Source organism: Rhodamnia argentea, chromosome 4 (genome assembly GCF_020921035.1).
Source record: "Rhodamnia argentea isolate NSW1041297 chromosome 4, ASM2092103v1, whole genome shotgun sequence".
In the NCBI taxonomy this organism is placed as follows: domain Eukaryota; kingdom Viridiplantae; phylum Streptophyta; class Magnoliopsida; order Myrtales; family Myrtaceae; genus Rhodamnia; species Rhodamnia argentea.
In genome coordinates, this window is record NC_063153.1 from 22,693,321 (window position 1) to 22,829,608 (window position 136,288).

The 136,288-nt window shown below is 40.3% G+C and overlaps 16 protein-coding genes, 2 long non-coding RNA genes, 1 other non-coding gene and 1 pseudogene across 29 annotated transcripts in view; 15 read left to right on the forward strand and 5 right to left on the reverse strand.

The window, feature by feature from the left end:
* The first annotated feature begins 2,966 nt into the window (after positions 1-2,966).
* On the forward strand, positions 2,967-6,903 carry LOC115740706. The gene is made up of 8 exons (XM_030674270.2): positions 2,967-2,984; positions 3,138-3,594; positions 3,717-3,827; positions 4,423-4,491; positions 4,803-4,934; positions 5,990-6,067; positions 6,142-6,264; positions 6,353-6,903. Exons 2-8 carry the CDS (start codon positions 3,388-3,390, stop codon positions 6,542-6,544), a joined length of 912 nt encoding a protein of 303 aa, XP_030530130.1. The 5' UTR covers positions 2,967-2,984; positions 3,138-3,387; the 3' UTR covers positions 6,545-6,903.
* A 15,937-nt stretch (positions 6,904-22,840) lies between these two features.
* LOC115740680 (1-aminocyclopropane-1-carboxylate synthase 7) lies at positions 22,841-24,827 on the forward strand. Its single transcript, XM_030674235.2, has 4 exons — positions 22,841-23,014; positions 23,132-23,260; positions 23,405-23,565; positions 23,696-24,827. The coding sequence occupies exons 1-4, from the start codon at positions 22,841-22,843 to the stop codon at positions 24,546-24,548; spliced, it is 1,317 nt and encodes a 438-aa protein (XP_030530095.1). The 3' UTR covers positions 24,549-24,827.
* Positions 24,828-31,154: 6,327 nt separating this feature from the next.
* On the forward strand, positions 31,155-34,990 carry LOC115740699. Its single transcript, XM_030674259.2, has 3 exons — positions 31,155-31,316; positions 32,468-32,668; positions 34,548-34,990. The coding sequence occupies exons 2-3, from the start codon at positions 32,487-32,489 to the stop codon at positions 34,732-34,734; spliced, it is 369 nt and encodes a 122-aa protein (XP_030530119.1). The 5' UTR covers positions 31,155-31,316; positions 32,468-32,486; the 3' UTR covers positions 34,735-34,990.
* Positions 34,991-36,664: 1,674 nt separating this feature from the next.
* On the forward strand, positions 36,665-38,893 carry LOC115740747 (probable phospholipase A2 homolog 1). Its single transcript, XM_030674328.2, has 4 exons — positions 36,665-36,841; positions 36,934-36,973; positions 37,086-37,205; positions 38,624-38,893. The coding sequence occupies exons 1-4, from the start codon at positions 36,758-36,760 to the stop codon at positions 38,800-38,802; spliced, it is 423 nt and encodes a 140-aa protein (XP_030530188.1). The 5' UTR covers positions 36,665-36,757; the 3' UTR covers positions 38,803-38,893.
* A 1,502-nt stretch (positions 38,894-40,395) lies between these two features.
* Positions 40,396-51,250, reverse strand: LOC125314800. The gene is made up of 2 exons (XR_007198232.1): positions 50,879-51,250; positions 40,396-40,480 (listed from the first exon to the last, which is right to left on the reverse strand). It is a non-coding gene; the product is annotated as an uncharacterized LOC125314800 (long non-coding RNA).
* LOC115740557 (probable caffeoyl-CoA O-methyltransferase At4g26220) lies at positions 43,580-45,575 on the forward strand. The gene is made up of 6 exons (XM_030674059.1): positions 43,580-43,646; positions 43,902-43,983; positions 44,274-44,353; positions 44,557-44,701; positions 44,775-44,906; positions 45,180-45,575. Exons 2-6 carry the CDS (start codon positions 43,915-43,917, stop codon positions 45,468-45,470), a joined length of 717 nt encoding a protein of 238 aa, XP_030529919.1. The 5' UTR covers positions 43,580-43,646; positions 43,902-43,914; the 3' UTR covers positions 45,471-45,575.
* A 3,225-nt stretch (positions 51,251-54,475) lies between the features above and the next one.
* On the forward strand, positions 54,476-56,143 carry LOC115740558 (probable caffeoyl-CoA O-methyltransferase At4g26220). Its single transcript, XM_030674060.2, has 5 exons — positions 54,476-54,601; positions 54,889-54,968; positions 55,140-55,284; positions 55,358-55,489; positions 55,704-56,143. Exons 1-5 carry the CDS (start codon positions 54,533-54,535, stop codon positions 55,983-55,985), a joined length of 708 nt encoding a protein of 235 aa, XP_030529920.1. The 5' UTR covers positions 54,476-54,532; the 3' UTR covers positions 55,986-56,143.
* Positions 56,144-58,793: 2,650 nt separating this feature from the next.
* LOC115740566 lies at positions 58,794-60,512 on the forward strand (annotated as a pseudogene).
* A 332-nt stretch (positions 60,513-60,844) lies between these two features.
* Positions 60,845-63,560, reverse strand: LOC115740552 (deoxyhypusine synthase). Its single transcript, XM_030674046.2, has 7 exons — positions 63,342-63,560; positions 63,067-63,234; positions 62,392-62,610; positions 61,975-62,061; positions 61,495-61,600; positions 61,176-61,411; positions 60,845-61,079 (listed from the first exon to the last, which is right to left on the reverse strand). Exons 1-7 carry the CDS (start codon positions 63,546-63,548, stop codon positions 60,996-60,998), a joined length of 1,107 nt encoding a protein of 368 aa, XP_030529906.1. The 5' UTR covers positions 63,549-63,560; the 3' UTR covers positions 60,845-60,995.
* A 12,261-nt stretch (positions 63,561-75,821) lies between these two features.
* LOC115740555 (probable caffeoyl-CoA O-methyltransferase At4g26220) lies at positions 75,822-77,937 on the forward strand. 3 transcript variants are annotated; one of them, XM_030674052.2, is made up of 6 exons: positions 75,822-75,938; positions 76,446-76,581; positions 76,669-76,748; positions 76,986-77,130; positions 77,224-77,355; positions 77,524-77,937. In XM_030674052.2, the coding sequence occupies exons 2-6, from the start codon at positions 76,513-76,515 to the stop codon at positions 77,812-77,814; spliced, it is 717 nt and encodes a 238-aa protein (XP_030529912.1). In that variant the 5' UTR covers positions 75,822-75,938; positions 76,446-76,512; the 3' UTR covers positions 77,815-77,937. The 3 variants fall into 3 exon arrangements, with proteins under 3 accessions (XP_030529912.1, XP_048133939.1, XP_030529913.1); XM_048277982.1 differs by lacking the exon at positions 75,822-75,938 and adding an exon at positions 76,312-76,327; XM_030674053.2 differs by lacking the exons at positions 75,822-75,938; positions 76,446-76,581; positions 76,669-76,748 and adding an exon at positions 76,844-76,899.
* Positions 77,938-83,275: 5,338 nt separating this feature from the next.
* On the forward strand, positions 83,276-86,037 carry LOC125314798 (F-box/LRR-repeat protein At4g29420). 2 transcript variants are annotated; one of them, XM_048277981.1, is made up of 2 exons: positions 83,276-83,822; positions 84,614-86,037. In XM_048277981.1, exons 1-2 carry the CDS (start codon positions 83,362-83,364, stop codon positions 85,530-85,532), a joined length of 1,380 nt encoding a protein of 459 aa, XP_048133938.1. In that variant the 5' UTR covers positions 83,276-83,361; the 3' UTR covers positions 85,533-86,037. The 2 variants fall into 2 exon arrangements, with proteins under 2 accessions (XP_048133938.1, XP_048133936.1); XM_048277979.1 differs by having other exon boundaries at positions 83,276-83,818; positions 84,610-86,037.
* A 1,031-nt stretch (positions 86,038-87,068) lies between these two features.
* Positions 87,069-90,025, reverse strand: LOC115740553. Of its 2 annotated transcripts, XM_030674049.2 has the most exons (7): positions 89,492-90,023; positions 89,085-89,170; positions 88,602-88,680; positions 88,452-88,511; positions 88,078-88,199; positions 87,934-88,005; positions 87,069-87,452 (listed from the first exon to the last, which is right to left on the reverse strand). In XM_030674049.2, exons 1-7 carry the CDS (start codon positions 89,864-89,866, stop codon positions 87,350-87,352), a joined length of 897 nt encoding a protein of 298 aa, XP_030529909.1. In that variant the 5' UTR covers positions 89,867-90,023; the 3' UTR covers positions 87,069-87,349. The 2 variants fall into 2 exon arrangements, with proteins under 2 accessions (XP_030529909.1, XP_030529910.1); XM_030674050.2 differs by lacking the exon at positions 87,934-88,005 and having other exon boundaries at positions 89,492-90,025.
* A 729-nt stretch (positions 90,026-90,754) lies between these two features.
* Positions 90,755-92,921, forward strand: LOC115740563 (60S ribosomal protein L31). Of its 3 annotated transcripts, none has more exons than XM_030674066.2 (3): positions 90,755-90,862; positions 91,121-91,236; positions 92,436-92,921. In XM_030674066.2, exons 2-3 carry the CDS (start codon positions 91,154-91,156, stop codon positions 92,713-92,715), a joined length of 363 nt encoding a protein of 120 aa, XP_030529926.1. In that variant the 5' UTR covers positions 90,755-90,862; positions 91,121-91,153; the 3' UTR covers positions 92,716-92,921. The 3 variants fall into 3 exon arrangements, with proteins under 3 accessions (XP_030529926.1, XP_048133941.1, XP_048133940.1); XM_048277984.1 differs by lacking the exon at positions 90,755-90,862 and adding an exon at positions 90,882-90,978; XM_048277983.1 differs by lacking the exon at positions 90,755-90,862 and adding an exon at positions 90,883-91,019.
* A 453-nt stretch (positions 92,922-93,374) lies between these two features.
* Positions 93,375-96,355, reverse strand: LOC115740560. 2 transcript variants are annotated; one of them, XM_048277985.1, is made up of 7 exons: positions 96,132-96,355; positions 95,656-95,717; positions 95,427-95,510; positions 94,971-95,025; positions 94,200-94,335; positions 93,825-93,875; positions 93,375-93,738 (listed from the first exon to the last, which is right to left on the reverse strand). In XM_048277985.1, the coding sequence occupies exons 1-7, from the start codon at positions 96,244-96,246 to the stop codon at positions 93,654-93,656; spliced, it is 588 nt and encodes a 195-aa protein (XP_048133942.1). In that variant the 5' UTR covers positions 96,247-96,355; the 3' UTR covers positions 93,375-93,653. The 2 variants fall into 2 exon arrangements, with proteins under 2 accessions (XP_048133942.1, XP_030529923.1); XM_030674063.2 differs by having other exon boundaries at positions 93,375-93,743; positions 96,132-96,341.
* A 3,056-nt stretch (positions 96,356-99,411) lies between these two features.
* On the reverse strand, positions 99,412-103,698 carry LOC115740551 (asparagine--tRNA ligase, cytoplasmic 1-like). Its single transcript, XM_030674045.2, has 6 exons — positions 103,104-103,698; positions 101,959-102,549; positions 101,180-101,436; positions 100,262-100,391; positions 100,041-100,099; positions 99,412-99,934 (listed from the first exon to the last, which is right to left on the reverse strand). Exons 1-6 carry the CDS (start codon positions 103,584-103,586, stop codon positions 99,751-99,753), a joined length of 1,704 nt encoding a protein of 567 aa, XP_030529905.1. The 5' UTR covers positions 103,587-103,698; the 3' UTR covers positions 99,412-99,750.
* A 2,567-nt stretch (positions 103,699-106,265) lies between these two features.
* On the forward strand, positions 106,266-108,570 carry LOC115740562 (40S ribosomal protein S13). Its single transcript, XM_030674065.2, has 5 exons — positions 106,266-106,424; positions 106,513-106,585; positions 106,685-106,823; positions 107,280-107,466; positions 108,088-108,570. Exons 1-5 carry the CDS (start codon positions 106,402-106,404, stop codon positions 108,119-108,121), a joined length of 456 nt encoding a protein of 151 aa, XP_030529925.1. The 5' UTR covers positions 106,266-106,401; the 3' UTR covers positions 108,122-108,570.
* Positions 108,571-111,155: 2,585 nt separating this feature from the next.
* Positions 111,156-111,228, forward strand: TRNAA-AGC. Its single transcript has one exon. It is a non-coding gene; the product is annotated as a tRNA-Ala (tRNA).
* A 3,504-nt stretch (positions 111,229-114,732) lies between these two features.
* Positions 114,733-136,288, forward strand: part of LOC115740559 (vacuolar protein sorting-associated protein 32 homolog 2) — a 21,769-nt gene continuing 213 nt past the window's right edge. The window contains exons 1-8 of one of the 2 annotated variants that reach the window (XM_030674062.2): positions 114,733-114,846; positions 133,542-133,646; positions 134,519-134,618; positions 135,127-135,212; positions 135,294-135,385; positions 135,568-135,682; positions 135,798-135,990; positions 136,210-136,288. The exon at positions 136,210-136,288 is cut by the window's right edge and continues 213 nt beyond it. In XM_030674062.2, the coding sequence (XP_030529922.1) occupies positions 133,575-133,646; positions 134,519-134,618; positions 135,127-135,212; positions 135,294-135,385; positions 135,568-135,682; positions 135,798-135,986 (654 nt within the window). In that variant the 5' untranslated portion in view covers positions 114,733-114,846; positions 133,542-133,574 and the 3' untranslated portion in view covers positions 135,987-135,990; positions 136,210-136,288. Of the gene's footprint in view, positions 114,847-133,237; positions 133,409-133,539; positions 133,647-134,518; positions 134,619-135,126; positions 135,213-135,293; positions 135,386-135,567; positions 135,683-135,797; positions 135,991-136,209 lie in introns of those variants that run through there. The other variant, XM_030674061.2, reaches the window with a different exon arrangement.
* Positions 114,739-117,405, forward strand: LOC115740564 (mitochondrial pyruvate carrier 1). 3 transcript variants are annotated; one of them, XM_030674069.2, is made up of 5 exons: positions 114,739-114,817; positions 116,378-116,486; positions 116,598-116,652; positions 116,794-116,929; positions 117,111-117,405. In XM_030674069.2, exons 2-5 carry the CDS (start codon positions 116,394-116,396, stop codon positions 117,148-117,150), a joined length of 324 nt encoding a protein of 107 aa, XP_030529929.1. In that variant the 5' UTR covers positions 114,739-114,817; positions 116,378-116,393; the 3' UTR covers positions 117,151-117,405. The 3 variants fall into 3 exon arrangements, with proteins under 3 accessions (XP_030529929.1, XP_030529927.1, XP_048133316.1); XM_030674067.2 differs by having other exon boundaries at positions 114,744-114,846; XM_048277359.1 differs by lacking the exon at positions 114,739-114,817 and adding an exon at positions 116,148-116,172.
* Positions 133,653-134,156, forward strand: LOC125314609. Its single transcript, XR_007198088.1, has 2 exons — positions 133,653-133,907; positions 133,958-134,156. It is a non-coding gene; the product is annotated as an uncharacterized LOC125314609 (long non-coding RNA).

Genomic DNA, 136,288 nt, shown 5'->3' on the forward strand with positions numbered 1-136,288 from the left:
ATGAGCATAACAATCGGCAACTTGAAGAGAATCAACAACTCTTCCATAGCGTTACCAACAACAATCATTGGTAACATGTAACCGTCATATGTTAAGATCAGCAGAGGATTATAAATACATAATGTGCTCTCTGTAAATCTCTTAATCAATAATAGAACTCAACATTTTTAGCAAATTTATCTTTATCTTTATTTTTTCACAGTTATTTCGTTTGCTTTCCTGTCCAAAATCCATAAAAGGGCTATTCGCAGCCTTTATCAATTCTCACTCATCAATCTCTATATATTCAACTTCGGTAGAACATCTTTTTGGATATATTGAAAGGTATTCAATTCCAGTGAAATAAAAACAAATCAATAATTGATTATTTATTTTTGAGACAAGTGTATTACAAGTCTTAAAACTTATCATGAAAGTACAATTGAATTATAGAACTTTCAAAAAGTACAATTAATCCTTAAGATTTGTCGAATTGATGCAATCAAATTCTTCCGTTAACTCCATCTAATTTGTCTATGAAAAATTGTAACGTGGTTTTTTTTTTCTCCCTTTTACGCAACGATGATGTGATAGCCTCGCCGCTGTAGCTTGTGTTTTTTTTTTAAAGCTTACTTTTTAATTTTTGAATATTATGTGAAATTTTTTAATTAAATTTTGTCTTTTTATTGCTAAATGGGATCCTCCAACGAGCCACGTGAACGCCACGTAAGATTTTTTTGGTGATGCTCACTGGAGTTGGCACTTAAATAATCATTTTTCAAAAAAATTGGCATTTAAGTAACTAAAAAAAATTATTGACACCAAAGTGAATACCGTACACAAATATTAACATTTGAGTCGTCTTTTTGCCGAATAAATAGCCAATGTAAAATATTTTCATTGTCGACAATAACTTATGCCTCAATATTTTCTTGGGCAGTGAAAACATTTCTCTTATATTCTTTTTCATGAGTCATATAAGCGATTATTTTCAGAGAAATATTTCCCAAATTTTTCATTTTCGCTGAACAAATAAAGCCTAATACTTCAATACGGCGAGGGTGAGGATGGGCCGGCAGGGGTCGCTGAGCCCCGGCCAGTGGCCGGCTACCCCTGCGAATGGCTGGCAAGGGCTCGACCTCGCAGATCTGGCGAGGTCGGGCCTGGGCGAGCAGCTGTTCTGGCTCATGGGGTTTGCTCAGAGCTGTGATGGGTCGGTGAAAAGCTGGCTTCTTGGGACACATGCTTGTAGAGATTAAACGACTGGAGCCTGTCCAACGTCCAAGGAGATCCGGTCAAGAAAGTCATCTCCTTTTCGCTTTCCCCCTCTTGTTCTTGCCCAAGCACGGGGTTTTGCTGCAAGAACCCATAATGGGTCTCCATTTCAGCGGTTTTGCCAAAATGGGCACTGGGTTCTTGGATCTGTAGCTGCACAAGCTAATGGACTTGAGCCTCTGCAGCACTGATGGAGATCTGGCGAACAGTTGGGGTTTTGGGCTCTCCTCGTGCGGCTGCCGCTGCTGATGTTGTTGTTGGTGTGGCTCCTGTTCTTCTTCCTTGGGCTTGTGGGTACTCAGGCTCGAGGTGATGAAAACGCTGGGCGTGAGCCAGCTTTTAATGGTCGCCCAGATCGATGGTGGCCCGGCAAACCCCCTCGGCCATCCCCCACCCTCACCGGCAACGCATGGTGGGGTGGCCGCGGCGGCGAGGGCTGTGCAAGCCCTCGATGATGTAGATTCTTTATTTTTTAAGCTTATTTTTAATTTAATTTTAATTTTAAAAAAATTAATTTATTTGTAAGTTTAAAAGGCCATGTGATGGATGCCACTTGGCTTGATTTTTTTTTTTTAAATTGTCACGTAATGTAAAAAATAAAAAATAAATGACACGTAATTAATTGATCGAAATTGCTCGTTGTAGGCACTAGAGTCAACATTTTTTCTTTGATTTGATATTTAAGTGATCCAAAAAAATATATTGACACCAAAATAAGCATCCTATATAAATATTGGTAGTCGAAATGTCTTTTTGCCCTATTTATTCTAAGCAATACATGCTAGCGTTTTTAGGAAAATATTTTACAAATTACTCATTTTTCGCTAAACAAAAGAGTCTTAGACTTTGATTCGGAGGGAGGTCCTATCTCAAAGTTATGCATTGCTCGACGTATATGCAAATGAAACTCAATGACAGTTGATACTCTCATAGTAATTCCAATTGCTATGTTAGCAGAAAAGCAAAACCTATTCTGCTCTAAATTAGAGCCGCCTTACGGATACAGAGTAAAACGACAAATCAAGAATTGTAAAAAAAAAAAAAAATGCAAGAGAAAGAGTAAAACGTAAATCTTATTGGCCACAAACGTATGCAGAGGTCTTGTAAGAGTTTTCTTAATGTGGGCTTACATTAATTAAAATTGATATTTATCATTTAACGAGATTAGTTTAATAAGTTAAGATGTAAAAATTCATAACCAGTTGAATATGGGGATGACTAGTATGAGCCGAGTGGGGCCCAACCTGTGATGAAAGGGCCTTCGACTGAAAACTTTATAAATGGCGCTCAAGGCCCTTCTCTAACCCTCGAATGCACAATTCATCTCACATAAAGAAGAAGTACCCGTTCGGTGAGGGGTACTCACATTCGGCCAGTGTCCCAAAGAAGGGATAGAGGGGAGGTACTTCAATTCCGAGTTGCCGTCATTCTGCCTCAAGTTCGACAGATTACAAATTAGGTGTGCCAATTCCGTTTCGACTACCGTGTAATGTTTATGATTCTGGTTATGCATATCTTGGGAAGTGTCATTTTCGTGGCTCTCGCAGGTCAAACTCACCTTGTGGCTAAAAGATTCAGCTGACCGCGCCAACTTTGCGAAGCCCCCCGAGCCCGCACGGCGATTGGACAGCCTTGGAACAACTTTCATGAACAGAACAACTCAAACACGACGGCAGATTATCGGGTCATTAAGTTGCGAACGGGAAGCCTCGCGAAAGTTACCGAAAGAGGTAGCACCTTTAACAACATGTAGCATCGCATGCTTCTCGCTTCAACGGGAAATTTTGTCGAACAGATCATGTACAAGCGCAACGAGAAGTGCCCGGGGAAGAAGAATATGGAAGGAAATACAAATGACACGTAATGATTTTTCTTGTGCCAAGTGGACCTGAAGTGGGTCCCCGTCCCTGCGACATGTAGACTTGAAGTGGCCAATCAGAATCAGCGGAACACGTAACCCCAATTTCTCCGAATCTACTACTACTACTACAGTTAGCCGCACTCTCTCGCTCCCGTCCCTGACACGACTCCCTCGAGTCTCGAGCACCATCAGGCTCTCCTCGTTCTCTCGACCAAAGGCTTTCTCGAATCGGGAAAATCCCAGAGCTACTGCCTTCGTAGTTCCTAAGAGACATGGCGAAGATCGACGCTGCATCTATCGCGGTACTATGCCTGATTCTCGTATCGACATGGGTGCCCACCGCGGTGGGCGTCAAGAAACCGGCTTCGGCCGCCCGGAAGGAAGACGTCCCGTTCATAAAGTGCCAAGTATGCGAGAAGCTCGCGTCCCAGCTGTATCGCCAGGTGCAGAAGAAGCAAGCTCAGATCTCTCCCAAAAAGGTACCGACTTTGTTCCTTCCGGTTGCTGGGGTTGCTGCCTCGCGGAATGCGGAGATGGGTCTGATTGTTGTTCGGATTGGCATTTGATTGACTTTTGGGGGCTTTTTGTTGGTGATTGGTAGATCTCGGAGTATGAAGTGATTGAGATCGCCGAGAACATTTGTAATTTGAAGAAGGAGGAAGCTGATTGGATTCTCAAGATTGATGTTGTCGAGCAAGGGGATAAATTGGAGGTATAGTCGTTAATGCAGATACTTGGTTGGTGTTCCCTCACTCTGCTATTTATGCACGTTTCAGTTTTTCATATATCAGCATATACATGTGGACACTGGACTAGCGCTAGGACTAACCGAAGAAGATTGGCAAGTTTATTTGTCGTCATTCCTGAGAAATTTCCTTGTAGTTAGAACTACAGCTGCCGCGAAATAGACTCCATTCTGCTATGGGGCTGGTTGGCACCTCGAGGGAAAAGCACAAATGCGCTAGTCATGTGGTGGTCTGTGGTACATGTATAGGCACGACGCGGGATTAACTATAATTTGAACAATTTGTAAGAGGGTGGATGTTGCATGTTAGAAGTATAAGTCATCCTGTCATTCGCATAGTGGGAAAGTGATATAACAATCGACCCGTTTTATTTCTTCTATGCTTTTCTGTGTTCTTGCCAGTTTGTTTTCGTCGCGAGCTTCATCATAAATGTGGGTAGTTCAACGAACTAATGTAGTGCAAACAATGTCGATCTGCTTCTTTCTTTGCATGCCAATATAGTAGACAGAGAGAGTGTTGTGCATAACAACAACATTGTCATCTCTGTTTCATCTATTTCAGCTTGTAGACCAAGATACTGAAGGGATATGCAATTCCGAGTGCAAGACTATCGAAAGAGCTTGTCAAGAGGTTAGACCTTGGCGCTCTACATACTCGTTACTCAAGTCATTGTTTCATACGGATTATTGCATTGGTGGCATCTTGTCAATCAAACTTAATTTACCTATTTGGCGTATGTGATCTTGCACAAAAATAGTTTCCCCGTCCCTTGCCTCTTATATTAATGTGGAAGATAGCTGGATGAACTTCCTTTGTTCTTTTCAGTTATTGGATTACTGTGTGGAAAATCATGCTATTGAAGCATTTTTGGGGCTTTCACTTCTGAATCACACTAGACCCTAGACCAACATTAAAATTGTTCCCTCAACTGGAAAATGCAGATCATGGGTTACTCTGATACTGATGTTGCTGAGTATATATATAACTCCAAGCCCCAAATTGATTCACTAGTTGATTTTCTCTGTAAAGACCTCAGTCGAGCATGCAGTTCCATGCCCCCTCCACTTCCTAAGGTACTTTTTCTTTTATCTGAGCTATTTGAACAAACAATGTTCGATGTTTTTCTCTTTTGTCTCTTGCTTTCTGTGTTAATCTTCTGGCTTAGCAAATGAAACAATAACTGTTGACATCCTGTTCTTCCTTTATTTGATAAATCACATAGATAACCCAGACCTTTAGATATGAATGTCAATCACCTGAACAATTAGACTGGAGTTTCTGAGGGTCCAGTCTCACATATGCTAGTTTAGTGTAGAGGAGCATTGGGCCTACATAACTGAAGCACCACATTCTCATATATTTCATAACTATTCGCAAAAAATGGTGTGGTGATTTCAATAGAGTGGATGGTCATCATTCTTGTGCAATTTTACTGCCTCCCAAGGGTGATGCTGTCATGAGATTGTTCTTAAGTTATAGCCCCATCATGTGGAGACTAATAAGTTGAGAAATAAGGTGGGATGGGGGATCTACAGGGAATTGACTGAACCAGTATGCCCTTGATTGAAGACTAGCCCGATTATGATAATTTCCTATTCTTTCCACTACTCGTGTTCTGTTAGTAAAGTCATAACTAGGCCAAACCTGCATATATCTGATGACATTAGACTTTCCTCCATACAAAACCTGATTCTATGATTAGTTAGTTAGCAATGGCCATATGTGGTTGAGATTGAGAACATAGTGGTGAGAAAGCAATGGAGTGAGCAATATTCGAATAATCTTTTCTGAAAATGCAGAACTTCAGTGGTTAGTCCTATGAAGATAGATGAACTCAAACAAAATGAATGGATTTGTCCATATTATCCCCTACTTGTTTTGTCTTGCTCCTTGCACGAAGCACTCTGCTTTTCAAATGCCTTGTCAACATCATTGCACACTATAAGATCACGAGGACATTGATATACATATGTACTAGAGTGCACATTGACTCATGCTCCTCTCAAACAGTCTTGATTGATCGGTACTACTATCTTGGAGCTTATCCCAAAATATAGGACCTCTAGTTTGGTTGCAAACTGATCCTTGACTAGGATTTTACATATTCATCCCCAATTTCATGCAATAGGGTAGGACTCCCGGAGAAGCTTTTATGCCCAAACCAGCTAAGGATGCTGAAATGGAGAAGATCTTGAGATCGATGGAGGTAATAATTTTCCAATTCCTGAAGTGATAGGCAAAGTTTCCCTTATACTATATTCAGAAATATCTTCTCTACAGGGAATGCCGGGAGCGCCCAGCATGAAGATGTACTCAAGGGACGAATTGATGAACAAAAACTTCGGTGAGGAAGACGACGACGAAGAAGACGAAGATGAGGATGCACACTTCCCCTCAAAATTGGTATGCAGATCTTCCAAAAAGTCCTCTTCCTTTTGCATCCCAAGAAAGACAATGTTTGTGCTTATATCTTGAACCATCTCTTTTCCAGGGAAAAGTTTTGAGAGAGAAGGAGAGCAGAAAGGGCGATTGGAAGCAGAAACTAACAGAAGGCATCAAAACTACCGGGGAAGTGTTAAAGAGACATGCAGACAAAGTCTCACTGCGATTACGAAAGTGGTGGAGAGGAGTTAGAAGCCCAGACTCGAAGAAAAATTCGAAGACCGGCAAGTCAGAACTTTAATGCCCAAATATCAGACCTTTGAAGAAACCAATACTTGAGCCTTGAGGGTATATAATCTTCATGGTCCGGCTGCTGTATCGGTATATAGTTTGCAAGGCCCTTGAGAGCGGAAGATTCCAGCTGTTCCAAGAGGCTGAGAGTTCAGTGACACCCTTAAACTGGTTCGGTTTCCTTCAGTACCAACATGGAACAAAGGTGGGGAATTTTGATCTTGTTACGACAGCCTCTTGAATTTTGAACATCTTTATAGAACTGCTCAAAGAATTGTTCGGTCACCAAAACATGCGGTCACTCTGTTCTGTGCTTTCCATAAGAGCTCTTTGCAACTTAGGACAGCTTCATGTCGAAGAGTTGTTATACCGTCGACCGGTGGTCACTCTTTTCTGTGTGTTTTTTTTTTAAATGGTGGGAGTAAAATTTACATGACAGGGAAAAAAACGAATAACATCTACACATGCAAAAGACGAATTTTAAAGTTTTCAACTTTATTTGGAAAAATAGGAAATTTGTTACTGTTAAAAAACAAAAGTACACCTCGGATGTATCTAAAGAAATTTCTCATGGGAACATTTTAATGTATATAGCTTATGAGCTAAAGACAATATGAATGTGATGCTATCCCCCCCCTTTTTTTTTCCTGTTTTCCAGTGGACCCATTTACAAGAAACTTTGGTCTCTGTCCCTGCAATAGGGGGTCTGCTGCGAGAGTTGCTGGACTGTTGTTTAGATCTTTTAAAATATTATTGAAAATTGATTCCTCTAGCGCCGGTCGTACTAGATAAGACGGCCGGCGTCCACATCAGCTTTTTCCGCCCAAATTTGGCAGATGGACCCAATTGGCAAGATTAAAAGGTCTAGAACTGAGTTGACAAAAGTGGAATGGGCTTAAGATTCTTTGGAGAATATTTTCGAGACTTCCATATGACTTATCATGTCTCACGTTTATGATGATGTGACCATGACCCCCCATCTTGAGGTTAGATTAGGAGGGAGGTGGCTCCTCCCAAAGTTTTCTAATCTTCACGTTTGATGGCTGGTCGATTGATTGGAGATCCCGGCTTCATCTCCCTCGTACACAAAATTTCGCACGGCCCGTGAAACGACTCGCTTCATCCCACCGAAACCAACCATATCATTTGGTATGAGCGATATGAAACGGGCTCAGTCAAGTCGTCGTCTTCTTTTAGGGAAGCGAATTCGAGTTGGAGAAAGCTGCCAAGCATGGATGGCGAAACACCTGTTCGATGGTTAAGACCAGAAGAACTGTGACATGGCAATGTGAAAAGGGTCAGGAGTCAATGGCGTCGGCGAAGAACCTGGAGAGTAGTTATGTGGCTCTGAGTTAAGATCTCCCAAAATTCTTCTTTTTGATTTTTTCTGTGAGCGCAAATTCAAGAATGGACCGTTACCAAGCCATTATCTACTGCAGGAGCGGCAAGAGAAGGCAATAATAAATTCGAAAGCTGTGGGTCAATAGCGTCGTGAATCACATGCAGGAGGATCAAGATAAAATGGCGGGACATTTGGAGGAACCGTATTGGATCACCTGGAGAAATATCCATGCGAGAGCACCTCAAAGGTCTCCTCTTTATCTCGACTGGAGCTTCATTGAATCAGGAAAAACTCATAAGCTCTTCGGAGACATGGCGAAGAACAACAGCGCCGCTGCATCTAACGTGGTACTATACCTGATCCTCATGTGGGCTTCGGTGCCCCCCTCGGAGTGCTTCGAGAGACCTGCTTCGGTTCCCGCCTGGGAGGAAGACGCCCAGCTCATAAAGTGCGGAGCCTGCAAGGAGGTCGCGAAGCAGCTGTATCGCCAGGCGCAGCACAAGCAAGCACAGGTGCGGACTTGTTTGTTTGTTTTTACTTTATTTTTTTTTTCAGGGTTGCAGGAGTTGCTGCTTAGTGGATTGCGGAGCGGCGCTTTGGTTCTTGTTTGGATTAGCATTTGATTGATTGTTCGGGGCTTTTGCTGGTGATCTGGCAGATCACGGAGGAAGAAGTAGTTCAGATCACCAAGAAAACCTGTAACTTGGAGGAGGAGGAAGCTGATTCGGCTTGCAAGATTGATACTGTTGAGCAAGGGGATAAACTGAAGGTATAGCCGGTTAATGCAGACATATACATGTGCACTGGCTCTAGGACTAGCCTAAGGAGATTGGCAATATTATTTGTTGTCCTGGCCATAGAAATTTCCTCGAAGTGAAAACTAGGGCTGCTGCGAAATAGACTCCGTTGATTTACAGAGCTTGTTGGCACCTCGATGAAAAAGCACGTACCCAATCACCCGAGCTATGCGCTTGTCGTTGGTACATGCGTATGAGCGAAGCGGGACAAGCCATTACCTGAACATGGTATGGTACAAGGTTGTGGATGTTGCATGTTAGAACTTGAGGCCATTCTGTCATTCACATGGAGAGAAACTGATGTACTAGTCCACACATTTTATCTTCTTTATGCTTTTATTTGTTTCTTGCCAGTTTGTTTTAGTCGCCAGCTTCATGTAAGTTCGGGTAGTTTGACGAACAAATATAGTTCAAACGATGTTGATGCACTACTTTCTTTTGCATGCTGGTATGTTGACAGAGAGAGTTTTGTGCATAAACAACAATGTTTTTTAAGCTCTTTTACTTCTATTTCAGTTTGCAGACCAAGATACAGAAGGGATATGCGATGCCGAGTGCAAGACTATGCAGGAAGCTTGTAATGAGGTGAGATTTTGGTGCTCTCTACCTACTCCTTAATCGAGTCATTCTCGCTTCGGCGGCATCTTGTCAATCAAACTGATTCAACCCATTTGGCCTATGTGATCTTAAATAGTTTCGTTGCCCCTCGCCTTAATATTGACGGAAGTACCGCTGGACGGAACTTCCTCTGCTCTTTTAAAAAATTGGATCACTCGTGTTGGAAACTCATGCTGTCGAACCATTTTCGGTGCTTCCACTTCTGATTCGCGCTAGACACTCAGATCCACACTAAAAAGTGTTCCTTCGAACTGGAAAGTGCAGGTCATGGATGATGCTGATCTTGTTTCTGACTTTCTAAATGAACCCGACCCCTACCTTGGTGGAATCGTGCATTATGTCTGTAAAAACGTCACTACACCATGCAAGTCCAAGCACTCTCCAGCTGCTGAGGTACATTTCTATCGTGCTTTCTGGGACTCAATTTCACGGTATCGGCTACACGAACAAACTTGTGTTGGATGTTTTACTTTCTTGTCTCTCACCCTCCCTGCTAATTGTCCGGCTTAGCTTATGAAACAACCATTGCAATGACATCGGGTTCTACCTTTATTCGACAGATTACGTAGATAACCCAGAGCTTTGACAGAAGTTTCTGAGAGTCCAGTCTCATATGTATGCTAGTTTAGTGCAGAGAAGTAGTAGAGCTATATCTATGGTAAATAACTGAAGAACCACATTCAATAACTGATCTACGGGAATCGACTAAGCAACAATGCTGTCGACCGGAGATTAGCCCTGCCCTGTTATGATATATTCCTAAACTTTATTCGACAGATCATGTGAATAACCCATAGCTTTTAATACGAATGCCGATCGCCTTAAAAATTAGACAAAAGTATCTGAGAGTCCAGTCACATATGTATGCTAGTTTAGTGCAGAGAAGTAGTAGAGCTATATCTATAGTAAATAACTGAAGAACCACATTCAATCACTGATCTACGCGAATCGACTAAGCAACAATGCCGTCGACTTCTGCCTGCATAGGGCGAAACCTGCATATATGCGGCGGGATTAGACTTCCATTCTATACAATTGTTTTCCCACAACCCTGAAGCCGCCGGCGACGATATGCTTTTCACTCTAATCAGACTTCACGCGGGTTACGTCTTCTACAGGGTACGCTGGAAGCACTCCGGTTAGGTGAAGCAGACGAAGACGATGACGAAGACGAGGAAGCAGTAGAGAGAGTTGCAGCAAAAGTCAAAAGGTGTTTCGGAAGATTCGGAATTGGAAAACCAGGCTCGAAGAAAATTTCAGAGACCGACAAGTCAGAACTTTAATACCCCAAAAAATCAGACCTTTGGAGAAAACAATGCTCTAAGCCTCGAGGTTATAATTTATTAACGTGTAATTTATATGTATCGACATATAATGATCGAGAGTTTTTTCGCCGTAGTTTCTACTAATAGAAAGTTATTATACCGTCCGCCAAGGATCGAGTTCGAAATTTCATGTCGGTAGAACTAAATTTGTAAAATTCCAACTTATTTGATTAAGTCGCGAAACGGGTGCACCTCGTTATGATCAAAATGTTCATCTATGCAAGTGTTACTTCCGATTAATATGATCACCTCGTGAAGAACATTTTTTCATTCTTCACATTCGACGGCCACCTTCTTGAATTTTCTTTTTTCCTTTTTCATACGGAGAATTCTTCTGAGAAGCATTTTCCTGAATATGTCAGTAAAAGGTCTCACTTACGTTTTCACCGTATGGATCGTTTTATTTGTATTAGGGTGCGTTTGATTGAATGAAAGTGTTTTTTCGGAATTAGTTTTTCGGACTCTCACCCATTTGGTTCGCCGTAAATAATTTATTCAATGGAAAATTTATGCACAAAATTAGGAAATTGAATTCCTAAATCTAACGCGGTGAAAACACCTCCCGAAATTGCTCCTTCCGAACTTTTAATTTTTTCAAATTTTCAGTAATTGATTTTTTAAATTTTATATTTGTATTATATTTATTTTTTATTTTATGTGATTTTTCTTTTCTTTTATTTTTTCTTCTACCTCGGGTGGTTGGCCGGCGAGCTTGAGGTTCACCTGTGGCCACCGTCAGCTAGTCGTGGTGGAGGACGTTGCGAATGGAGGATGAAGGAAGAAGGAACAAAGAACTAAAATATAAATTATAAAAACAATGGAAAATTTGATGTTTTTTTTGTCTCAAATAAATTCATGAGATTTAAATCATTTTCCAAATGAGCTCCAAATACCATAAAATATTTTCGATCACACATCACCAAACAAAGAAAAACTAACCATTGTCGTGAAAAACGATTTTCTAGAAAGTATTTTCCTTCAACATGAAGTTTTTTGTGAAACAAACGCACCCTTAATTTCAAAGAAATTACACACAAAACCCTGTTGAACTTGTGGACTGGTGCACGTTTGCTCCCGAACTTGTACTTGTTACATAAATCCCCCGCAAATTAGATTTGTTGCAGCCGCCGATAGGGGTGAGCATGATCCGATTGGGCAGTTCCCACCCTAAAATCGAGAACCGCCTACTAAGGACAGGTTCCACAAAATGGGAATTGAAAATCGCCCAAGAATTTCATGAACTCACCTAGGAACTCCGCCGGATGGGTCCATGAAATCGGTCCTAATAAAATGAAACTATTTTGAAGAACTAGTAATTGTATAAGGGTGAATAAGATAGACTCTTCAACTATATAACACAACAAGCTGACAAGATGAAAATGATTCTGGATGAGCAAAGGAGTTTTGAGTCCATTCATGAGCACGTTGCTCCATGTTCTGAACAATAGCAACTTATTTTGTATGGTCTATGTAAGAAACCATGACCGTCCCTAGCAAAGCTGGCGTTTGTCGCCATTGTCACCAAAGCGTAAACAAGTTTCATTTTTTTTTCCTATTTCAAAGATGGTTAGAATTCGTTTTTTTTTTTAATTCTTTTTCCTAGTATTTTAAGCCTGTCTTTTTGGTTAGTCTTGTTTCATAGTTTTTTCATTTGCATAAATTATGTTGTCTGTGCCAAAATTTGAGAGTGCATAATTCTGCCATACCAACGACCATGGTCTTTATGCACTGTTAACTAATGAAGGATACAAGGAAAATAACAATACTTACCTATTTTTAAAATTATAATATGAAATGTTCGAGGTAAAATTGAAAACTTATTAAAATTGTGGTAATATTTATCTATGATCGTTACGTGTTTTTCTTATTTTCTGTAATTATTGTATAGTTATAGTTTTTTTAAAGATTATTCAGGGGCAAAAGATTGATTTAATTATCAAGAATAATTAAAATTTTACCCTTGAAAAATCACACGTTAAAGCACATGCAAACAGAAAATAGATGGAGGGCTGATGGCCGTAACAAAATAAAAGTTGAGAGAGTTTCGCGTAATTTTTGAAAATTCAAGACTAAACATATACCACCTTGAAAGTACACAGGGCATCATATATATAGTTTCCCCCTAGTTTTTAAATGGCGGTCCGAAAAATGAATAATATCTACATATATAAAGAGATCATTTCAACTTTATATTTCTATCCCGATATAAAAATAGATCTAGGATTCATAAGGCCTTAATTGTGCTTTTTCAACCTATTTGTGTTGTTATTTTTCTACGGAGATGGTATTGGAAACGCCGAACCTAGGCGCACATCGTCTTTTGGCAAAGCTGTAGCTATTAGAGAGGGCAATCTCGAGTTTCGGTAACCGGTCGTCGATTGTGCTATGATGCTATGACAAATCCGTTCCTATAGAATGGACGAGTCTTTACAGTTTATCTTGAGTTGATTTACTTTTCCGATTTATCTTGGATTGTAACCCTTTGGGATTAGCTTTGTTTTGAAGTTATATATCTCATTTTCATACGAAATGAACAATTCCTTTATGAGCAAAATGAGAATTTGGAAATAATCAAGAGGGAAAGTGAGTTTGGAAGGCAACCAAATTATTTTTTCAACTTAATCAATAAATTGGAGGTTCCAAATTAATTCTACGGATAGTGAAACTCGGACTCCACCCGCGGCGGACAGTATAATAATAAGTAAAAGCCCAATGTTGAAGCCAAGCCATATGCTAATGGCTTACGTGCACCGGTCTGTCTGCTTATGTGGAGCTAACGTGCCATCCAATCAGCGCCACGTCAGCCCAAGAACTAAAAGAAATACAACATAAACAGAAATGTAGAAAAGAAAACCCAGCAGAGAGAGAGAGAGTGAATTCACTTAGTGGGCTTTATATTGATGGTTCATGGGCCCCTTGAGAAGGCCCAATGTCGAAGAATGGCAATGCCTCCTTTCATAGCCCAAATTCTGAATTTCGGCCCAAAAAAATCGAACGGGTCAAAGTCAAAACTCGCGATGGTTGATCTCTTTGTCTAGTTACTTCCTTCCAATTTTAGAGGTAGAAGAATCGGCATAGTTTACCTTTGTCGATGGAGATTACCGTAGTTCGAATATGCTTCTTGTGGCTACATGTGGAATGCGAGGTTAGGTCTAACTTCCGCTTCAAGCGTTTTGGAACTCGTCTTCCGATGGAAACCGGTGAGGCACCGTGCTTTGAACTAGTCAAAGAAAAAGCTCGGTGAATAAGAAAATCGAGATGTGATGTTGTGGATTATGTCGTTGAAAATTAAATCGCACATAAACTCCAATGGATGTCTCATCAGAAGAGTGCAATCTTTTCTTTTTTGGGTAATCTAGCGGTGATTATTCTTTAGAGCTGTCCATAGACTTGTGGAAGGGACTTTACGCAATTGATGACCACAGCGACAAGTGCATCGAGTGGTTAGACAAGTATGTCATCCTTTTGGATCGAGAGTTGACCAAAAGGAGATCAAGCTTGGTCTTTGAACACTACTTATGTCTTAGATTAGTGTCGTTTTTATTATTATTTTTTCCCTCTTTGATGTAGGGGTGAGCATGGCTGGGTAGGTAGGTTCTAGACCTAGACCTTAAAATTGACCATGTTATAATCGATTCCAAATTTCTGAAACCCGAAACCTACTTTTTTTTTTGTCCTTGAACCTGTTTTGGAACATACTCTATTTTTTCGGTCCGATTCCAAGGGTACCCGCAAACCTATTTTTCTTTTTCTTTTTGCTTTTATTTTTTCTAGCAAAATAATATGAGTGACAATAAAACGATTCAAAGTAAAAGATGAATAATAAAACTCACTATCTACCAAAAGCAACAATCCCTAATATGAGCAATAGAAATCATAATCCACCAAAAATAAAAGAGGTGAGGCAAGCGAGACTATTTTTTTTTTAACGATTCATGAAAGCCGATTCCAAAATCGGTCTGGTTCCTAGGTACTTGGAATCGAGAACAGGTCCGGTTCCCAAAATTTAGAATCGTCTCCTAAACTGGTTTGAATGAGAATCGATTTCCGGACCTATTTTTCGGGTGGTCCGATCCGGGTTCCGGATAAACCCGGTTCAATTGCACACCCCTGCTTTGATGAGTTTAATGAATGCCCATTTATTTAATTTTAATTATTATTTTTTTAAAAGATGGGCTTTTCAAGTGTGTGCTGCCTCTTAAGAGGGTCACAGCTAGCATGCAAAGATTTTAGACGACGAAATCTGAGGAGGTGAGGATATTTATGTGTACTTTTAGTGTGTACTGTTCATAACAACTCACTTGTTCCCACCTACTACCAAAACACGTCCGCACGCGGAATCTCGTGATGTTTCAAGATTTGGGAGGATAAGCAACGAGGGAAGTTTCATGGAATTTGGAAGTGGCCTTTGAATTCTTCTTTGGTCCCTCGAAAATGATGTTTTGGAAGAGGATGATCCGCACCGCCGGGTTGAGTTTCAATTCGAAAGATGATCTTTAGCGAAAGAATTTATCGGGTGCTTGTTAAGCTAGGGTTTATATGATTTGAAACTGTATAAAAAAAATTTATTGTTTTATGCTTAGTTGTCTCATAAGCTATGATTTGTTTGCCTGAACTTAGTTGAAAATGCAATTTTCTCGAATTTCCCAGAGACATTAGTACGTTGCGATAACCTCATCTATCTATCTTTTTAGCACTAAATCCCAAGACAACTTTTCATTTCTTCCATGCAGTTGGCGACGCGGCTTTGATTAGCTTCGAGGGTAACACTATACTCGAGACACAATGTATATAGGATACTAATGAAATCACATGATAAGTTTGAAATCGCAATTCCTGAGCATGTACCAAATATCCAGGGACAATATTGAACTTTTCATTTATTTAATGTGGTCCGTGGACATTTGGTACACGTTCAATATAAACCCCGATGTATATGAAAATATTCAATAATGTCCTTACATCAATTCAAGTTAAGGAACATAATTGAACATTTTCATATAGTCCTAAGACTAAATTAAAATGGCACTAAAAGTTCATGGATCATATTAGATAAATTAAAAGTTCAGTAACAATATGGCACATTGGGCTACGATTTAGAATTCATATCGCACAATGAGACAAAATTCAAAAATCATTTATACCATTTTTTTCATTCTAATATTGCGATGATGTGGCTGGCGATTTCTCGTGACATCAGTTACTACATCACACTTCAACTTCATAGCTCCCTTTCAAAAATATCTGTGCTTTTCTTCCAAATGTCAAAGCATGCGTTTGAAAATCGCCGAACAACAACATTAAACATTTTCCGCTTTATCCCTGAGTTCCAATGTCAGCTGGCATGTGTAGACTGAGAGAGAGCGTGTGGAAAAGTTTTGCATGGTTGGGAAAAGCTGGAATTCGGCACTTATTCTATAGGGGGAAGAATTAAGAGCAAATATATCCATCTAGGGAAAAATAAACACACAAATAAACAAGTACCAATTAAGTAGCAAAACACTAAAGAAATTGGGAATTAGGTCTGATGAAGTAATCTTATCCTGAGGCCTCCGTGGATGTCCTTGGATCACAATTTTAAGGAACATGCAACTATATTGTAGATTATTTTCGAAATAGAAAAATGGGTGTTCGAAATGCGAACGACGCGGGGTCGTAGCTTGACGTGTATAGTGGATGTACACTTATTTCAGGCAGGTGTATGATAACTTATTTTTCATGTATACACATACTAGAACATGTAATATATCATATACATAAAATTACATAAGCAATAAGCATATTTTTAGGTTTAGGTGAAAGACGGGGAGTGATAACTGTTAGAATGCACGTGCGAGTTGTGTTAGAGAAATTCCACATTAAAGAATTGATATGGTGTGGAGCAGTTAATATATCCAAGTTGGCCCATAACTCATTGGCTTAAGGTTTTGAGTAAAAATGGGACCAACTGGATATGTTGACGGGTTCGAACTTGGTTAATATATCTATTGCGTGCTTCCAATAAATGGTATCACAGCTAATGGTTGATTGGTGGGCGATTTTCGGGCGTTGTGGTATAGCAACGCAGCTCCGATGGATATTGATGGAGATTCAAGTTGAGATAAGTTGATGCGGAAGGATACTTAGATTAAGGGAGAGCAAACCTAACAATGGAGCTCATACTTGAGGAGAAGATTGTTAAAGTGCACATGTGAGTTGTGTTAGAAAAGTCCCATAATAAAGAATTGTTGTGATATGGAGCTTTTGAGTAAAAGTGAGTCTAATTGGATATGTTGACGAGTTTGGACTTGAGTTCTCTCTTAGCGATCTCCTCGAATAAAGATATTGGACTTCTACTATGCGCTCCCAACAATAACATGATTGATGTGTGCAAGATTCTTCTCAAGAAAAGGCCATTCTCGGTGCATATGTAAGATTTGCCCTTTTGGGTCTTTCAATCATGAAGGTGAGAGAAAAAAAAAAGAAAAAAAAAAAAAAGAAGTTGGAGAGAGAGAGAGAGAGAGAGAGAGAGAGAGAGAGAGAGAGAGAGAGAGAGAGAGAGAGAGAGAGAGAGAGAGAGAGAGAGAGAGAGAGAGAGAGAGAGATATTCTTTTTGAATTGCAAAAGAAAATAATTTACAGAAAAAGGAGTTCAATAAAAACATTCATTTCCAAGAGGGTGATTGTCAAAGGATTGTGAATGGGGTCGAAATATGATTGGTAGTCAAAGTCTTTTTTGTGGAGGTCCAAGAACCATGTTCTTGATTTTTATATGAACCATGGTACAGATATTAAAGAATCTCGAAACAAAGAACACCCATTTGTGGTTTTTGGAAAAGATTAGGTCGAGAATCTTCGCATCGACCAGTAGGAAATTTCCTAGACAAGGAGGAGAGGATATTATTGGTTATATTGTTTGTTTAAATGGCTAGGGCTTTTGCACCGCCTTTGCCCTAGCAAGAACCCTTCGAGGCGTGTTCGTACCAAGGACATACACGTCGTGATGTTAACCCTAGAAATCCTCTATCTCAATACCAAAATATATCACCCTCTTGAATGAATTGTCATTCTTTCTTTTTTTCCTTTTAGTAAGACAGGGTATCAACTTTTCCACCCAGTTAAATTTTATGAATGCGGGCGAGATGCAGTGCCTTGACTCCACCCATAAAATAACAACTTGGCCCGGACAATGAGTACCGGTTGATGGAAGGCGTTGTGATTTGAACATGAAATATGTTTCGCTTGGACCATTGTCCTCTCACACATCGGGCCATGGGTCGGAGCTGCAACAATCCGTATCTTTTCGGTGTGATAGTTGAATCCAGACTTGTTAGTAACCTGAGCTCTGATACTAGTGTTGGGTGATCTTGGGCCTCTCTTATCCCAAAAGTTATCTCAAAGGAAGAGGCTTTTCTCCACATTTATAAACCGACCATCGGTTCCTTTTACAACCGATGTGGGGCAATCCCGATAAATCCGACTTCAATTGCCTTGCGAATCATTTTGGAAATGATGTATTGACAGGTGACAATATGAATCATAATTATGAGAACCATAATATCAAAATCTCTTCAAAAGTAGTTAAATGATTAAGCACTCCAATTCTATCTCTTCTTCGTCGAGATTTATTTAAACTTGGAGGAGAGCAAATGCAATATCTAATGTGTAGAAAAAATAGTAATTGCTGAAAAAAGCTCCGACAAAAGTTTATGAATGTATTTTGGTGTTGAAAATGTTTATTCGTATCTAAGTCCAGCGTTTTGTTCAAATCTTTCGTCCACGTCCTGTAGGTCGATGACGTCGCATTGAAATGACAATAGTTTTTTTGGCTTAATTAAAGCTCTAAGTTGGCATAGTCGGTTGCGCCATCAGGGACTTTCTAAATCGGCAACTTTGGAGTCACATATTCATATCTTAACAATTGAGTGTAAATCACATTGGGTTAAGGCCATCCGAATTGGTCAGGCCTGAATTGAATGTGTTTATGGGGGTTGCCGAGTATTGTATGCACCGCCAGGGGAGTTGATTGGGATTCTTCGTTCTTGCCTCTGGATTATCAAATAAAAGAAAAATACACGAAGAACAATGCAAAAGTAAGAAGGAAGGACAAAAAAAAAGGGAATGCGAAAGAACAATAGATGGAATGATTGTTCACTTTTCCAAATTTACAGTTTCACTGGCTTATATCGAGAGTGTCAAGATTAAAAAGACTGATCGGGAAGGCAAACAATTAGTATCTTGAATTCACTCCCTTAAAAAGATTTCTCTTAATTGTGTGCGAACTGCTCTAAGTTATAACTTCTCTATCTACATAGGTTAAATGTCCAAACTTAATCGGTTCTTGTGACTAGAAAGGCGTCCTGTAAACCGCTAGATAATTGGCCTTTGCACTCGTACACCCAAATTAAAAGAAGAAGAGAGGACTAACATAATAAATAATTGCATCTTCTAGATTTTTATCTTCCCCGTTTTCCTTTTTTTTTTTTTTTCAATTTCTCTTCTTACTTTTTCCCCTCTTCTCTTCTTCCTCCATTTCACCATTGCTGTCCACATCCTGAAAATATGGGAGCTAACAATCCCTTTGAGTTAGCAACCTATTTTGGTCGTTTGAGGTGTGAGACTATATCAGAGAGAGAGAGGAGCTCACGACGGGCAGCAACGACGGGACTGGGACGACAAGTTGATGGTAATGAGGAGAGAGCAACAATAAGTACGAGGCGAGACGGAGGCCTGGAGAGAGATTTAGGGTTTTGTGGTAAGTCTACGAAAACCAAGTCATTCTAGTGTAGTTACTCTCCATAGTAATTTGGCAAGATTCCAATCCTAAAGAGAGAATAAAGTTCCCTCAGAATTTCCAATTGTAAGATATGATTAAAATTATAAAATAGAAAGCCTTATGATTTACGTGAACCAAAAAACCATTTTGTGTTCTCAAATGTAAAGATTAGGGTTTTGCTTTGTATTTTCCGAGGTAAGATTAGATACCATGAAGAGAGAGTTAGTACATGTTGATTGATATCTGACCTACTCCATAGTCCAGAGAATCCAAACCACCATTCTTAAATTTATCTTAAGTATTTCTAGGGCGCGATAGAATGATTGCTCTAAAGATTTCCAACGTGGCAATTTTTGAATTGGTCATAAATCTTCCAAGAGGATTCCTGGCCAGTGAGGGGCCACAAACATTGCAAATCGCCCTATTTTTGACTCCTTCACATCACTGATATCACAAAAGAATCGTGTAATGCTTGATCACGCGGTCTAAACGCAATGGCTCTTTCCACACATGTTCATGTCTTTCATGTGAAGATTCGAATTAACGCAAGTGAAATAGGTTATGAAGGGTCTATTTGTGTAATGTAAAAAGCCCACAAAATGAACAGCAAAAAAAAAAAAAAGAAAGAAAAAAAAAATTCAGTCTTTGACGTCTAATCTCGCGTTTCATTGAATTCCCATGTGGATTAGGCAAAAGAATGCAAGTTAAGATGGCTTAGTGAGATGACCCTGATGGCAAAAAATCGAATTGCTGATTCTGTAGTACAAATGTTGGACAGACGAGTGAAAGGGATGGCCCTTCTACTAGAGCCCGATGTGGACACACCGAGCTGTTTGATAACTATTTCGAACTTCGGACCATTTTAATATAAAAAAATTTCTTAAATTTGGTCAAGTGTGTCACTTGAAAGGGAAACTAAAAAGGCTAGCTCCAGTTGTACTTTTGGTTTATTATAGGCAAAAGAACAGAAAATTAAATTTGGGTTAGGAGTTTCTCATTAGTTTCTAGGGTACTTCCTCCGCATGCTGCAATTAAACAGCTGGCAGCAATCCAATCCACGTAGGAAAATGATCAAAGTTTGACCGGCTTTTCTTCCTCCGAGTGATTAAGGTACTATGATTTGTGTGGGCACCTAATCACATGACTTAGTTTGTGCACATGCTTGTTCTAATGTTTTGATGTTATGAGTTGATGATCCTCCGATTCGGCGGATAATGGATCTGGTTTCCGCGATCCCCACATACCCGAGTAAACAAAATCGAGGTAGGTTAGAGACTAATCCGAGCGATTAATAACGGCTCGATCTTGTTTTCTTGTCATAATCAAATGGATTAGAGAATCTTCCCTCTTGCTTTCTTGAAGTGATCACAGCATTGGACCATCATATGAGGCCCTCATAGTCTTCTCGCTGGTAATAGAAAATAGCGATTAATAACCTTAACCCTGCAGCTCGAGGAGCATGAGGTTAATATTTTATTAATATTCGTAATAACCTATGCATTGACCAACCGGTGAGGATTTGTGGTCCATTGTTGTCAGTTGGAGAGCAATCCCCCGTTAGAAAATTGTACCTTTTAACCGCATCAACATTGTTTATTTTCGGACAAAACATTATCTTTCCAAAATAAGGAAGAAAATAAAGGGAAGTTCGACCTTTGTTGGGTGATGACCATGACTTAGTCATTTGGTTCTCTTCCAAGGAACAACATATGTCTAGGCGACGCTATGGAATTAAAGTTAGGATGTATTTGTTTCTCGAAAAATAAATAATTTATAAAACACGTTCCTAAAAATGATTGCTTTTATGATTTACAAAAATGAATTAACGAAACATACTTTTGACGTCCACAAAAATGTTTAAACATAAAGTGTCGTCGATAACGAAAACATTTTCCGTTGACTAGCTATTTTAAGTATTCCAAGCAATCATTTTTTGGAAAATATTTTTCGAATCATTTATATTTCGCAAAGCAGGCGGAGTCTTACTATGGGCATTCTTAGTCGGATCATGACAGAATTTTCTTATGAATAGACAGACCCTATAATATCTCAATCCCTCTCTCTATCTCTCTCTCAGCTTCTTTGGTTCAGTCCAAACTATTTTGCACCATGTAGACTCAACACAAGGCCTCAGATTTGGTGAGAATGCAATCATTTTCTTCCTTCTAGCTCTCGTTAAAGAATGCAATCTATTCATCACAAAATCTTTCTGTTGAAATTCTGGCACATGGAACTTTTCTTGATCTTGAGCAGCACGTCCCAAGATTCGAACAAGCATCTTAATTTCTTATCCCCTCTCTGTCCCTCGATTTTCTAATTCAAGCTTCACCCTTTTGTTGCTCTGAAATCATTTTCTTTATTTGCCGCCGGTCAGCAAATCGAATCCACGCTAACTACACAATCTGAGACAAATATTCTTGACTCATAATGCAACAAAGCCCCTTTTTCCATCATATTCTGCGGCACATTGGCATGGGAGTTAACCCATTTATGGACACGTGTAAAGCATACGGGGTCTGTAGGATATTGGATATTCAAGACTAAAGAACATATCTTTTCTAATGTTCTTGACAACACTAACCACACAAAACCCTAAAATGCCAGAAATCTTTTTAAAGAACCAAGAGGAGGTAATTAATGTGCATGGAAGTGGGGTAGTGATATCTTTCTGGAGCTTCTAGCTTGTCTCCACATTGTTAGAAAGAGAATCTTGATGATATTGTGCAATTACTTGTATTAACCATGTAGAATGTTACACCTTCACGCATGGTTTGGACTTTTGAGGAATTTTAACTTTTATTTTATTCTATTTTTCAAGCAATGGTTTCGCAAATTAAAGATTGAGAACACCAACATGCCTTTCATAAAGTTACACTAAGCACCAATCAATCTTTCTAGAAAAAATTCATTATGCAGTTGTCAGAGAACGATTAAATGTGAAGGCATTTCGATATTTTGACAAAAAATGAAACCGATGACATCATAGACAATAATAATTAGACTAACACCTGCCACACCACACCCTCATCAACCACCAAACTGATTCTGGAAATTGGATCTTAGGGAGATTTTGAGAGAGAAATTAAGAACTGAAAAAGAAAAGATGACAGGAGCCAAACAGTTGTCACTTGAGATTAAAACTAATAGTCTGTGAAAAGGGTGGGAGAGAAAAGAGCTTTGATCATGCTTCCACAGAGAATCAATCATTGATTTTTCTTTTTCTTTTTTATTTTCTCTTCCTTTTGGTCCAATTTTCTGATGTGAAGCAAATGGAGAATATCCCCTTCTTCTGTGTCAAACTTCTCCCTATATAAGGGATGTCTGACATATCTCCTCTTCATTCAAACAGTTTCTCTTTTCTTCCTCTCCAATCTCTCTCTCTCACACACACACACAGTTGCATCCTGCTCTCAGGACACAACAAGTTTATAAATTTGCATCTTCATCATCATCTTAAGAGCTTGTCAGGAATGACTATAGAGATCGAGGCTGCGCCTTCCGTCCAGCTGTCGAGAGTCGCCGATTCCGAGACGCATGGCGAGAACTCACCGTACTTCGCCGGGTGGAAAGCATATGACGAAAACCCTTACAACGAGGTGAGCAATCCTTCCGGGGTCATCCAAATGGGATTAGCAGAGAACCAAGTGAGTATACACATCAGCACTAGAGAGACCGTTCATGGTTTTTGAAGTTTTGAGTTGTTTGATGATGGTAGTATGAGTCTCATGTGATTCATGTGGCTAATGATTCTTTTCAAACAGGTCTCGTTTGACTTGCTTGAAGAGTACTTGGAGAAGCATTCGGAGGCATCTACTTGGGGCAAAGGAGCTCCTGGGTTTAGAGAGAATGCCTTGTTTCAGGATTACCATGGCCTGATCACTTTCCGAAAGGTACATACTGAATCCATTTCTTTTTTTTTTGGTCGAAATACTGAATCCATTTCAAGTACTAGGAAAGCAGCGAAAAGCGAGGTTCGCAGAGCAGTGAGAATTGGAATTGATCAGCTAAGCGATCCCGCATTTTTTTTTCTGCAGGCGATGGCGAGTTTCATGGAGGAAATCCGAGGCGGGAGGGCAAAATTCGACCCTGAACGTGTAGTCTTAACCGCTGGCGCGACCGCGGCTAATGAGCTATTGACCTTCATCATTGCTGACCCCGGCGACGCTTTGTTGGTCCCCACTCCTTATTATCCTGGGTAAGAATGGGCTCGTCCCAGCTCACCAAACCATTCTATTGCCAAAGTGGCTTAAGTCAATGGCTTACATTAGTGTTCACTCCAACCGTCTGCTAACTAGGAGCTTCTATTTGGGAATTCTTCTTCCCAGATTTGACAGAGACTTAAGGTGGAGGACCGGTGTGAAGATTGTGCCCATAGTCTGTGATAGCTCGAACAATTTCCAGATCACTACTCAAGCTCTAGAAGCAGCCTACGAGCTTGCTAAATCAATGAACATCAGAGTGAGAGGAGTCTTGATCACCAACCCATCAAACCCGTTGGGAGCGACCATCAGCCGGTCGGTCCTGGAGGACATCCTCGACTTCACAACGAAGAAAAACATCCACCTCGTCTCTGATGAAATCTACTCGGGCTCCGTCTTCTCGCCCTCCGAGTTTGTGAGCGTCGCTGAGGTCCTTGAAGCACGTGAGTACAAGGGCTCCGAGCGGGTCCACATCGTGTACAGTCTCTCCAAGGACCTTGGCCTCCCGGGTTTTCGGGTCGGCACGATTTACTCGTACAATGACAAGGTCGTAACCACAGCGAGACGGATGTCCAGCTTCACACTGATCTCTTCTCAAACGCAACACCTCCTTGCCTGCATGCTGTCCGACAAGAAGTTCGCGAAGAAGTACGTTGAGATCAACCGCGCCAGGCTGAGGGAGCGGTACGAGAGGATCATCACGGGCTTGAGGAGTGCCGGGATCGAGTGCCTAAAGGGCAATGCCGGGCTGTTTTGCTGGATGAACTTGAGCCCTCTTCTTGAGAAGCCCACAAGAGAAGGTGAACTGGATCTTTGGAGGACCATGCTTCATGAATTGAAGCTCAACATATCTCCAGGATCATCATGCCACTGCTCAGAGCCAGGTTGGTTTAGGGTGTGCTTTGCTAATATGAGTGAACACACACTGGAAGTTGCCCTTGACAGGATACACAAGTACATGGATCAAAGAAGAACTTGACACACACAGTGTCACACACACAACTAGAGGAAAATTTGATTTATTCTCTTCAAAATTAGTGATCATTCGTTTATTCAAGTGAAGAAAAATAAAGGGTTCGAAGCATAAATACCGAACCGTGTCCAATTTTTTGTCCGGGAACCAAACCCGTGTCAGGTGTAACTCCGATTGTCATTGTTCTTCACACACCGTGTGAACATCCGTTGCCCGACTCAAAGATTGTGCAACAATTCTTATGTTTTCTTGCTTTGTATCAAAAGCAAGTTATTGTACAATAATACCTGTAACCCAAATCTGGAATAAAATGAGTGCTGTTTGGAAGTCCTCTTCATGGTGTTGTCACCTAACCATGCAGTTCTCAGATTTGTCACACATTTGACCGGATTAATTATCCGTCCTCCCTCCGATCTAAACTTTCCACTTTGTGGTTTCACATCTCATGAAGCAGAAGGCCATAATCAGCTCAAAAAGAGAGAGAGAGAGAGAGAGAGCTAAAGATGCTAATTTGCATTTTGGAAATATTCTGCCTATGGAAGGACATGGGTCGCTCATAGGGCAAACTCCAACAATTAAGTAAATGTTCAGACAACATCGTGCGTCTTTCCAAAGCGTAAATAGGACAGTGATTGCATTGACTTTCAAGAGCAATGGCATCTTTTTAAATGAACTTTTTTCCTTGTTTTGTTCCGTTTTTATGCCGAATAACTCGAAGTATCTTCTTAGAATGGAGTGACATAATACACTAATGCAAGGGCTCTGGTTTTGCTCGGGGTTTAATGGAGAGAAGGTGCCGGACGGCGATAATCTTCCTATATTTTTGTTCGTGTTGCTAAAATATTAGGACGATAAAGTGCTGGCCACGTAAATGTCGACTAAACTGCAGAAAAAACTATGAATCAAATGTAACACAGCCATATATACAGATGAGCTCTTGATTTCTTCCTTTTCGGAACCTGTTTACTTCTTCCTTTATCTATTTACTTACCAATTTCTTAAATTGTCCATATAATGCAACTGTTCTTGTCTCTTTCATTACGATGTTGTCGTGTCTCTAGGCCTCTCTGAGCACCAACTCATTTCATCGGGTCACACGCAACACTGATATTGGTGTTTAAGTTCTTGAAAGGGAGAGGGTCGACAGCAATGGATGGACACTCATTGACAACAGGGAGACATGAGAAAGCACTACAAAGGACCAGTGTAGGGTTGATTGTTACAGGATCGAATTATATCGGAAACAGCTAAGGACGAAGACCGAAAACGTATGCTCCTATCCTGGTTAGGTTTGCTAAACGAAGAATCTCTGACACCCTTTTTGACATTTGAGCAACATGTCCGCATCGGCGTCTTCGTCATGTTCAGGAACACACAAGCCTTGACAGGAACAAGTTTCTATTAAACAAATTTGTATTTTGCTCTCTTGGGGCCTGGCATCACCATAACATAACCTTTGGCTCCAAATGGGGGCATGAGTTTGGATAAAACACTTCATTGGGACGTGCTTGAATCAGATTAAATGCTTCTCCGAGATTAAACTAGGATCACTCCCAGTTGACTTGGCAATTGTTTATCTTACGAACAGGTAATGATATGAGTGTGAACTATAGCTAAAGAATACGCTTCGATCATACACATACAAGGAAATACATTCACTTCTTTGATAAATCTCATGCTAAATACCTTATATGGAGGCTGAAGAACTTGGCATACGTGCAAGGTGGAACCCCTTCAAGACCCCTTTGTTCCATGATCAGAATTAAGCTGTTCGGGCTAAGTTGATACTTGTTTGACTAAACACAGTTTATTATGTCAAAACGTCACCACTGATCACTTGAGGAGGAGTAGAATTATACAGTCATTGACTTTCGAGCAGTTTAATTAGTGATAAGTATCGTTTGACTTTTGGCTAAAACGACCCTTCTCTCTAAAATTGCCAACCAAATCACAAACTAACAAAGCATCTATTGAAGTTTTTATTGCAAAGCAAGATCTTCAACTTCTCTCGTTAGGCATGCCTGAGTTTGCAGGGCACAGTGGTCAACCCCTCGTGGCTTTGACTTTTTGTTTGGCTCTTTCATGAGTAAACTCCGAAATGTCAAAGTTCTGCTAGGGTTGAATATCTTGAGAAGGTCAAACACACCCTCTTCCTCTCCACAACCGCCCAGTCTTACAATTTTACTGTCTGAAAATTTGAGAATTTTAACCCAGTGAGGCCATCTTACTTCTGTATGCAAACAGGCTTTACATCAGCTTACTAAGACGTTAAAGAACATAGCCATATCATATTCCATTGCCACGAGAGTTAACCCTAAACACACTTTATGCAAAGGGTTGACTCTAGTTCTAGAGAACGCAACCTAATTACCTTACAGCATCTTCTGGGTTGGGGTTGTGGATGAATTGCATGCTTTTGACTTGTCCGAGCAGGTGGATCAGCAAAAACCGTGTGTAGGCTGATTCGAGCGAAACACGGCCCAAACGGACAAAAGGAATCACGTAAATTTGCTGAGCGAGTACCAATCGTAGAAGAAACGACTTCTCTGATTGTTCATTCAGTTGATATCCCTCCAGTGTGGTCCAATCCGAGTATGATCTCAATCAACACTTAGTCATCTTCATCATGCTTTCTTTATTCTTCGCAAAGTCCATGGCACGCGTCATCATCCTAAGCATGTATGAGTGATGTGGATTGACGCACACTTAAGGTGCAGAAGATCTCGACCCAATTCGATCGAGGGTCCCTAAGCTCTCTTAATCAACATTATTCCTCGCGCGTGAGCAACTTTCTCGCGTGTAAAACACGACACGACAGCACATTAGTATCTGTGAATTCGAACTCTGACTATACGAAATCTCGATACCTCATTGGCCGACAGTTTGCGACTGTCCTAATGTTGTGAGCTAATTGAAGAAAACAGAAACGTCAAACCGTGATCGTTTTGTGTTCTTTGCTAGACATATCAAGCCATATGTTTGACTTAACATGAAGAAACAAAAAACGAAAGACAGAGACAGGGCACCCCGTATGGCTCCTCACGTGTGTGAACGTAGCTGTCGGGATCCCGACAAAGTTGGTCCCGTATAAGAGCTTCCCATTGACGTTTTCCAACGCCACCCGAATTAGAGAGTATTTAATGCTGTAAGCTCACACCAAACCGTTTGGCTATGTCCGAAGTCAGAAAGTCAACCTGTCTCTCAAATCGAAGCCAGTCTGGTCGGTCCACGTGGCTGTTGACGACGGGTCCTATCCGCCACGTAATCAATCGCATGAGTTCTTTGAAATAAGGGCCATTACCCGAGAAGGCCAACCACTTGATTTGGAATCTAGTCATCGAGCACTTATGAGTTATGAGCAGTGTGCATGCGCATCATATGAGATCCAATAATATCGCTCTTTCTTTCATGATGGTACGAATGGGGCGATGACAAAGAGGCTGTTTTCCAGATGGGAGCATTGAAAGCTCTAGGACCTTATAGGCTTAATGGTCGATTTTGGAGGATGTTCAGCTAAGTCCCAAATCCAAAGAAGTGCGGATCAATTTAGACCCATTAACTGGGGTAATTTCGACTACAAAATGATATCTAAGATTATGGCAAATCGCATAAGAACTTGGCTTTCCGAATTGATTGCTACCGAGCAGAGCATCTATGTTAGTGGAAGGCAAATTCAACACGATAGTTCGATTGTCCAGGAAGTCTGCATCAATTGATGATGAGGAATGGGAAAAGGAGAATTCCGGCGGCATGAAAACTGGATATATGCAGAAAGCTTATGATATGATGGAATGGGACTTCTTGAGGATGAGATTATGTAATAAAATAGGTTTCTCTGGTTACGCAATACATTTCCATTGCCACTTTTAGCGTGAAAGGTAATAGCGAACTTCTACACTACTTTCAGCCTTCTCGTGGATTTAGGCAGGGAGATCCATTGTCTCCTTACCTAGTTGTTGAATTTATTTTTCTTTCTTCCTTTCCCTTTTTTCTTTTAAGTCCGGCGCGAGGATCACGAGAAAAATAAAAAATATAAAAAAATCAGATTCATTTAAAAAAAAATATACAAATGCCCACTAGATTTGTATTAGGTTAAAAGTGTTTTAGCAAAAAATTATATAAAAAATTGATTAGATTTGGTTAAATATGGAATTGTTTTAGTAATATGGGTTGTATATGTATTGCTAGATTTGTATTGCATGCAAATGGATCAAAACAAGTTAAACATGTCAATTCGTATCGGACTGTTTTTAACCTGATTCAACTTTTTGGGGGGTCTAACTGAGATTAATTAGCTTTTTACAGTTGCACTTGCATGGGCTTTGCTGACCTCGAACTCTTCACAAGACAAGAGGGCCAAGGCCCACAGTTCAATCCCAATCCCCATCGGCAATTCCCACTTTTTTCACGCCCAAAGACCAATTTCCAGCCGCTCTTTTCTCCGCCCATTGACATATTTTTGAAAACAACTTCAAATCTAAGGCGGGAATGACAATTATTCTTTTCCCGAGCTTTTCTATTCCCCGAACGAATTTTTGAGCAAAGACACGCATTTGATAATGACTTAAAATTTCTGTTCTCGGAATAGAAATTTGTTTGATAACAGCATAATATTTTTATGGTTACCGACCATTGGACTTTGGCCGGTGATCATTGAACCGGAGACCAGCCGGTGAAGAACGAGAATCGACGGTCGGCGAATAGTGAACGGTGAAGGGCGGTCAAGAGCTGGGATTGGAGATTGGTGGTGAACAACTGGCGAATGGCAACCGACGGATGAAAATCGGAGAATGGTGGCAAGGATGCTAGAGAAGCGATCCGGGTAGGGGATCGAAGGCTGGCGGCGATCAACCGGCGGGCGATGGATGGCGATTGGACGCTAGGATATGAGAGAGAGAGAGAGAGAGAGAGAGAGAGAGAGAGAGAGAGAGAGAGAGAGAGAGAGAGGAGAAGAGTTTTTATTTCCATTTATATTCATATAAATAGAAAAGTAAAAAAAAATTACTTTTGACTTCTATTCCAAACCTATTTCCGAGCCAAAATTTTGTCTCAAAAATAGAAAAATAAAATTATGGTACCAAATAGATTTCTGTTCTAAACCCATTACTCGAAACAGAAAAATAGAACTTTTGTCTTTCGCACCCTACCTCACCTTATAATAGTGGAATCGGCTATTTGAAGCTAATTTCGAGTTCAGTTCTACCAAAAAACCAATAGTACAAAATCAGGAAAGAAATTTAGTTAAGGCCGCTTTCCAAATTTTTGTATCCAAAATTTAATTCTCGATGGAACCGGCCACCAATTCCTCACCCGAATAGAAAAAAAAAGACATAATTGAAATTTTTGTATCCAAAATTTAATTCCCGATAACCATTTTGTTTTTCTAGTTTTGTTCCAATCTATTAATGTAATTTTATTTTTTGTGGAACAAAAATTTGTTTGAGAAACAGGTTTGGAATAAAAATAAGAAATTAAAAATTTTAACTTCTCCATTTTTTGAATAAAAATGAGGAATAATAATTCTTCTCATTGCTCACTTTCTCTTTCTCGTGTTACGGTGACCGGTTCTTTGCTCGCCGGCCACCGGTTTGCCTACGGCCGGCCATCGGTCGTCGGTCACTACCTGTCGATTTGTTAGTCCCCGATTCGTCGGCTCTCATGTGCTAGCCCTCGGTGGCTAATCGCTAGCTTGCCGGTCCGCCCGTTTGCCGATTGCCTACAATCATTGAAATTCTATACTATTATGAAATGAATTTCTGTTCTCAAAACATAAATATGTGTCGTTATCAAACGCGTTTATTTGCTCATATTCTCGTCCAAAAACTAGAAATAGAAAAATTTATGTTTAGCTATAAATTGATTCCATGAATAGAATGGTTATCATTCGCACCCTTCATATGATCTTGAAGTATAATAAAAATGTATTTTTTTGAATGACATGCTTAGATTCCGACAAAAAAAAAAAAGAAAGAAGAATGACACAATTAGATAGTTTATATGAATTCACATTTCGAAAAAAGTGCGTCTATATTTTGGGAAAATTTTAATAAGGATATGAAATGTCATCATTTTTTGAAAAGAGAGTTCAAAGTTAACTTTATTTCAAATAAGGACTTAGAATGACAATATAACCAATTGAATGGTTAGCCAAATCTTTTAGTTGGTCAAATGACATTTTCGTCTTTTTATATTTTTTTCCTTTTTTTTTCTTCAGTGGCCGATCTAAAGCGATTGCGACCACCAGAAATGCCTATAGAGGGCTGGATGAGGGTCGCCCTTGTTGGATCTGCCACAATATAGAATAAAATATAAAAAAGAAAAAATAATTTGAAATTACAAGTACCTTTGGACGAAAATGCTTTTGATTGGTCGAAACATTTGGCTAGCCGACGAGGTCAAGATTGGTCGAAACATTTGGCTAGCCGACGAGGTCAAGCTTTTTATTTGAAATTATCATGGTCACTTCATGTCTTAATTTAAAATAAAAATTATTTTGAGTCTTATTTTGAGAAAATGAGAATACTTCAAGTCATTATTTTTTATTTTCATCTTATATATATTTTATTTTTATTAGAAGAACTAATCGAGAAAAAAAAAATCTATAAACAAAAGGAAAATAAAATAGCGAGACCGATCCTTCCTAATACCCTCACTTCCTCTTCCTCCGTCTCTTTCTTACAGCTTTTTCATTGTAGCCTGCAGCAGCCTTCACGAACCAGTAGCGGCGAGAGAGTCGAAGCCTCTTCGCCAATCTCAAAACTCGGATTCGCGAAGGTGATTGATCTCGTGCCCTTCTCTCTGCCTTCGTCTAATCGATTCTCGCCCCTCCGATTTTGCGCAGGCTCCAGTTCGCTTATCTTGCATCCATTTTTGTGTTCCCTCTATCTCTCCCTCTCTCCCTAGATCTGGCAATTCTCCGGCCGATCTATCTCGTCGGCGTCGCTGTGTCCCGTTTAAGTTTGTAGTCCGTAGGCGGGTCTGTGGTTTCGAAATGCTGCAATGAGCCCCCTTTTTTGCCGTGTAGGGTTTTAGTCCGATGAGTTGTTGACTGAGGTCTTGCCACTTAGTTGGTTTTTGGGATTTCGTCGGCGAGAGTCGTGGATTGATTGTCGGAGGCTGTCTCTGTTTTGTGGCATTTCTGGGTTCTTTAGGAGTGGAATCGCGAGAGAATAGAGTGATAGAGATGGTTTCTGTCTTGATGGCCTAGACTGGTCTGCATTTCGAGGAGGTGCTCTGTAATGCTTGGACCCTTTCCCGATGCTGAAGTATGTCTCAGCTGCGTTTGTACACGCTGCAAAAGTCAATCAAGGAAAGCTTCTCCCCCTCTGAAATCTGAACAGCAACAAACTAAGCCTTACTCCTAATCCCATCTCGTCGCTGGAGCACCTGAAGGACTTTGTTTCATGTGTCCAAACCCACTTGAAGGAGGTTCTCTCATCTCATCTTTGATTGGGCATGCACTACTTTTCTTCACATAATATCTTCCGGACTTTTCCAAAATACGCACACATTGGACGTATCATTTTGATCTCTGCTATTTGAATCATTCTCATCTCCGTTATACTCATTATGTGCTTGTGTTGATGCTTGATAGCCCAAATTCCATGTCATGATGTAAAGAATCGCTCACCTTTTTTCTATCCTATGGAATTTTCCCTAAGCTTTGGTGGTGTTGGGCTTATTTCATTAGTGTTATCAATAGATGGTATTTATTTTTTGCTGCTAATTTTGCAAAGTATTTCCCTCAGAACAATGTCATTGTCTTTTTTATTTCTTCCCAAATTTACTAGTCAGTTTGGCTTCTTTGAGGTTCGTAAGGTCGATCACTGTTATATGAGCTTGTTAGAGACAAAACCACAAGAGATTGGATTAACAAATAATTATCTTCATGCTTTCTTGTCCTTGATATGCTCATTGGATGATAGGCCTAGTTTGGGGGAGCTTATGGCGTCGAAGTTGAATCAGTTGACATCAAAGGCCTGTCAAGCATCACAGTTTGTTGCGAAGCATGGAACTGTCTACTACAAGCAGTTGTTGGAGCAGAATAAACAATATATTCAGGAGCCACCAACTGTTGAGAAATGCAATTTATTGTCCAAGCAATTATTCTACACTCGCCTCGCGAGGTGAGGTTTTGTGCATTCTCCTTATGGGAACACTTAGCACGGCACTTCATTTATTTTATTTTGCTCATATCTTTTCTTTCACTGTCAGCTTTTGAAGTTCTTTGTGGATATGAAAATATAATCATTCTTAACAGAGAACGTAGTGAAAGCTTGATAAATTATTTGGTCAGAAAGAAGAGAAAGGGGCGAAAAGTTTCTTCTCAATGAATACTGCAGGCTAAATGGATAGTTTCATGTGCAAAAGGGAAGGTTTTTTTCCAAGGGTGTTTTAGGACCATTTTTTCCAGAGGATATGGATATCTAAATTCCTTCTTCTGATTTCTATCCAGTTGTTCATTAAACCTTCATCCGAACCGTCAAATCACCAGTTGAAAATTAAAATTGCTTCAGTATGAATTATAAGTGTTACCTCAGAAAAAGAAGGTGAGATACTTGGTTGATTATTGACTGTAATATAACTAGTGAAATTCATTTGGCTTATAGGATAAAGTGATTTCATCTCTCTAAGTCTTTTTGTGCTTTTCTATGCTTTTGAGTTCAAGCAAGTATGGTGGAACCGTGGAAGGGTTGTCTTGTTAGTGTTTACTTCTACATTGGTGTTTAGCGCACAAAATGTGTAACTTGGAATTTTTCATGGGTGTTTTACAACCATTTTTTCCCGAAGATATGAACATCTAAATTCCTTGTTCAGATTTCTATCCAATTGGTCATATTCACCTAAGATTACCAGTTAAAATTGCTCGAGTTTGAATTATAAGTGTAACCATGGAAAAGAAGGTGAGATACTTGTTTAATTATCGATTGTAATTCAACTAGTGAAAATTCACATGGCTTATAGGATATAATGATTTAATCTCTCTAAGTCTTTTTGTGCTTTCTATGCTTTTGAGTTCTGTTGGAACTGTGGAAGGGTTGTCTCGTTAGTGTTTACCTCTACCTTGGTGTTTAGCGCACAAGAAGTGTAACTGTGGATTTTTGGATGAAATGCGAACTCAAATATTAGGATGGAAAAAAGTAACCACCACCACCACCACCACCACCAATCTCTTCCCTGTCAAGTGGCTCAACTATCTAATATGCATCATTCTTGAAAGACTTTTTTTTTGGTCGAATTCTGGAAAGACTTCACTCGTGTCTTTTAGGCCTTCCTTACCTGGCATCTGTCACAACATCACATCTTCTTGTTGGAACATTAAAAGAATGTTGTTTTATGTATTCAAACCATCTAAATTTGTTTCTCTCCTCTTATCATCTGTTGAAAGTTGACTTTTGTTTGATATTAATCCTTTTGAATTAGTTTTCCAGGTATAACTTGTACTTTTTGCTTTTTACTTTTCTAGATTTTGTAGCAATCGCTATTCGACTTTTATTTGATATCGGTTGCATGAAATCTGTGGAAATGTACAAAAAATGGCATGTAAAATTATGCTAAAATTACACTTCTCCAATCTAGTAGTTGTTCCTAGGGAGTGAAAGGTTGTGGTTGGTTGCTTATTAATGGGAAACTATGCTATGGTTCCTATCAAAGATTGCTCAGATTTTGCGCTTCATTTTTACATGTTGTGAATTTGTAATTGCACAGTATTATTCTAGGCTTCTTTTACGTGGAATTTCTGATACTCCTGTTTTAAGTACTAAGAAAAGTCACTTCTTTGCATTGCCTGGTACTTTGTTGGTTGCACTGGTTGAATATTTATCTGTAAAGCTTAGTCTTTTCTGGACATTGGCCTTGGTTTGAGCCTCCATAACCGTCTTCCTTCCCCTTGTGTATTTGCCTTCATACCATTCATTTTTGTCAATTTCATCTCTCTGAAGTGTTGGCTAACTGTGTTTTCTTGTGCTTCTTGCCTTGGTTTCTGACTTCTGCGCTGGTTTGCAGTATTCCTGGCCGCTACGAGGCATTCTGGAAGGAACTCGACTACGTCAAACATTTGTGGAAGAACAGGCAGGAACTAAAGGTCGAGGATGCTGGAATTGCTGCTTTGTTTGGTCTTGAATGCTTCGCATGGTTCTGTGCTGGTGAAATTGTGGGAAGGGGATGCACTTTCACTGGCTATTATGTCTGAGAAGCAGCACTTGAGGTGTGTTCCAAAGGGTGGAGTTTATATAAGCTTTGTCCTGATTGGCTTGGCTCGGATGTTTGGCACTTTCCCTGCAATTTTTGCTCTTTTTCTGCAAGATTTTTGTAGCTGAGATATCAGTGTTACCTGTGATAACTACAATAATTCATGTATTTGAAGAGGCCTACATGATGTGCTGAGCCATTCTTTTTGTTAGAACGCACGGGTACCCCCTTGAAAGATGATGCAATAACTTTCCGCATCTCTGCTTGTTGCTCTCTTCTGATGTTGCTTGGTATATGCATCTGAAAGGCAGACGATTGATGCTTCGGTTCAGGAAATTAATTCTACTTGCAGTTTGCATTTTTCGGGTTCCCCCGACGAAAAGGTTGAAAAACCTGCGATGTTGTGGCATTTCGGCTGCTGGAAAAGAAAAAAAAGGAAAAAAACGGTTTGCAGTCTCACCGTCGAGTTGGAACCTATGGCTATGGTTTATCTAGGCGATGCGGTTCACACCGTTCTCTTGAAGTGTGATGCTGCTGGTTTAGTTGCCTCTTATGTTTGCTTGTCCGTGGTCGCTTTTCATGAGACTGCTCGTCTTTTCTTGATTAATGTCTTTCCGACCTTCGATTCCGATCCACACGACATATCCTTTTGAGCTCAAAGGAGGGAGAAGAAATACTGTCTTAACTGGGAGGAAGGAAAATTTGAATGGAAAATTTCTGAAAAACTTAAAATATTTGTGACAAGAAAGACGAGAAATCCTAAAGTTCTGGGCATTTTCTCCGCTCTTTCTTTCCTTCCCTCTCTTCTAAATATAGATTAAGTATGCGTTTGTTCTGCAGAAAATAAATAGTTAAAAGAGTATATTGCTAAAAATGATGATGTATTACTTCTAAAAATAGATGAACGAGAAGTATTTATATTGTCCACGAAAATATTTATTCATATATTATTATTGATAATGAAAATATTTTTCATTAATTGACTGGCGAGTGCATGACATAAAAATGCCTATTAATTAATAGCACAATAAAAATATCTCAAAGCGTCGTCAGTGATTGTGCCTAATATTTTTCATAAATATCCCAACTTTCGAACCTTTCCGTGAAAAAAACTGAATTTATCAGAGAGTGGTACTCTTGTATGTCCTAATTTTTGTTGATCAGTAGTAACGTTGGCGATTCCATAATCAATATTTTTTCTTAAATGTTCGTAATTCTAACAATCGGTTAAACCGAATATTTCCAACTATTTGTGGATTGATCCTATAAATTGCTGGATCAAACTGAGTATTTCCCCTAAAATCATTTTGCCAGTAATTCTAACAATTGGTTAAAAAGCTACATCTTGGTTAATCTTTTCTCCATAAAAGGAAGAGATGTGTTTACTAGAAGTTTTAAAATTTATCACCCAAGTGCAAGTGAGTCCTAAAATTTGCCTTGCGGAGGTTGTTGACCCCTTCGGCGATGTGAGGCAGCCCCCTACGAACGAGCCCCGCCTCCCCCGACTTCTTTTTAAGTTTTTTTTTAAGATAAAATTATATATTTTCTTATACAAATAAAATCTGAATAAACAATAACAAAAATGCCGCATAGGATTAAAAAGTTAATTTAAAAATCTACGTCAACATTTTTCTTTAACAAATTGATGGTGTTAACGAATAACTTAATTTTACTAATATATCAAATATTAAGATTTGATTATACTTTTTATAAATTTTAAGGCTTAATTAAACTTTCGCCGTAACTTTTAGGGCTTTTACCCTCAAAAGCAAAAGAAATAATGATCATCTGCCATCTGCCACGTCCTTCCTTAGGCCAATCAGAGAGCGGAGACTTTTTAGTTCTCCTCTGATTGGCCCGCATCGGAAGATCAGGCCCCACGGTGAGGACATATTTGTAATTGCAATCTCTTCCCCTCTACCCCGGGACACGAAGGCTCGCGCTCAGGCGGGCGAAAAGGACGAACGAGAGGAGCAGGAGAAGAATAGAAGAGAGAGAGAGAGAGAGAGAGAGAGAGAGAGAGAATGCTGCGTCCGGTCGCAGCATTTGCCATCATCATTGCCGCCTCCGTCGCCGTTCTCGCCGCTTGCTCGGGCGACGGCTCACAGGTCAAAAGCAGAACACACATTGTTTAATCAAGCTGAACGCGGGCGATTCTGTCTAATCACGTTTCCTCTTTCGTCGTTCTATTGCATCGCAGGTCAGGTGCAGCCGCACTTGCGTCGCCGAGAATTGCGATAGTAAGCCTATGCAGCGAGCTTCATCCTTGCCCATGATCTTCGATTCCGGCGAAGCTCGCCCTTGGTTTGTCGTGGTCTGACCGATTTGATTTGGTTCTGTAAAAAACTGCAGCTATTGGGATCAGGTACGGCAAGTACTGTGGCGTGGGATGGACAGGTTGTCCGGGAGAGAAGCCTTGCGACGACCTCGACGCCTGTTGCCAGATTCATGATGAATGCGTCGAAAAGAAAGGTTTATCTGCTTTTCACACATTTATATGTTGTTTAGGTAGATCTACGTTGTTTTGCAAATTTGGTTTGTGGCAATTTATGCATTTGTTATTGGGAGAAGCACATTTTTTAATTCAATTTTTGTTAACTGGATTAAGCTTCCAACTTGGCTTAAGACGAGATAAATCTAGGTGATGAGGATACTGATATCATCTAGTTCTGCTGCTAATACCACCATGGTCGTCTGGAGAATATCGGATGAGATTCTTATTTTATGACCAATTGAGTAAAGGATGCAGAGTATTTAGTGTTTTTTCAGGTGTAAAAAGCAAAATTATCCTTCTCGAAGCTATGCACCCGCAAAAAATTATCTGGATATAAAACATTGTGGATAACCCATCTTAACTTTGCATCTATATACTAAAAGTTCACATTTTTTAGCTGTTAGACTAAAAATGTACGTTACTTTCACAGTTTATGATGTGTAGGAGATATTGCAAGCCATTTCGTATGAAATCATCTGCAGCGAGGTTTTGATCTTTCGAGACCTCTATCGTCTGCGCTAAGGAAAGAGAAATTTTCTACCAAGATGGCCTGCAAATGTGATTTTCGTATGGATGTGTAAGGTTGAAGTAGGTCGCTAGCAACATCTTGAAGTGAGAGTGTAGAAATGGTTCCAGCTGCAAGAAGTTAATTTTGTTATTTTATTGATTGCACTTGTCCTGCTAGTGTGAGCTCGTATATGCACATGCAAGTGAGGTAGGCGTAGAGATAGACCATTGCATTGCATGGAAACCTCACTTGATTGACGTTTCTTGTTTGAGGTCTATTACTGACTGTCATTGCTCTCCATTGGTTGCAAATGCGATGCAAACTAGAGCCACCAGCTATGTTAAATTGAAATATCCTTTTCCAATTGCTTTGAAATTGAATCTTCACTGGAAAGTTCACGTGAAAGGAGCAAAATCAACATGGGGATTGACTTGAGGAAGAAGAATTTGAGGATATGTTGTGCAGCAACGACCTGATTTCCGTTTTCTGTCAAATGTCAACATATGCTTAGAGACTAATTTAGGCTGTGGCATCTCAATAAAATAATTTGGCTTTGTTGTGATAATATATTAGAGGTCATGAAATTCAGCAAAAGGGTTGTTTATTGGAATGCGAATGTTTGTTGACTGCCAATCTATAACGGGTGAAGTGAGAAATGGCTTGAAGTTTGTTTGATGATGTAAGAGGGGTTTGAGTATAGAAACCCTGCCTATTCTAGGTACCTATTTTAGTTACATAGCAGAAATGGGTTAACTTGCATGGATCGTTGCTTGTTCAATATCTCCACATGATAAATTCGCAGGGTGGATATGGTTTTTCCTTTCTATGTTGCTTTCTATGTTGTATTGTCGATGAGATCATTGAATTGTGAGACAACTGATGTTCCAGGTATGACTAACGTAAAATGCCACGAGAAGTTCAAGAGCTGCATAAAGAAAGTGCAAAAGTCTAGAAAGACGGGATTTTCTCGGGATTGTCCTTATGAGACTGCTGTACCGACTATGGTTCAGGGCATGGATATGGCCATCTTGTTCAGCCAGATCGGTAATTCCAAGCTTGAGCTCTGATTTGCTCAAGTTAAGATGTAGAGTAAAAGAATCCCATTCTTTTTTAGCATCATCATGTAAACATACTTCAATATCAATTGCTTTGTCGCATGGAAATATCAAATCGACCATCACATGACCCAATTTTTCTTGATTGGTCCAACTTTATATGAATGAATCGCTTGACGGATCCTTTTCGATCAAGTCACTTTTTGGTACCTTGCCCTCATAATGGAGGGGTTGTTTAATGATCATGCATTTTGCTCAAAACTCGTCGCAATGTTTATACCTTGTTTGCAAGGTTCTCTTTGTGCAATCTGATAAGAGTCAGACGCAGTGTATTGCTTTCACTTCACTTCTGAGAGTAGAAGTATTAATCTTCCAGAGTAGAAGCAGTAATCTTACAGGAGCAGCAGATCAGCTGTCGCTTTATTCTTAATTTTGTGTAGATTCTGAGACTGATTGGGGTTCACTTGGATAAAACACTCATTTGATATGTTTCCTACAATCAGTTCAGAGAAGCCACAAATTTGTTTTGCCGTGAGTTTCTCTAGCGATTCACTTGCATTTTGAGTTTTCATTCAAAATGCAATTCTTGCCTTTCTTCATGAGCATTCACAACCTTTTACTTTCTTCATTACCTTTCACAGATATTTTTTTCTTGAAAGGAAAACAGAGTTTTTTGTTTCGTTCGGAGAAGGAAAATTAGAGTTCACTAACCATTTTCATAGGGAACCTCAAAGTGGCTCTATTTCATTATATTCCATTCTACATGCTCAGAATTATGTTCTATTTAATGAAATGAACCAGCCCCTTGGACTGCTATGAAAGACACCACCGGATTTCAAAGTAGCACGTTCTAGTTCAAAAATTTCACCTAACTTCCAAATTAATAGAAAGGAAGCTTAATCGGAATGAATCATAAGTCAAAGAAACTACACGTAAAATGAGGAAATGCTTATTATATTATTGTCGTTAGCCAACAATTGCACGAGAGAGCCTACTATGGCAGTAAACTTTCTTCTGACTCTCGAGGTAGTGTATGCAAAGATCAATGCAAAATGATAGGCTACAATTATGTTGATCACGCAGTCGTATGCAAATTACCAAGTTTCATCTGGGTTTTGTGTTTGAGGGATGATTTGATCATTTGTTCCTGAATATTGACTCGTATCACGTCTTATCATGCAGTGTACCCTTTCTTCTATGAATTGTCTAAGTATACATGCTTATCACGAGATTTGCGGAAAGTGAATGATTTGTAACACATTTTTTTAAAAAGTATTACTTGTATCGCTTAGATGTTATCTAATACATCACTCGATATATATGAAAATCCATCTTTAAGGGATTGTAAGTGGATGCTGGGCATGGTTTCGTCTTCTTTTCTGCAGAAGACGACATTACTTTATTGATTGAACGCAATTAAGATAGAATCTCAACATTACTTTTACGGATGTTGTTGGTTTTAAGACAAATCTTTTCGCAGTTTTCCCTGTCGTTGCAAGCTCTATGTAATTGCCTCAACGCATAGCAAAGATTATAATTTCAGATTGAACGTACTCAGCTCTCATGAGGAATTTTTACTGGAAAGAGTCCTCAATTGTTCTTTGATTAAGGAAACAAGATCAATTTAATTACAAAATGCCAAACTTAAGTTAACAGAACTTTATTCTATAAACACTGCTTTGAATAATGACTTACTACAGTTCCTAGAAAGTGAAGTCTCTTGTATTAGTCAGGAGTAAAAAAGAACAGGAAGAGAAAACAGTTCTATACAACAGTCGCAGTCTTTCAATTTGCCAAAACAAGCACACCAAGCATCGTATCTAAATAATCAAGCTTCAAGACAGAATGTTGAAGGCGAATTTTCTTCATTGGAGCTTCAAACCTGCAGAGTGGTAATAATTCTCTCTCTCTCTCTCTCCCTCTCTCCCTCTGTCTGTGTGTGTGTAAAGAATATTTCTTTTGAAGATTCTTTGCTCTTTTACTTTTTGGGCACGGAAGCTTTGTGAGTTTTCAAATACTTCCGGAAAGGATTGTGCTTTGCACACAGATTAAGAGGAGTTTAAGTGAGTGTTTGGAGTAAATATGTCTGATATTTCTCGTTGCAGTAAAATGTTGTTAAAGCTTGTAGTTCACAGATAAAGCTGTTGATGAACAAGAAAGAAATCCACACGATGCAGCTTAGGAGAGGTGGTGCTGTTGCTCGAGACCCTTCAGGACTGAACTGCTGAAATACAGGTGCATGTGATGTCTGGATAGTTTCCCGAATGTCTGAGTGTTTGGAGAAACTTGATGTTGAAGGTGCAATAGTTGATCGTAGATGATCGTTGCGTCTCAAATTAGGCAGATTTTTCCATGAATCCGGGTTAAGGCACATATGGACTATACTTGCTGATGTTTCACTTTGACAAATCCAACATTACATTGTATCTTCGATGGTATAATACTCTCTTTGGCACTCTCCCTTGATGACTGATGAGTATTAAATCATGGTTGAGATGCATTTCATGGAGTAGTTCAGCAATTGTTTGCTCTTCCTCTCTCAGGTTGAACAAGTGATCTGGGAAGAGAAGACATTGCAGGCATATGACCTCATCGTATAGTACTACCAAATTATCAAAGCGCACATGCCAATCATCGACTTCTGCCTTTTTTAACTTGCGTTGTGCATCCATGATTTCTTCTGACAAAACTGACATCTCCTACATCTTCCAGGATATGCCCCATTGACTTTGCTAAGTTGTGTTCCAATTTGAGACGTCAAAGAATTTCAAATGCAAATAGGACTAATGGTTTGCCATCCGAAACAAGCAAGAAATTATTGAAATACTTTCCATGTTGGAGTTGGATGCCTTGTTTTATTTGGTTTCCTAATTTGAGTTGGGAAGTCAAATTAGAACGTATAAGTGTAGAATTTTCCTTGGTTGTATGGCGGATCTCAAACAAGAGGATGCTAGAGTTTTCTCTTCATGACTATTCTATGTGAATTCTCCGAGAGAAATTGTCATGTTTTGGCCGTAACATGGGGCAAGGAAACACTTGAGCAATTGTATGACCGAACCACGTAAATCTCTAGCATCCTTGTCATTTCTCGTTGAGTTTCCTGGTACTTTGTTTGTCTCACGTTAGCCTTAAATTGACTTCCACATTATTTCAGAATAAATATTTTTTTTCCCAATACATAGGTTGACTTTACTGCAACAAGTAACAACATGATGACGTGCCCGTTTTGCTTAGTACGCAGTCTCATAATGATTAACTGGATCTGGATCTCTGTGTTTCTTGAAAGTAGAAAACTCTTGATAGAAGATATCTCTGTCTCTCGTGCATTGTAACCGAGAGTTCACACTTGATTCAAAAGTCAACTTTCCCATCTCTTTATTTTACTCCAAAGATTAGACTTTCTTTCTTACATCCGAAGCCAACAGTTTAGATGGAGGGGTGTTTAATACTAACTGTCGTATAAAAGAAGGATATACCAGAGAAATGGATAACTGATATCTACTTGTTGCAACACAATGTCTGCAGCTGCGCGCGCATGCTTGCGTGTCTCCTATGACTTTAAGAACCAGGGAATCATGTCTTTCTGATGACTGAAATTTCACTTATTTTTTCCTGTTCTTTTTTCTAGTTCATCTTAGACTATTTGCAGTGCTTTCACAAAATGAATTTTACGTTGCTGGGGCCAACAACAAATGCAAATGCTTGGAAAGCCAGGATAGCACATTCATGCTGGACAAGCCGGTTTTGCATGGTTATTATTGCTTGAAAGCTTGATAAGATCATTCTAGAATAATACAATACTGTATCATATGGAAAAAAAATTCTAGGATTTGTTAGGTAAATGTGTTCCTGTAAAGGGTTATCCAAAGGGTCCCCTCTGCTCGTTATCTTCAGGTTGATGCCCTGAGTTACTTTCATTTGGGTCTGCAGTGCAGTTGTCTTGCTTTATATCTTTTCTCTAAAGTTCTGAACTTAGATTACAGATTAATCGTATCATTAAGAACATTATGGTCTATACGGCCCTGAAAAATTTCTTCGTCGGTACTGATTTGCCAACCAAACATTCTCCATCAAGTTCATCCCAATATTCTGATTAGCAACTATATCTTGCTATCTGCTCTAATACATTGTTTTCGCTTAGGATTCAACAAAAACGTATTCTGCATGATAGTTAGGCAACAGTACACAGGAATGCAACCGTTAATTTGTTTGATGATCTGTCTCAATCGCCGAAGCTGTAGGCCGATGAACTCTTCACCGTCTAATAATGCATTTGCAAGTTGCTCTTGTGGAACCAGAAACATGAATCGAATCGAATAAAATATCTTCAGAATGCAGTTCAAGAATTGTCTTCACCTGATAAAGATAAGCTTGATTCTGTCGTACTCTAATTCATTATTTCCTATGACTATCGTTAACAGATAATTTCCTAGAAAAGCAGAAAAGAAGATAATTGACAAAATATCCTGATGCTTTCAGAAAAATGAATGTGTGTGAACCCTAGAACGAGGTTAACAGATAGTTACTTATCAGAGCACATGGCGCCCGCATCGAACTATGTAGGAAAGAGATAGTCCTCGCATTTTTTTTTTTCCATTGATTGAACGAACTGGTCTACAAAATAGTACCAAGGAGATTACATATTATAGGATGCCAAAGTCAACTACCAGGAAGATGAATCAGACACTCCACGAAACCATATTGTCTATATTTTTTTAAAGTGAAGGAATAATCCTTGTCCATAAAACACCAATTTAGTCAGCATCCATAGAATCTAAGAGAACTTGACAGTTCCATCAACTCCAGGAGGGCATTTCACCATCAATAGGCAGAGCTAGTTTGCAAAGCTTCAGTAAGGCAAGTTCCAACCTCTAATTTACAGCTTTCATAGACGAGGCATTTAATCAGTAGAGGAGACTCCTTGCAGCGAATCGCGGTCATGTTTCATGACAAATATATCTGTGAAAACTATGCGCACAGTCTGTAGTCTTGTTGATTATGTGCTGTGGCAACCACCAATATGTTCGTCAAGAGGGAACATGTGGTCATTTGGAGTCATTCGTTTGATGGGATACGCATTTTGACAGGGTAAGAAGTTTTCATTTTCCTAGGGAAAGAGTGAAAATGGAAGAGAAATTGAAAGCAGCATCAAATTATGACAAGGCATTGTTGCAGAGTAAGGAGCTGTATCAGGTACTCCATTTATTGTCATTTACATCCTCTATTTCTTTTACCTCTTTTTGGTTAAATGGTAAGTTAGCTGGGTTTCGTCCTTCCACGCTCCAGAAGAAGCTCAACCCTTCGATCTCTGTCAAAAGCAGGCCATTCAGGGTTTTGTCGAGCACTTCCCCTAGGCCGATCCTAATAGGTTGAGCTGAATATGAGTCGAATCCAATACGGCTAATGTGCAGGGTTCTTTACCTTCTCTTGGATTGCCATTGTTTCTTAAAGTTTTGCTTCCATGCATATGTTCAATTTGGCAGTACATTTTGGACACAAGTGTGTACCCAAATGAACCAGTGCCTCTTAAGGAGTTAAGAGAAGCTTCTGCAAGCCATCCAAGGTCTCTCTCTCTCTCTCTGTCCCCTAGCTAAGCGTCCGTATCATTATGATACAGTTGCTGACTCTGACTTGTAATGCTTTCATTCAATATAAGGAGTCATATAATTGAAACATCTTGTAATTAACACTGCTTCCAGGAGGATATTTCCCCCTGACAGTAAACAAGGGATATACATTTTTCTCCTTTCATTTGTTGATATCCAGGTATTGGATGGGCACTGCACCGGATGCAGGTCAACTGATGGCAATGCTACTGAAGCTTATCAATGCTAAAAGGACCATTGAAATCGGAGTCTTCACCGGATACTCTCTTTTACTCACTGCCCTAACAATTCCTGAGGATGGCAAGGTCTCCAAGCAATCATCATGCTTTACAATAAAAGAATTTGATTGGTTTGCTCATTTAATCACAATTGCTGCAGATAATAGCCATAGATGTCGATCGCGAGGCTTATGAAATGGGATTTCCCGTTATCAAGAAGGCCGGCGTAGAGAACAAAGTCGACTTCATTAATTCCGAGGCTCTGCGAGCTCTAGACGATTTAATGGAAAATGTAAGTCATTTAGTAGCCTTTCCTAGTTTATGCAGTTTACTCTTACGGCATCATATATCCTAGAAGAAATGCTATATATGCAAATACTTTGATAGAGTGGGCTAATTTTGCTTCAGAATACGATATACCTGCGTACAAAACAAAATTTTATGTTGTCTACATTTGATGGAGTCTATTTACTACTTGTGTCGCATTCTGGGTAACGATCACCTGTTATTCTTTCCTCTGTTTTATCAAGTCTGATTGGGATTGACATGATGAAACATATTGCAGCCTGATAACGAGGGGAGCTTTGACTTTGCCTTTGTCGACGCAGACAAAGTCAGCTACTTGAATTATCATGAGAGGTTGATGAAACTGGTCAAAGTGGGCGGACTAGCCATCTATGACAACACCCTCTGGAGAGGAACAGTTGCCATGCCCGAATCTGCAGTTGGAGAGAAATATAAGGAGGGTCGGAATTGGCTGATTGAGTTCAACAAATTACTGGCCAACGATGCTCGCGTCCAAATTTGTCATGCTTCGATAGGTGACGGGATGACAATCTGCTGGAGACTTCACTGAGTTTTTATACTTCGACCCCCACATAACTGTTTCTTTCAGCAAGGAGATCGCATACGCCATAACTACTTATATCTTTGGCATGTTCTTGTCTTGTATATTGTAATAACCACATGTGTCTTGTCTATTGTAATAACCACAACATTCAGAAAGTTCCAGGAATGATGATTAATAAATATTTACTGCAGAAACATTAATACATAATGAGTGTACTGGTTCGTTTTGTCCGCTCTCTGCGCCCTGCACTTGTTGTCCAACATTATGTTGGTCGACTTGATGCCTCGATGGTAAATCGGTATTGATGCAGAAGAACGCAAGTAAGAAAAAGCCCCGGCAAAGTGTCTTGTTGGGGATCAATTCATAGACCAGACAAGGTAGTTGCGTCTCCGGACAATACCCCAATAGCTTGACCACATTTCAATGATTAACCTGCAACGGGATGACCAGTTCATCCATGAACTGCTCCAGTCACCCCGCGCATTGGCGACCTTTCCATATGATTTCTTGACAGCCACAATTCTTTCATCCTCCAGCATACCTTTGTAAACAGTTCCTTTACCACCTGGTCCGAATAGCAGGAAGAAAAGCTGCTGTTTTAGATAAAATACCGCCATTTCACTTGAAGAATATTTCCTTTTGCTTTCTCCTCTTCATCATCTTCATTACTCTTTGTTTTGGAAGAAAAAAACCATTAGTGAAAATCCTCCCTCGCCCAAAATTTAGCGTGCATTATGCGATAAAAAAGAACTAATTTTTCTAGCTGAAATATCCCGCACTCACTTCTTTAGGATATCTATATGCTCTTCACATGTATACAATGTTCCTCCACCTAAAAATTTAGACTTTCTTTTGTTAGGCTTTCTAAGAGCCAAGCCTGTACGGACCTTGCACGTTTGCACAAACCTTGCCCGCGAACTATCCGGGCATTCTCCATAATTTTCCCTGCTATATACAAGCGAATGTCACCATGCAAAAATCAGAAAAACCTATTTAATTTCTAAGAAAATTTTACCATCCACGAACGCAACAAAATTGACCGAACAAACTCTATAATAATGTTTTTGCAAGTGTGGAGCCCGACCTTTCTATACCTTTTCAATCACTTTATTCGTTCTCTACATTATATAGATTACTTTGGTTCTTTTTCTACATCATAATTTATTCACGATTGCATGCCTTTGACATTGCATTATTGTCAAAAGAAGAAGATGATGAATCCGATTTTATGTACGACTGAAAACAAAGAAAATTTTTGTCCCCAAATTCGGAGAAAAGTGAACTATGTTTATGTTTGATATTTGATGCTGCCCATTCATAATTCGAGGCCTGCCATAATGCAAATATTTATGTTGGAATAAAAATATTTATGTTTTCATATTCCAAAGAAAGTAAGCCTAAAAATAAATTTACTGGATATATAACAATTGTGCTACGGGTAACTTTGTTAGAAGAATAGTAGTAACGGTCTGACTGTGACTTTGTGTATTGAAAAGACCAGATTGTATTGTCTCAGTCCGGGTCTGATGCATCACGTTCTAGATGGATCTGATCGAAACATACGAATGAGAAATCAGAAACTGCGTATAAATTCCGAATCGTTTTGCGGGAAGCGTAAGCCTAAAAGGCTGCTAGTATTCATCATCTCGGCTCGATCTCTGTCAGTCTTAAGCTACATCTTTTCCTGGACAAGGCAAGTTTCTTGTAACCAGAGAATCGAAACGGCTCCAAACACACTTTCGTTTTCTCTGTTTTCGAGGCATAATATACCCAGTTCGATCAGTGATTCAAGAATTTCTTGGGCATGTTTATCATGTGTTCGAATATGGAATTTGTTTCCCACACCTTAGAATTGCCAATATAAATCCGAGAAGCGATCCCTTCCATGAATTTCGTCCTGCCAAGGGAAAAGGAAACATTACCAGTTAGATGAATTTCATCTTGGCTCAATCTCTGTCAGTCTTGAGCTACATCTTTTTCTAGACAAGGCACGTTTTTTTAAAGCAGAGGATTGAAACGGCTCCAAACACACTTTCTTTTATTGTATCTAGCAATATCACCTAGAGGGGGGTGAATAGGTGATTTTAAACAAATTTGACTAGAAACCGTAGAATTAAAGAATCAAGTCAAGTTAAACTTCGATTCAGCATTTGAATATATGCAGTATGTGATTCTGAACGCAAATATGCAATGCTCTATCAAACACAAAGGGAAGAGTTTAGAGATAGAGAAAATTGCACATGATGATGATAGTGGTTTTGCATAGATCAAGCCAATGTCCACTCTCTCACTCTGACAGCCGATAGGCTGGATTCCACTAGATGAATAAATAAGGGTTTACAAGTGATTACACTCTCACGCTCTTACAAAGCCACTAAAAGAATATAGTATGTAGCTTTTCAGAACAAGTATAGAATCTGAAGCACTCTAGCACTTTGAAATTGATGATTCTGATCACTCATAATAGTAGCACCATGGATCTCCTTTTATGGTCCTTTACCTCCAAACTAGTTGTTGGATAGGTCCTACCTTGATTGAACAAGACTGCATCTCAAGAAGATTTTATGGCGGTTCGGGTTGAATCTGAACCCCTCAAATTCAATCATCGATACAACTAAATCTTCGATTTTCATAAGTGGAGTTCTTCAAATAAGGAAGTTGTTTTGTCTCTTGGAAGATAATTTCCAATAAAAAAATATTCTATTAATCTGTTGTAGAATTATCTTATCAATCAAAGATTACAAACTTTCATGAACACCTTAGCCGTAATGGAAATTTGTCGTTTGTGAATCTTTGCAATCTGGAAATGATATATTGCAAATTTTGAATAGTCTTCAGAAAATGAAACAGTCTCTAGAGCCTAAACAGAATAGAACACTAAATATGAGCTTGATAAAGTCCTCGTTGATGCTCTCGCACATAAGTTTTCTTCAAAGGTGTGGTTAAATCTACATAAGTGAGATTCCACTTAATCTAGATAACATAATTCAACTTCTTCATAAACAAATAACAAATATGCAACGACCTTGTCTTGAGTCCGAATACCAATTAAGATCAATATAAGCTGCTCCAATCATGTGTAATATGAGCTCGATAAAGTCTTCGTTGATGCTCGCACATAAGTTTTCTTCAAAGGTGTGGTTGAATCTACATAAGTGAGATTCCACTTAATCTAGATGACATAATTCAACTCCTTCATAAACAAATAATAAATATGCAATGACCTAAGTCTTGAGTCTTAACACCAATTAAGAACAATACAATCTTCTCCATTTACGTGTAATACCCGAGATAAACACTTAAGAGTATCTATTAGATTGTATAACATATGATAGTTTTGTCGGAATCAAAACATCTTGAGGGAGGTTTTCTCAACAATCTCCCCCATTTTTTATGTTGACAAAACTTCGTAAGCATATTTTAATTTGAAAAGATAAGAATAAGACATTTACGATTATGAATCAAGATACTTTCAGAGATGTAAGTGTGAAGATAGATTCTGAGTATGATTCTGATTAAGTAGAGTTTAGAAGAATATCACTGTTGTAGTTTTTCATCAACTATAACACTTGCATTTGCACTTTGATACCTGCATATACCGATTAATGGGGGCATCTTCTCCCCTTGTTTTGTCATGAACAAAAGAAATGTAGCGAGCCACAGGATTATTATTATTATTATTATAATACCAAGATAGCTATCAAGCCATAGCAAGGCTATGATGGGAGTACACATCGATCCATCAAAAACAAAAAACAACCAGTTTCCGAATCAAACAACAAAAAGTCAAACCAACACCAGAAAATAAAAACTGAATGAACAAGCAGATTTAGGTTGAAGGAGGTTGGTTTGGGTTGTTAGCAGGGGAAACAGAATCACCATTTGGCTCTTGTCCATCCACCCTAGGAAGTCCTCCAGGCTGGTCTTGATTAGCATTACTGGATCCAGCACCTGCAATATTTGAGTTTCTTCCCCCAAAGAGTTTTGGAAAGTCAAGTACCACCCTTTGGTCACGAACAAGGATGTAATTGTCCAGACTTAAAATTTTAGTGCGCATATACTTGAGTTACTGACGAAATGCGCTTTCAAACAATGTCAGCTGTCTCTGCACTTATGAGGCAAGTGAATCCATCCATGCCATCTGTTGGAATATATATTATTAAACCATGTCTTCTTCAATCAGCTTAAGCTTTTAGAACAGTTGGCTGTGGTCCCATAAAATCTTTCATGGTATCGGAGCAGGAGATTTTCTTTCTTCTATCAGCTTAAGCTTTTAAAGCAGTTGGCTGAGGTTCCATAAAATCTTTCACCATCCATACTCTTCTGCATAATGGATTGGGATACTTGCAATTTCAGTAATAAGAGCATTTACAATTTCTTGGGCCGTAGATTTTCTAGGAGGTTCTTCATCCCTTTTAGCATCTATCATAGGTAGAATATCCGAGCATCCTAAAATCATTCGCGAAAGACTGTTAATCAACCTGAATTTGTCGCAAACCTTTTTGATTACATATCCTTGGTAACTTACCTCCTTGAACGCGACATTCCTTCATAGTTTGTAAACATAAAGGCATAGTCGGTGAGTAATTTTATGCCTGTCATATGTTTGTAATTTCCATTAGTTGTTCGTAACTCAGTGTCCTTTTAAAATCATCCGATGGCTGAATTTTTTTTTTCCAGCTGATCCAACCGTCTAGATTGCCCACAGGACCAGTCCTGTAAATTGCTAGACCGGACCATAGAGCTTCCCTTGGTATTCCACAAGTACATTTATGTCGATCACACGGTCGTTTGACAAGCATTTGATTCATCACCAAGTTTCATCTGGATTTTATGTTTGAGCAATGATTTGATATCATTGTTCCTAAATGTTGATTCGATCGTATTATGTCTTATTGTGCAGTATATCATTGTCATAGTACACACACTTATAATTTTTTGTCATGTTTACGCCCCATTTGTTTTGCGAAAAATGAATATTTTCCAAAATATTTACTTAAAAAGGATCGCTTGTATCGCTTAGATGTTATCTAATTCATCTCCCAATTTATATGTAAATCCGCCCTACGAGGTTGTATGTGGACGCCAGGCGTGGTTTCTGTCTTCTTTTCTGCAGAAGAGGACATTGCTCTGTGGGTTGAGCCTAATTAAGACAAAATCTCAACATTACTTTTTCGAACGTTGTGGGTTTACGACAAATCATTTTTCGCGGTTTTCCCTGTCGTTACCGGTTCTATGTAATTGCCTCAACGCATAGCAAACTTATATATTCAGATGGAACGTATTCAGCTCTCTTGTGGAACTTTGACTGCAAAGAGACCTCAATTGTTCTTTGATTAAAGGAACAAAACAAGACAAAATATCAATTATAAAATGCCAAATTTATTCTACAAACACTGTTTTGATCAATGTACGAAAAATAAACAGATTATATGGTACACGATAATACTGTGTAGAGAAGAACCTTGGTCCTTTCAGTTATTTCCGTTGCTGGACAAGATCCTATTACTGACTGCAGTTCCTAGAAAGTTAAAAAAACCGATACAAATACCACTTCTTTCTTTTGAGTATAAGATAAGACTGAAGTCCCTCGTATTAATCACTGGTAGAAAGAACAGGAAGAGACAACAGTTCTATACAAGAGTTTCAGTCTCTTAATTTGCCAAAAGCAAGCACACCAAGCATGGTTGCCCTCCTTTTTTAAATTATTAAGTTTCAAGAAAGAATGTTGAAAGTGAATTTTCTTCGGAGGAGCTTCAAATCTGCAAAGTGGTAATAATCTTCTCTCTCTCCGGTTAAAGAATGTTTCTGTTTGAGATTCTTTGCTCTTTCGCCTTTGAAGCTTTGTGGGTTTTCAAATACTTCAGGAAAGGATTGATCTTTGCACACAGATCAAGAAGAGTTTTGAGTGTTTGGCGTAAATATGTTTAATGTTTCTCGTTGCTGCAAAACGTTGTTAAAGCTTGCGGTTTCACAGATGAAGCTGTTGAAGAACAAGAAAGAAATCCACGTGAAGCAGCTTAGGAGACGTGGCGCTGTTGCTCTAGACCCTTCAGGACCAAACTGCTGGAATACAGGTGCATGTGATATGTCCGGATAATTTCGAGTGTTTGCAGATACTTTAGGTTGAAGTTGCAATAGTTGACGGTAGATGATCTTTGCATCTCAAACTAGGCAAACTTTTCATGAATCTGGGGTAAGGCACGTATTGATTATATACTTGCTGATGTTTCACTTTCACAAGTCCGACATTACATTGTCGGTTCGAAAATATAGTGCTCTCTCTGGCACTTTCCCTTGATATCTGATGAGTATAAATGATGGTTGAGATGCATGTAATGGAGGAGTAGATCATCAATAGTTTGCTCTTCCTCTATCAGGTTGAACATGTGATCAAGGCAGAGAACACATTGCAGGCATAAGATCTCATCGTGAAGTACTGCAAAATTATTGAAGCGCACATGCCAATCATCTAGTCACAAGCGTAGGCGATCTAATTTACTTATCAATTGCTTTTAACTTGTCTTGTGAGTCCATGATTTCTTTCTGACAAAACTGACATCTCCTACATCTTCCATGATATGCCCAGTTGACTTTGCTAAGTTGTGTTCCAATTTGAGACGTCAAAGAATTTCAAATGCAAGTAGGACTAACGGTTTTCCATCCCCGCAAGCAAAAAATCATTGATATACTCTCCTGCTGGAGTTTGATTCCTAGTTTTATTTGGTTTCCTAATTTGAGTCGGCAAGTCAAATTAGAACAGAATTTTCCTTGGTTGCATCACAGAGGTCAAACAAGAGGATGTTAGAATTTTCTCTTCGTGAGTATTCCATGTGAATTTTCTGAGAGAAGTTGTGATGTTCTGGATGTAATTTAGGGCTGGGAAACACTTGAGAGATTGTAAAGTTTGTATTCTTCCCATTCATCCCGATTATTTGTCAGGCGGCTCTCCTGTGTAGTAGGTACCGAGATTGACCGAACCAAGCAAATCTCTGGTGTCCTTATCATTCCTCGCTGATTTTTCTGGTATTTCGTTCATCTCACGTTAGCCTTAAATTGACTTCCACATTATTTCACAATAAATATTTTCTTTTCTTTTTCCAATACATAGATTAACTTAACTACAACAAATAACAGCATGATGACGTGCCCGGCGATTGCTTAGGAAACCGTCACAATGATCTACTGGACCTGAATCTCTGTGTTTCTTGAAAGTAGAAAACTCTTTGACAGAAACTATCTCTGTCTCTAGTGCATTGCAACTGAGAGTTCACACTTGATTCAAAAGTCAGCCCTCCCATCTCTTTATTTTCCTCCGAAAGATTAGACTATTTTAACTGAGATCCGTACCAACAGTTAAGATGAAGGATTGTTTAATACTAAATGGTGTATAAGGATAAACCAGAGAAATGGATGACTAAAATCTACTTGCTGCAACACGATGTCACAGGGTGCGCGCGCTTGTCTGCTTCTTCCGTGTGTCTCCTAAAACTTCAAGAACCAGGGAATTATATCTATTTGTGAATTCTGATGACTGGAATTTCACTAAGCTTTTCCTTTTCCTTTTTTTCTAGTTCATCTAGACCATTTGCAGTCCTTTCACAAAACAAGTTTTACTTTGCCCGGGCCAACAACAAGTGCAAATCCTTGGAAAGCTAGAATTTAGCATATCCATGCTGGAAAAACCGGTTTTGCATGGTTAGTATTGCTTGAAAGCTTGATAAGATCATTTTAGAATGATTGAATACTGTATCACATGCCAAAAAATTCTAGGATTTGTTAGGCAAACGTTTTCCTGTAAAGGGTTGTCCAAAGGGTCCCCTCTGCTCGTTATCTTCAGGATACACTGAGTGACTTTCATTTGGGACTGCAGTGCAGTTGTCCTGCTTTATATCTCGTCTCTTAAAGTTCTGAACTTAGATAACAGAGCAATCGTACCATTAAAGACATTATGGTCTATACGTCCCTGGAAAATTTCTTCATTGGTATTAATTTGCCCATCGAACTTTCTTCATCAAGCTCATCCGAATATTCTGATGAGCAACAATATCTTGGTATCTGCTTCAATGAATGGTTTTCACTTAGGATTCAACAAAAACTTATTCTGCATCGCAGTTGAAAAGCCAATAGTACACACGAATACAACCGTTAGTTTGTTTGATGATCTGTCTAAATATAAGCCTTATTCTCACAATCTGTTTATGCATTTGTAGTTTCTTTTGGAAAACTAATAAGATGAATCGAATCAAATCAAATCCAATATCTTCAGAATGCAGTTCAAGAATTGTCTTCACCTGATAAAGATAAGATTGATTCTCTCGTGCTCTAATGCAGCATTCTAATTGCGTCCTATAACTATTGTTCATGGATAATATCCCAGAACAACAGAAACTAATGGAAAGAAGATATCTAAACAAATTATTATGATGCTTTCAGGAAAGTGAATGTTGTTAAAAGGGGGAAAGGAAGTTTTTGAAATCAATCACAGTGTGTGTGAACTCTAGAATGAGGTTAACAGATGGTTACTTCTCAAAGCACACGGCATCTTCATTGAAATATGCAGGAACGCGACAGTCCTTGCATTCTTTCTAATTGAACGAACTGGCGCAGTTATATACAATGCCAAGGAGATGACATAGTATAATATCCCAAAGTCAACTACTATGAACATGAATCAGACACTGCAGGAAAGCATAGATTTTTTCATTTTAAAGTAAAAGGAATAATCCTTGTCTTGCACCAAATTAGTCAGCCTTCACATGTTATAAAGAGAACTTGACATTTGGCCAGCAATATGCAGAGCTAGTTCTCCAAGCTTCAATAAGTAAGGCAAGTTCCAACCTCTAATTTATAGCATTTCTTAGATGAGGCATTTTAATCAGTAGAGGAGACCCCTTGCAGCGAATCATGGTCATATTTTCACGACAAATATCGCTAAAATCTATGCATGGCATAGTCTGTAGTCTTGTAATTATAGAAATGACAAACATGTTTATCAACATTGAACATTTTGGTCATTTGGGCTCACTTCCTTGATGTGAAGGCAGTACTCTAAGGAAAGAGCAAGAATGGAAGAGAAAATGAAAGCAGCATTAAAGTATGACAAGGCGTTGTTGCAGAGTAAGGAGCTGTATCAGGTACTCCATTTGTTGTAATTCACATCTTCTATTTTTCTTCCCTCTTTTCGGTCAAATGGTAAGTTAGCTTGGCTTTCGTCCTTCACATGCCAGAAAAAATCCAACCCTTCGATACTGTCTAAAGCAGGCCATTCGGGGGTTTGCCAATCTTTCTCCAGGCTGATCGTAACAGGTTAAGCTGAATACGAATTGAATCCAATACGGCTAATGTGTAGGATTCTTTACCTTCTCTCATACTGTCATTGCTTCTTAAACTCTCACTTCCTTGCATATGTTCAATCTCGCAGTACATTCTGGACACAAGTGTGTACCCAAATGAACCAGAGCCTCTTAAGGAGCTGAGAGAAGTTTCTGCAAGCCATCCAAGGTCTCTCTCTCCCCCTCTCTCCCTAGCTTCGTGTCCACAAAATTATTATACAGTCACTGACCATGACTTATAATGCTTTCATTCAATTTAAGGACGTTTCCAGGAGGATATTTCCCCCTAACAGTAAAAAAGGGATATTAATTTTCCTTCTTTTTATCTGCTGATATTCAGGTATTGGATGGGCACTGAACCAGATGCAGGTCAATTGTTGGCAATAATACTGAAGCTTCTCAATGCCAAAAGGACCATTGAAATCGGAGTCTTCACCGGTTACTCTCTTTTACTCACTGCCCTAACAATTCCTGAGGATGGAAAGGTCTCCAAGCGCTCATCATGCTTTCTTATGAAAGAATTTAATTAAATTGTTCATGTAATTACAATTGCTGCAGATAATAGCCATAGATGTCGATCACAAAGCATATGAAATGGGACTTCCCACTATCAAGAAGGCCGGCGTAGAGCACAAAGTCGACTTCATTGACTCCGAGGCTCTCCCACTTCTAGAGGATTTAATGGAAAATGTGGGTCATTAGTAGGCCTTTCCTAGTTTATGCAGTTTCCTCCTAATGCATCATATGTTTCGGAAGAAATGTTATATGGATATACTTTGATAGAGCGAGCTAATTACGGCATACCAGCAATAAAACAGCATGAGAATTTTCTTTCATAAATTGTGACGGACTGTATCTACTAGTTGTATCTGATGGGGATTTGGCATAATGAAACAAATTGCAGCTGGATAATGAGGGGAGCTTTGACTTTGCCTTTGTCTACGCGGACAAAGTCAACTACTTGATTTATCATGAGAGGCTGATGAAACTGGTAAAAGTGGGAGGACTAGTCATCTACGACAACACCCTCTGGCGAGGAACTGTTGCAATGCCTGAACATGCCGTTGGAGAGAATTATAAGGAGGGCCGAAAGCTGCTGATTGAGTTCAACCATTTAATCGCCAACGATGGTCACGTCCAAATTTGTCATGCTTCAATAGGTGATGGGATGACCATCTGCAGGTGACTTCACTAAGTTCTCATCTGTTGACCCCCCCTCTTTATCCTTTCTTTTATAAAGGAGATCGCTTTACCCATGACTTCTTATCTTTGGCACGTCGTTATCTGGTGTGTTGTAATAACCGCGACATCTACGGATATGTTAAAATTGATGTGGTCATCAGAAAGAGCTACCAATGATGATTAATAAATATTTTTGCACCAACTGTACTAGTCATTCTGTCTTGGCTGTGGCAAATTTTAGTTGAATGCTTTCTCTCGAGTTTTTACTTTGAGCTTGTCACATGTTGCAATGAAGATCGAAGTTGTCTACAGATTCATTTTCTTCCAAATGGGAGCATTTATACCAAATAAATTCGATGACTCTCTACAAGGTCCTGTCAAGCAACAGATTGACGGAGAAACTATCACAAAGCAACATTGCCTCGAGTTGGAACTTTAAAAAATGCATGGATTTCGAATGTCCGAGAGTTGACTCACGCCACATGATTTGGTCATGGCCAAGACAAGAGGCTTGGCTATAGCCGTGCTCTTGAAAACTTTGCTCGAGGAATGACCAGTACTACTGTATTCTGAGCGAGTTGCTAAATCATGAACAGATCTGCAAGTAATCCCAGAGAGAGAGAGAGAGGTAAATGATCACACCACAAGTTGGCATCATATCCTGCCCCGCTCTTGTTTCCAGGGCAAGCGAAACCATAAGTTACTCGCATCAAGTGCATCGGGCAAGAGAACTAGCGATAACTAGGCAGAACATCACGGCAGAGTCCTGTCTCACTAGCACACAATGAAGGGTAAAAGAAGAGATTGAGATGAGCACAATCTGATTACTCTAACTGAATCTACAACGAAATCATTGCCATACTAGTCTTTTTTTTTTTCAATCTGCAAACAAATTATGTCTGACAAAGACGACCTTCAGTTTGTCTGATCATTGGTCCAAATATAAACAGATGTCGGCAGAGAATTGTCATGCGACCTATTAATGCATTTCAAGTTATTTTCTTTAAGCAAATCTAGTTTCAAATGACTTCCAGGACAAAGTTCCTAGAGCAGATGATTGCGGTTCAAGAATTTTTCTCACCTGATAACACTAAGCTTAATACCACCGGCTTCTAATGTGGCACTGTCATTACATCCTATAACTGTTGTTCATAATTTCCTCGAAGCTCAGAAATCAAAAGAAAGATGATAATCAAAAACATCATTATGATGCTGTCAAAAAGACGCTCATCCTGAAAGGGAGAAAAAAAAGGGGCCTGAAATCTTACTGAGTGTTCGTGGCCTCTAGAACGGCACTGACAAGTAATCACTTCTCAGAGCGCATAGTGCCTATGGTGAAATACATAGCGTATTTCCTCAGCATTGTGTTCTTCTATCGACTTAGTCTAGTTACGGTAATAAGGACATTACATAGTTGTACAATTGCTCTTGGTGAACTACCAGGAACCTCAGTTAGACACTCCACCAAACCATGTTATGTTGAAGTGCAGGACTAACCCTTTTGTCTTTAATACACCAGATCAGTCAGCATTCACAGTATCCCAGAAAAACTTGACAGTCCCCTCAATTCCAATGTATAAAATACAAATTCTAAGGCATTAACATGCAGCTAGTTCTCGAAGCTTCAATAAGTTAGGCAAGTTTCTGACCTCCGAGTGATAGCTTCGCAATAAAGGTCACGTTCCATGATAAATGTTGTTCTCATTGCAATCTCAACTATCAAAGCCCGTCAATTGTGAGCCTGTGGTAACTCGGGGTCATCTATGGATATTGCAGGAAGTTTGATTCCGTTAAACTTTTGTATTGTGCTAAGGAGAGAGAAAAGAGAATGAAAGCAGCATCAAAATGTAACAAGGCGCTACTGCATTTTTCTGAAAGCATCATATTGATGATATGAGAAAAATGCTCAAAGCACATGGTGCCTTTGTTGAAATATGTAGCTTATGTCGTTGCATCTTGTTTTTCTTTCGACCGAGTTGAGTTACAATAACAGGGATGTTTCATAGTTGCAAAATTGCTACTGGTCAACTACCAGGGATCTGACAGACCAAAAAAAAAAAACTGCCAGGGATCTCAGTTAGGCACTCCACCAAACCATATTACTTTGAGAACTACCCTCCTTTAAAACACCAGTTTAGTCAACATGAAGAGTATCTGAGAGTAACTTCACAGTTTTCTCAATCTTTGGGGGATAATTTGCCATTAACATGCAGCTAGTTCTCGAAGCTTCAATAAGTTAGGCAAGTTTCTGAAATAGCTTTTTACAGATGGGGCATTTTGATTAGTTGGGGTAGACTCCTTAAAGCGCAGTGAAGGTCACTTTCAATGAGAAATATCTGTGTCCCCTAGAAATGACAAACATCAAAGTTTGTCGATCGTGTGCCTGTGGACACTCGGGATCATTTCTGGATATTGCAGGAAGTTTGTCTCAGTAAGAGTTTGCATTTTGCTATGGAGGGAACACAGAAATGGAAGAGAATGAATAGCTATAATGCTTTGACATTCAATCGACCGAGTCTAGTTGCAATAACAAGGATACTTCACAGTTCTGCAAATGCTAGCGGTCAACTGCCAGGAATCTCAGTTAGACAATCCGCCCGACCAATATCATTTTAGAGTGCACGACTAGCCCTTTTGTCTTTATTCTTGCATTATTCTCCTCGAACCCTAATAATAATAGGAAGCATCTTCATGATTCTCTCGGAAAGACGTGCATTTGAGGGGGGAAAGGAGCTCTTTTGAAGTCTACTGGATGACCTGTGGCCTCGAAAACGATTCTGCGTTGGATGATGCAGAAGATAAAACGAGGAAGCCTATCCACAATATATAACCAGGGAGACTTGGAAGGTTGTGATATCATAACAGTCAACTAACCGCTCCACCAAACCTTAGCATCTTAAGAACTTTGGTTGAGTGCAAGACTGGCCCTATGGTATTAATGGACCGAACTGCATTCGAGGTCGTATTTCATCAAAGACATCCGTGGTATACCAGAAGGTTATTGCAAAGATGGAAGAGAAAGCGAAAGTACACTCGAGCTCCGACAAGGGGTTATTGCAAAGTAAGGAGTTGCATCAGGTACAATACCAATTGTCTTCAGATCCTCTCTCTCTTTTCCAGTAACGCTGTCGTTACTGCGCTTAAATGTTACTAAGCAAGTGCGCTTAGCTTGTGTACCTTTTGTTCTATTGCCAATGCTTCCTTAATGTTTTACCCTCATCCATATGCTCAAATTTGGCAGCACATTCTGGAGACAAGCGTGTTCCCCCGTGAACTAGAACCGCTTAAGGAGCTAAGAGAAGTCGCCGCCATCCATCCGAGGTGTCTCTCTCCTCCTCTCCCTCTTCTTGGCAAGAAAAAAATTCTAAAAAATGCAAAAGACGCGAGTTTTTCGAGTGATTAATGCCGCTTCCGGTTAGAGTTTTTTCCATTTCCACCGTTCCACAGATGTGATCTCCCAGTTGTGTTCACTGAACGCTAGCAATTGCTTGATGTTCATTACATATGAGATCAAACCAAGAAGTGAATAATTTTCTGATGCTCAGGGCTGGGATGGGCACTGCACTGCACCAGATGCAGGCCAGTTGATGGCAATTCTACTGAAACTTCTGAATGCTAAACGGAACATTAAAATTGCAGTCTTCACTGGGTACTCTCTCCTACTCACTGCCCTTAATATTCCTGAGGATGGCAAGGTCTGTCAAGCATTCGTATTCACTTCGATAATTTTTCCTGCTGATCACGAGGATCTGATCGGATTGCTCACGCAATGATCATATTGCCACAGATAAAAGCCATCAAAGAGGATCGCGTGGCATATGAAATGGTTTTACCCATTGTCAAGAAAGCCGGTATAGAGCACAAGATCGACTTCATTGAATCCAAGGCTCTCCAAGCTCTTGATGAAATAGTGCAAAATGTAGGGAACTTTGCAGATTCTCCTTTTTAATGAAGTTTCCTACCGACAACTGCTAATGTTCTACCAAAAAAAAGAAGAAAAGAAGAAACAAAGCAACTCATCGCACGTCCAAATTACCTCTCCTACAATACCTATCTACTTTGAGTCTGACGGTGATGTATGAAACTAATTGCAGCTTAATAGGTAAGGGAGCTTTGACTTTGCCTTTGTCGACGCCGACAAGGTCAACTTTTGGAATTACCACGAGAGGTTGATGAAAATGGCGAAAGTAGGTTGACTGGCCACATACGACAACACGGTGTGGAGAGGATCGGTCGCCATACCCGAAGATGTAGTTGGACAGATACTAAAGGAGGGTCAAAAGTTGACGATCGAGTTCAGCGACTTGCTGGCCAAGGATGTCCGCGTCCAAATTTGTCATGCTCCGATAGGTCATGGAATGACAATCTGCAGGCGAATTTCCTGAAGCCATACCATTGTCGAACCTGCATAATTCTTGCTTTATCTGTGGGATCCCCCGCCTTTCTCCATATCTTGTTTTGGAAAAAGTGATCTCTTCCATGCCCCAACCAAAATAAATGAATAAATGCAATGAGAAACAGAATCGCTAAACCTTGGCCATTTGTCGAGATAAGAGTCAGCATCACCATGGTTCCCAAGTTTCCCTTTTCACGGACAAGTGAAACGATAGTCTCTTACCAGTAATGCAACAAACGAGAATACTGAAGATAGCTATTCAGTGGCAATCTATAGTGTCCTGTCCCACTTGCAGCCAGTGCCAGGGAAAACAAGAGAGAAAATGAGCGATATGATTACAGCTCTACAGAATCTATCACAAAATCCTCACCACTTGGTGGCGCTTTCCCAACAAATCAAGTTAGCTTGCTTCAGGGATTTCCTGTAACACCCGTCAGCAGATTACCCTCAAGAAATGTTAAATCTTTGGAGCTAGTCCTCCAAATATGATTTAAGCATATAATGTTGCAACCGAGTAACAACTATAATCAGTTGCCGGTACCTGACAGCCAGGTCAAGAATTAGCAACGAAAGATAAATGGGCAAGAGTCTTTACTCCCCAAAATTTGTATCAGATCCTTAGTCTTGTTGAATTAATTCTTTCCTTGAAGCAAATGTTTCAGCAACCAGTATAGGGAAAGCAATGGTAGCATCACAGTGTACCTGGTCCAATCCAAATAAAGCACCATTTTAAAACCCCTTTCGTATTTTAGAGATTATGGGAAGTTCAGTCTCAGACTCAGCATATGAAGCAATTACCTTAACAATTTTGGCAGACCCACGTATTTTTCCCCAAGAAACAGCCTCATCTGGCCGAGCTCCAGAATCACTTCCATCAAATTCTTGGGCTGTATTGATGAAGACAGCAAAGTCCGCCCCATTTCGCATCATATTAGCATTGCATATGTGATGTTTAGGCATCCCTCCTCCTAGGATTATCATTCCAGTTTTTCTAGGGCCAGCATGCACTGCTTCGCCATTCATGGCCCTAATATCTGCAAAGAAGTTGGAGTAGAAATTATTCATCAAGGTTCTTCAAGCTTCGAGTGCAATGAGTATTTGAACCAAAGTGCCTAACCTTGGACTACGTCAATGATTAGACCAGGACTACGGAAGGAGTGGAAGTACAACATGTCTCCCAGTGAGCCATCCGTTAACCCAGGACAGAAGACAGGAATATTATTCTGCAAAATGTCCACTTAAGTTACTGGACTATCTTTAGACAAAAGTGAGATACTGACAACTTTCTTGCACATGTAAGGCAAATCTATGGGATCATACCGCAAAATGTTAGTCATGAGCTAAAATTGCAGTTGTTAGGTCTAAACACTGAATGTCTATAAAAAAGCCCAGTGACAAATAGACTTGAACCTTCCCTTAAATACTCCTAACAGGGAAACTGTGTTAAGAAAGAAGAAATTTTCCTTTTCCAACTACACATACCCATCCCAGAATCGAGCTTCTCCCAGTACCCCAAGTCAATAAAGAAGCAATTACATCAGAGATGTACAGTAGATAATTGCAACCTTGTGAAATAGGATTACCTTGATCGACTCACCTTGTGTGCCCAATAAAGGTATGACCTTTCATCATTAATCTCTTTCCCCAAGCGAGCAATCACCCTAGAAGGGGTCCATAATACATTCTGCATTAGCCAAAAGGAAGTAATTAGAAATTGCACCTCTGGCCCTTCACACAAGGTGTGGTTCACTGAGAGGAGAGCAGAACTTAGCGTTGTATAATGGTTTTCACCATGGAATTCCATTATTAAAACACCCCAATCAAATGCCAATCAGATTATTTAGGGTGTCCTGTGCTTCCCAGGGGAAATGTCTTCATATTAAACAATGATCCAAAACCAATATTCTACTATGGGGACTCAGAGGAAAAGAGTCGAAGAAAATAATGCATGCATCCAAAGGTATCCCGCAGAAGCCCAATGGCCATGCCCACTACATCAAAGAAGAGAAAGTACCTCTTCTTTCTGCTCCCTCAGCATCTGGTCAAATATTGGAATTATCCAGTCCTCAAATTTACAGTAATTGTCATTAGGAACCAACAGGTTACCAATGCGGTTCAATCCTTTCGAGCGCAAGAGAGCTCCAGGCAGGGAAAAATCACCTTTGTATGTAGGCGCAAGGCATTTTATAAGATCTTCCTCTATGCCACCAGCTGTTGTCGCTACTACATCGACCTGCACAAACGTAAAATCACACCTCCACATGAATTGGCGAAACATGAGGTAAGCGCACATAAAGAGAATAAACAGAACCTGGTTTCCAAAGGACCCTTCAGTTGGAGTAAATCAGGGGATGCAAGATATTTGACATCAGAACTCTTCCTATGCATTTCTATAGCGAAACAACATGTACTTTGGTTCTTGCAACTCGAACCAGGTATATGGAAAACGCAAGCATAAGCAAGAGGATAGTCATGGCTAAAGAAATTCCTTCTATTGTTTGAGTAAACTTTGTGGATGCCAAGCAAAAAGGAGGAAAAAAAAAAAAAAAGAGCAAACTCTGTGGATAAAGAACAGGACAGCCCACAAAATGATTCAATCACATGTCATACTTCTCACCACAGCAAATGTCACTTTCATCAACACAGCATATATGCAAGAATACGAAAAATCCTCGTCAAAAATACTTACCATGTGATGCTGAACAAGATAACGAACTGTATCTCTGACACCAGACGAGATAAGGTTGGAAGTGAAACCGAGGAACACCTTGCATTTGACAGACTCTCTATATGCTTGGTCTCTCTCCTCCTCGTCGCAATCATCAGGTATAGTCTCATCAGAGAGCCTCCAGTCTAGCTTCAAACAGTTCAAAAACCCGTCACTGGAATCACGGTTATACGGAAATTGCACAGTATAAGGCAGGCGAATTCCCCAATTAAGAAAAGCTTGCTCAAAAAACTTACCATTTGATTAACCACTTCGATGGCGTCCCCAAGGTTGGAGGCTTGAAATCCAGTGGAGACCATGGACCTCAAAAGCTGATGATAATCGACTCCTCGATTGAAGTCATAACCCTCAATCTGTATGCACTTCCCTTCAAGCGTTTCTGATTCTTTGAACACGGTGGAGTGAACCGAAGCCATAAGGCTCTCTTTCAATGCCTCGCCCATTATTACAGACTCCTACGGAAACGAATCCCAGTCGGTCTGTTACCGCTGAACACGATAAACAAGCGCTTCATTGGGACAGCGCGTTCGAAACACGAATTTGCATAGACGGTCAAAAAGGATCCGACTTGCAGAAAATTCAGCAGAAACCCACAACGGAACTGGAGCTTAAAGAAAGAGAACAGAGCGGAGGAAGCAAGAACAAACCTGGGAAATGGAATGGTGATGCAAAGCAAACCCCGTTGCTAAAGAGAAACCTGTTGCTGCTGCTTCCCAGAGAATCGGGGTTTTAGAAGCGTTAATGATTTTCTCCTCTTTCTCTTTTATTTTGTCTATTGAATTTCATGTCTTCTCTCTGTTTTTTTTTGTCTCATTTTTAGTTTTTTGCATCGTTTGGTGGTTTGGGCTTTTGACTCGTGACGTGACTTATGGGCTCGCAAAGGCAAAAGGAAAGTATTCTGCCCCGGATCAAAATCCAGGATAGAAAAGACATTTGACGCCACTGGTGACAATGGTTCGGTTCGGTTCAGTTTTCAAAAAAAGTGAACTGAACCGAACCATTATGAAATATGCTCGAACCTAACCAAAACTCATCCTGAGACGAACCAAACTGAAAAACTCAGTTCGGTTCGATTCTGTTCAGTTCAGTTTTCGGTTATCAATTTCGGATTTTTTTTTTGTTTTTGGCTTCATGGCTCATAGCCTATTCGGATGGCAATTAAATCCTCCAACATGACTTCAACTCCTCTAAAACGCAAACCAACTTAAAAACTACACATCCTCGGAATTCCCATTGTCGCATCTGATTCAAACAACAAGGCCCAACAGCGCATATCGATACTCCATTCGCGAATCGAGTATCGACTAAGCTGATGCATCGAAACCACCTCAAACTTCACAGCAAAAGCAATCACATCTCAAAGACCTAAAAAACTAACGTGAAGTCCTGATAAAGCGTGGATAAACAAAGCTTTATGATCAAATTCTGCATATGACATGGATAGTTAGGTTTACTTGTTGCCAGAAACTGTCCACAAGTATCAGTACCACAAAGATTGTTGAAAATATAATGCACGAAAACTAATCCAGATTTTGCAAATAAATCAATGCGAAAAGCCCGGAGAAATAACGATGAACGATAAAGGACACCGGACATTACATAGTTTGATCCGAATATCGGTACCTACATGCACGGGAGAGCCAGTAAGAATAATCCACTATAATTGGAGAATCGGAATTACAATCGCTCAATACGCTCGTGTTTTCCGCACTTAGATTATACCCAAACCCAAAGTGTTCACAAATAAACAACTTAATTGGATATAATAAAACTCACGCACAAATCCCTTCGCAGTCGAAACCCTTCATATAGCCCGAAACCAAGAATGCGCAGAGTTCTCGGTTTTCTTTCTTCTTCATAGGAGGGCTACTGTGCAGCGTCCCTTTTTTTTTCCTGATTTGCGCGGCTTCTTTTATTTCCTTCTTTTTCTTTGTGTGATGAGAAGCCCTAAAGGAACCTCTTCGCGGCGCGGCTCTTCTAATACAAGGAGTTCACCGTACAGCAAAAAGGAAGAAATAGTAAATATGCGTGGGTCCCTCTCTTGATCAAACCCTTAACCTAGCATTACTCAAGAAAGAAGTCGTGCACTTCTTTCTTTCCTATCAGATCAAGATCTTCCTCTCTTTTTTATTACTCCATGGGCCCACAAGCTTATATGCCCTTACTTTTATTCACCCAAAAAGAAAAACTGCCAAAGAGAAGTCCACGAAGCCAAATCTCGTCAAATCTTGCATATTTATCTTCGTAAAAATTCAAACTCGAGACATAAAAGAAATAACAATTCTCCACTTTGGCTCGATGTTTGAAGCTAAGTCAATAATGCTCATCATCCATGCTGCTCTCCTATCGCCCCAATGGACGATCACTCTCTACAGATGCCAATAGTGCTCAAGCAGAGCTTGAGCTTTGCCAAAGGAACAAGCTTAGTCATCATGTCCGTAGGGTTCTTTGCTGTAGCAATCTTTTTTACAACAACCTTACACTTTGCTAAGACATCTCGGATAAAGTGATACCTTATATTGATATACTTCGTTCGCTCGTGATAAATCGGATTATATTCCGGATATATCGTACCTTGGTTATCACAGTATATGTCAACGCTTTTCTATTCTAACCCAAAATCCAAGAGCAAACCTCGTAACCATGTCGCCTCTTTCGCTACAAAGGTTAGTGCCATGTACTCCGCCTCAATCGACGACAAGGCCACGTGATCCTGTAAGGACACCTTCCAACTAACCGCACCACCCGCAAGCGTAAATATGTACCCGACTAAAGATATGCACCCATCCAAGTCACTTGCATGATCGGAATCCACAAAACCGGTGGTTTCATTACCATTACTATCCTTTCGGTATACTATACCAACATTTGCTGTCCCCTTCAAATATTTGAGGATCCATTTCACGGCTTCCCAATGAGTTTTACCTGGACGCTTCATCTAACGACTAACTACATTGATGACTTGTGAAATATCGGGCCTGGTGCATACCATAACATACATAATACTACCCACGACACTAGAATAAGGAACACAGGACATATGCTCCTCCTCCTCCTCGGTCTGCGATGATAACTTAACTGAAATTTTAAAGTGCTTCGCTAATGGTGTACTCACGGACTTTCTTGATTGCATATTAAAACGTGCTACAATCTTCTTAATATATTTCTTTTGAGACAGACGTAATGATCCTACGGTCATATCACACAAAATCTCCATACCCAATATTTTCTTTGTGGCACCTAAATTTTTCATCTCAAATTCAGCACTTAATTACCTCTTCAACACATCAATATCAAACATATTTTTAGTTGCTATCAACATATCATCAACATATAACAGCAAATATATCAAAGACCCGTACTCCAATCTCCTAAAATAAACACGGATATCCACTCGACTTTTTGAATAGTCTTGACTAGCCATGAAAGCATCAAATCGCTTGTACCACTGCCTAGGAGATTGTTTCAACCCATATAATGATTTTTTTTAACAAACAAACATGGTCTTTCTTACCCGGAATAGCAAATCCTTCTCGTTGCCTCATGTAAATCTGCTCCTCCAACTCATCGTGAAGAAACGCTGTTTTTACATCAAGTTGCTCCAACTCGAGATTCTGTGCAGCAACTAAAGCAAGTAAAACACGAATAGAAGTATGCCTTATCGGAAGATAAAACACTTCATTGTAGTCAATGCCCTCCTGCTGGGTATACCTTTTCGCAATAAGCCTCACCTTATATCTCGTTGCCTCGACACCAAGAATGCCCTTTTTCCGTTTGTATACCCATTTACTTCCGACAATGTTCTGGCTCCCGAGTACTTTAACTATCTCCCATGTCAGATTTCGATAGAGCGATTTCATCTCTTCACTTATAGCCCCTAGCCATTGCGACGACTCAAAACTAGCCATCGCCTTAGAGAAAGACGAAGGCTCATCCGTCTCCACCTCGTCACCTACAATCAAAACATAAGCAAAATCTGTATAAGCATAACGTACCGGTGGTTTAATCTGCCTTCTTTGTCTCTCTGCGGCTATACTACGCTGCGGTTGTACTGGTTGTTCACTATCACCGACTTCAAGAACTGCGGCCTCATCTGCGGTCTAAACATTTGTTACCTCTGAGGTCTCGGGAGTTTCCACCTGAAGCTCCACCTCACTACTAACACCATGATCCGTGCAGTCTGTTGGTTGTGTTTCTGAACTCCTCTGTTGAAGCATTGCGGTCTTGTCGAAGATCACACCTCTGTTGATTAGAAAACCGAGTGATGCGGGATCGGTGCGCCACAACCGGTAGCCTTTCACCCCATGTGCATAACCCGGAAATATGCACTTCTTCAATCTCGGCTTAAGCTTACCATCACTCGCATGAGCATATGCAAGACATCCGAATATTCGTAATCTAGAGTAATCAACAGGTTTCCACGACCATACTTCCTCTAGAGTCTTCCACTCTATAGCAGATGATAGAGATCGATTAATCGGGTAACAGGCCATGTTCACTACTTCAGCCCAAAATTCCTTACTTATTCCAGCATGCGAAAGCATGCTCCGAGCCCGCTCAAGTAAAGTTCTGTTCTTCCGTTCTGCCACGCCATTCTGCTGTGGTGTCCCAAGTCTTGTGCGGTGTCTCACAATCCCTTCTCTTTTGCGGAACTCGGTAAAATCTTTACCACAAAACTCTATGCCGTTATCGGTTCTCAAGCACTTGATCCGTTTATCCGATCGCTTCTCAATCAATACCTTAAATTTCTTGAACCGATCAAACACATCAGATTTGTGCTTCAAAAAGTATACACACACCTTCCTGGAATAGTCGTCGATAAATATCAGCATATAACGAGCATCTCCTTTAGAAGGAACATGAGACGGGCCCCGGATATCTGAATGAATATATTCTCTTGGTTGCTTGGTCGAATGAATACCCGTAGCAAACTTAATCCTACGCTGCTTCCCAAAGATGCAGTGCTCACATAAGTCTAACTTACTTGTCTTCTGACCCTTTAACAACCCTCTATCACTCGGTGTCGTCATACCCGCCTCACTCATGTGCCCTAGATGCATATGCCATAAACGAGTTAAATCAGAATCTGACTCACCCGATGAAACCGCAGCAGCTCCTGTCACGGTCTCTCCCAGTAGATGATAGAGAGAACTCACTTTCTTTCTTTTCATCATTGTCATGGCACCTCGAGAGATCTTAAGCACTCCATCTTTAGCGATGTACTTACACTCGATATCATCAAGTGTCCACAGAGAAATAAGGTTCTTCTTGAGCTCCGGTACATGCCTCACATCTGTCAATGTGCGCACTACACCATCATGCATCCGAATTCGAACTGTCCCTATTCCCACAACCTTGCAGGCTGCGTTATTCCCCAACGTAACTCTACCACCATCTGCAGTCTGGTGAGTAGTAAACCGGTTCTTATGAGGCGTCATATGATAAGAACACTCCGAATCTAGCACCATTCATCTCCTGACGAACCTGCAGTCACACACAAAACAGCCTCTGCATCACTAGCGCTCTCTTCAACAACGTTCGCCACACTGGTTGTGGCTTTGCGTTTATCACCTCTGTTTCTCAACTTAGGACAATCTCTCCCGATGTGCCCCTCTTCGTGACACTCAAAGCACTTCACGCGTCCCTTGGACTTTCTATGGCGTGACTTAGACCTGCTTTTACCTCTACTGCTCTTGGACCCTCGTTGTTGCTCTCTACCTCGAATCACTAGTCCTCGCACTACATCCTGCGCTAGACTGTCATCTCTCAACTTTCTCTGCCACTCTTTAGAAAATAAGGCGGACTTTACCTCTTCCAAAGTAATCGTAGTACGTCCCCGCAATGATGAATCGGTAAAGTGCTCCCACGACTGCGGTAGGGAAGCCAACAACATCATGCCCCGCTCTTCATCATTAAGTGTCTTACCGACATTCTTCAAATCCATCATGAGTTTATTAAATTCATATGAGTTCTGATAGACGTACCTTCGGTATATCCGAACCGGAACATCCTCTTCAACATATATCGGCGATTGTTCAAACCCTTCGTTACATAGAGCGCCTGAAGTTTTGCCCACAATGCTGCGGTATCCTTCTCCTCAACAACCTCTATTAACACTTCATCCGATAAATTCAACGGGATTAAACTTCTAGTTTTTCTCATTACCATATCCTTTTTAGCGTCTGTCATCGTTTCGGGCAACTCGGCCTTGCCCTCCAATGCTTCTGCTAAACCTTGAGTTGTCAATAACGCCTTCATCTTGAGGCTCCATAATCCAAAGTTGTTCCTCTCGTTAAACTTTTCAATTTCAGCTTTCACTCCAAATATAATTACAATCACATGATATCCAGATAATAATCGGACAAGCAAAAGCCCCAAATCACAATCTAAAATATCCAAATCTGGCTTTGATACCAATTGTTGAAAATATAATGTGCGGAAACTAACCCAAATCTTGCAAATAAATCAATGCGAAAAGCCAAGAAAAATAACGATAAATGATAAAGGACACCGGAGATTACGTGGTTCGATTTGAATATTGATACCTACATCCACGGGAGAGCCAGCAACAACAATCCACTATAATTGAAAAATCGGAATTACAATCACTCAATACGCTCGTGTTTCCCGCACCTAGATTATACCCAAATCCAAAGTGTTCACAAATAAACAACTTAATTGGATATAATAAAACTCACACACAAATCCCTTCGCGGTCGAAACCCTTTGTATAGCCCGAAACCAAGAATGCGCAGAGTTCTCGATTTTCTTTCTTGTTCATACGAGGGTTACTGTGCAGCGTCCCTTTTTTTTCCTGATTTGCACGGCTTCTTTTATTTCCTTCTTTTTCTTTGTGTGATGAGAAGCCCTAAAGGAACCTCTTCGCGGCGCGGCTCTTCTAATACAAGGAGTTCACCGTACAGCAAAAAAGAAGAAATAGTAAATATGCGTGGGTCCCTCTCTTGATCAAACTCTTGACCTAGCATTACTCAAGAAAGAAGTCGTGCACTTCTTTCTTTCCTATCAGATCAAGATCTTCCTCTCTTTTTTATTACTCCATGGGCCCACAAGCTTATATGCCCTTACTTTTATTCACCCAAAAAGAAAAACTGCCAAAGAGAAGTCCACGAAGCCAAATCTCGTCAAATCTTGCATATATATATTTTTTTTTGGTAAGGAGACACGGGCGTATTGAGCGTCAAATCTTGCATATTTATCTCTGTAAAAATTCAAACTCGAGACATAAAAGAAATAACAAAGATCGCAGAATCTGCAGGGTAGGTAAGGGAAAACAGAGTCCCCAAGAGAGTAGACTTAAGAGTCTTCTTTTATCTACTGTGACCTCATTTGCACGGAAACACCCGCGACTCGGAAATTTGCTAAGTTCATGGACTCTAAATGAGCCATTCTGCATACAAAGATGACATGTAGAACGATGGTTGTTTCTATGTAAACAACATAAGGTAGAGTATTTGGCCATAACCATATTGAAATTTCTTGTGCATATTTGAGGTCGTTTGTTTCTCGGAACAGATTCCGTCATAACCAATGCCAAGTAGCTAAAAGGGGCACGCAGAGATAATTTTGAAGTGTTCTTTTGAAGTAATTATTCAGATATATGGATGCAACTATCAAGAAATGAAGGAACCTTCCCTAAGTTTGAGTGCATGCTCATTTGCTAACCATCTCCAATTGTGGAGCCAGATCAGTGATTGTTCAATCCAAAGTGCATTCAGTAAGTCCGAAATGAACGTGTCAGGATGGATTTAAACTCGACATCAAAAGGTGAGATCGGTAGAGCACTAGATTCCCGTGGAAGGGGAGCAACGTTACATGTATTTTCCTCTTGAGAATCGAAATCACGCGAGCTAGCTAATAAGCTCGTTGTTTGCTTGATCAATAATGAACATTCCCTACGGTTACTTGCGGCGAATTGGCGACAGGTCTCAAGAACTTCAATACAATACACCAAAAATAGAAAGTTATTCACGGTTCAGTCATGCAAAATCGTAAAATAGAGGTAAGTACACTATGAGTACCATAACTTTGTATGGCGCTCACTTAAATGTCATAACTTTTTTTTTTCACTCACTTGAATGCAATAACTTTGAAAAATCAACCACTTAAGTGCTATTGCTGATGTGGGTGTTGGAAAGCTAACGTGGACATCGGAAAAACTGGCGTGGCACTAAAAAAATAATTCTATTGAATATTTTAATGTACACGTGCATTTTTTTTTAAATTATTTATTTTGTAATATTTCTTTTTATTATTATTTTTTTTTTTTTGCTCCCTTGGTCGACGAGGTCACGGGCGACTCTAGGGGCAAGGGCCGCCTCGCCATGGGCCGACAGGGCTGCGACGACCCTCGCCTAGGGCCGTGAGGGCCTCGATGGCAACGAGCGAGGGCCCTCACGACCCTTGCCCATGGCTGGCGGGGCCATAAGGGCTATCACCAAGGGCGGTCGCAGCCTTGCTAGCCAAGGGCAAAGCGGCCCTCGCCCCTAGGCCGCCTTGTCGTGGCCAACGAGGGTTGCCGGTAACCCTCGCCGGCCAAGGCCGAAAAGGCAACAAAAATAAGATAAAAATAAAAATATTAAAATAAATAAAAAAGAATAAGAAAATATTTAAAAAAATTTAAAAAAATTCACGTGTAGCTGAAAAATAAATAAAAAAATTAATAAAAAGTCCACATAGGATGATTCAGCGGAAATGGCACTCAAGTCAATTATTTTCGCCGGAAATGGCACGCAAGTGAACGATTTTCCTCCGATGTGGCAAGTGAGCGAAAAAAAATTACGACCCTCAAGTGAGCGCCGTACAAAAGTTATGGCACTCTTAGTGTAGTTACAACATAAAAAATTGAACTTATAAAAAAAATTGTGGTTCTTTCTATTATTTGAATTGAGAACCAAAGTGAACCGAAATTATACGAAATTTCGGTTCGATTCGATTCAATTCTTGTTTTAGTTCTGACACCCCTATCTCAAGTGATAATATTTATGTACGATACTTACTTTAATATCAAAATTTTTCATTAGCTCACTTAAGTATCAAATCGAAGAGAAAACAATAACTCTAGTGCCAACAAGGAGAGATTTCGGCAACTAATTACATGTTAATTATTTTTAATTTTTTAACATTACATGGCAATTTTTTTTTTAATAAAAATCAGGCCATGTGGACTTTTAAACTTAAAAAATAAATTAATTTTTTTAAAAATTGAAATTAAACAAAAAATCAGCTAAAAAATAAAAAGTATATAAAAAAAATGGATTGTTAGCAGCGGCCCTGTGCAAGCCCTCGCCAATGCAACTTCTACTTTTTTTAGTTTCTAATATTATGTGAATTTTTTTACCAATTTTTAGCTTGTTTTATTGCTGATCGATATCCTTTGGCAAGCCACGTAGATGCCACGTAAAATTTCCGATGAAGCTCATCAGAGTTTGCATCGAAATAAACATTTCTCAAAAAAATTGACACAGTGATTAAAAAAAATTGGCACCAAAGTGAGCATCATAAATAAATATTATCAGTTAAGGTGTCCTTCTACCCTTTTCTAATTCAAAGAGAAAAATTGGCCAATGTAGACACGAAAAAGAGAAACCGCGCCTTACCAAAAAAAAAAAAGAGAAACCGAGAGAGACGGAGTAGGGTACCTGAGGTTCAACGGCCACAACAATGGCTGCACAAGGTTGAGGGTGTGGTGTGGTGTTGTGCCGCCACGAACGACGACGGCTAAGCCGCTGCGAGCGACGGGGCAAGCCTTGAGTGATAGGGCGAGTGACAAAGCACGTGACAAAGCCCGCGCCGGAGCAAGTCTGCGACAAAGCAATGGTCTGGTTTTGAATAGGGTGAGCAACCAGACTGTACAACTCGGAGACCCAATCGAACTGAACCGGCCTCACCCAATAAGATTATATGCCTGTTCACATGGGGATCGGATTAGTTCCTAAATAGAAAGTTGGAGAATCGGCATTAATCTGTTCGTTCCCTAGTTTCTACGGAGAACCGGCTTTGAAACAACTGTGAACCGTCGGTCCATATCAACTATGGGCGTTAGAATATCGAGTGGACCTTTCCCTTAGTACGAGAAGACCCGGAAGGACACGCCTATGGTGTCCTAGTTATCATGGCCAAAGCGGACAACTGCTACGTGCATTTACTTTGCAAAAAATAAATTATTCTGAAAATATTTTTCTAATAAATGATCGTTTCTATCGCTTAAAATAATTATTCAATAAAAAATATTTCATTATCGATATATGTCTAAGTATTTTCGTGGACAATGAAGTTTGTTTCCGTTCGTTCATTTTTGTAAGCGATACTAGTCATCATTTTTAGAAAAGTATATTCGAAATCATTCATTCGTCGCCAAAATAAATAAAGCCTAAGTAATAAATTCACCTCAAGATGAGTATTTTCTTGTTCTAACTTCACCGGAGTCTCCAGACAGCCAATTATGTTTATCTAGAATAAATTATATTACTTAAAGTTAGGTCTGATTTGGAACTAGTCAGATCGATTGCAAATTTGTTGGTTGGAACCTACCCGCCTTACGCCCCCTTTCACTCTAGCCTCTCCAAAACCAGAGTGATTAGAGAAAAGTTAGGTCGGGGAGGTTGGACCGTAGCGAACCCCGATTTAATTAGGGGTAGCAAATGGAGGGATTAGGTTTTAGTGGGTCAATTCGACAGGAATTCACTTATTTAACTCACAACTAATCCATTTGTTTCTTAAACAATTTAGACGGCTCCTACCGAGTCCAATCCAACCCACATGTAATCCAAACCCACTCCTGTAACCCATCCAAAAGACAGAAAGATGCCTAATAGATTTGAAAATCCTATCTTGTCCTTTAAGCTAACCTGCAAAAGAACACAAAAAAAAAAAGAATAAGTACATTGAGGTCTTAAAACTTATTACGAAAGTGCAATTGAGCCATAAATCTTACAAAAAGTGCAATCAAGTTATAAAATTTGTCAAATCGATATAAATTGAATCTTTTCTTTAATTTCGTATAACTAGATTTACGACAAATATTGACGTGACTTCTTTTAATAGTTTCTCTTTCCTACGTGGCATTACCTTACTAAAACATGAAATATAATACCAAAGCGATGTCGTTTTGGCTCAAATCCTAATTTTTAACCAAAACCTTATTAAATAAATTTAAAAGTTATTTTTTGGAAAAACACAAAGAACACAATAAAGTATCCGTGTGTGCCGTGTCATGTCGTGTTGCGTGTCGTGCTATTTAGAAGAAGGTAAAAAATTTTACTTTCCCTGGGAAAGAGCAAAAACGGAAGGTGAAAATGAAAACAGCATCAAACCATGACAAGGCATTACTGCAAAAATGTAAGTCACATCCTGTAATTCTTTTCCCTGCTTTCGGGAAAGGGGTAAGTTAGCTTGGCTTTCATCTTTTCCACACGCCGGAGAAGTCCAACCTTCAATCCTGTCGAAAGCAGGCCGTTCCGGGTTTCATCGAGCGCTTCCTCTAGGCTGATCCTCATAGGTTAAGCTGAATTTGAATCGAATCCGATTCGGCTATTCTGTTGGATTCTTTACTTTCTCTTTTACTGCCATTGCTTCTGAAAGTTTTGCTTCCATGCATCTGTTCGATTTTCGCAGTACATTTTACTGGTCGAAGTGGGCGGACTAGTCATCTACGACAACACCCTCCAGAGAGGAACTGCTGCGATGCCCGAAGATGCAGTTGGAGAGAAATACAAGGAGGGTCGAAAGCTGCTGATCGAGTTCAATCCGCAAACAGATTATGTCTATCAAAGAGAACCTGCAATTTTGTTTGATCAACCATCCAAATATAAACAGATGTCGGCAGATGAACTGTCTCCCAACCTATTAATGCATTTGAAGTTCTCTTTAACCATAACAAGTTTCGAATAACTTCAATGAGAGAGCTCCTAGGGGCGGATTGCCGTTCAAGAATTGTTTTCACCTGATAACACTAAGCTTACTAGTGGTAAAATGCTCCTGGCGAAGGCACTAGCATGACGTCCTACAACGGTTGTTCATGGATAATTTCCTCGAAGCTCAGAAAATGAAAGAAAAAGGATAATCGGAAACATCATTGTGATACTATCTGAAAAAGGCTCCTTGAGAAAGCACTCTAGAACGACAATGACAGAAAATTACTCTTCCAAGCACACGGTGCCTATGTCGAAATATGTAGCTTATGTCATCGCATATTGTTTTCCAACCAGTGAGTCTAGTTACAATAACGAGGATGTTTCGTAGTTTTACAATTGCTACTGGTCAACTACCAGGAACCTTAGTTAGGCACTCCACCAGACCATATTATTCTGAAGTGCAGGACTATCCCTTTTGTCTTTAAAACACTAGATTAGTCAGCATTAACAGCATATCAGAATAACTTCATAGTTCCCTCAATTTTTAGGGGGATAAATTGCCATTACCACGCAGCTAGTTCTCGAAGTTTTGATAAGTTAGGCATATTTCTGACCTCTAAGTCTCAGCCTTTTGTAGGCGGGGCGTTCTAATTAGTCGAGTAGTCCCCTTATAGCTCAGTGAAGGTCACATTCCATGACAAATATCTCTACGTCTCATTGAAATCACAAACTTCGAAGTTTGACAACCGTAAACTTGTGGTTGCTCGGGGTCATTTCTTGATACTGCGGGATGTTTGACTCTGTAAGAGTCTGTATTTTGTTATGGCGAGAGAACAGAAATGCAAGAGAATGAAAGCGGCATCGCATTACAAGCAACAAGGAGCTATTGCAGAGGGAGGAAGTCCGGTCGCAAACATGCTGGAAGATGCCACGGTTCACATGATTATCATTGCTTGAAAGGTTTCAAAACATCTGTTTGAAATTTTCTTGGCAATTAACGTCACATTTGCAGGCTCTAACCGTGGGTACTTAAACTATCTCATGGTATATAAACATGTTTTCGACTACTTTAAGGACAGAGTTCATCTGGCAGATTGTGGTAAATCGAATGAGTAAGCTATTTCCAATATATAATCTCCGATAGCTGAGATATTCCAACAATAAACCAACCAGTCAACCACTCCACCAAACTGTAATATCTTAAGGATTTCGGTGGAGTGCAAGACTGGCCCTGTGGTACAAATAGACCAAATTAGAAGCCATTGAAATGGTCTAAGCAAAGTTGACAGTTCCATCAATACCTGGAAAGAGATTCTTCTTCAGTGCAAAGGCCTAGTTCAGTAAGCGAGGCAAGTTCTGATCTTATCTTCGCAGCTTCTATAACTAAAACCTCTTGGTAGAGTGGGCTCCTTAGTCCTTATACTGCATTCGATGTCAACTTTCGTCGTAAATATCTGTGTATGCCAGAAGGTCATTTCTTTGCCGTGAAGTCGGCTTGATTCAACAAATTCACATTTCGGTAAGGAGAGCGAAAATGGAAGAGAAAATGCAAGTAATATCGAGTTCCGACAAGGGGTTATTGCAAACTAATGAGTTGTATCAGGTATACTATTAACTGTCTCCGCATCCTCTCTCCATTGCCAATGCTTCCTTAAATTTTATGTTTCAAGCATAATCTTAAACTTGGCAGTATATTTTGGACACGAGCGTGTACCCGCGTGAACTAGAGCCTCTTCAGGAGCTAAGAGAAGTCTGCGCCATCCATCCGAGGTCTCTCCATCTCTCTATCTCTCTCTCTCTCTTTCTCAGGAAGAAAAAGTTACTTCTAAACAGTGCAAAAAAGAAAAGTTTTCCATGCGATCGATGCTGCTTCCAGTAAGAGTTGTTTCAACTTCCGTTGAGTGATGGCTGTGATCTCACAGTTGTGTTTGTCGAACGCTGCTAGCACTAGCTTGGTGTTCGTTATATGACAATAACCACAGAAGTGAATATTTTGCTGTTGTTCAGGGCCGGGATAGGCACCGCACCAGATGCAGGTCAGTTGATGGCAATTCTACTGAAACTTCTGAATGCTAAACGGACCATTGAGATTGGAGTTTTCACTGGGTACTCTCTCCTACTCACTGCTCTAAATATCCCCGAGGATGGCAAGGTATGTCGAGCATTCGCCATGCGGTTCTTTGAATCCTTCCTGCTGATATGAGAATCTGATTAGATTGCTCGCGTAATAATCATATGGCTGCAGATAATAGCCATAGATGTGGACCGCGCGGCATATGAAATGGGATTACCCGTTATCAAGAAAGCTGGCGTAGAGCACAAGATCGACTTCATTGAATCCGAGGCTCTCCAAGCTCTTGATGAATTAGTGCAAAAGGTGGGGAACTTTGCAGATTTTCCTTGTTTAACGAAGTTTCCTGCCTACTGCACAGTAATGTGTCTTTTCCTGTCACCGAAGCAAGCCCATGACACATCAAAGTACATCATTTAGTATTCATCTGTTTTGAGACTGACTGGTAATTTGGCACGATGAAACTAATTGCAGCCTGATACCGAGGGGAGCTTCGACTTTGCCTTTGTCGATGCCGACAAGGTCAACTTTTGGAATTATCATGAAAGGTTGATGAAGCTGGTGAAAGTGGGTGGACTGGCCGTGTACGACAACACGCTATGGAGAGGGACGGTCGCCATGCCTGAAGATGCGGTTCGACAGATACTGAAGGAGGGTCGAAAGTTAACGATGGAGTTCAACAACTTGCTGGCAAAGGATGCCCGCGTCCAAATTTGTCATGCTTCCATAGGCGATGGAATGACAATCTGCAGGCGAATTTCCTGAAGTGCAGATCCCCCGCTTCACCATATCCTATTACTATCTCTCTCTCTCTCTAAAACCGAATTGCTAATAAACCTTGGCCATCCATTGATATAAGATCTGGTCATGTGGTAGTAACTGTTAGAAAAAAACCAAATTCATAAATGTGGAGACTATCGATTATCCTCCCAGGTGTCGATTAAATGGAGAAGGTGTCCATTCCGTATCGGTTCAGTGAATGAGGTGTCAATCGGTTGCTGATGTCCGTTGGATTCCCAAGACGCATGCACGAACCAAGACTTGTCTTTGTTGTTATGCAGTTTTTCACGAATCAGTATTAGTTGAGTCTTTCAAGAATATGATCGTATTCCGATGTGCAATTAATGCTATGTATGTACATCCGTATGTTCATATTTTTAGAGGTAAATTAAGAGTTGTGTATCAAGCCTATAAATAGGCATGTCATGTAAAATGTTTTGATATGGGTGAATCGATTCTGTATACGGAATATTGAAAAGCCATTTTCGATCTCCTCCTCTTTCGTGAGTAGAGTTGAGTTGTGAGTATTTATTGAGAGCCCCACTTTCGATTTATTCCATCAAATTGGTATCAAAGCTTACAGTTTTTGAAAAAGTTTACGGTTTGTGATCATGGCAACAAACACTCAGCTTCCTCTTCAATATATTTGTCCTACCAAAGAAAATTTTGATAATTGGGTTTCTAGAATGAGAACCTTGTTCGGCACCCATGGTGTATGGGAAATGGTCAACACTATTATGATGAGCCAGAGGATGAAGCTACATTGAACCAAAATCAAAGGAATGCCCTGGAGAAGATTCATACAAAAGATCAACTCACCTTGTCGATTATCTATCAAGTCTTAGATGATTTCATGTTCGAGAAGTTGTCGAAAGCTGCGACGTCTAAAGAGGCATGGGAGATACTTCATAACAAACAACAAGGTGTTGAAAAAGTGAAGAAGATTCGTCTTCAAACTTTAAGAGGTGAATTTGCATGAAAGAATCTGAGTTGATTGCTGATTATTTCTCAAGAGTTTTAGCCATTGTCAGCTAGATGAAAAGGAACGGTGAACATGTTCCCGATGTTCGATTTGTTGAAAAAATACTCCAATCCTTGCACAAGAAGTATGACCACATCGTCGTTGCGATGGAGGAATCCAAAGATCTTGATGCCACGACAACCGATGAATTTCTGGATTCATTGAAAGCCCATGAAGAACTACTCAGAAGAAACCAGCATGAGTCGATGGAGGAAGTACTCCAAACTTGGTTGACTATTCGAGATGAAACGAACCAACATGGAGTCCCTACACAAGCTCGAGAGACTAATCAAGATCAAAGCCGAGGCCTTGGTCGTTTTCAAAGTAGAGGTCATGATCAAAGTAGAGAAGATGTTGTTTGCAACGTCAATCGAAACCAAAACTAAAGAAGTGCTCGGGGAAGAGAAAATAATGCAAGAAGTCAATAGTATGATAAATCTAAAATTCGATGTTATTATTGCCATAAACTTGGTCATTATGCTTCTAAGTGTTGGAGCAAGGAAAGTAGCAAAGCAGACGAAAAGGCAAACTTGGAGAATGATGCCGACCAATTTCTTATGTTGGCTTTTAAAGAAGATGAATGTGGACAAAGCGATACGTGGTATCTGGACACCTATGCAAGCAACCACATATACGGACGAAAGGAGATGTTTTTGCAATTGGATGAGACAGTCAAAGAGAAAGTCTCGTTCGGAGATAAATCCAAAATCACGGTAGAAGGCCAAAGTGCCTCGGACCAGAGAAGGTCAGAGAAGGTCTCAAGCCACCGTAGCAAATGTGTGCTTCAAGGACTGAAGCAAGACCCGTTTGGAGGCAATTCCAAATGTCTTTTTGAAAGAAAAGGTACTAAATTATGTCCTGCTTTTTCTTTCCTTGGAAATGAAAATGCAACACTGAATTGAAAATATTGTTTTCCATTTGCTCATCTTGTGAGCATTTATGAATTGGACTGCGATCCTATTCAAGAAGATCTTGATATTCAAGATGTTTCTGCAAATGAGACTGTGATGTTGGAGGAGATGCGTTCTCAGACTGAGCCCAAGAAAAGTGCGTTGCTACTCCATAACAATGACCAAGAAAATGATCACAGTGAAGTGACTGTTGGTGACAAGAGACGCTCGAAAGAAAAGGAAGCAACCGGACTAGAGACATTGAAAGAGTCCGGAGGCAATATAGATGCCTTTATTTCCAAGATCGGAACTGGTAGTGGTTCTGGTGACAAGCTAGCCCTAGAACCTACTAAGAAGAAGGATAAACAGATTTAGTATCGACAGAGAGGCTTATAATCAACAGCTTATGCAGTTGAAAGAGAAGGATGCGGTATCATCTGTAGCTACAGTTTTGTCTAATCTATGTGGTCCAGGAGAATGGATGCATATGGAGAAACTTCATACTGAGCTAAGGGAAAACTTAGGTGTGGTTTGCTTGTGGGAATTCTCTCTAGTGCAACAGCGGCAAATGTATATTTTCTCAAATGGATATCGAAGACCAACTGGTAAGTGGGTCTACAAAGAGGGAAGTCCAAAAATCATTTATCTACGTGTCATTTAAAAAAAAACCTACGTGTCACTTACAAAATATGATATTCTCATAAATAAAAGGATGTAAAAAAGTAATATTCTAACGGTAACACTGACAACATTCTATCGTGTTCTTTTTTATTTTGCTTAACTAAAAAAAAAAAAAAGTTGGCTGGTTTCTGAGTGCACCTCGTAACCAATCCTCGAACATGAAACATGATAGGTTTTGTGTTTTGAGGTATGTTTCAAAAACAAGAAAATCATTTTTAATGGGTAAGTTCTAAATTCTAGGTAAAATCTAGATCGACTTTGAAACCGCTCACTCCTAATAAAGGCAAGGAAATTATTTGCCCCATATCATAATCCAATTTTTAATTCAATGGGCTGAGTTGGGGCACAAAAAAGAGAAACAAAGAGAGATGGTGGGGCGGCGATGGAAAGGATACCTAAGATCCAATGCAGCAGCAAGGCTTGTGCATGGCCGTGGTGTGGTGTGGTGTGGTGTGGTGTGGTGTGGCTGCAAGGACAAACGAATGGGACGAGTAACGAGGGCTTAGACCCTATAAGCAACAAGGGGAGACTCGAGTGACAAGTTGAGAAACGATGTATGTAATCATTTTACAGAAAATTCATTTCAAATCTTGAGTTCTTCAAGAAATAAATGCACCTTAAATACGAGCATATAATCACATGTGATGAGATATAAATTTATTTCTTGACAATGAGGAGGAGCTATTGGCCGCTACTCAAGCAACATATTGTTGAAAGGAAAATCTAAAACGCTATTACGCTTTGGAATTTTACTTCTAATTGATGGCTTATGATAAACTGCTATTCTTATAGTCATCTATATTAGCAATGTCTAATAGATAATCGAACTAAGAAATGCTTCATTTTTGGTAATCAATTATCCTTAGAAAAAAGTTGACTGAAGGACAAATGGAGTGCCAATATTTGTTTACGACACTAACTTTTTTTTTAATCACTTAAGTGCCAACTTTTTTTTAAAACGATTATTTGAGTGCTAACTCCGGTTAACGTCGTCGAAAATCTTATGTGGTGTCTACATAGCTCATCGGGAGATCTCGATCAGCAAAAGAAAAAGCCAAAAAATTTTTTAAAAAATCCACGTAATATTAAAAAAATTAAAAATAAGCTAAAAAAAAATAAAAAAATCGAAATCGCAGGTTGTGGTGATGAGAGCTTGCATAGCCCTCGCCGTCGCCACCCCACTGCCTTCGGCAATCGTTGGTGAGGGTGAGGGATGGGCCAACGAGGGTCATCGAGTCCCGGTCAATGGCTAGCAACCCCCATTGGGGGCTAGTGAGGGCTCGACCTCGCAGTTTTGGACGAGGTCGAGCTTCGTCAAGGCTGGGTGATGCCGGCCTCACCATGGTCGGGCGAGGCTGACCTTGCCAAGTGACAACCAAGATCTGTGAGGTCGAGCCCTCACCAACCACTGGGAGGGGTCGTTGGTTGGGGGTCGGCGGCCCCCGCCGGCCCATGCCCCACCTAGAAAATAGTGGGTACAGACGTGGGAAATCCAATGTGGTCTAGATCACCATTTAGTGCGTGACAGGTGGCGCATAAGGGTCCCATCACAAAAAAGAAAAAGAAAAAGGAAAGTTCTCTCCTCTATCTCCACTGTCTCTCTCTCGCGTTGCATCTTGACCGGACAATCAAGAAGATGTCGGCTACCATGGCTACGGAGCTCGAGCTCCACAGCCATGGCGGCTGTGACTTTTGCGGTCGGGACGCCGACTGACGAGCTCATGCCACCATGGGCGAGGAGCTCGAGCGCACAGCTCGTGGCTGCCATGGCCACGAAGCTCGAGCTCTCGAGCTACACAGCCATGGTGGCCGTGAGCCATGGGCTCGAGCTTCGCAACCATAGACCCAAAATACGTCGACCACCGTCGCAGAGCTCGAGCTCGCGGCTCGCGGTCGCGGACCTCGAGTTCTCAAGCTCGATAGCCATAGCTGCCGCGAGCCATGAGCTCGAGCTTCGCGACCAGGGGCAGAGAAGACGTCGGCCCCAACAGCAGAGCTCGAGCCCCCGACTCCCGGTGGCCATGGCCGCGCAGCTGGAGCTCCACAGCCATGACTGCCAAGAGCCTTAGGCTCGAGCTTCGCAGTAAGACGTCGACGAACGAAGGAACAGAATCCATCATCGGCGAGTTAGTTGCCAAAGACTTCGAGGGCGCTCTTCGACGCGGTGCGTAGCGGCTGTGGCTCGGCTTGAGGTCGGAAAAGGGCAAAGAGATTAGCCGGAGGAAAGAGTGGGTAGGAGGTCAAAGAGGTTAGGCGAAAGACAGAGGGAGAGAGTGTGTGCGCGCGTGGCAAGATAGAGAGAGGAGAGAGAACTTTTGCCCTTTTTCCTGAGTGGTGGACCCCATATTCGACATGTGTTGTAAATTGAATGGTCAGCAGGGCCACGTAAGCTTTACAAGGTCTGTTTCTAATATTTTCTCATGCCCCACCACCGCGGCTGCAACGTCTGATTTTTTTATTTTTCTTAATTTTTAGCTTATTTTTTTTAGTTATTTATCTTTTCTATAAAAAATTCAATATTACGTGGAAATTTTTTTTAATTTTTGGCTTTTTCTTTTGCCATGTGTACTGCCTTTTTTTTTTTAAAGCAACCCATGAAATAATAAAAAGTTAATAAAATACATCATGTATACTATTTGGTTGGAATTGTCCTTTAAATTATCCTTTTTTTGCCGGAATTGCTACTTGAATGATTTTTTTCACCGATTTGATATTTAAGTGATTCAAAAAATTTATCGATATCAAAATAACTGTCGTGCAAATATATTAGCACTTCAACTCCTTCAAGTATCCTTTTGCCAAAAAAAAAAAAGTGTATCCATTTTTGCAATGACGTGTCACTCTTTCCAAGTTCCTTCCACTCGCAAGCAATTGAAGAACAAAACCCGCCTTCTCTTTCGTCTCCTTCTTTCTCTCTCTCTCTCTGATGTTGTAACGAAAATGGAGGATCTTCCACAACACCTGATCCTCGACATCCTGCGACGCCTCACCGACTCGGCCGACGTCGCTCGCTGCCGGGTCGTGTCCAAGACCCTGAACTCCGTCTCCCACGGCATCGAGTCCATCACCCTCCTCTGCTCCCTCTCCCGCTACCTCAAGTCCCGGTCGCCCGACACCAAGTCCCTCGTCCCCCCCTTCAAGTCCCTCGTCGCGAGCTCCATCCTCAGCTGGAGGAGCGTCGATTCCATCTCGATCGGGATCGACAAGTCGCTCGCCACCTCCTGCGAGGACATGGAGGAGGACGAGTCAGAGGACGACATGTACCTGATGGACGTGGGCTTCGTCGAGGAGTGGTTGCCCAGGGTCTGCGACGGGTTGAAGGCGCTGTCCATCTCGGACTTCTGGGTCCAGTCTTGCTGGAGGAGATCGGACGTTTTGGCTCTCGTTTCGTCTTGCTGTGAGTGCTCTGCTCTATTGTGTGTGTCTGTTTTTCACCTTTTGGAAATGAGAATGTGTTTTGGCCGAATTAGCTGTTGCTCTCTCTTTGGTTTTTGGTAAATTGCAGAGCGAGTCGCTGTGTTGGGAGGAATTTAGGAAGAAGTGTGAGGTTAAGCCAACAATTCTAGGTAAATTGCAGGTGAATAAAGAGCAAATCTTATTGTTTTTCTTTCCTTGGTTGATGTAGAAGTTGGACGGTAAATTACCTGCATATCGAATTAGCCAACAATTCTGCTGGAATCTGTAGCATCCATGGATTAGCTGCCACTATCCTAATCACTTTGGTTCTGTCTTCCGGATTGAGTAGATTCGTATCTAGTTAACTAGCACTAGGATACTCGAAAAAGCCCGGGAGTTTTTTGAATATCATTCTGTACATCAGTTTCAAAAGAAACGTTGTGTTTCTGGAGATGGTTGATGGAATCGAACCGACTTTGTGGCTAGTCTACGCATAATGCCAGCACCTTCCATTCCAACCATCAGCGGTAATGATGGATGCACAGACTTAGTTTAGAGGGCGAGATAAAAAGTTCTGCAAAACCTTAGCTCGAGAGGTGGGTGGGTGGGGTGTAGGGGGCGAACGTAAACAATCATACACAAAAATTTACATACGATAGTCTAAAATTAGACTATGCGCCTAGCAGATAGGGGGAATGGCAACCCGCCGGCGCACCTTAGGTCCATAACTGATTACTTGCTTCTTTTGAAATATCAAATAACTAGGCAATTTTTCTCTTCATGGATGTGCAGGTCGTAGTCTTCGTGAGCTGGAGCTGAAGAATGCTTGGCTGTCGGTGGATGGCTTGACTCCACTTCCCACACTCACGAGTTTGACATTCGAATTTATAAGACTCGATGATGAGGACCTGAGCAAGATATGTACTTGCTTTCCTCTTCTGCAAGTTCTCAACTTACGCGGCGTTGGTGGACTTAAAGAACCGAAGATTCGTCTTCCAGATCTCAGGTCCTGCCAATGGACTGTGTCAAATGTTCCACTTTCCCTGGCCATTTATGCTCCCAGGCTCGTCAAACTGAGGCTCAAGTGCATCAAACCCAGATCTCTCATCCTTGAAACTCCGGCATTAACCGATTTTAACCTCTCCATTGTGCAAGCAGATGATCTCCAAGTAAAGGACCTTATTAGTTTGAAAAACCTTAAGCTTGACTCCCCATTTCTTTACAATCTGATTACTGCCTTCCCATCTGGGGGAACTGTGGAGAAGCTTACTTTGAATACAGAATTCAGTAGGCATGTCGGGGAAATGATAAACGTTGAGTTGTTGTTTAAGACATTTCCTAATGCGAGCTCTCTCACACTTGGTCCTGGCGCTTGGTCAAGATTGTGGCCATCCCCAGGAGGCAGGGAGGGCAGTGTCGAAACGAAGAGCCTGAAAGGAATTGTGGCGTGCATCGTGGTCTCTCATATGGATGTTGCGCAATCATTTATAGCCTCTATACTGGATAAGTGCACCAACTTGTCAGACTTCACGATTCTCGTGCACCACCAGCATGCTGACTCCAACTTGCTGAGCAACTTGACAAAAAGGTGCACTGCTGATTGGCCAAGACTGAAATGGAAATTTGGAGTCTTTAAGGAAGCTACTGAAGGGTACGAATTTACGGGGGGCTGGGATATAGTGTGGCAAAGACAAGCTATTAAAGGAGCAAGATAAGACGGGCGTGCTTCTCTTGCTGGATAATTTTTTTGCTTGGCCTTCGCAGGGAAGGGTTTGCCTCAATATGAAGGAAATGATCCTGATCCTGAGCCCAGACCCGGCATGATTTAACAGGTCTTCCCTGATTAAGATTAGCACTGGCACATGGACAGGACTGAGGAGAGAAGCTTGTTTGTGAAAAACTGAGGGCTAGATGTATTATGGCGATGGAGATGGTACTACCTGCTTGTGCACGCACTCACATCTATCAGTTGCAGGTGATGCTGCCAGTAGCATCAGTTGTCCAGCAATATTAGTTCTGCATCATTCGTGAGGAAAAACATTCATCGAGAAGAGAAGGAAAAATTAAGGATGGGAAAGTGATACGGGAACTGGATGATTTGGATTGTCTGCAATTTACGCATGCTTGTTTGTTATCAATGTGTCTCTACTGCTGGAATGCTTACTAAGTGAAAAGCTCGTATACTTTGTAACGTCATAATGCATCATTGGCAATTCACTATCCCCGTTGTGTTTCCTTCGACAAGTCTGAGCATCCATTCCATGGAAATGTTTCATCACTTATTCTTTTGGGCGTTGCTTTGTCATCCCTGGTTATGTGATCTGTGCTAAAAAGTTTGAGCATCCATGGACGTGTTTCATCGCTTACCCTTTTTGGAGGGGGCGAAGAAAAAGTTGGTTCACTGCCTAATTGCATGCAGAGCTATTGAGAGCCTTCCATTGCATGCTCTGTGTATTAAGAGTTGAAGACTTGGCGTTGCTTTGAAATCCCTTGTTGTGCAATCTGGGGGCTTAAAATGAGAGAGAAAGAAGCTCATCCCAAATGTAATTGGTAACGTTCCGAGAATCGAGAGAATCAAACTCGGGACGTCTTGCACCCAAAGTGAGAATCACGCCACTAGACCAAACGCCCACTTCGACATTTGGTCTAAATAATTTGGAACTTTTCGGCTAGTAGTCTGATTAATGTGTTGCAAGTATTCATTATGTTAATTGGTCTTCATACGTGATACATCTCACCCACTTCTCGTACTCTAAAGGCCATGTAGCTCTTTCTTTTCTCCCCTTGTGCTCCCGACTAGCCCCATCAACCGGGTATATAACCCCCGAAATCCAGACGTGGCGTTCAAACCTCCCACGTCCCAAGGGATGTTTAACCCACTAGACATGGCTAAGCAGGCCGTGTACTCAATGCATATCAACAACTAAGAAGAGACGCTACAAAGGCTAGACCAAGCTTTACCAGGCTTGTCCTGTCACTTAGCATTCCGCATCCAAAACCAGATTTGATTTATCTATTCATTTCCCCTTAAGACACTAGCGCCATGCTTTGGATACTAGTGCCTATTCTTGTTTTCATCTGCTTCACAGGTAACAGAGAGAGGCATGATACCAGCCAGCAGAAGAGGCTTTCAATCAAAGGTTAAACAACATACTACCTCTATGCAGCTATTAGTTTACTCTTTTATCTTCCCCGGTTGATTTTGCCGAGGGAACCGCATATCAACAAGCGAAAACACCGTGAGAATATACGATGATGTATGTTATTTACCCACTGGCATTGTCAATCAAGTACCTGCAACTCTACTTAAAAAATAAGATGCGAGACTATACATTCTTGAGCCCCAAGCCTCGCGTCGATCCAAGCTGTCCAAGATCCAGGTGTGTTACCTGCACTTCTTAATCTTGATTTCTGTTGCGATTGCAAGCTGAAAGAGACCCTCTTCCTCACCGCAACAAACCCATCTTTAGAAAGAAAGGGAGAGACTTATCTTCCAATCGAAGATGTTTCCCTGATAATACAGCGAGTCTGGCTAAATTTTGTGCACGCTATAACCCATGTCCTCTGAAGTCAGATTCTCCTTCCAACTCTCGAATTCTGATCCACCGAACACCACTTGCTTAATCCCAACATAACTGCGAAGAAAATCTCAATTAGGGGGGATTATCCCATACGTGCTTTGCAGGGAAAAAAAAGGGCTCGGACAGGTTTCTGGGTCATCTAAGCACCAGAGAAAAGTCAAAAACTGCAACAACAACAACAACAACACAAATCATGTTCCGGAAAATTGATACACTCAATGAATCCATGTCCTCAAGCACAACGAAAGAAAATAGCTACCCGCGTCTTCCAAGTACTAATGGATATATCACACTGCACATTAGTGCTTAAAAAAGTAACGTTCAAAGACACCACAAGAAACTATTTACAACCACCCAACCTCTGCCAGACCGGGCCGTCCTTTTTCCCAGATGATAGCATGCTTGTAACTTACGCAAGGTCAGCAAACTTGAAAGGAGCTAATGAAGATTGTCAAGAGCTCACGGCTCCAGCCCTCAAGATACCTCATCAAAGACTATTTATTTGAAAAGAAAAAAAGAGGCATGAAATGCATACTCGGAGCTTATTTGCGTCAGTGCATTTATCAAGACGTCCAGAAGCAATGGTTCGCTCGTGCCAATATCAACCCTGCATAATTTTGAGCAAATTCAGACCATGAAAAAGAAGGGACAGAAAACAAGAGAAGCTTAGAATGAATACCATATACAGGCCAAGTTGTCTTGTATCTCAAGGTCCCCGATGTTATAAAATGTGGTTGGCGTCACATTGGCGCCTTGAATGGCATCATAGTTCGGTCTTTTATCCAGGGGAGATTGTGACAGCTGCAAAAGTACATATTAAGATGAATAATACAAATGAAGCAATGTGCATTATTGAAGCCTAAAATGAACACGTGATTCATTACATAGATGTCGGGCACATCACAATACTAATCCACTCAACTAGCTCAAAAAGTTACACTTCAATCCAACATCCAACGTGACGCCACATACACTTGCCTATCAGCAATGATGCTGGCGGAAGTAGCCACTTAAAATGGTTGTGTGAACTTTATAAGAAGAAGCGTTACTTACTTGCATATTCATGGAATTGCAACCGCCCAGACGTCCGACAATGTGCCATGATCGAATTGTCTGCAATGGTATTCAGGAAAAACAGGTCATCAGCTATTATCATAGCAGAAAAAGAAGGGATTCTATTAAATTCCCAATGGTGTAACTTACATCACATAATAAGGAGATATCTTTTGGCAGTGGAGCATTGTAGAATTCAAACCACATGTATGAATTTGAAAAATCAAATCTGCAATTTTCAGATAAAGGAAGTAAATTAACAAGGAAAGAAGAGTTCCCTGCACTCAAAGAAGGCTCTAAAACTACAATGCACTTTCACTCCAGTTATATGTAGCTATAAAATTCATTTGATGGACTTCAGACTCCGAACAACTTTTGAGCAACTTCTCTGAAAGTTTCACAAATGCAGGAAACCACAGTTATTGATGGTCTCTTGTTTCTGCCACAATCATTGACACCCCACATCAGCTTCATCTCGTGTTCCTAGAGAATACTTTCTAAAAACTGTACCTTGTTCATATACTTAACAGTGATGCAGTCTCCCGAGCATTTGCTTCATATCGCATTTATAGAAAGAGCCATGGTTTCCGAAAGAATCATCAGTACAGAATTTCGCAGCCCAACTAAACTCACTTGTTGAATTTCACTTTCATCGGTTCAGCTGAACCGGTCTTTGCATGCAATATCTTGTTCCTTTTCTTCCTCAGTCTCTCCTCCATCTACACGACAAAAACAAACTTCGTGAGGATATTTATCAGAATTCATGCATCACAAAAGAAGACCCCACCCCAACTATCAAACTGCCTTCCTCCAAACCTTTCAAAAGAACCATAATCAACCCCATTAGTAAGAGAGAACACTTAGCATAAACATGGAGTCCAGACATCGTCAAAAGACAAATTTTTTTTTTTTTTTTGGTAAGGACCAAAAGACAAATTTTTATCACTCCAAGTAGCAACAACGCCAAATTACTGAAGGAGCAGCGCGAAAACCCTTCAATTTGGTGGGAAAATATTTCAGGGATAAAATTATGAGCCTACTTTAGAACGAGCCTTCTGGGGATCATCAAGACAGCTCCCGAGGATTTCAGCGAACTCAGGGTCTCGATCATACTTCTTCTCTTCTTCTTCTCTCCCTCTAAACCCACCACCACTCGACGAGAACCCCTTCGTTTCTTCGCCCTTCTCTTCGTCAAAATCAATTACCATTCCTCCTCCTTCATCTGTAGGCGAATTCGGGGCACCGGACTTGGAGCCTCTGCTTGCCTTAGCGACATGGGTCATCGACCTCGAATTCGCCCGAAAACAAGTCGAGAAATGAACGGTCGGACATGGGGATGCAGAGGTGGGAGCGTCGGCGAACGCGAAGTGGAGCCGCGGTCGAGTGGAGGCACAGGGGCTTAGGCTAAGAAGCATTGGGTCTGTAATTCAACAGACGAAAAGGGAAAGAAGAGGTGAAAATGGCGCGGTGCGGCTATGGAAGATGTGAGAGAGAGCACTGAGCAATCAGCAAAGACTGAGTTTTCGACTCACTTTAAGAAGAAGAAGAAGAAGAAGAAGATGACGATGATGAAGGAGAAGGAGAAAAACCATAAACCCTCTTTGTCTGGGACGGGGACGGGCACGGGCACGGGGACGGGCACGGGCGATTAGCTGAGCCGAACCAAAAAAGGCTTGTCTTTTTCGTTTAGGAAAAATTCATCAAAACCACTGCCACATATTTAGCTTAATCCCGTTTCATGACATAAAAAATGTTACGTGACTTATTTACGTTCCGTCAAGATTTCACCGTATGATTTTTCAATCAAAATAGCATTTTTATTTCACTTGCACTGATTCCAACCTTTAAGATAAATATGTCACATAAGTATAATTTTAAAATTTTCAATGTTACAAAAAAAATTTAAAATAAATATATAATTTCAAGCTATTTCCTTTTTCGTTTTGCCCCTATAATTTTGAAAATAAAAAAGGATCATTTATTGATTTCAACTTTTAAATGCTAAAAGAGACGATCACTCGCGATCCAAAAACGACTCGGGTATCATCTTACGGATCACAATTTTACCGAGGATATTGTCTCATCGGTAGGAATCCAGTAATGCATTTTTGAAATGCCATTAGCGGCGCGTGATCATATCAACGCCATAACGCCATTGCTCCGTGAAGGTAACTTTGCGTCTAGAATGAACATGTATTACAGAACCTAATCGTGAAAAAAAAAAAAAAAAATTACAGAACCTAATCAAGCAGTTCCATATATTGGATGGGCTCAACAGGGCCCATTACAAAAGCCCAGCCCACTGTCTCTCTTGCGCATCTAGGGTTTCGCCGCGCCATCTGGTATTTAGCTCCGAGCATCACCACCGTCCCACTTCCGCTTTCTCTCTCTCCCCCCTCAAACCCTTGCAGGTATGTCTCTCTCTCTCTCTGTCTACCCGCCCTCTCTCCCCTCATTTTTGCATCTTAGAGGGAGACTGGATTGAAGCGGCGTTGGATCTGAATCTGCGGCGACTGGATCACTTTTGGTTGTAGATTGATTTTCTTCCCCGATCTTTTTCTTCTGCTTGTCTGGGTTTGACGAAAAGTTTGCTGCTGTGAACTTGCTCAACATTTACATGGGTGTTGTCTTTTTGGGGGAAATAAGAAAAAATTTCTGCCTGACTGCAGGTAAGGTCGAATTGAAAGAGCCAGAGCGCGAAAATGGTGGAGAAAACGACAGGGAGGAAAGAAGAGGTGGTTACCAGAGAGTACACCATCAACCTCCACAAGCGTCTCCATGGATGGTGAGCCCTCGTTATTTTCCCTCGTCTCTTGTTTGGCTGCAAAGTTTTTTTTTTTTTTTTTCAAGTAATAGGGTCAGTGGTTCTCTATGCAGGTCGTGTAATGCGTTTGGTCAATAGTCTAGACTGCTTAAGTGCTGCTTTTCTTGTTGTGTTTCGGAGGTTCAATTTATCATGTATCTACGGATACGATCGAGAGAGAATCTGTATGAATGTGAACATAGTCGACCGGTGTCTGCATTTCCCATACAGATGTTTAGAATGCTAGAGCGTTTTTAGCTTGTGTCGAGAACTATTGTTAAGTTGATCATCTTTGATGGGTTATTGTTGGGAGACTTTGATGAGTGTGCACTATCATGTGCTTCGCTTGCATTGTCGATGGGGTGGATAGGTTGGAATGGGAGTGCAGGTGGCTGTCTAGTGTCATTCGAATACCGCTTCTCGATTTCGGCCTTGTGCTTCCTCTAGACTATGCAGTAGAGGTGGTCATTATCAGTAGGTCTAACTTTCACGAATTCAGGAATTTGTGAAAGTTAGTGCTCTCTAACCGCTTCCTTTCATTTTCAAAGACTTAATCACTCTATAGTCTCTACTTGATCTGCCTGTTTTTTCAAAGACTTAATCACTCTATAGTCTCTACTTGATCTGCCTGTTTTTTATGTATTTACTTGTCAATGTAATGAAACGGTAAATGCCCATAAATTTTTCCATGCCATTTAAGTATGTGCACTTGTGGTTTACCATGCTAGACAACCTTATAGGTAGTTTTTTTATTTCATCGACTTTTAATTATGAGAGAGATATTATGTCTGTCCTCCTCGATTTTCATCTTCAGTTGATTGATAAGTATCAGCAACTAGCTCGGCTCAGTTTTAACATAATTGCCTTTGATGTCTATCCCGTTATTTTGAATGTTGTGTTGTGTCTGGCTCCACCAATAGATCATGGTCACTGGTTATAGATTATTTTGTCAATGCCTTGTGAAGGAATGGTATCGAATTCTTGTTGTTGCCATGAAGCTCTATCATTGAAGTGGTTCTCTTTCTAGGTTTCTCTGCTGTTAATTTCTTATATATGTGGAAGTGTCTGGAATTCAGCAATGACAATAGGGGTGTCTGGAATTCAGCAATGACACTAGGGGAACATGGATCCTTTAGCACTTAAAATTTATTTTGTTTGCATTGTGTTTCTGGAATATATAGCACATTCAAGAAGAAGGCTCCAAAGGCCATAAAAGAGATCCGGAAGTTTGCCCAGAAAGCCATGGGAACCAATGATGTGAGAGTTGATGTGAAGCTGAACAAGCAAATATGGAGCAGGGGGATTCGAAGCGTGCCGAGGAGGATCAGGGTTCGCATTGCTCGCAAGAGGAACGAGGACGAGGATGCCAAGGAGGAGCTTTACTCTCTAGTCACCGTTGCCGAGATCCCACCAGAAGGGCTGAAGGGATTGGGCACCAAGATCATTGAAGACGATGATTGAGTTATCTTTGTTTCCTAGCTTAGTAAAATCTTGCCGTGGTCTGGATTAAAAGACTTAATGAGAGTTTTGTTCAACATTTTTGGGGCGTTGTTAAATTGGTTCGTGAATCGTGATCACAGGTGGTGAAAACCTTTTACCATATTATTGTTGGTTTGTTGCTTCTCTCCTGAGTGTGAAACTTTAGTCGCACCGTCCACATCTTCCTCGATACTGTTCAAACCCCAAGGATCCGTTGTCGCTGCTTGTTTTCGGATAATGTAGTTGGACGAATTACTATATCATCTTATGTGACGAACATGATCAGGAATTAATGCTGGTTTCAAATAGGGAGCACCGTGTTACCTACAGGTTACCACCTTGCTCCTTTAACGCCTGCCTGACCCGTGACCATCGCAAGTAACATTGACAAAACATTAACGACGTGTTCCCGTTACCATGTCATCAGCCTCCTACTTTAGCCGCAAGCTTCCAACCAATATCGTGTACTTTTTTCTAAATGTTCGGAAGCGAGCACACAGATGGATGGGGCATTAAATCACATCTCCCTACACTTCCCTGTAATACTCATCAACGAAGTCAATGTTTTTGAAGGCAGTCCTCTTTGCAATGGGACGTTACAATAGGAGTGGACTAAATTTCTTCCATCAAAACTCTGCAAATTCAAGAAAGATCGAAACAGCCTCAGGTATTTTGTTAAAATTCGGTACACATCTACAATGGAGTAAAGAGTTAAGGCAAGCAAGAGAAATCGAGACACAAAGGTTTATCATGGTTGACCCTTGCTTGCCCCGACGATGAGCAGTATCCCCATGCTTTCCGGTCTATGGGGAGTATGAACCACACCCCACTACATTCATCCATCTGCTTAATCCATCGATCTTCAGTGATGAGTGATAATGACAAAAGCAGAATTAAGATCTTCAACTCTTCAGCTAGCTTTATAAGCATACATGTAGCCTCGAAGTTTTCTCACTTCTTCTGAGGATTCGTGCAGCACGTAATCCACATATAGACAGATGCCAGCTCCGCTGCCATTTTTGTTCAAGAAAGTTAATTTCTCAGCAAACCATAATTGCAGCCAGACCATTAAGTTAATTTTAGTAACTTACCCAATTGGTCCCAATGGGAGCCATAAAACATCCCAGCGAAATCTTGGAATTCTGGTGCATAATAGTCAGATTCATCTTCGCATCAGATAACTCAAAATAGTATTTTCATGACGTAGACAGGCCTCTGCTAGTTCGAGAAATCCACAGGCAGAAAAAGGAAGAGACTCATTCTTCAAGTGATGAACTATACGAGTGAAGAAGCCTCTCTGACTATGAAAGATATCAGGCAATAAGGATGAAGCAATGTATTGAAACTAAACGTGGGGTGGGATGGGATGGGTAGAAGAAATAAATTAACAAAATTTAAACCGTGCTGTTTTGTGAAAGAGGAGCTCAAAACTTCAAGGTATGAACCACAGAGAAGAAATTTTGTACCTTGACAAGTAATACAGCCAAAACATTGCTGGTATAACGCTGGTGAAGCACGAATACCAAAGCCACTGTCTATGTTGTCTTGTGTTTTGAATAAGCCCAACAATAGCCATGGAGCAAGCTAAAACAGCAATCCAGTCTGCGGGTAGTTTTAATTAGCGTTGTTCATGCCTCATGTTCCACGTCAACATAGATACTCAAACCACTCAAAAAACGAAAAGAAAGAAATGGCACATTCCTAAATCAAAGCTGTGGATGCTCAAATTGAACTTGAACAGATAAACCATCAGAGACAGGTATTCTCAACAAAGCTAAAGAAAATCCTGTGCGGTAAAGAAAAAGACTTATGTTGGCAAGGGCAGGTATAAGGAATGTTGATTAGGAGAGTAGCCAAAGTGAAGTTGGTATTTGAGACACTTCAGCTGACATCTCAAAAGAATTGATGAACTTGAACAGATAAACCATCAGAGACAGGTATTCTCAACAAAGCTAAAGAAAATCCTGTGCGGTAAAGAAAAAGACTTATGTTGGCAAGGGCAGGTATAAGGAATGTTGATTAGGAGAGTAGCCAAAGTGAAGTTGGTATTTGAGACACTTCAGCTGACATCTCAAAAGAATTGAATGGGAAAGAACTATTTCTATACAATGTACAGTCCTATATTAATGAGACACGTCCGCTAAGCTATTGACATAATTAAAACCACAATGAAGAATGGGGCAAGACATGACCAGCTGATAATAACCATGGCTCAGGAAGTGATTGAGAGAACCCACCTGCAAATATAATCATCCATGAAGGAGCCTCCTCCATGAAGTAAGCATGATATCGCTGATTATAAGGGGAAACATGTTAAGATGATCTAATATACAGCATTTAGAAGAAAATTGAGTTTTGAACTATGGACAAGCGGCCAATTCAGAATTACAGTTTTGCTAACTTCACCTGCCATGCAACAATTAAAAGCAGTATCGTACTCCCAGCCTTTACAATGCATGCCCAAAATTGTCTCAATTCCGATGGAATACCATGATATATTGATCCATCCACACCAGAAAGATAATATGTGCAAACATAGGAAATCTCAACCACATAGTCCCACTTAATTCAGTTGTATGATACTTCAGGAAGGACACTTAAAAGATTTACTCTAGGCATTTCAGCTACCACTAAAACCCAGTGAAAGAGAAGAACAAAAATCTGATTTCAATGGACAATCATCACTAACATACCAATTCCCATGGAGATGTAGCCTGCTGGTGTATGGAATAGACGAGGAAGGCAGCAAAGCAAAAGAGAAATGCCGCAAATACACTCTGCAATAAGAAATTAGAAACGATTGAGATGTTAATTTAACTATAAAATGCATTAGCTTAAAAGAAGTAACAACAAATATACTAATATAGGTTAATATGATCAGATAAGATTGAAGACATATAGCTTGTTTCGTCATCAATTTACCCGCCAACAGAGACTCTGTAGCGCTTGACTCTTTTCCAATGATCGAACCAACTCCTCTTGCTCTGCACGAGGAGGAAAAAAGAACCATGTGAGTGTAACACAATGCAGAGCAAAATCGGTCCTAAAGAACAATTCTCAGTTGGCTTCACTGCTGCATTTCAGGCAAAGCAAACCATCCTAGAGCCAAATACAACGAATGCTTTACACAATTACTGATCATGACTCAAATTCCCAGACACAACAAACAAAAAAGAACTGGAATAATACTTCTCACATACAACGCAAAATGGAGTAAAATAACTTTCCCTAGATGGGTTTCATTCTAAGACGCCAAAAAAGTGAAATTTTAGTTGTCTGAAGAGATTAAGCGACAAAACTCGAATCGATGTCCGGCTTCTTGATCTCCCTCCTCTCTTGGGTTCATCTGAGGTCCCTAAACGAGAAAACTCAGAAATAAATTTGTAAAGGCAAGCGACCTTGGGTGTCCATGGGACGAGAATCGTCGAGAGAGGGATCGTCCCGAGTGGGGAGAGAGAAGCCGTCGTCGCGCGGCTTTCTCCATTTCTTCGATAGCCGCTTCATCGCCATCATAGCTTGAGCTCTTAACCTCTGTCTAATTCAAACGGCGATCTTCGTTTCCACAGAACGAACTTGACTACTACGGCAGAAACTCGGTTTCGGTTTGTCAAAACGCTGTCGTTGCATATTTCAATTCGGAAATGGCCACACCTTTTACCGGCCAAAAGATGAAAGATTGAATACTTACTCGGATATTGATAGGCTTTTTAAATGGACTTACAAAAATTCAAAATTAAACTTTCTGCGAAATCTAAATTATTATTCAAATCTTAAGATTAGAAACAAAATACATATGAATTTACGTGTTAATATTTACAAGTTGTGAAAATCTCATATATTTGAAATATATAAAAAAGTTAAATTGTATGTGCGTCGGAATATTTGCAAAAAAGTAAAAAGTTAAAATAAAGTCACTCTAAACAATTTTTTTACTTTTGAAACAATGAAGCCTGACTTTTGAATTTCGATGCCATCTAAAGTAATTTTCCAGTTATTTTAAGTCGAAAATGACAGTAAACAAATTTGTAGCTTTCTAATTTATGTCTAGGCAAATAAAAGAAAGAAAGACAGAAAATGGGCTATTGAACCAGTTGAGTAACATGGGGGAAATTATCAAAAAAAATCCTAAATCTTTCGCTATTTTGCTAATTTAGTCTCGAACCTTTTAAATTTGTCAATTTAGTATTATTGGCCAGAAATCACTTATGTGAAAACCGGTCATCCTAGGTGGCATAACCAACACTAACATGGAAAATTTTTGATAATTTTTTTCTCTTTTTTAAATTTTTAATTTTTTTTCTTTTTTTTTTTTTTTTTTCTAGATTTAGAGGTCGGCGACCCTTGCCGGTCCCTAGGCAAGAGCCGGTGGGGACCGGCAACCCCTACCCACCCTCACTAAGGTTAGATCTTGGCCCGCAAGGATTTGGGTCTCCAACGGGGGCACTGGCCTCTGAAGCCGGAAAGAAAGAAAATAAATTAATTTTTTATAAAATTAGGAAAAAATATAATTTAAAATTATTAACATCGGCGCCAATGGTACTACATAAGACAGTCGGAGTCCACGTCAATGATTTTCAGTCAATATGACCGAATTGGGAAAATATGAAAAAGTTTAAGACTAAATCGGCAAACTTAAAAGGTTTATGATTAAATTGATAAAAATGCAAAAGGTTTAAAACATTTTTGACAATTTTCCCGTGTAGCATGTCCTATTCTGAAATTTTCCAAATATTCAAAAACATTTTCATAAAAATAAAATCCCATTTTTTTTTTTTTTTCCTCTGGATCTTAAAAGTGGAAAAACAACTTTTCACATGAAAACCACATCTTGAACAATTACAATAAAACAGGTTTGTTTGTCCGAAAATCAAAATCAATAGAGTTCAATTTTGGAAGTAGAAAGATTTTGCTTTCCACGATTAGAAAAAGCGATTTTGGGTATCTCCAATTGTAGATTAATGAAAAGAAACTTTAGCGCAAAAAAAGTTATTTATTTATTTATTTTAGACCCTACATTTCCTTCTTTGCCACAAAATTAATAAGAATTATTAGCCCGTATGTATTTTTTCGAGAAAGATTAAATTGCAATTCAGGGACAGCCACGTCAGCATATCATTACCAATTTACCATACGCAGTGGTCCCTCCCGTATCATGTTGTAAGAGCTATTAACGCTTTTTTGGAAGTCTTTATTCACCTTTTAATATATAGAATTTGATACGTCTCCCAAAAAAAGAAACTGTAATTTCTTCGATTAAGATATAGTCAAGTTTTCCTAATGTTATCGAGGAATGAATTTGCTGATAATAAAACCCTAAAGATAAAAGCAATGAAATGAACTCATACCATAAGTAACATTTAGACACGGTGAGTGTTGGTCAGTGAAAATAATGTCAAAAGTAAGCATTTATTGCATGATGTAACCTAACACCACCTTCATTAATAAAGGTTAATTGAAATAAACACAAGTTAAATGATTTTATACTGTATGGGTAAGAACAAAAATAAGTGAATCCAAACGTTACCACTCCAGTCATGTATGTATTAATAAATACTAGTAACTCAAATCTAGTCATATATATATATATAGTCATATGGCTAGCTATCTCGCTTTGCAAGTTTTAAAGTGGGCTTAGAGTCTTTTGACTTGTCTAAGACAAAAAGGATAGCTTATTAGCAGATTTTGGCGGTAACCCGATAAGAAGAATTGCACTTGTTAATTCAGCATTTTTTAGGATCGTTTTGCTTTTGGTGGATTGTAATTTCTATTATTATATTTTGGATTGTTGTTTTTGATGGATTGTCATTTTTATTGCTCATATCAAGGATTGTTGTTTTTGGCGGATAATAAGTTTTATTATTTACCTTTTACTTTGGATCATTTCATTGGTACTCGTATTATTTTGATGGAAAAAATGAAATCGGAAAAAGAAACAAAAGGAAAACAGGTTCTCCAGTAGACCCTGAAATCGGATCGAAAAACAAAGTCGGTTCTAAAACAGGTTCTAGGATAAATAGAGTCGGTTCTCGATTTCAAAAATTGGGAACTGGTTATAACAGGCTTGGTTTTAGGGTCTAGGTTTGGACTCTACCCATCCGGCCATGCTCACCCCTAGTCACAATCGCATTCTTCTTTTAGAGGAATTTATACTCACGTCGGTGACCCAATTAACATTCTTACTTTAGATAAAGTTATATTCTAAAGTCGATTAATTTCTGGGTGGGTCACAAATAGCGATCCATCTTTCATAAAGATATAGTAAATTTTTTCGTAAATTTCGTTTTTTCTATCGCAAATCCACCATAAACTTCTCCATTGGTCCTACCAAAAAGTGAAGTTACCTAATCTTTTTCAAGCTTATCTGATTAGCTCCACCTCAGGTCAGGTCCGAAAAACCAGCTTAACGATTTGATAAGAGAGGTAATAATACATCATCACATTCGTGCCTAAGCGAAGTTTTCAATCTAAACCCTAATGTTTGCAGCACAGTACTCCGATTGCGTAACTTTTCTGATCAAATTCAATCACCGAACAGACCCATAGAAAATGCCTTTTTCGCGTGAAATTGTCTTAAGAGTGTCGAGGTATTAACCACTCAAAGAAAGCTGACCGCTCTAGGATCAATTCCATTCGGCATGAATAATGACCAGATTTCAATAGGGTATAGAGCATGCCGACATGAACATCTCAATCTTGGACAATATCTACAGTCACACTTTATGCAGTACAAACACGAGCCCTCATCCCCTCGAACAAGAAGACTGTTTCAGCAATATGTATATACTACTGTGAAAACACCAGCATCGAAACATACCCAAGAGGAAATGTTTGCATGACTAAGAACAACTCCACAGTGATTGCAGTGTACATTTCCATCTAGAGAGAAACTCTGCCACTATTGGAAAAGTTGAAAAACGTAAAGCTAAGGTTGCATTACTTTTCTCAAATAAGAAAAGCAAATAATGTTTCAGTAATCTGAGTGTATTGGCTCATGGGTCTACTACCCTGCGTGTGTTCTCACAGGTCCGCTCTTCCTGGGTACCTCGGGAATGGGATGACATCCCTAATGTTGTCGATACCAGTAGCAAATAGAAGCATCCGCTCAAAGCCCAAACCAAATCCACAATGTTTGACAGTCCCATATCGCCGCAGATCAAGATACCATTCGTATGGATCGAGGGGCAGCCCCATCTCAAGTATCCTGATAAAAATGCAATTTGAGCCGTTAGTTGACTGATTGTATTACCACTTTGCACCTATGGTTGAAGAAACTATAACACATATGGTAAAATGACAAGGAAATATACCTATCACGAATAACCTCAAAGCGCTCTTCCCTTTGGCTTCCACCAATTAATTCTCCTACCTAAAAACGTCGAGTGCAAATATTAGACTTGGAAAAACAGTACACACAACAATAAAGCCTGCCAACCAGTTCCCTAATAGTTGCTTTTAATCCCTAGCAGCTAATTATTTTGTCCATCTTGGTCTGTGAGTTTCATTTGTGACTAGCAAGTAATTGTCCAACCTTTGGTACAAGAACATCCATAGCTGCGACTGTCTTTGAGTCATCGTTGACCCGCATGTAGAATGCTTTAATTCCTTTCGGGTAATTGTACACAATGACAGGCTTCTGGAATTTCACCTCTGTCAAGTATCTGTTGAAATTGGCCAAAACAAAGTTTAGCAACCATCAGTTATCAGATAGAACACGTAGAGTCTTTTTAATACAGCTGTGGCTATGGTGTGCTGTTTCCAAGCACATGCAATAGCCAATACGTCCTAAAAAAGTGTTGTCCTGTGGCTTTGAATGACTATTTGTGTGTCGCTACTGCAAGATTACTGTGGTTATCAAAATGACGAAAAAAGATTTATAACATCAAGTGGAGTTGTTCCGACTATTATATAGGTATTGTTAAAATTTTTGCAATATAGCATTTTCACCATACAATAACAACTGTCATTACTATTATTCTGTATGCTTACATTTTTTATTATCATTGTTATTGCAAAGTCAATATATCATGTTATTAATTGAAATTTTAGAAAAGTTTGCAAACTTTCCTTCTAGGGAAAAATATTAATGAAGTTTTCAATTAGATAATATAGTAGAATTGTTCAATATTACTAGTATCATCATTATTATAACAGTGATAATTAACATTTATGTGTTCATCATTATAGAATTAGCATATTAATCTTTTTTCTTTTCGTTTGGGTATTTTTGTCCTGATAAAATAATATTTCAAAAAACTTAAAAAGTTGCGGCACCTCAGAGCTACTAGAGGCAATTTTGTGAAAAATGTCAAAAGTATTTCAGCTGCGAGGGTGTTGCTGCTATGAGATTTTTACCAAAGACCTTGAAAGGCCAAAGCACCTCATTTCTCAACTGTTGCAGCTGCGGAAAAGCAATACCAAACACCCACATAGTCATGCAAGTACATACCTTTCATGCTCAGATGCTAAATCAACGCCCCATTCCACCTTACTCTCAAATTGTTTACCACCTTTCACAGCCTCCACTAAAAGCTCCACAGCTTCAGTGTATGAAATACGCTCAAAGGGGGTTGAAGCAACCATTCTTAGGCGATCAATGCAAGTTTTGTCAAAATTCTTGGCCATGAAGTCCATATCATCAAGGCAGTGGTCCAATAACCACTTACACAGAAATTTCACATATGCCTCTGCACAGTTCATGTCATCCTACACAGGAACAGAATATGAACCCTTTAATGTAATTAAGAATTTTGCCCAAAAATGGTAAGATGGGTAGATCATCTTCAAAGGAAACAGACCAGATTATTCACTCCTATATATTATTTCAAATTAAGTAAAACCTGAAAAGGCAATACTACATCCAAAAGATAGTAATGCATGGATAGTAGACTATTCATCAACTCCATAACAAAGCATTTCCACATATGGCCTAAGTTTTGCAGTCAGCAGACATTACCAAGCCCAATTAACCACTTAAGTTTATGTACTTAGAGGACAAAATCCTCATGTTGTCAGCAGCAGAAATTCATTTAACAAGTCTATACCTTGGAGACTTTGTGTACTATCCTCTTAAATTCAACCATTACAAGAAAAGATCAACCAATAATAGAAAAACAATAAGAAGGAACTTAAGTAGCAATATATAAATAAATTCTCATGTAGATGCTGAAATTTGTTATATGTCAACATTTTTCGATCAGTCAGGCTGAAGGATTGAGATGTCTTTACCTTCAGATCTGCAAAAGCTATTTCAGGCTCCACCATCCAAAATTCTGCCAAATGCCTCGATGTGTGTGAGTGCTCAGCACGGAAAGTCGGACCAAATGTGTAAACGCTACTAACAGCACATGCGTAAGTCTCCACTTGCAATTGTCCAGAAACAGTCAAGAATGCTTGACGGGTGAAGAAATCTTGGCCATAATCTAACTTCCCATCCTTCTGTGGGATACCAGGTTTTAGTTTGAATCTCTCTTCCAGCTTTGAGAGGTTCTCTTTGGCCTTTGTTAGCTCAGCCACAGATTCTGTGATATCCGCCTTACTAGCTTTAGCAGATTTCAGCTGTGCAACTACCTCACCCTTCTCTTTTACGAGAAGCTTGGCAGCTTCAATATCCGCTTCAGATGGAGGGGGGTTCTTGATCAGCTCCTTCTCCACCTTCTCAGCATCACTTATCAGGGTTGTCACTTGAAACATTTCACCCGCACCCTCGCAGTCACTGGTGGTGATAATTGGAGTGTGTATATAGAGAAAGCCATGCTCTTGGAAGAATGTGTGAGTCGCATAAGCCAATGCATTACGGATCCGAGCCACGGCAGAAATCTGAAAGCATCTATTATTTAGAAACAATCGGCAATGACACAACGAAAACATCACAGTCAAAATTTCGATTTGCCATACTTGTATAAGTTCTTGTGGATTGTCAATGAGTTAATACAACGCATCTTCATGAGCAGACAACAACCATAGGCTCAATTTATTTACATCTTTTAAGTGGATGCCAAGATGCTTTGGCCTATTAAATCTCTCAAATTCTGCAAACCTGCTTTCTTTCAAGGAAACTACTCTGGTTATCAGATTACTACAAGATTTGGATAATTAAAAAGTTTTCTCTCTCCATTCCTTCCACATGGGTAAAGAACTTATGAAACAAACCAGTTGATAGAAATTCGCCTAAATGGGCATCAAAAACACATTCTCACTACATTGGAACAAAGAACAAATTAAATGTCAGACCTCATCTCACTCCTGCTTTTCAATACTCCACACCCATCAAGCAGCAATCGTGAACTCTTAACCAGAATTTTCACATCACTTCCCGAGCAGCAGCGCAGAGCACATGAATTTAAAAAGAAAATTGAAGAACACACAAGTACCGTGTTGGTCTTCGGTCTCAGATGCACGACGTCCCTCAAGAACTCGAGCGTGAGCTTGGTCTTTGGGATCGGGTACTTGGCCGGGTCGACGGGGCCGACGTGGACAACCTCCTCGACCCGGAGCTCTATCCGCTGCTTCGTCCCCTCGGGAGGGACCTTGAGCACGCCCTCGAGGCCCACGCACGTGCCGGTCGGCACGAGCACGCCGAGATCGGCCACGGCCGCGTCGACGATGACCTGGAGGTTCATGGGGCACGAGCCGTCGTTCACCTCGAGGAAGGCGAAGGAGCCGCTCCCCTGCTTCCGGCCGGTCTTGACCCAGCCGCCAATGCGGGCCCGCTGGCCGGCGAGGCCGGAGCCTCCGTCGGGGCGGGCGAGGATCGAGCGGATCGGGACCCGGTCGGAGAACTCGTGCTTGGGGACGGCGTCGGAGAGGGTGGCGGCGGCGAGCTGGTCCACCGGCGGCTGTGGCTGGCCCGACATTGTGCGCGCCTTTGTGCGTGTCGCTCTCTCTGTGCGGTTGAAGCTTAGAGAGAGAGAGAGAGAGAGAAACGGGGATTTTGATAAAACCCTAACGACTGGTTAGTGGTTACGGTGAACACTGAACAACGATGAGGTCTCCGCTGAGCTTTTATAGCACAAGATTGTCTCCCTGCTTGAAAGAGAGAATTCAAGAAGCATTTGTTTATTTTAATGTGTTTTTATAAAGAATTATGGGCAATATTAGAGAAACATTTTCATCAAAATAATAATGATTACTAAGTTATAAACTTCGATCACATCGTTGGTTCGAATTGTTAGTTAACATAACGAAACTCGTTTAATTTTCACTTGAAAGTATTGAATGCTTTGATTTTAATCACTTGATGAAACGAGCTTCATTTGTTTCGCGAAAAATAAATTATTTAGAAAATATTTTCATAAAAATTCGTTTGTTGGTAACATATTTTACTATGCGTATAATTTTATATAAGGGCTCAAAAGGCTCTGATTTTATCAAAAAATGGCCCGAAATACATATTATTCCAAAGAAAAGCCTGAAAAAGAGGGCATAATCGAAGGACATATTCATCTTTTATTGTTTTAAATTTTTCCCTTTTTTTCCTTTTTTTTTCCCATTTCCCAATGCTAGCCTCGCCTGAGCGGGGGTTGCCCTCTCGCCTGTGTCAATTCGCCTGAAAGGATTATATTGGCATATCGTCAAAAGTTTCAAAATTAAATTGATACAATTAAAAAGTTTATGATTGAATTGATAAATCATCAAAAGATTTAAGACTCGATTGATACGATCGTAAGGTTTATGACTAAAGTGGCCACCGCACGATAAGTTTAAGATTTTTTGAACAATTATCCCCCACTTTCTCTTACCCTTGTCGTTATAAACGCATCTCTCGACGTGGTTAACGTGTTTGCCGTAATAAATCTACCAAGGGCGTTATAAATTCCACGCTTCTTTGAAACGAGATTCATTTTATGTCATTCTTTAAGAAAATCAAAGCAATTCAAGTCATTATTTAGATTTTTTCCTAATTTTATTAGCCAAAGGCGCAAAATCATGGCATACGTCTTTTTTTCTTTTCCGTCAACAAGTATATTATCGCAAAAATATATGGAAACTATAAAATGTTGATGAATATATCTCGTGTGTTGACGAAAATATGGAAATTAAAATTATAAATTTCGGGGGAATTTTTCTCTCCCGAGGAGCGTGGAATTCGGTGGTGCAGGGCGTACGGTAAGCGCGAAACAAAAGCGATGGGAGCGTGCTCCTCACGTGATTCGTGGGAAACAAGCATGCGTGCGCCCCAAGCCGATTCGCCGTTGGATGGTGGACGACGTGGCGGGCCGACCAAAGATGCCCCAAGGCTGGAATCCAACGCCGAGCATCTCGTGCGTTGGAATCTTCCATTTTTCCGAATCGCCCTTTTTATCCATAGAGTAAAAGGCGGCTAGGGTTTGGTCCGAAGAAAAAAAACGGCGATGGAAACCTCGTACTAATGACCGCCACCCCCACTCCGCGAAATTCTTGGGAAACAAACATTCTTTTGTAGCACAAACATGCTTCCCTATTTGAAAGAGAAAATTCAAGAAGCATTTATTTATTTTAATATATTTTACAAAGAACTTATTTCCAAGCCGGGATGAGCATTTATTGGAATGTTTTATGTAAATTCCGTGTCTTAGAAATTATACATATTGGGTTTTTCTTTAGTACCCCGCCTTTGAATTCCCTCGAACGAGAATGCCAAGAAGTCAAACTCAAATTGGCTCTGATAATTTGCTTAAAAAAATGGCATCGACAAAGAGGATCGTGGTATCTAATTGGACCTACCTAAGTTTATAACACTCTATTTCTATCTCATCATCAAAGATATTTTAAGCCATGTAATAATTCATCTAAGTGAATATAATCTCTCTATATCTATGATGGGATGGTCGGCGCATACTTGACTTTTGGTCCTTTAAATTTACAAAAATATGAAAAATTCAAAAAAAAAAATCCAAAAGCCAAGTCCGGAGCTCGAGGTGAGTCATCGGAGTTTCGGCTCCCGTGTTCCGGGCTTGTACTTCGCACACAATATTTGTTAATCGGCTTGCTAGAATATTGATTCCCTTCCACTACTAATGTAGTGTTTAATTACCGGGTGCAATTTTATTTCCAATAGGGATTGGATCAGAATGAGGAAAGGAAAGAGGGGTAGTCGGTTTTTTTTTTTGCAGCTCTCTAAAAATTGTTTGAATCAAGGGTTCTTTTGAAGTCATTATTGATTTTTCTTGGTATTTAACATAATGCACGAAAGATTCGGGAATTACTAAACATGGCACTATAGGGGTTCATTTAATCATTTAGTCTGAACCAGTGAAATAATGGAATCTATAAAAATTATCCAACACCCTTGAAATAAATGAATTCCATTTTTATTTAAACGAGGCCCTTGGTAACGCGACATAAAGACTCCTTCTAGATGGATGTGATAGGGCATTAGTACATCCAATAAATGCATTCCAAAGCATAATGAATGAGATTGACTTAAAAGAAAAAGGAAATCAAAATTACAGAAGTTACTAAGAGAGAGAGAGCCCAAAAGGAGTGCTTGTTCGTCCTGGCCCATTTTGCATTTTCTTATTGGGCCTAAGCCCATTAGAGGGTTCATGTCGAGTGTTCTAGTCCCCTGTCCCGGACCGACGAAACCCTAGATCTTTGCCTTCATCCCCTCCCCTCCCGCTGCGAAGCTGAAGAAGAAGAACCACCTGAGCAGGGTCGTCGCAGCCGAAGCCGCCCTACACAACCGTCACCATGGGTCGCATGCACAGTCGCGGGTACGTTGCTGCATTCCATCTTTTCTACGACTATCTGTTCACTTTGGTTCGGATGAACAAGTGCCTGATTTGGTCGTGTCTTTTGCAGTAAGGGTATCTCAGCCTCGGCGCTTCCATACAAGAGGACTCCACCGAGCTGGCTCAAGATCTCGTCACAGGACGTGAGTGGAATCTCTGTTCATTTTGTGTGAGTTGAAGCTTCGGTTTTCGGTTTTGTGTGAGACGGACGTATCTGGGTGTGATTGATTCGATTGTTATAGGTTGAGGAGAACATCTGCAAGTTCGCGAAGAAAGGGTTGACGCCGTCGCAGATTGGTGTCATTCTTCGTGACTCTCACGGGATTGCCCAGGTGAAGAGCGTCACTGGGAGCAAGATTTTGCGTATCCTCAAGGCTCATGGTATGCTTTTCGCCGCTACTGATTATGATTACTTTCTATGTTCCTGGCATTTGTGAAGTGGATTTGCTATTAATGCATTGCGTTTGAGATGTACAAAAGTAACTCTATGCTGTGTAGTTCTTAAGCTGTAAGCTTGATGACTTTGGCGGCTGAAGCCAGTTAGGCCCATCTTTAAGAGGAGATTAGTTTGTTTTTTGGGAATTTCTACGTTATTATGGGTCCTCAAATTATTCTGAAAACTGCTTGATGGGATTAAAAAATGATTTTTTGGCATCTGGTGCATGTTTTTGTTTTGCTTAAAAGTTGGTATGGATCATTATATTTTGTAGTTGGAGATGCCTCTGCTGCTACTACTACTAACCAAACTCCACAAGTTGTTGGCGCACGGTTCCTTTCTATTATTTGGATAACAGAAAGGCTCATTTTTCCAACAATTTGGTTTTGCTTTGTGGTCAGGTCTTGCGCCTGAAATTCCTGAGGATCTGTACCACCTCATCAAGAAGGCAGTGTCCATCAGGAAGCATTTGGAGAGGAACAGGAAGGACAAAGATTCCAAGTTTAGGCTAATTCTTGTTGAGAGCAGGATCCACAGGCTTGCACGGTACTACAAGAAGACCAAGAAGCTTCCTCCTGTCTGGAAATAGTAAGCTCACTTGCTGATGTTTGGCTCCTTTGGAAATCTTCATGTTGCATGGTGGTCAGCACAGTATCAAGTTGTGTTCTGTGTATTCTATGGTTCTCTAAATTGTCACCATCTAGCACCTTATTGAATCTATGGGAATTAGTCTTCAGGAGTTTTGACCTGCACATAGGTAGAGGAGTCAAAAAGACAACTCCCTTGCGATACCAATTGACTCTTTTTTCCCTAATACGACTTGGAGCGCTAGCTCGCCTATGAGTCTTTTAGAGATGACCGAGTTTTCCTGGACTCGTGGTTTTAATTAGAATACATAAACCAAAGTGGTCTGCAACTTAACTGTGGTTAGTTTATCTTGATGTTGAGTTTTTAAGTTTTTGATGTCTGAACGGAGTCATTGCGAACTATGGTCTCATCCCTGGTTACTCTTTTAAGTATAGATATGCTTTCCTGCTTGTCTTGGTGTTTTCCAGTTCTAGATCTCTCCTGTTAGGGAAGATGGGTTGAAAATTTCCTTCAAACTTCATCTTTGGTTTAGTAATGTGCATTCTCCATTATCGTGTCTTCGATAAATGTATGCTGAATTTTATGATTTAACTTTTCCCTTGTTTTATGTCTGTGTTGCAGCGAGTCTACAACTGCTAGCACCCTTGTGGCTTAAGCTGCATTTTGGGACCATGAACAAGTTTTGATGTAGCTTTTGATTGCTGGTCATTGATGCACTCTCTCTCACTCTTGCTCTTGAGAATTTCGTGTAGTTTGGATGGAAGTATATTTTTTATCGTAACCTGGGCGAGGATAGAAAGATGGGTTTTGATATTTTGACTGTACTTTTCATTTATTGGTTTTTAAGTTGACCTATGTAGCGTCGTATTAGTGATAATGGCTCAATTTGGATACAGCTTACTTGTAATTGCTCCACAAGTTAGAGCTCTCCTCACGGTTCATTTGGAAAAATGTCGAGGATGTCTTTGTTTAGTGGTAATCGAACGACGATCTCATGCTGGAGAATGTCATATTGAAGCAGTAGTTTGTGATTTATAGTTGAATATATGCTTGAGAGAATCAAAATTGAGGTAGATCTGAAATGGTCTTATTGCAGTTGTAAGTTCAAATTGTGTCACTATAGAAGAAGCAAATCTAGCACATCCATTATCAAATCCTTGACCAGGAAAATGTTTATATTGAACACGTACTGCAAGGCCGATAGACTTAATTGACCTTCTTTAAAATTTGAAACCTTTTCCTCAATAACCTTGAGAGCAAGCTGAAGGTTCAGCCCTTGTGTCTAGGCTCTCTTTTAATTGTTCCACTCGGCTTGTGGCTTCGAGAGGCCAATGCTTGGTTGTGGCGCCGCTTCACCAAAACGGTAGAACGGTTCCTGCATAAAACTTGTGTGAGATCCTTCATCTTCCCTGTAAGCCATCTGATAGATCATGCATGGATTCGCGGTCATCTAGCTTGGAAAGGAGCCACTAATCCGTCTGAAGTGATCAGGGTGGAAATGGTATAGCTGATGAAGAACGAGGTAAGGGGCAAAAGCGAGTGCACAGGCAGATTCATAATTAAAGAATGCCCCTGGAATCAATCAAAGAGCAATACCGCTCCAGGGTAGAATATGCAGAATTGTTAGTTGCCGGATATGAACCCCTGGCTAATTCAGCTGGTACTTGGAAACAAAGAACACCGAATGGCTTTTAGAGGAGGAGGAGGAGGAGGAGGAGGAGGAGGAATTCAGTAAGAAAGATAACGAATCGGTGGTATTGGTACTTTCAAGTTCTTCTGGTGACTTTCGTCACAGTAAATCTATCACCGGAACGAGCTGGCGTTCCTTTATTATGAACTTTTTAGACATTAACTCGGCAAGATACGAGCGAGGTTATAGTCATTAATCAGAACACCTTCTTATAACAGGTCGCAACACACTCAATCAAGAAATGATACAAGATGAATTTTTGTGCCCGTGTCTCTATTTTTCGTTCTCAAAAGAGTTGAAATTTCGACTGATCTGCGCTTGACTAGTGTTTTAGCGTATGGAATGCTTGTTTTCTGATACCTCCAAACTGGCAGATTCTTGAGGCAGAAGGCGGTTCCATGACCATTTTGCTTGCTGGCAAACAAACAATCCCTGTTATTTCCAAGTCCAACACATATACAAGAAAGAATGCGCCCAATGAATAAACTCACTTTCAGACGTTCTAACCGCCTGATAGCATCATTAAGGAACCTTATGTGCACTTCAACTTCTCGAACCGATCCGACTTCTTCCGGCTCTGGAGCGGAAGTTTTATTTCACCATGCATCACAGCAAAGTGGATCAGGTGCATTCGATCAATTCAGACCAAAACCCGCAGCTGACTATACAACTTTGAGGACATGAGTACAGTTTACAAACCTGATCTTATCCTGTGCTTCAGCTTGTTGTTGATTAACCACAACGAGTTCTTCCTCGAGAGCCTGTGAAAAATTGTTAAACTCAAAATCGATAATCTTTTGATTCATTAAGCCAGTCGGTGACAAGCAAGAGTAGCAATCATAGATCGATCGATTTACTTGCAGTCTGAAGGCAGTTGGACCGTCACCGAAGAGTTCATCGCAATCAAATGAAGGAGAAGCAATTCATTAGGCAAAAAGCAGTAAAAGATTATGAGAACGAACGAAGCTTTTCTCGCTCTCTGTTTCTCAGGTGGAGTATTTTTGGACTTACTTTGTCGGGATTTCGAGCATTTGTGCTTCACACTTTAACATGTTTAAGGCCTTGACGCAAAACCTGTAAGCACGAATCGTGACCCGATATCGAAAAACTTGAACTCCATGGGGGAGTGTTTAATCCAAACTCATACTAACGGATCCAAACAATGAAGCCAAAATACGATTTCCGAAAAGAGAACTTTTACTCACGTCTTGGTTTTCGACCACCCTGCGATTCGAGATAAACATTATGAGGAGAAATCAAGTTTAGATTGATCAGGAAAAGATAGAGAATAGATTATGTATATATACCCTCCTCGCGATGCATCGGGCAGGTTGAGATATCACAGAAAAAGACTTCCTCAACACTGTGAGAAAGATCTTGTTTCGATAAGTTAATGAGGAAGAAGGAAACCGAGGATGATTATACGAGGGAAGAATCCGCCAAATGAAAGAACATTACTACAATCGATCTGCTGTTTGGCTGAGCTAGTCAGTTGATCGTTCGGAGAAAACATTATCAGCCCGGCATCCGTGCCACACAGCCTTCTTGACGATCGCATCCCTGCGCTTCCTTCCTATAGGTCACTACGCGCCCGGCATGATCATCGATCCTCCGCACAATCAACTTCTTACGGCCCACGGCGACACGAGCAGGGGACGGAGCAATGTCAATCAACGAGGGAAAGATTTGGCTGTGGGCTAAGTAAAGAGTTCGGTGGGGAGGGATTATACAAGCCAACAGATGAGAAGATGCATTAATTCTCCGGGCCTTGCAAAGCGAGAGTCATGCTGAGTTAGCCAATTGTCAAACCTTCCATCTTTGGGCTACTTCAGTCAAGCGAACTTGGGAAGGAAATCGGGGGCATATCCATTCATCGCCAAAAGCTGAACCTCAAGCAGTGGTCGACATGATAGCTTCTGAGCACAATTGAATCGCCGATCGTTTTCGTCGTGTGGGAAGTTGCCAAATTATTGATTTTAACAGGCAAATTTGCAGCGAGGGGGATGTAGCTCAGATGGTAGAGCGCTCGCTTAGCATGCGAGAGGTACGGGGATCGATACCCCGCATCTCCATCCATCGTTGTTGAAATCGTTTTAACTTTTATTTTCGATTTTCTCTTTAGTTTTTGCATCCAGCATCAAAGAGGATTATGCGGGTATGCTAAAGATTCACTATTGTGTCTGTCGAATGAGTTGTATTCGCTCGAGTTAGTTCCCGGGTCGGAGTCGGGTCAAACCCAAATATTCATTTGCATCAGTTCATCGGCGCTTTCACTAGAATCACGATTTCCCGATACGTAAACTCGACGTTTCTCGCTCTTCAAAACTCTTTAATCTTTCAAAATCTATCCCCATCCTTTTTTTTCTGTGGAGGTGATGAAGCGACGCGAACGTGCGAAAAATGAAAGGGTAATCGCAAATCGTCAATTCACCCATCGTTAATCTTATTGATGTATGGACCAAGGTACATCATGTGGATTATTTCATCTATGAAATTTTATTTTGTCTTTTTTTTGTGTGTAAATTACAGTCGACTTGACATCGGCATCGAACCTCTTATTGATGTTCATGTGATTCCTATTTTCGAATCGCCCCCCACTTTGCATCGCCAATTATTTGTTTTGCTAAGGATAGCATTATACTCGCAATAATGAGTAGTTGAAATGATTTCTTTTTATCTTTTTTTCCCTTTTTTCATTTTATTATGGTTTTTTGTGCTTTGATTCTTATTCGATTTTCAGAATATTAAGTCTTAAGTTGAAAGGTCGGCGTGATTAATCGTGTTCATAGACTTCAACAAGTGAGGCATAATCTAGCAAAGTCAATCTTAAAATTAATCACGCTCTCAATTAGGGTTGCCTTCTTTTTTTGGTATTCATCTCATTATTCATCATGAGGTCATACTTGGCCTTGTCTCTTCATGTGACACATTACCCGTCCGTGTCATATCAAAAAAAGACAAGTGTGAAATCTCAAGTGAAGTAGCAGGTAGGTTGGTTGACTTTTTAGAGGTTTACTCATCATGCTACCGGTAATTTCATTCATTTACCGCAGTCCATTTTCCTCCACAGCTTAATCCAGAGTAAATCAACTGACTCACGCAACATTAAATTGATCATGTGGCGAGAGTGAGTTCATACCTTGTGCAAGAAACTAAAACTTACGCTAATGCTTCTTCTGTAGACTGAAATTTTAACCATGGTCAACGTGTAGCTCTAAGATATGCCTTTCTGGTCAATAAGTAACACGCCGAAAAGCTCAAATCCCGCAGCTAGAGTGGCGGGAAAGCTGCCCTTCTTAGCCGGCGAAGCCATCGGTTCCGCCGATACGTGGCTTGGGGGAGTGATCAAAACCGCGGTCGACAATATAGAAGTCGATCTTGACGAAGGCGTTGTCGGCGGCAAAGATGCTTTCAGAGACGGAGGCGAAACTGGACGGACTAGTGTTGAGCGTGACGGAGTCGAGACCGGCTTTGGAGGAGGCAAAGCGGCAGGTAACGGAGTTGAGACACAGGTCCTAGAGGAGGCAAAGTGGTGGGAGATGGAGATGCAGTCGATGAAGCCGTCAGCGTGTCAATTTGGATCTTCATTTCGGCAGCGCGATGTCCAGGTGAACTGCAAATGAAGTATCTTTTCCCCATGAGATGCGAGAGGGATGACTGTGGAACCACTCGTGCAAGTTTGGATAGGACCGATTGTCGGGAAATTTAGCGTCGAATAGGATGAATAACGAAATCAGACTATGAGGCGTGAAAACACTTTCTCTAACGAATTATCTACCCCGCATCGTCACCAATGGTTAATGGCGAAGATCCTCCAGGATATAACAACAAAGTCTCGAGCGAGAATATTATATAGTAATTCTAGTATTTCTTCAAGAACTCTCTAGGAAATAATCGGAAACAAATGTTGTGCTTCTCTCGTTTGAAGGAAACGAAAATTTGAAGGAGAACTTTGAAAATGAACACAACAATTGAATATATACCGAGAAAAAAAAAACACACACACATTTTCGCGTCCGAAAAGTAGTTAATTCAATGCAACTCTTCGTGTCTAATAACATATAGTTCAGACATATCTCTTCATGTCCGAAACTGTACGTTCAATCATACCTTCTCATAGCTGAATCAATAGTTATTTTAAAGCAGACACAAATACTCCAAATGTTATAAGAGTGTCGGTTTAGTAGTTATGTCCAAACAGACATAAACCTTCCAAGAGATGTAAGAGTGTCTTATATCCATGCACGGTCACACTATTCTAATGAGTCATGAAATTTATTATATAATAATTTTAAATAATAAATAAATAAATAAATTGTTGAATAATGCCAATTCCGGACTGTCGCAAGCGAATTTTGCGATTTCTTATTGGGCCCAGGCCCACTACAACACAGCCCAGGTGTTGCCGGCCCATCTCGTGGCCAGGGGCAGATGAACGAATCCCCTCCGGCTTTGTTGATACACTCGGATGCCTTGTGTTTTCGTCCCGCAGCGAAGTGGAGGAAGAAGAAGAAGAAGAAGAAGAAGAAGAAGAAGAAGCGCTTGAGCAGGGCAATTCGCAACCAAAGCCGCCTCCAAAAAGCCTCACCACGGGTCGCACGCACAGTCGCGGGTACGTTTGCTGCATTCTATAATTTCTCCTATTGTTGTCCGCTCGGTTCGATTTTGGATGAACAAGTGTCTGATTTGTCATTGCTTGTGCATGTGATTTTATGGGGGAAAAGTACACTACAAGTGCCATAACTTGTGTACGGCGTTCACTTGAGCGCCATAACTTTCAAAACGTTCACTTAAGTGTCTTAATTTTCTATAGTAACATTTAAGTGAACAAATAACTTTCAATATTTTACGTATCCTCAAGGCTCATGATATGTTTTTCGCCGCGACTGATTATAATTACTTTCTACATTCATGACCTTTCTTCGCTACTATTGTATTAATTTCGGGTGTAAGCAAGTAACTCTATACGCTATGTAGTACTTAAGTCGTAAGCTTAACAAATGTGGTTATCCGGATCAATGGGGATTTCATTGGGTTGAGATATTTTCACTAATAATTTGAATAATCACGAGAGATATTGCACGTAAGAGTTATTCATATCCCGTAAATCGATTAATTTTGTCACTAGTAACAGATCTTATGAGGTTGAATTTAATTTATTTTGACTTTCTTGTGGAAATATAAAACGCCATTTTACTTGCAAAGATATGAAAAAATTTCGGATTACCTCATGAAATCAGATATTATACATATAAATTAAATTAATAAATATTGGGATATTTACAAATAAGGAGAGCGGCCAAATGGAAATGGAACGAAACGAGTGGGAACCTCAACCCCGAGCCTCCGGGCGAAAGCACGACAAAACAGAAGTGAAGTGAAGTGAAGTGGCGTCCACGTGGGTTTACCGACGACTCTCGACGTACAATGCCCAAAAACGACGCCGTATAAAGGGGGAGAGAGAGCAGCTTCCTTGCTTCATCGCCTTCTTCTCTCTCACTCTATCAACTCGCCTAAGCAAACCTCCATCATCCCCAATTTCAACCCTCTCTTCACCGCCCTCCAATTCCGCAGCCGAGCCACCGCGTCGCCATCGCCTACTCCGCCTCGATCTCTCTCTCTCTCTCTCTCTCTCTCTCTCTCTTTACGATCCCTCGACCGGCATCGATCTCAGCGGTCAAGTTTCCGAGGTTAGCGTGCGCTTATTTCCCCTGTTGACTCCGTCCTGTTTGTTTCTGCGGAACGATTGGGCTTGAACGGATTCGATCTCGATTGATTGGTTGATTGGTGGTTTCCCGTTCCATCAACTTCCTCGGGCGTGATTTTCCTGCCTGTCCCGGCTGGCAGGTTTCTCTCTCTCTCTGCTGACGTGATTTTTCCCTCGCGGCAAGGCGAGGCGAGGCTGCAGTTTCGTGGGTCGCGCGAGAGCAAGAGAGATTAGCGATTTACGATTTCAAAATGAGGTTTTTGCCCCTGACTCTTCGGACTTGCGTGTCCTCACGTGTCCATTTAGTTGACCACGAGTCGGAAGCTCGGACACGCGCACGACAGCCTCAACAGCGTGTCCGTGTAACATAGGTTATATCAAGTGATCTCTTTCAGAGCTTGGAATTTCACTGATTGAGGAGGTGCTGCTCATCCTTATTTAGCATTTTCAGATTTAGCTGAGAGGGTGTCTTCATCACTTCTGGAGAGTTAATCGAGAAATTCTCAAGCACTAGAAGTCAATCAAAATGAATTTAGTTTGAGTTAGAGTGAGCAAAAAATACTTATGGTGTCCCCTTGCCTATATGTATAGAATTGATTCGTGGTCTACGTGGGCTAATATTCCCTGTTTTATTGTACAAATATCACTGTTTCCATCATGGCTTACAGTGATCCTCCAATGTTCATGTCCTGTAAATGTGTCAAAGTTATAATGTTGATCGGCCGATTGTGTGTCTCCCAGACTTTTCTACTTAACACTTATAAACGGACCAACTGAGCCGAGCCTTGAGTATGTTTTTGACATGGCCTGCCGTATACCCTTTATATATGCATGCTATGGGAAAAATATGATTTTGCTTTACATGTTGATTGATATGCCCTCTATGTAGTGGGAACTCTGTCTCATTTTTAATGAAATTATCCTTCCATGTATTCTCTCTGTGGCTTTATAGGAGCCCCTTGGCATTTACAACTTGCGTTATCGTGGGGTTTCGAGTGTTATAGCTCAACTCAACAGTGCGCAGGAAAGGCTAGTGAACCGACATTTTTTTAGCAATTACCTAAACCAACCCCCCCAAAACCCCCTTTTTTTGTTGTTGTTGTTGTTGGCCAGTATCTGTGCTTGGCCTTAGTCCTCGCTAGCTATTGCCTTTGTAAGAGGTTAGATTGTTCGTGAGAAATCGTTGTTTCTATTGCTGCCTGTCTGGTGTGGCCATTTTTGGTAGCTTTTATTTGAACTTCGTCGAAATTAGTGGGCACTCAGGATGGCCTAGTTCTAGTAACAAAGAAAGCCCTATTTTAAGCACTTGGTGAGCAATGAATTGTGATTTGCGCAGAGCAAACTACTTCTAGATCTGTGGCTCTCTCCTGTTAATCAGAAATTTAAGCTATTTTTCTGCAAAATTGTTCCAACATATCCTTTGTGATTGACCATTCTCCAAGTTTGCATGAGATTTACTTGTACATATCATTGGGAGGCATGCTTCTGATATATCCGGTGTGAGTTTTCTGCAGGGATTACTTGCTATAAATGGCTTCTTTCCGAGCTTTCTTGAACAGTCCTGTTGGCCCCAAAACTACTCATTTCTGGGGACCAGTTGCAAACTGGGGATTTGTGGTTGCTGTATGCTTCTGCTCCATAATGTCTATTTCCACATGCCATCACATGAACATCTTAAAGCCAGGACTTTCAGCTTTTTCAATAAATATTTACCTTATTTGTTGCTTCCAATAGGGATTGGTTGACATGCAAAAACCACCAGAGATGATATCAGGCAACATGACAGCAGGTTAGCAATGTTTTTTTTTTTTTTTTTTTTTGGGTAAGGACAGCAGGTTAGTAATTTTTGTTCCTACAAAAGCAATCAATTTTATTATCTTCTTATCATGTCCAGCCAGCTTATGTGTTCACGTTTGTGTCTTGATTGCAGCTATGTGTATATATTCTGCACTGTTTATGAGATTTGCATGGATGGTGCAGCCGCGGAACTACCTACTTCTTGCATGCCATGCCTCAAATGAATCTGTCCAGCTCTATCAACTATCTCGTTGGGGAAGGGCTCAGGGGTAAGTTCCAATCGCAAACTGGTTTAATACACTCCACACTTCACCTCAAGTATGCACATATAGATCTGTTTAGCTTATCAGTTATAATTTCTATCATTTTATTTTAGTTGCGGTTGCGGCTTTGACTGGGAGATGCATAAACAGGTAAACATTGTGTGACTTGCTCTTTTCTTCGTTATAGGTACTTATCCGAGAAGAAAGACGAAGCCTCGTCGCAATAATATGTTGCTGGGTCTTTCTTTCCGTATTTCATTGTTCTTGTGGCAATTTCTTCACAGGAGTTCCTGAGAAGTTTGCTTTCATGCTATCTAAACCGCAATTGGCAGGTCTTGAGTGATCGCAACTTGATTAGTATGTTTTCCCTTTGTCATTGACTATTTACTTTCAGCAAGTGATGCTTGCATGGAAACTTAGCCTCCTATTGGACTTGGATGCACAATAATATACACCTTGAACCGTTGCATTGCCCTGAAAAATTGTAATATGGTTGCGCACGGAGCATGGTTTTTGTCTGCATGGTTCAGGAGGAGGTATGATTATAGTTATCGTCACGTAGGACTTGCTGTCTGATGTGGTTTAAATGGAGATCAGGTATTGGATATCTCAAAGTGTTGTGCATGATAATCGATTAGTCAAAGATTAATTGCTTATAATGAGATGCGATAGGAAGTAGTTGATGCGGTTTCATGGTGAAACCTTCCTCTGGCAAATTTAGTTTGGTTGGTTGGCTGGGTTATCTGGGTACCTGCCATAATTTGTGGGCTTGGAGAATGGAGATGATTAAATAATGCATGCTTATGTTTCGCGAAAGGTGAATCAAATTATGTAATTAATATCTATGAACATGAAATCAAATGAATCGATTCTTGGGTTCCACATTGAACATCAGTCTAGTCATCTTGTTTTCTATGTTTAGTTCAAGCACTGTTTCATTGTAGCATGGATGTGGCCGGTGCTTTTGCATCAGGATTCAAGTAAATTGTGTGGATCGCTGCGCAGTGATTGTATTTTCATAGATTTAGGCTTGTAATGTGTTTGAATTTGGCTTGTGTAGGCTAAGTAGCAATGACACACGACACGCTGGTATGTCATTTTTTTCAAAAAATAGAAAATTCCGATACGTTGGGACACGTATATGAACCATATATTTTTATATGAACATTTGTACATACAAAAATATCAACGATAAATTTCTTCTTTTTCTATTAGGAATTTACGATTGAGGTATTTTTTTTTGTTTTGGCGATTGGGTATATTAAATTTGGAGCGGCTGTGTATATGACTTAAGCATATATATTTTTGATGGATTTACGTTTTGACCCTTAATTTATTGAAAATGTTTAAATTTGACTATGTGCATGGGAAAATGGCGTGTCGAGATGTTGGACTCACGTGTCGCCGACGTGTCCGAGGTGTTGATCACGTGTCGGTTGCGTGTTGGAAAGTATCAAACGCATGACGGTATTTGACACGTGTTCGACACGGAGGTGTATTTGTGTTTTCTTTTCTGTGGGTGATTTGGAACTGATTAAATGGATCGGGACGATAAAACTTCATTTTGAGAGCAAATCTGTTCGATTGGGTTAAGGCCAGATTCCAATCTGAAGTTAACGAGCATTCTTGTGTTCATCCATCAATCCCCGTAAGCTTAGCTACATTGACATTTTCCATTCACAGAGAGTATGATACATAATCTAAGCGAGTATTATGAAAGTGCATTGACGTAAAGCAAATTTCGGCTGAGGTAAGTTAAATCAAAACAAAAGGTGAATCGACCGATCAATTTACCAAACTGAAGATAACATTCTATTCGTTATTATTTTAACGTTATTGATCACGATCTTTTCTTGAACTCCCTGTAAAACATTAGATATCGTTCCCATGCATATTGGAATACCATTAGAGGAGCTCTTGAGCAAACCATAGGATGTTGTGCTACACGTGGATGAGAGTGTTTGGAGAAGGGTAAAGTTTGTACTCCATTTCCTGCAGACCTAACCGTCCTCTTTGGATTGTTTGAGGCAGTACCTTCCTCATCCCTCTTGTTTTTGGCTTAAAAAAAATTGCCTTTAACCTTAATGTCGTGCTTCACCTGGATCCAATTTTTAGACCTTTAGTTAAAGAAAGAAGCAATGTGTTAAAAAGTACACAAAAAATGACATGTTTCTAACTTGGGAGAGTTGTCCTTGGCCTAAAATGCCCCACGGATATTAAATTCGAACATTGCTCCCTCGAGCTTCATCATCGATGTCAGAGGGCAATTTCTCAGAGACAGCCCATTTGAGGCATTTTTCCCTAATTCTAGTTTTGGAATTTTATTTATGACTTGATGACTTTCAATTTCAACTCCACGTAAGGAAGTAGTGCTAGTAGTGCTAAAGAGACGACATAAGTTTCATATTTTATAACTTTATTTGGCCATAAACATACTTAACCTCCTAATTATAATCCTGAAAAGAAATGGCCGATTCTCCCATAAAACTGGAAAACCGACCTGAAATAACTGCCGGCTTTGGATATCATTGTTAATTCATACAGACGGTCCTTTGGTTTTCTTTTGTTTCATGCTACGTCAAGGCGACGACGGCCAGTTTTGCATATGTCTAAATTCATTTCAATCCAATCGAAAGCTAAACTTACTATGCCAAAACTCGTGAAATGTGTAACAAATAATTGGACCAATTACTTAATTGCCAAAATGCTCGGGCATGATTCTTTACTCATCTGCCTCGATAGATACTGTGTGCCTACAATGACAAGTCTTTTCTGCAATTTTGGAAGACGACACTAAAAGAGTTGGAGAATTTGAGGAAGTAGATACCGCACGTAGTTTTTGAGCCGATGTATGCGAAAGATCAATAGATATAAATGACTAATGGCTTTGTCAACAGTGACAAGTGCGAACGAATTTTTCGGGGTTACGCATTGACGGAGAGAGCCTATTAGGAAGCGGGATGATGAGGATCGATGATACCTAGCAATACGGCTCGGTTGGTCGCCTCTTCGCGAATATGGAAGCCAAAATAGTCGGACTCGATAGATATCCTGGTCGTTTCGGACGTCGACAATTACTACGTTGCTTTCTACATAAGGATTCCTCACTACTTGAAAACTTCTCTTTGAGCTTCACATATCACTCGCAAAACTTGGACGTTGTTCTGAATCTTTCCCGATTCCATGTAGGTTGTGTTGGAGATGACAAGGCAATGGCCGAGACATTGGATCCTAACGGTAGGCTAAAAAGCGGCGAGCTTTGTTGCTTTGACTCGGAGGGGTTCCTCTACATTGTGGATAGGCTAAAGGAATAGATAAAATACAAGGCGTATCGGGTAGCTGCTGTCATAAGTAATCTTATGCTGATAAAATCTGATGCTTCTATATTTACGTAATCAAATTTTGTCATCTCATTCTCATCCTATCCTACGGGTCCCAACCGCTGGATTGGAGCATTTACTTCGGTCACATCCTGTTCAAATGCTTTTGGCCTTTGATATATTTAAGAGCTTGGTGATCGGTGTTGAGTATAAATTCACGCTAATAGAGATAACATTGCCAATGTTTAATAGCTCGTACTACAGCATAGAATTCCTGTTCATAAGTAGACCATCGGCGTCGAGCTTCATTCAATTTTTCCTCGAAATAAGCAACCGACCTACCCTCTTGGGATAGAACAGCGCCGATCCCTACTCCCGAAGCATCACAGTCTAATTCAAATACCGTATCAAAATTTGGCACGACAAGAACTGGAGCAGTAGATAATTTCTCCTTGATTAAGGCGAAACTCGCCTCTACCACATCGTTCCACTTGAATTGGCCCTTTTTTAAGCATTCTGTAATAGGAGCCAAGATGGTACTGAAGTTACGGATGAACCAACGGTAGAATGTTGCTAGACCGTGAAAACTTCGTACTTCCCCAACAGTTTTGGGTGTCGGCCACTCTCGAATGGCAGCAACCTTTGTCTCATCAATTTGAAGGCCATCCGCACTAACAACATACCCTAGAAACAGTAGTTGATTGGTCATAAAGCTGCATTTGAGTAAGTTGATATAGAGTTGAGTAACCTCTAAAACCCGCAAAACATCTCGTAGGTGGCCTACATGTTGCTGCTCATCCGGGCTATATACAAGAATGTCGTTGAAGTAAACCACCACAAACTTTCCCAAGAAAGGTTTGAGAACTTGAGTCATCAAGCGCATAAAAGTGCTAGGAGCATTGGTAAGCCCAAAGGGCATGACTAACCATTCATAAAGTCCTTCGCTTGTTTTGAACGTCGTCTTCCATTCATCTCCTGGTCTCATACGAATTTGGTGGTATCCACTCCGCAAATCGATCTTCGAAAAGACCTTTGATCCCGCCAACCCGTCAAACATATCATCCAAACGAGGAATAGGAAAGTGATATCTCACAGTAATTTTGTTAATTGCTCGATTGTCGACACACATTCATATGCTTCCGTCTTTCTTCGGTGTGAGGAGGGTAGGAACATCACATGGGCTCATGCTCTCTCGTATAAACCCTTTTCGAAGGAGTTCTTCCACCTTCTTCCGTAGTATTAAATTCTCCTTCGGAGTCATGCGATAATGCGGCGGGTTTGGAAGGCTAGCACTGGGTAGAAAATCAATTTGATGTTGGATGTCTTGCATCGGTGGTAGCCCATCGGGTAAATCCTCGGGAATAAAGCCTTCGGCAAGGGTTGAAGCGCTTACGGGATTATGATAGTTTCCTGCTTGGATCCATTATTTACAATCAAGTACATATCATTCCTCTTGAGAACATTAAGTAGAACACCGGCTTTGTTCTCGTTTCGAGTAGCTCGAGGAACACGAGCAGTTTCATCTAAAGGACGAAGAGTGATTTTCGTCTTCTTCTACACAAATGAGTAAACATTTTCACATGCCCGATGGGTAACATCTACATCATATTGCCATGGTCGTCCCAAGTAAACGTGGCATACATCTATCTCAACAACATCACAAAGTATTATATCCTTGTACGATTTTCCAATAGAAATAGGCAAACGACAAGTCCGAGTTACCTTAAGTTCTGGCCCCTTACGAATCCAACCAATCGTATAAGGTGAGGAATGAGCTTCTGTCTTCGGTTGGAGATGATCAACAAGTACCTTCGATACAATATTCTCACAACTTCCGCTATCAATAATGACGTCGCGGACCTTCCCGTTGATGGTGCAATGGGTGTGGAAAAGGTTATTCCGCTGCGAGTCATCCTTTCGTGGAGCTAATAGTAGCCGTCTGACCACACAATTGACACGTTCCCCCTCTTCTTCGGCCACTTCTTCTTCATCCTCCCAATCGTTCTCATAAAGCTCATCTTCTTGCTCGACTAGATTCACCATCTCCCGTCGCGGACAGTCACTCGAATGGTGTCCGGGCTCATTGCATTTAAAGCACTTCCCTAGATAGGGCTTCGCATAGGGATTCGGAGCAACATCACGGGCCTTTGATGCAAGGGTTTCGGAAGGTTTGGGCACCTCAACATTACTCCCCGAATTTCGGCTCGTATTGTTGAATTGCCGATTAGAGGACTTAGCCGCCTCCTGCGATTTTTCTCGTCCAAATGCCCCTCGAGGAGTATAATTGCCTCCTTGATTTGAGAAGTTGGTTCGCTCCAATTGCAATTCTACCTTCCTAGCCATCTCTTGAGCGTCTTCTACAGAATATAGACGATGCAGCGAAGCACGATCTTGGATATTTAAACATAGACCATTGATATACCTGGCGGTTTGTTGCACTTTTGACTCTGCGAGATTATTGCGGGCCAAGAGCTGGAGGAATTCCTCTATGGAAGCTTGAACTGTTCGACTTCCTTGTCTCAGATCTTGGAATTGTTGGAACAAAACTTGTTCATAGTCAAGTGGAAGGAACCGTATCTTGAGCATCTACTTCATCCGACTCCGGGTTTGGATTGGCGCCTTGCCTTGACGGCGACGGGATAATTGTGTTTGTTCCCACCATGCCGAGGCACCACCTTTCAGGTTGTAAGCCACCGGCTTCACTTGGCGGTCCTCTTCAATATCCATGGCGTCGAAAAATTTCTCGACTTCCCAAAGCCAATCAAGAAAGTCTTCGATATTGAGATTACCATTAAAGGTAGGAAGATTAACCTTCAATTGATATTGTTCGGGGTCTCGTCGGTATCTCCCTTGTCGGTGGCCTCCACGAACAGGCTCGTCTTGGAATTCTTCTTCAGAATCCTCGACATAGTCTTGTCGCCTTTGTCGGGGATTCTCCCCACGTCCCATAACTACTTCGGGAACGCGATCAATCGAGACACGTTCAGCCGGAAGAACGCCGGGGTTTGGATTAGGGTTCGTAGACAACCGTTGGATTGCAGCAAGCAATTCTTGCATCGTCCGTTGGCTATCTTGCTGAGCTCGTCGAGTTTCCTCAACAAACTAGGTAAACTCCTCTCGTGTAACAGGCTCATTGGCACGGCCCTCGCCTACAGAGATATTTCGATTCACGTTATGAGACATCGTCGCGAGGAGAACCTTGCTCTGATACCAAATGATGCAGTGGAAGAGACAACAGGAAAAGCTTTCCAAAGAAATATACTGAAATTGATAGAATAATTCGTCCGATTATATAGAATGGACATCCTTTATATAGATAGGACTCCTAGGATATCATAAAACGAGATAATACTAAACAAATCTAATAAAATCAAAACAGAATTCAAATCGAATATTGCGATTATCTATATCGCAAAGTTTCCTAAAATAGAAAAATTACCCGAAAACCTATCTAAACAAATTAGCGGTGAAATCGCCCTGATTTCTGCCGATCACGCTTCTCCAAGAAATCACATGCTAGATGTTCTACATCAGTAGTGTTAAAGAGACAACATAACTTTCATGTTTTATAACTTTATTTGGCCATAAACATAATTAACCTACTAATTATAATCCCGAAAAGAAATGGCCGATTCTCCCATAAAACTAGAAAACCAACCTGAAATAACCGCCGGCTTTGGATATCATTGTTAATCCATACGGACGATCCTTTGGTTTTCTTTTGTTTCATGCTACGTCAAGACGACAGTGGTTAGCTTTGCATATGTCTAAATCCGTTTCAATCCAATCGAAAGCTAAACTTACTACGCAAAAACTCGTGAAATGTGCGACAAATAACTGGACCAATTACTTAATTGCCAAAATGCTTGGGCATGATTCTTTACTCATCTACCCCGATAGATACCGTGCGCCTACAATGACAGTGATGTACCGCAATCTTGGAAGACGACACTAAAAAGAGTTGGAGAATGTGAGGAAGTAGATACCGCACGTAGTTTTTGAGCCGATGTATGCGAAAGATCAATAGATATAAATGACTAATGGCTTTGTCAACAGTGACACGTGATAACAAATTTTTCAGGGTTACTCATTGACAGAGAGCCTATCGGGAAGTGGGATGATGAGGCCCGATGAGACCAAGCAATACGGCTCGGTTGGTCACCACTCCGCGAATATGGAAGCCAAAATAGTCGGATTTGATAGATATCCTGGTCGTTTGGGACATCGACAATTACTACGCTGCTTTCTACATAAGGATTCCTCACTACTTGAAAACTTCTCTTTGAGCTTCACATATCACTCGCAAAACTCGGACGTTGTTGTGAATCTTTCCCGATTCCATGTAGGTTGTGTTGGAGATGACAAGGCAACGGCCGAGACATTGGATCCTGACGGTAGGCTAAAAACTGGTGAACTTTGTTGCTTTGACTCGGAGGGGTTCCTCTACATTGTGGATAGGTTAAAGGAATTGATAAAATACAAGGCGTATCGGGTAGCCGCTGTCATAAGTAATCTTATGCCGATGAAATCTGATGCTTCTGTATTTACGTAATCAGATTTTGTCATCTCATTCTCATCCTATCCTACAGGTCCCACCCGCTGAATTGGAGCATTTACTTCAATCGCATCCTCAAATTGCGGAAGCCGCGGTGATACTTTACGCTCTAGTGATTGTGTTATGACCACCACAGATGAATTGAGTTTGCATGAGCCGAGTTTATCTTATTTTTGTTCAAGCATTTAGTGATCTTTAGATTACTTGGAGGACATTCAAAGCATTGGTGAGTCAATCTTTAAAAGGTCAAAAGAGTAATCCTACCATCGTGCAAAATGATGATTGCCACAAGATGTCCTATTGTGATCCTCATTAACTTTTGAGGCAAATTTTTATCCGCTTAATATGTACTTGTCAAGGTTTGGTGTGTGGTGAGATCCATAAATGTGCTTTCTTTTCGGCTAAGTAGCTGCGTAAACAACCAACGAGACTAATCCACGTGTATTGCTTGAAATCGGGTATCCCGATGAAGAGGCAAGGCGTGTTCCAATGGCTTTTGTAGCGAGAAAGCCTGGTGCTATGTTACGGAATCTGAAGTCATGGATTTCATTGCTGAACAGGTGTGTTCCTCCTGGATTCATCCGTCTTTCAAGACGCTTCTTCAGGTTTAGATTTTCCCGGGGAGGGAGAGGAGTTGATGTCTGAAGATGTTAGATGCAAACGCTGGGGCATCTGTTCATTGGCAATTTGGGGGTGAGAACAACTAGGTCTATTTTTCTCTAGACCCTATCACCGACTCGCCGAGCACCCGGTGTTCTTAATAGCAAGTCGGGCGATCAGTCCGATACCCCAACGAGTTCTATATTAGCTAAGAAAGCCTCTTCTCCAACTCTAGTTCTATTCCTTGCTGCTAATGTTTTTTTTTCCCTCCTCCTCCCCTTGAACCCCAAATGCTTCTACATATGTCCAACAAGATTGGCGTGGTCTTTCATACTACACCTTTGTTCCACTTGCTGGTACTTACTTATAACATAGCTCAAGCAGTTGACTTGTTGCATTCGAATACATATCAAATTTGCAGTATGTTCAGCCCGGTGCGAACCCATAGACAACTCGACTCTTTATCTCGATTACATGAAACCGGATTTGGAGGTCGCTCCATACAAGAAGATAAGGCGTGTCGCTTTTATCGGTAGCATGCCCAAGAGTCTCACGGGAAAGATCTTGAGGAGGGAGCTCATCGGTCATGCTTTATCCGACGGTTCGCCTAAACCGTAAAATCATCGACCAGGAAAATAAGTCCCAGTTTTATTTCGATAAAATTGGCCATTATTATCAACTCTCCTCTGTATTTGGCAATTTGCCACTCCATGGAATGGATGTAGTACCAAAGACAAACAGAAACCCCGCAAAATGTTTGTTCCGACTTAATGTTATGCCTGTTCTTTAGGGAAGCCGTGCTTGATAACACTTCATCTAAAGCGATCGGGTTCGATTCCCCACTTGAGTCTTTCAATTAGACGCTTAGGTTGACCCCATCATTGCATTTTGTCATTGTTTTTGGATGAAATGAGCCATTATCATCACCTCTGTGTTTGGTGCTCCATGGGATGCAGCACCGGTTGTTCGAAATGATCGTTCATTCCTAACGTAAGACGGATTATAATGCCGAAATACGGGGCACCCTCCCGTGAACGGGTGCATTGTTGTATAAACCCGCGGAGAGAATACATGGAAGGGTAATTTCATTGAAAAGGAGATAGAGTTCCCACTACATAGAGGGCATGCCAATCAACATGTAAAGCAAAATCCTATTTTTCTCATAAGTAATTAATCTTTGACTAATCGATTATCACACCGGTTATATCAGAAGTATTTCTTCCAATAATATGTTTGAAGTAAATCTCATGCAAACTTGGAGAATGGTCAACCACATAGGTTATGTTGGAACAATTTTGCAAAAAATAACTTAAATTTCTGATTGACGGGAGATAGCCATAGATCTAGAAGGAGTCTGTTTCGCTCAAATCACCATTCATTGCTCATCGTGTGCTTATAATAGGGCTCCCTTTGTTAGTAGAACTATACCATCCTAAGTGCCCACTATTTTCAATGAAGTTCAAATAAAAGCTATGAAATTGACCATACCAGACAGGCAGCAATAGAAAAAATGATTTTTCATGAACAATCTAACCTCTTACAAGGGCAATAACTAGCAAGGGTTAAGAGCAAACACAGATACCGGCCAACAAAAAAAAAGGGGGGGGGGTCCGTTCACTAGCCTTTCCCGCGTCTTGTTGAGTTGAGCAGTAACACCGTAAACCGCATGATAACGCTATGTGCAAATGACAAGGGGCTACTATAAACCCCGTAAAGTGAATAAATGAAAGGATAATTTCATTGAAAAAGAGACAGTTCCCACTACATAGAGGATTATATCAATCAACCCGTAAAGCAAAATCCTATTTTTCTCATAGCATGAATATATAAAGGGTATACAGCAGGCCATGTCAAAAACATACTCAAGGCTCGGCTCACACTTGGCCCGTTTATAAATATTAAATAGAAAAGCCTGGGAGGCACACGATCGGTCGATCAACAAGATAACTTTGACACATGTACGGGACATGAACATTGGAGGATCACAGTTGGCCACGATGGAACTAGTGATATCTGTACAATAAAACAGGGAATATTAGCCCCCGTAAACCACATATCAATTCTATAGGCAAGGGGATACCATAAGTATTTGTTGCTCACTCTAATTCAAACTAAATCCACGTTGAATTCTAGTGCCTAGGAATTTCCCAGTTAACTCTCCGTAAGAGATGAAGACACCCTCTCGCCTAAATCTGAAAATGCTAAATAAGGGGTGAGCAGCACCTCCTCGCACCTCCTCAATCGGTGAAATTTCAAGGTCCGAAAGAGATCACTTGATATTCGCAATCACACACAAAATACACTCGTATCAAACATAGAGATTGTAACAAGTTTCACATGAATACTACAAAGAACACATTAATCAAATGAAGTACATATTAGTGGGCTTCCATAGAAAAATTTTATGGTCTCACTAGAGACTCATCTTGAGAGCGGGGCATTACTCTCGGGGCTATTGAGAGCGAATCAAATCAGCTGGTTCTATTTCTCAATCTTTTTAACTTGCTTCTGAGGAACCAATGTCGAAAAGATAGAGAAAAAATCGGTCATTCACAACCACCGACGAAGGATTCCTCTAAATAGTGGCACTTATCCACCTAGCTATGACTTCTTATATTCCATTATCCACAACAAGGACTAAAGTCCAGCCACATAATATGTAACACGGGTTCCCATTAACTCAAATAGAGAGTCCTTTTAATGACCTTGCTCGTGAGAACGGCATATAAGAATGACAGTGAGGTAATAATATCTAGGACACACGTAGACATCAAAAAGCACACAATGTGATTCACATCAATGCACACAGACATATATATACCATCGGCCATAGTCATATTACCACAATTCATCGGACAAATGTAATGCGAAACTCGCTGATAATTTCTTACATGTATAACACATTCACTTGAGGATAGAACAATGCACCATAGTAACATTTAACTCAAACACTCAAATCACTTGAGTGCTAGGGGGATTAATTTCATACCAAGAGAGTTAACTTATAAAGATCCAAGAACTTGATTGCAAGACGACCCAGCAAATATTCCTTTAATCCAAATCACCCGAAATCACCATTTTAATCATCCATCTTCAACCAATAACTTCTTTCTTTCTTAACTTCATTTAGATACTTAAATTTAGTCTTTTTTTATTTCATGGATTAAATTCAAAAACCACATGTAAACACCTCAAACCAACTTCGGAGATATTACATATCATTTTAATTCTTCAAACTTCTTGACTTGAAACTCATTACCTTGAACCCTAATCACCAAATTACTTCAACAGCTTCAAGGGGTAAAAGTTAAGTGCAATTCCCATCCAAATAAAGCTTCGGACATCTATTTCATACTTTCAAAGTTCACGACCAAGTTGGTCCAGGTGCTGCCCAATTTTTCTTTTCTTTTATGTTCCTAATTTTCCTTCATTTTTGGCACATCAAACTTACAAAAATAACTCGCCAACAGTTATAGCATCGGACCATTTAAGGAGACGACTAACTAATTTATTTCAAGTCTCAGCGAAAATGAAGCATAAAAGCTTAGCCTTAACACTAGACAACCTAAACCAAAATCATTCTTTCAAATATTCGAACAAAGGTCTACCCGCTCAACAGCAAATTCAATAGTGTAGCATCCTTATAAAAAAAATCCTTTGAACCAAGCTTGGTGAAGTTAGGTTTCAAATGATCTTGTCCCTTCCAAGCTTCCCCTCTTACATCTTAAATCCCAATTTACAACCATCCCTCTTACATCTTAAATCTTAAATCCCAATTTACAACCATTCCTCTTACATCTTAAATCCCAGTTTACAATCATCAAATCACAACAGTAAAACTAAATTTTATCTCAAAATCTATAAGGACTCCATGGAATCTTCAAAAAATAAAGTTGGCAAGAGAATGACACTTGTTGAGTATTACCTCAAAGAAGATATTCTTCAATATATTTGATCATAGATTTTCACATCACAACCTTCAATTTTGTCACCGGATGTGTAAGATTCGGGCTTGAAAACTCGACGGAAGGCATCCCTCCATTGTTTCTCTTTCTTTGACTTTGGTAGTTTGCAAACCTTTGCTTTCACTAGATGGGTTTACCGTGAATCCCCTCCCGTGACTTCATTCCTTTATTATTTTTTGAAAAGTCAATCTTCACTAAACAAATAACAATTTGAGATCCAAAAACGTTACAATATATCGCCATCTATTTGGGCTAAAAACTCTAGGTTTCTCTTATTTTATAAAATCGGATGATTAGATAAACATAATTGAATGAGATTATAAAATAACTGTTGACATGTCTTGAAATAATTATGGGCTTGAGCCAATGTCGGGGTTTGAGGGGTAATGGTTCAAATATTGCTATTTCTCAAACTGTTAGATAGAGAAGAATATCTAAGTTGCTTTTTGTAATCTTTGATTCTATAGTGGATTTCGCTTCTCCTCTCCCCGTAGTTTTTCCTGCAAGGGTTTCCACATAAATCTTTGTGTTTTTTTTTCTTCTTCTCGGCTTTAATTTCATTTTAGTTTCCACATTGTCATATCAATCTGGTATCAGAGCCTTAGGATTTTTGATCTTTTGGTATGGCTTCAAGTTCAACAACGAAATTTGATATTAAGAAGTTTGATGGGAGTGGCGGTTTTAACCTATGGCAGGTTTGTATGTTAGTTGTTCTTACGCAACGGGGTTTGAAGAAAACTTTGTTTAGTAAAGGAAAGAAATCGGACACCACGTCGAATGAAACGTGGGAAGACTTGGATGAAAAAGCTTTGTCCACTATTTAGTTGTGCCTCACAAATGAAGTTTTGCGGGAGGTATTAGATCAAAAAATAGCTGTAAGTTTATGGATGAAATTGGAGAGTATTTTTTTGACAAAGATTCCCACTAATCAATTAAGGCTCAAGCAACGACTCTTCACTTTCGTATGGCTGAAAGTACTTCTTTTAAATCTCATATTTTCGAGTTCAATGCTCTTGTGACTGAATTAAGAATCATTGTTGTTAAAATTGAAGATGAGGATCAAGCTCTTTTATTGTTAGTTTCACTACCTCCCTCTTATAAGAATTTTAGAGAGACCATGATTGTTAGTAGAGAAATATTGATTTTGAATATGTCAAGACTAGTCTGCTAAATAAGTTGAAACTCGATACGTAATTAACTTTTGAAGGCAGTAATAACCATGGGGCTGGTTTAGTTGCTCGGGGAAGGTCCGTTGAGAGAAGTAATAGTGGCAGGAGCGTGTCAAATTCAAAGCACAAAGATATGATTTGCAACTATTGTAAGTCTCTGGGGCATATTAAGATAAATTGTTTGAAATTGAAGGTAAAGCAACAAAGAGAAAATAATTTGAAGTAGCAAAATCAAGGGAGTATCAATCGTCACAACAATCGCAACTACCGGAATAAACAGAATTGGGGAAATGAAAATCCCATTCAAGCCGATGTTGCTAAAGAAGGAGACGAAGATTGGCTATTGGTTGTAGACGATAAATATAAATTATGTGATAGTTGGATTCTTGATTCAGGTTGTTCGTACCACATGTGTCCTAACCGTGATTGGTTCTTTACGTACAAAGAATATAATTGTGGAGTTATTCTAATGGGCAATAATGCTAAATGCAAAGAGGTTGGGGTTGGCACTGTTAATATTAACATGCATGATGGCATGATCAGAGCCTTAGATAATGTCGGATATGTTCATGATTTGAAGAAAAATCTGATCTCTTTGGGTACACTTGATGTTAACAGTTGTAAATTTCTTGTTGAAGGTGGAGGTATGAAAATTATGAGAGGTTCACTTTTGTTCATGAAAGGGCTAAAAAATGGCACTTTGTATCAGCCGCAAGGTACTACGATTCTTGGTTCAACTACGGTCTCATCCGATATGACAGGTTCGGATGATACTAAATTATGGCTTATGACATTAGGCCATATGAGTATCAGAGGGATGGAGGAGCTTAGTAAGAGAGGTCTCTTGTGTGGTCAGAAAGTTGAAAAACTGGATTTCTGTGAACATTGTGTTTTTGAAAAACAGAAAAGAGTCGGTTTCCAAGCGGGAATTCACACAACAAAGGGCACTCTGGATTACATTCATTCCGAAATTAGAGGCCTGCTAAAATTTCTTCAAAAGGCCTTGGTTCGAGGTATATACTCACTTTTATTGGTGATTTTTCAGGAAAAGTTTGGGTATTTTTTCTAAATCAAAAAAGTGATGTTTTTGTTACATTTAAACAATGGAAAACATTGATTGAAAAGCAGACCGGTAAGAAAATCAAGCGGCCGAGAACAAATAATGGGCTAGAATTTTGGAAGGCGAGTTTAATGAGTTTTGCAAGAACGAAGGAATTGTAAGGCATCATACTATAGTGAATACACCACAGCCGAATGGTATAGCAAAACACATGAACAGAACCTTATTAGAGAGAACTAGGTGCATGTTGTTTAATGCTGGTTTGGGTAAGGAATTCGGGCTAAAGCAAGTCAATATAGCTTGTTAGTTGATAAATTGTTCTCCTTGCATGTTCATTGCAACCTGTTGATTATTCTTCTCTTCAAGTGTTTGGATGTCCAGCATATGCACATGTTAGTGAAGGAAAACTAGAGCCTAGAGCGAAAAAATGCATCTTTCTTAGTTATGATTCTGGTGTAAAAGGTTATAAACTTTGGTGTTCTGATTCGTCTAAGATTATGATTAACGGATTTGTTACTTTTGATGAATCTGCTATGCTTCATCCTATTAAGGAATCATCCGTTACTTGCTAGGAAAATTTGAAACGTGCATAGGAAAAGGTGGAGTTTGAAGCAACTTCTTTTCAACTAGTTCATTCAGCTACTAATAATATTGAAATTGAAGAACCTAAAGAAGAAAATTATTCTATAGCCAGAGATAGACTAAGAAGAACAATGAAACCTCCACGTAAATATGGGTACTCGGATTTTGTTGCTTATGCTCTTTCAACAGCAGAGTCGATAGAGTATAGTGAGCCTAAAACGTATAGGGAAGCTGTCTCTTCAAAAGATTCAGCAAAGTCATTAGTCCCTATGAATAAAGAGATGGAATCTCTTGAAAAGAATTAAACTTGGGAGCTTGTCAAATCACCAAAAGAAAAGAAAATCATGGGTCGCAATTGAGTTTTCTAAAGAAAGGAAGTTATTCCTGCAGTTGAAAACATTAGATTTAAAGCACGTCTAGTTGCTAAGGGCTATAGTTGGATTAAGGGAGTTGATTTTAATGTTGTGCTTTCACCCATTGTTAAACGCAGCTTTATTCGAGTTTTCCTTGCATTAGTTGCTATGCATGATTTAAAGTTGGAACAACTTGATGTGAAAATAACTTTTTTGTATGGTAAACTTGAAGAGAAAATTTATATGGGTCAACTAGAGGATTTTCAGTTTGAAGGTAAGGAAAATCATGTTTGTTTATTGAAAAAGTCCATCTATGACTTGAAGAAATCACCTAAGCAGTGATATAAAAGGTTTGATTCGTTTATGGTGCAACTTGGCTATTGTAGAAACAAATATGACAGTTGTGTATATCCGTGCAAACTTTCAAAAAGCTCTTATATTTATCTGTTATTATACGTTGATGACATGTTGATTGCAGTAAAAGATAAATATAATAAATATTAGAACATTTACAAATAAGGAGAGCGGCCAAATGGAACGAAACGAGTGGGACCTCAACCCCGAGCCTCCGTGCGAAACCAAGACGAAACTGAAGTGAAGTGGCGTCCACGTGGGTTTGCCGACGACTCTCGACGTACAATGCCCAAAAACGACGCCGTTTAAAGGGAAAGAGAGAGCAGCTGCCTTGCTCCATCGCCTTCTTCTCTCTCTCCCTATCAACACGCCTAAGCAAACCTCCATCATCCCCAATTTCAACCCTCTCTTCACCGCCCTCCAATTGCCTCAACCGAACCACCGCGTAGCCATCGCCGACTCCGCCTCGATCTCTCCCTTTCTTTCCGATCGCTCGACCGGCATCGATCTCCGCCGTCAAGTTTCCGATTTTCGTGTGCGCTTATTTCCCCTGTTGACTCCGTCCTGTTTGTTTCTGCGGATCGATTGGGCTTGAACGGATTCGATCTTGATTGATTGGTTGATTAATCGATTCTCGTTTGTTTTGGTGTTGATGCTCAGGACACCGAGGGTTTCTTAGGGCGGTGATCAATCATGTTTAACCGGCTTTTCGGGAAACCTAAGCAGGAGACCAACGCTCTCACCACGTTGGACAAGTTGAACGAGGTACCGATCGCCGGCTTTGTCTTTGCTCCTTCCGTACTCTCTGTCTTTGATTTGCAGTTCGTCGGCGTCCGTTGATCGCGTCGGTGTTTAGTAACGGGGATTCGATCCGTGCCTTTTGCGCTTGATTTCAAGTTTTCGGCTTTTTTGTGGGTGCTCTGGATGGAGATGAGTGCTACTTAATAATCAAGCAATCGGGGATCTCTCTTTTATCCAAGGGTTGAAGAAGTGGTTCTTGATTTGATTTTGTGGGAAAAGTGGCGAGTAGATATACGTCCTTGAGCTCCCTGTGGAACTTTGCTTGGGGCTCTTAGCCTTCTGACGATAGTTTCACTTTCAATAATTGAGTCTGTCTTCAGTATTAGCTACCTACACTTCTATGTGATTGTGTATAAACCGCATAACAATAATTGGCTGCATACTATAGTATGTCATGAGCTTTCTGACTCAATGTAACTCCTGAAAGTGAAAGCTGTTTGTAAGCTCTTGTTTTTTAATCGGGGAAGTTATCTGTGGCTATGCGTGCTAGTTTAACTGAGGCACCAAGGCACACGATCACATTTTATCTGATTATGTAATGGGGTGAAGACTTATCTATATTTGTAAAAATTGTCTGAGGAATCCATTCTTTTATGTGAAGTCTTTTTCATGTCGATTTCCCCTAATGTTGTCAGTAATCAAGAAATACATGCTTCAAATACGTATAATAGTAAGACACATGCTTCTGCAGTTCTCTATATTAAGATGTGGATTTATTTAATTAGATTGTTGGCTTTCAAAATGATTGAACTTTAGTCTATACAAATGATTATGGTAGGTTATCATTTGTATATTTAACTGGTTCAGTTGGCCCCTCTGTCCTCCTTTGTGTACAGACACTTGAAATGCTGGAGAAAAAGGAGAAGGTTCTCATAAAGAAGGCTTCTCAAGAGGTTGAGAAAGCGAAGGAGTTCACTAGAGCAAAAAATAAAAGGGGTATGGTCATTCATCTTGACTTTTTCCTGGATAGATAACTTTTTCGTTTTTGCTTTTGTTATGTTAATTTCTTGGAGTTGCTTAATTTTCTCAACCAGTTCACTGGTTATTAGGAATGGAGTTGTGTACACATAATGCAGTTAAAATCCACATAAACTTGTTGTTACGCTTATTATATCATCGTTTATGGCAGTTTTTCTATGACAATCAAAGCACTTTAATCTGTCATTGCATTCTGATTTGGACTGTCCTTCGTATCATTGCGACCTTATTAGTGGAAAGCAATTTTAGCTCAATTAATTCACCATTACATTTTGTTGTCTTTAACTTTCTATCGTTTCACGTATATTGCTCGCTTTCTTTTCCCTTGTAATTCTGACTTGCAACTATGCAAGAACTCTTTTTTTTCTTTCGTATGATACTTGAAGCTATATAATGGCATTTATCCATTACGGAAGTCGGCAAGTTGTTATCTTATTGACATAAAGTTGTGCCTTTTGGAATGCAGCGGCAATTCAATGCTTAAAGAGGAAGAGGCTGTATGAACAGCAGATTGAGCAGCTTGGAAATTTCCAACTTCGGATTCATGATCAGGTGAGCCATCAAGATTCGATCTTTCAGAATTTCCTTGATATCTGCTTCTTGGATTGGATGGCTGATATGTGAATTGTTCAGATGATAATGTTGGAAGGGGCAAAAGCAACGACTGAGACTGTGGATGCTCTGAGAACTGGAGCAAAAGCAATGAAATCAATGCAGCAGGCGACGTATGTCCTACTTTTGTTTTCCTTTCTGAATTGCGGAGTACTGATTTTATTGATTTTCATTTTTTTTTCTATGCGATGTGGCATCACTTCTTATTGCATTTTCTTGAGCTTGAATTAGCCGTGTGCTCCATTATCATGCTTTCTTTTGCTCGTACTGTTTACTGATATCCATTTTTTCATAGGAATATTGATGATGTGGACAAGACCATGGATGAGATTAATGAACAAACGGAGAACATGAAACAAATTCAAGAGGCATTGTCAACTCCTATTGGTGCAGCCGCTGACTTTGATGAGGTTACCATCATCACACTTTGTTTGATTTTAGTTATGCTTTTGATCATCAATTGGGTGGATGTCCAGTTATCGTCCAGAAAGTCTATGCTTATCTCTAGTCATTTTGTGATTCCAGGATGAGCTTGAGGCAGAGCTCGAAGAACTGGAAGGCGCTGAGTTGGAAGAACAGCTCCTTCAGCCCGCCACAACAGCTCCTGCTGCTCCAGTGCATGTCCCAGCTGGTCCGCGTCCAGCCCGCCCTGTTCCTCAGCGGACAGCCGAGGAGGATGAACTTGCTGCTTTGCAGGCTGAGATGGCACTTTGAGCAGGTCAATCTTCTCATATTTTTAAAAGCTAGTACTAAGCATTTATTTGTTGTTGGTCTATTATTAAGTGAAAATTACTCTTCAATTGGTCTATATTGCATTGTTGCCTTGGCAGCTTATGATTTCTTCATTTTGTATGATAAGTGCCATAGAAGAAGACTTTTTCCTTGGCTTTTTTGTTATAGTGTCATTTTGATCTGATATATCAGTTACATTCCACAGGTCTTGCTGCTCATAGTTAATGAGGCTGTGTAAAGACCTGGCCGAACCTGTAATATGGACATTCCTGCTGCTGTGCTGC

What these genes read in the sequence shown, in the direction of transcription:
- LOC115740552 (XM_030674046.2), bottom strand. Translation starts at nt 63,548, where the DNA reads ATGGGCGAGGCATTGAAAGAGAGCCTTATGGCTTCGGTTCACTCCACC. An exon ending in TGAGGGAGCAGAAAGAAGAG is followed by an intron (nt 62,062 to 62,391) that starts GTACTTTCTCTT and finishes TGGCTAATGCAG; the next exon opens with AATGTATTATGGACCCCTTC. An exon ending in ACCTTTATTGGGCACACAAG is followed by an intron (nt 61,601 to 61,974) that starts GTGAGTCGATCA and finishes GACATTTTGCAG; the next exon opens with AATAATATTCCTGTCTTCTG.
- LOC115740564 (XM_030674069.2), top strand. Translation starts at nt 116,394, where the DNA reads ATGGCTTCTTTCCGAGCTTTCTTGAACAGTCCTGTTGGCCCCAAAACT. An exon ending in ATCAGGCAACATGACAGCAG is followed by an intron (nt 116,653 to 116,793) that starts GTTAGCAATGTT and finishes TCTTGATTGCAG; the next exon opens with CTATGTGTATATATTCTGCA. An exon ending in CGTTGGGGAAGGGCTCAGGG is followed by an intron (nt 116,930 to 117,110) that starts GTAAGTTCCAAT and finishes TCTTCGTTATAG; the next exon opens with GTACTTATCCGAGAAGAAAG.
- LOC125314798 (XM_048277981.1), top strand. Translation starts at nt 83,362, where the DNA reads ATGGAGGATCTTCCACAACACCTGATCCTCGACATCCTGCGACGCCTC. An exon ending in CTCGTTTCGTCTTGCTGTGA is followed by an intron (nt 83,823 to 84,613) that starts GTGCTCTGCTCT and finishes ATGTGCAGGTCG; the next exon opens with TAGTCTTCGTGAGCTGGAGC.
- LOC115740699 (XM_030674259.2), top strand. Translation starts at nt 32,487, where the DNA reads ATGGCGTCGAAGTTGAATCAGTTGACATCAAAGGCCTGTCAAGCATCA. An exon ending in TTCTACACTCGCCTCGCGAG is followed by an intron (nt 32,669 to 34,547) that starts GTGAGGTTTTGT and finishes GCTGGTTTGCAG; the next exon opens with TATTCCTGGCCGCTACGAGG.
- LOC115740562 (XM_030674065.2), top strand. Translation starts at nt 106,402, where the DNA reads ATGGGTCGCATGCACAGTCGCGG. An exon ending in TCAAGATCTCGTCACAGGAC is followed by an intron (nt 106,586 to 106,684) that starts GTGAGTGGAATC and finishes CGATTGTTATAG; the next exon opens with GTTGAGGAGAACATCTGCAA. An exon ending in GCGTATCCTCAAGGCTCATG is followed by an intron (nt 106,824 to 107,279) that starts GTATGCTTTTCG and finishes CTTTGTGGTCAG; the next exon opens with GTCTTGCGCCTGAAATTCCT.
- LOC115740551 (XM_030674045.2), bottom strand. Translation starts at nt 103,586, where the DNA reads ATGTCGGGCCAGCCACAGCCGCCGGTGGACCAGCTCGCCGCCGCCACC. An exon ending in TAGCTTTTGCAGATCTGAAG is followed by an intron (nt 101,437 to 101,958) that starts GTAAAGACATCT and finishes GTTCCTGTGTAG; the next exon opens with GATGACATGAACTGTGCAGA. An exon ending in TTAGCATCTGAGCATGAAAG is followed by an intron (nt 100,392 to 101,179) that starts GTATGTACTTGC and finishes CAATTTCAACAG; the next exon opens with ATACTTGACAGAGGTGAAAT.
- LOC115740558 (XM_030674060.2), top strand. Translation starts at nt 54,533, where the DNA reads ATGGAAGAGAAAATGAAAGCAGCATTAAAGTATGACAAGGCGTTGTTG. An exon ending in AGAGTAAGGAGCTGTATCAG is followed by an intron (nt 54,602 to 54,888) that starts GTACTCCATTTG and finishes TCAATCTCGCAG; the next exon opens with TACATTCTGGACACAAGTGT. An exon ending in GTTTCTGCAAGCCATCCAAG is followed by an intron (nt 54,969 to 55,139) that starts GTCTCTCTCTCC and finishes GCTGATATTCAG; the next exon opens with GTATTGGATGGGCACTGAAC.
- LOC115740680 (XM_030674235.2), top strand. Translation starts at nt 22,841, where the DNA reads ATGACTATAGAGATCGAGGCTGCGCCTTCCGTCCAGCTGTCGAGAGTC. An exon ending in TGGGATTAGCAGAGAACCAA is followed by an intron (nt 23,015 to 23,131) that starts GTGAGTATACAC and finishes CTTTTCAAACAG; the next exon opens with GTCTCGTTTGACTTGCTTGA. An exon ending in CCCACTCCTTATTATCCTGG is followed by an intron (nt 23,566 to 23,695) that starts GTAAGAATGGGC and finishes TCTTCTTCCCAG; the next exon opens with ATTTGACAGAGACTTAAGGT.
- LOC115740553 (XM_030674049.2), bottom strand. Translation starts at nt 89,866, where the DNA reads ATGCTTCTTAGCCTAAGCCCCTGTGCCTCCACTCGACCGCGGCTCCAC. An exon ending in CCCAGAAGGCTCGTTCTAAA is followed by an intron (nt 89,171 to 89,491) that starts GTAGGCTCATAA and finishes TTTGTCGTGTAG; the next exon opens with ATGGAGGAGAGACTGAGGAA. An exon ending in GCAATTCCATGAATATGCAA is followed by an intron (nt 88,200 to 88,451) that starts GTAAGTAACGCT and finishes GTACTTTTGCAG; the next exon opens with CTGTCACAATCTCCCCTGGA.
- LOC115740557 (XM_030674059.1), top strand. Translation starts at nt 43,915, where the DNA reads ATGGAAGAGAAATTGAAAGCAGCATCAAATTATGACAAGGCATTGTTG. An exon ending in GCTTCTGCAAGCCATCCAAG is followed by an intron (nt 44,354 to 44,556) that starts GTCTCTCTCTCT and finishes GTTGATATCCAG; the next exon opens with GTATTGGATGGGCACTGCAC. An exon ending in CAATTCCTGAGGATGGCAAG is followed by an intron (nt 44,702 to 44,774) that starts GTCTCCAAGCAA and finishes CAATTGCTGCAG; the next exon opens with ATAATAGCCATAGATGTCGA.
- LOC115740747 (XM_030674328.2), top strand. Translation starts at nt 36,758, where the DNA reads ATGCTGCGTCCGGTCGCAGCATTTGCCATCATCATTGCCGCCTCCGTC. An exon ending in GCTCGGGCGACGGCTCACAG is followed by an intron (nt 36,842 to 36,933) that starts GTCAAAAGCAGA and finishes ATTGCATCGCAG; the next exon opens with GTCAGGTGCAGCCGCACTTG. An exon ending in CGTCGCCGAGAATTGCGATA is followed by an intron (nt 36,974 to 37,085) that starts GTAAGCCTATGC and finishes AAAAAACTGCAG; the next exon opens with CTATTGGGATCAGGTACGGC.
- LOC115740560 (XM_030674063.2), bottom strand. Translation starts at nt 96,246, where the DNA reads ATGATGGCGATGAAGCGGCTATCGAAGAAATGGAGAAAGCCGCGCGAC. An exon ending in CTACATCTCCATGGGAATTG is followed by an intron (nt 95,026 to 95,426) that starts GTATGTTAGTGA and finishes CCTTATAATCAG; the next exon opens with CGATATCATGCTTACTTCAT. An exon ending in ATGGATGATTATATTTGCAG is followed by an intron (nt 94,336 to 94,970) that starts GTGGGTTCTCTC and finishes AACTACCCGCAG; the next exon opens with ACTGGATTGCTGTTTTAGCT.
- LOC115740706 (XM_030674270.2), top strand. Translation starts at nt 3,388, where the DNA reads ATGGCGAAGATCGACGCTGCATCTATCGCGGTACTATGCCTGATTCTC. An exon ending in TGCCCCCTCCACTTCCTAAG is followed by an intron (nt 4,935 to 5,989) that starts GTACTTTTTCTT and finishes TTCATGCAATAG; the next exon opens with GGTAGGACTCCCGGAGAAGC. An exon ending in CACACTTCCCCTCAAAATTG is followed by an intron (nt 6,265 to 6,352) that starts GTATGCAGATCT and finishes TCTCTTTTCCAG; the next exon opens with GGAAAAGTTTTGAGAGAGAA.
- LOC115740563 (XM_030674066.2), top strand. Translation starts at nt 91,154, where the DNA reads ATGGTGGAGAAAACGACAGGGAGGAAAGAAGAGGTGGTTACCAGAGAG. An exon ending in CACAAGCGTCTCCATGGATG is followed by an intron (nt 91,237 to 92,435) that starts GTGAGCCCTCGT and finishes TGGAATATATAG; the next exon opens with CACATTCAAGAAGAAGGCTC.
- LOC115740555 (XM_030674052.2), top strand. Translation starts at nt 76,513, where the DNA reads ATGGAAGAGAAAATGCAAGTAATATCGAGTTCCGACAAGGGGTTATTG. An exon ending in AAACTAATGAGTTGTATCAG is followed by an intron (nt 76,582 to 76,668) that starts GTATACTATTAA and finishes TAAACTTGGCAG; the next exon opens with TATATTTTGGACACGAGCGT. An exon ending in GTCTGCGCCATCCATCCGAG is followed by an intron (nt 76,749 to 76,985) that starts GTCTCTCCATCT and finishes GCTGTTGTTCAG; the next exon opens with GGCCGGGATAGGCACCGCAC.